At 45.6% G+C, this 144,179-nt stretch overlaps 1 long non-coding RNA gene across 1 annotated transcript; it reads right to left on the reverse strand.

The window, feature by feature from the left end:
- Positions 1–16,202: 16,202 nt before the first annotated feature.
- On the reverse strand, positions 16,203–76,647 carry LOC128348843 (uncharacterized). The gene is made up of 4 exons (XR_008318378.1): positions 76,521–76,647; positions 24,340–24,472; positions 23,898–24,008; positions 16,203–16,336 (listed from the first exon to the last, which is right to left on the reverse strand). It is a non-coding gene; the product is annotated as an uncharacterized LOC128348843 (long non-coding RNA).
- Between the last annotated feature and the right edge of the window lie 67,532 nt (positions 76,648–144,179).

Consider the following 144,179-nt stretch of genomic DNA (forward strand, 5'->3'; position numbering starts at 1 on the left):
GGTGGGTGATGGGGGGATCTCATACATTCAGAAGATGTAACTAGGCATGATGAGGGGAGCCATATTTGCTTGTGTGCCTGTCCCATTCACATAGAAAGTGTGGGGAGGTGTAATTTTTGCCACAAAAGGTGCATGTGGATGAAGATATCTGAACACTCCTCATCTTACCTCCTCACAATCCATCACTTTGCACACTTTTCCCTCAGCAAGGTTCTGATACCTACATGGAGAGAAAAGAGCCTGAAGCAATGGAGGGCGGGAGCTAAGTTCCTTTGGGCAACATTTGTCACAATAAGGAGAGCCCTGCCCCTGTTGTATGCAAGAAGATAGCTGGCCTGTGAATAACAAACATTGCTGCCCCTTTTCAGGACTCAGCCATCATTTTTCTTGGCCCCACACAAACTTGGTAATATGGAATTCAGAGAGAGAGAGAGAGAGAGAGAGAGAGAGAGAGAGAATGACTTCTGTTTTGAGAATTGGAGGACTAATGGTCCTTTAGCAACCCCTTACATCCCAGAACAGAGGAGAGGGTAGGAAGAGGGTTTCCATGTCACCTCTATCCTCTTCTCCTCCCAATGGGTGGTATCTCTCTCTTTTTCATTCACCCTGGAGATAAAGCTATTACAGTAGATCATCCAGCTTCTCCTCCCCGGCCTGTCCATCTCTCTCCTTTAATAACCCCCAATGGCTTGCACAAACATGCACACCCCAAATGGCAAATTCCAGATCAAGGCCTCATGAGACTTCACCACGTAGCATTCTGACAACATTGTTTGCCTGATCTAGACCACCGCAGCCATCAATCTTCACTGCCTCACTCCACCTCCTCCTTCCAGAGCTGGTTTTTCCCCTGGCTATCATTACTGCCTGGGTAAACTGAGGGCAGCCCATCAGTAAAACTGTGAGCAAACTTCTGTTTGCTTTTTAGTACACTTTGACTGAAATGTAGTACATAGGAACATAGGAAGCTGCCATATACTGAGTCAGACCATAGGTCCATCTCACTCAGTATTGTCTGCACAGACTGGCAGCAGCTTCTCCTAGGTTGCAGGCAGGAGTCTCTCTTAGCCCTCTCTTGGAGATGCCAGGGAAGGAACTTGGAGCCTAGATGCTGTTCCCAGAGCGGCTCCATCCCCTGAGGGGAATATCTTACAGTGCTCACACTTCTAGTCTCCCCTTCATATGCAACCAGGGTGGATCCTGCTTAGCTTAAGGGGACAAGTCATGCTTGCTACCACAAGACCAGCTCTCTTCCCATAGACCAGCTCTCTTCCTGGTAGGGCTATTGGAGGTTAGACACCATTGGTACTTGGACCAGATCCGGCATCTTCGATCTACAGTGTCAGTAGCTGCTCAGGAATGTTCTGGAGAAGTAACAACCCCATTGTTTTTAACATGAATTATAGTCACATGCCAAAGATGAAGCACTAGTTCATACAAAAGGTGCCTCCTCGTGAATTGAAACCATTGACTGATGCGACCAAGCCTTAAGACCACCACCACATGCCTAGAAAATTCATGAAAACAAATATATGGTGATAGTGTCTATTCATTCTTTAGCCCCCCCCCCCAAACATACTTTTGCAATTGTGTGACTACTTGGGAGTAGTCAAAACTGCAGTTTTGGCTGGACAACAACTATAAGGAAGGGCTGCTGAAAAGGAAGGGCTTCAAGCGCCTCTTCCTGGCCAGTGGTGGAACTATAATTGAGCAGACGAGTTCCCTGAACATGAGTCGATCATCGGAACATAGGAAGCTGCCATGTACTGAGTCAGACCAGTGGTCCATCTAGCTCAGTTTTGTCTCCACAGACTGGCAGTGGCTTCTCCAAGGTTGCAGGCAGGAGTCTCTCTCAGCCCTCTCTTGGAGAAGCACCTGCTACCTGTTCCCCTTGAACCACCGCTCAACTGACGCCTCCCCCACCAGGGCAGCACAGCTGCAGCTTCTAAGCCTCCAGGAGCTGCTGCAGCAAACTAGGTTTTGCCCAGCTGCTGTGCAGTTTAAAGACCTCGCAGCCCAGTGACTGGCACCAGGCCATGCCGTCTTTAATATAAAGACATATTGTTTAATATAAAAACCTAGCAAGCTGCCATGGCTCCTGGAGGCTTAGGAGCCTTCACAGAGACAGAAGCAGCAGAGAAGGAGACAGAAGTGGAGGCCTGCAGCATGGGGAGAGGCAGCAGCTGAGCCGCTGGGGAGGTGGATGGCGAGGCGGCAGGAGGAGAGGAAGAAAAAGGCAGCAGGTGAGCTGGGGGTGTCCCTGCACTGGCAATGGCTGTGGCCACCAAATCTTGAACACAGGCCAACTTTGTTATGTCACTGCGTCTGGCTATTATTAATTATTATTAATCTATTATTAATATCTATTATTAATATATTATTAATTATTAATTATTATTAATTCTTCTACTTCTTCTTCTTCATGCTATTTTACACACACTAAATGTTATTGACTGGATTTAGTACTTTAATTATTTGGCCCTTTCCAAGGGTCTAGGATAACTAAAGAAAAAATTAAAGATATCGTGGTAGTATCCATGCTGTCCCGAGTAGTGTGGCCTTCAGCAGTTGATGTGTTGTAATTTTATTGATGCCCAGGGTGTCAAGATGGTGTTCAAGTTCTTTTGGTACTGCATCAAGGGCACCAACAACTGTCAACACCGCTATTATTTTCTTTTTCCAGAGCCGCTCAATTTCAATCTGAAGGTCCTTGTGTTCAGTTGTTTTCTCCATTTGTTTTTTGTCGACTCGTCTGTCCCCTGGAATTACAATATCAATGATCAGAATCCGATTCTTCTCGATGACTATCAGATACGGCGTATTGTGCACTATATTTATTATTATTATTATTATTATTATTATTATTATTATTATTAATTGTTATTATTTACACAGTCAGACAGGTGTTATTGACTGGTTTGTTTTATCCAGACATCGAGTCCTTCCCAAGGACCTGGGATGCCAGAATTTTATTATCAATGTTGTTGCCGTTGTTATAGATATCGTCGCAGAATATAGGCTGTTCGCAGTAAAGTTGCTTTTTGTAATTGGCTGGTGGTGATTTCTGTGGCCCACATGGTGTTGAGGTGCTCTTCAAGGTGTTTTGGAATTGGACCTAGGACACCAATTACCACTGGGATTATTTTGGTCTTTTCTGCCACAGCCTTTCAATTTCAATTTGTAGATCTTTGTATTTTGTTATTTTTTTCTATTATTATTACTATTATTGTTGTTTGGTTTTTCAAGAAGAACTTCTCAAAGCTGTTTAAACAGAATAAATAATAATAATAAGGAGGAGGAGGTTCTCTATATCCAAAGGGCTCACACTGTAAAAGAAACACAAGGCAGGCACAGGAGGGATGCTGTGCTGGTTAGAATAGGGCCAGTTGCTCTGTCCCTGCTAAATATAAAGGATAATAACCCCTGTTAGCAGGGGTTATGTCACCACATATAGTGTCATTTGTCAGGGATGCTGTTGCAGTTTTCCTGCGCTGAGCAGAGAGTTGGACTAAGAGACCTCCAAAGTCTCCAGTTCTAGAAATCTATGATTCTATTATTATTGGCGGCGGCTGGAGGAAGGGTGGGAAAACAAATGACGTGATGACATATGTAACTTGTTTCCTTAACTACATGTTGTGGAGGTAAAGGATGGGGAATTTGGCAATTTGACAAAAGGTTGCCATTTGTGAGGAAATCCTATGTTGATCAGCATACCCAGTAATATGGTGAAGGTTAACAGGCCTCACCTCATCCCAAAGGTTAAGTTCCCCCCTGTTTTGCATGTACAATGCTGCTATTGTCCTATTGCAGATGCTAATAATACTCTATTGTCAAGCCAAGGTGGTAATGAATAAATATACATATTCGTATGTGTATATGCATCCTTCATGTTGAATCTAAAGGAACAAAACCAGCCACGAAAGAATTTTTCCCAATGCCGTGTGCAATGCATTGAGCCAATTTCCCGGAGGTTTCCAGTTTCAGCATAATTTCCTGTGAGCTTCACATTTTAGCACTATCCAACTGCAGGGAGGGGAGAAAGTACACAGAGAAAAAAAGAATGAAGTCTAGCAAGGCAAGGGGAATTGTATGTTTTCTCCATATGGGCCAGTGGGAATGCTCAGTTACAACCCAGTAGTCTATCACGAAATTACATCGTCTGATTGCATCACACAGAGTCTACTTCCTTGTGATTTGTACATTTCCTTAGCTTTCTTGGTTCTGTGTATTTTACAACACTGCTTCCAAGCATAACATAATCTATAATGGTTAAAAAGCTTAACATGATGGCTATTTGTTCAAAAACATTCTTTATACAATGCTGTAGGTTTTTTTAAAAAATAATTAAAGAAGACAAAAGAACAGGAAGACAGATGGACAGATACTGGAAATTCAAAGTGACTAGCCAACCCTGCACAGAACATTTGTGCGCTGTTTGGGGCCAGCGGTTAGCTCTTTCCCCCCCACCTTCTGCCCCAGTTTCCACTTTCAGGCCCAGCCGCCTCTCCTCCCCACAGTCACTTCTGCCCCCGCATTTTATTTCCCCACTCTTGGGCCTTGCCTCCATGGCCAGGCAAGGCCTGCCACCGCCTCTGGCCTCCGTGACCAGGGCAGGCCCGCTGCCACGGCAACCAATACTCCTGGGTGTGCCTCAGCCAATCAGGTGCGTCCGTCGCCCAGCCAATCACCTGAGTGCTGGGACGCACATTCCAAGGCACACCCAGGAGAATTATATATATAGACTAGCTGACCCCGCACAGAGCATCTGTGCAGTTGTGCACTGAGCCTGTGGCATCCCCCCGCAGCTTGCTCGTTCACTCCCCCCCCGCAGCTCGCTCGCTCGCTTTCCCCCCCACAGCTCGCTCACTCGCTTTCCCCCCCACAGCTCACTCACTCGCTCTCCCCCCACAGCTTGCTCGCTTGCTCTCCTCCCCGCAGCTCGCGTGCTCACTCTCACCCCAGCTCGCTCGCTCTCCCCTGCAGCTCGCTCGCTCGCTCTCCCCCGCAGCTCACTCGCTCACTCGCTCTCCCCCCGCAGCTTGCTCACTCGCTGTCCCCCCATAGCTTGCTCACTCTCCCGCCTCAGCTTGCTCACTTTCCCGCCCAGAGCTCGCTCGCTTGCTCTCCTCCCCGCAGCTCGCTCGCTCTCCTCCCCGCAGCTCGCTTGCTCGCTCTCTCCCTCATCCAGCTCACTCTATCGCCCCCCCAAAGCTCTCCCCATTGGGCGGGCCAGGGCCGAGCCATCCCAATGCTGCCTCCCACCTCCTCCTCTGGGCTGGTAGGGCTTTGTCCGCTGTCTGCCCACCTCCTCACTGCTGCCATTATTTCTCCCCGCCACTGGCTCCTCTTCCTCTTCTTCTCCCGCCGTCCACCCACCTCTTCCGGCCAGAGGGGCTTTGCCTGCTGGCCCTCCACCTCCTGGCCGCCACCATTATTTCTCTCCGCTTCAATGTTGGAACTCTGGCACGCTCTAGAGCATCTGCGCGTTAGTACTTGATTGCTCCCCTCACCTCAGAGATCTCACCACCCTCACCTGAGCTGCACTCCTGCTCCTCCTCCATCCCGTTGCTTCCATCTCCCTCACTCTTCTTGGTTGTGGCTGCAGCATTGCTGCCGCCGATTGGCGAAGCTGCAGCCCTCTATCCCCAGAGACCTCCCCACCCTCACCTGAACCCCGCTCCTGCTCCTCCCTCCAAAAGCAGCAGCAGTGGTTGACCAGGCCGTCCCTCGCTGTTGCCACCACCATGGCTGCTCGTTCCCCTCAGGACTCTGACAGGCCCCGGCCCATCCCTTGCCTGCCTGCTTCCCTCTGGCAATGGCCTCAGTAGCTCCAAACAACAGCAGTAGTTGACTGGGCCCTTCCTTGCTGCTAGTGCTGCCATGGCCGCTCATTCCCCTCAGGCTGCTGACAGGCTCAGGCCCATCCCTTGCCCTTCCTTCTATCTCTCTTCCCCCTCCCCTTTTTTCTCTTTGTCTCTCCTCCACTTGCTCTTCCCCACTCTTTCTTCCCCCTCCCTTCATGTTTTTTCTCTCCCTCCCTCCCTCCCTGAGTTAACAGATTTTGTTCATCTTGTTTCCTCATTTAATTCACACAAAGGCATCCTCCTTCTCCTGAAGGGGCTCCTTCCTCCCTCACGACCCGTGTTTTTGCAGACCCCTGCCTGCTATCCTTTTATATAGAGAGATTCCTCTCCTCTACAATCAAGAACATCTTCCGACCAGTAACATTTGCATTCCAACTGACGTTAACCATCATAGGCTCCTCCTCCTTATCTGCATAGGGAATCCCCACTGCACAATCACCACAGTGCCGCAGGATCCTTCTCCCTATCTGCTTATGGAATCCCTACTGCCCAATCAGGTGCTTCTGCTTGCAAACTCTGTCAGCCAATCGCCTCCTTTCTACCACGTCCCCACGCATGGCCCGTCTTGGAGAATTAATAATATAGTTGATGATTCCATTATCAGTTTAACACTATAGGTAAATTACTACAATTGCAACTGAACCAGTTTGTTTGTTGTTTGTTTGTTTATTTGATTTCTATACCACCCTTCCAAAAATGGCTCAGGGTGGTTTACACAGAGAATAACAAATAAATAAGATGAATCCCTGTCCCCAAAGGGCTCACAATCTAAAACAAAACATAAGATAAACACCAGCAACAGTCACTGGAGGTACTGTGATGGGGGTGGACAGGGCCAGTTACTCTCCCCCTGCTAAACAAAGAGAATCACCACATTAAAAGGAGCCTCTTTGTAAAATTAGCAGGGGTATTTCCTCTTTGCCAGGGGTATTGCCTCTTTGAATCAGTGCTTTTTCAACCATGGGTTGTCTTTTTCTCTCTCCTGTCAATAGGCCCCAATGGAGCTTCCCCCCCCCCCCAAGATTAGGGATGTGCACAGAACATACCCAGTTTGGCTCAAATTGAACCAGATTCAAGTCGAACCAGATCCGGTCCAGTTTTGTGCACACTCAAACCAAGCCCAGATTGGTCCGAACCAAGCCCAGTTTGTGTAGGCTTGGAGCTCTATTGGTAAAAGGAGATCCTTACCAGATTCTCCTTTACCAGTAAAGGGAAAGGGGGACCAGGGGGCTTAGCTAAAGCCACATACCAATGTGGAACTATTTACATTGAATGCATTCGCATGTAACGTGGAACCAGTGGGGGGGAGGGGAGTGATTTTTTACCTTAAAGGTGCCGGCAGCTGCGGCAGCCTCAGAGATGGGTGGGGAGTGTGGCAGGGGTTGTATAGGCCGCCTGTGGGCCCCACCCCCACTGGAGCAAGCAGGACTGGTTCAGGCCCATTTCGGGCCTCTGCACATGCATGGAGGTCAATATAGTGGCCTCTGTGCATGCATGGTGGCCATTTTATTGACCTCCACACATGTGCAGAGGCCCAAACTGGGCCTGAACCAGTCCTGCTGCTCTGACAGGGGTGAGGGGAGCTCCAGTCACCACCCCTGCCCACTCCCGAGGCCTCTGCAGCCACAGCCACAGCCGGTGGTGACACCTTTAAGGTACAAAAAATCAGTCCAGTATCCCTGGTTCCACGTTATGTGCGAATTATTATTATTTTATTATTCAATACATTTATATACCACCCCAAACCAAAGTCTCGGAGCGGTTCACAACTATAAGACAATACAAATAAATAAAACATTAAAAGCAATTAAAACTCCAAAAGCTGCTTAAAACAAAATCAGTTTACTTTATTTATTTATTTATTTATTTATTTGATTTGATTTGATTTTTATACCGCCCTTCTAAAAATGACTCAGTTTACAAATATTTATTTAAATATAAATAATTAAAAATAAATATCAAATATTTACATATTAAAATTACAAAATTAAAAGGCCTGGTTAAAAAAGATGAGTCTTCAAAGATCTTTTAAAAACTGCTAGAGATGGGGAGAGTCTTATGTCAATGGGAAGTGCATTCCAAACTCCCGGAGTGACAACTGAGAAGGCCCGTCCCTGAGTGGCCACCAAACGACTTGAAGGTAGCCACAGACGGGCCTCCCTTGACGAATGCAGTGGGCGCTGTTTAGGGCTTTATAGGTTATAACCAGCACTTTGTATTTTGCCTGGAAACCTATTGGCAGCCAGTGTAACTCCTTTAATATAGGAGTAATATGGTCTCTTCGAGATGAGCTGGAGACCAACCTGGCTGCCGCGTTCTGTACTAATTGTAGTTTCTGGACTACGTACAAAGGCAGCCCCACATAGAGCGCATTGCAGTAATCAAGTCTGGAGGTTACCAGCGGATGTACTACTGTTCGAGGTCATTAATCTCAAGAAGACGACGCAGCTGGCGTATTAACTGAAGCTGATAAAAAGTGCTTCTGGCCACTGCCTCAACCTGAGAAACCAGGGAGGGGTGTGAATCCAGAAGCACTCCCAGACTGCATACCTGTTCCTTCTGAGGAAGTGTGACCCCATCTAGAACAGGCAGATCAATATCATTTCCTGAGTAACCACCCCACACAACAAATACCTCTGTCTTGTCTGGATTCAGTCTCAGTTTGTTATCCCTCATCCAGCCCATTACCTCCTCCAGGAAGGCATTCAGGGAGGATATGCCTTCTCCTGATGATGTTGACATGGAGAAATAGATTTTGGTGTCATCTGCATACTGATAACACCCAGCACCAAATCACCGGATGACCTCTCCCAGTGGTTTCATGTAGATGTTAAAAAGCATTGGAGGCAATATGGAGCCCTGAGGGACCTCATATAAAGCCTCAACTTTTGAAGAGCAACAGTCTCCAAGTGACACCATCTGGAATCTGCCCAAGAGACAGGAGCGAAACCACTGCAAAGCAGTGCCTCCTATCTCCAACTCCCTCAGACGTTCCAGAAGAATACTATGGTCGATAGTATAGAAAGCTGCTGAGATCCAAAAGGACCAACAGAGTCACACTTTCTCCATCAAGTCCTAATTGGAGATCATCCATCAGGCCAACCAAGGCAGTCTCCACCCCGTAGCACACCTGAAAACCAGTTTGAAATGCAAGTCAATGTAAATAGTTTCACATTGGTATGTGACATCCAATTACCTGCAATAGTTTAGTCTTTCCAGACATGGCTTGAGAAACCACATATAAGGTAGTCACCATATTAGCGCTGTGAAAAATCACAGTAATGTCGCTATTTAATTTCACAACCTTTTTCGTCCTGCTTAACAAATGAGTTACTCTAGCATTTAAGAGTTGATTTGCCTTATTCAAGCCATTTAAACTGAATTAACTTAAGAGAGGGTACTCCAGTCTGTCCTTGTAATGGTTCAACAGCTTGTATCCCAATTTCTTTACCCAGTGTACACCCAAAATATCACTGTGAATACTTTAGATGAAGACCTGATGTTCAATTCCATGGACCGATTTTATCATAGTTAAGGCAAGCTAAGGTCAAAACAGGGTTTGCAATGAAAATTTATCTTCTACTGTAAGAAGAACCATGAGGTGGGTGTCTCTCCATAACATCATCTTTCACTGTCTCCTGGATCTACTGGTACATGAGATTTTTCTACAGAACAGGCCAGTTCACTTCCACTAGCAAGAATACATTATTTATCGACCACAAGGTCAAAGAGGTGTGTCATGCATTGCACAGAATCTTCAGGACAAATGATGTTCATTTTTCAAACATGAAGAAATGGGCACTGATACGTGAGATTATTATGCTTCTCCTGATCACGGGTTGACCTTTCATCCCTTCCCACTATCTATCAAGAATAATGTATGAGAAGCAAAATTCAGCAATTGGATAGGCAGGTCATTTGAGACTATTTTCCTGCTATTAAACAAGTTTGGCCGCCATTGAAGTTCTGGTTGGGGAAAGAAAGTATATAATTCTTTCCTTTGCTGGCATTGTTGAGAAGTTCAGTGTGGGTATCTTCAGCTATTCTCCTCTCTGGAGACAGTCAGTAGGTTTCTGGAGAATAGCAGTATAGTAGATGACCTGCTAATGTCCAAAGATAGCTAGAAATTACGACATTTTATACAAGGATTTATTGTCTCCCTGAGGGAGAGCTCTATGCATAAAAGAGGGTAATAGCAACCAAGTGAAAGCTACTTCAGATTGCTGGCCAAAGTGTATCCACTTACCTCTGCTCCTGACTTCCTTATTTCTTTGTCTCCTTGACTGGAGAATAGGCTTAAGTTAATAGGATGATAGATTTCAGCTGAACATAAAGAGAAACTTCTTAACATTATGAGCAGTTTGATAATGGAGCCAGTGACCTAACAGGGTGGCAGGCTCGCCACTGAATATGAATATGACAAATATTTATATACTGCTTTTCAACAAAAGTTCCCAAAGCGGTTTACATAGATGTAAATAAATAAATAAAATGGCTCTTTGTCTCCAAAGGGCTCACAATCTAAAAAAAAGAAAAGAAACATAAGATAGACATCAGCAACAGCCACTGAAGGGATGCTGTGCTGGGAATGGCCAGTTGCTTTCCCATTGCTAGGCGAATCACCACTTTTAAAAGGTACCTCTTTTGTTCAGGAAGCAAGGTAGGAGGAAAACCTGGGTAGTTTCTCCTCCTACCTTGCCTCCACATAATCACTTCTACACAGATTTTCTTCTTACCTTGCTTCCACACAACTGAAAAGTGGGAGCACGCACAGCTCCCAAACCTGGGTAGAATACAGTTTTTGATTGTGTGCATGAACTCACTGATATACTGAATGAGGTTCAGAGGAGGGCAACAAAGAGGTGAGGGCCCTGGAAACCAAGTCCTATGAGGAATGTTTGAAGGAATTGAGTGAGGTCATTAACACAATCAAAAACTGTGTTCTACCTGGGTTTGGGAGTTGTGTGTGCTCCCAATTTTTGATTGTGTCGAAGCAAGGCAAGAGGAAAACCTGGGTAGAAGTGATTGTATGGAAGCAAGGTAGGAGGAAAAACTGAGTAGCTTGTCCTCTTACCTTGCTTCCACACAATCACTTCTACCAAGGTTTTCCTCACTTCCACACAATCAAAAATTTGTAGCACACACAGCTCCCAAACCCAGGTAGGTTACTATGGGGATTTGGGGAAAAGGTTAAAAAATTGTTAAAAATTGACTGCTTGCCCATTTCTTTTGTGGGTTGGGTGGTAGGTACCACTCATCGTGCCCTAACACCCAACCCACCTTGGTGTCCTTAGGAGTTACCCATGGGGAGCAATGGGGTGTTTCAAGTTTCTCCATTGTTCCCTATGGCTGAAACACTCAAAATATTTCAAGTTTCGCTTTGTCTACACAACCAGTTCGACCGCCGTTTCAGCCATCCGCATTTTGTTTCAAGCTCAAAACAAAATGCAAAATCCATTTCATGCACATCCCTATTTTGCCACTGTTGTTAAGCATGATGGAAGTCATAGTCCAACAACATCTGGGGACCCAACGCTGGGAACTCTGCTGTAACAGTTTCCTAAACACAGCTGGGGGAGTGGACTAAAAGATCTCCAAAGATCCTTCTAAGTCTAGCATTTTATGATTCTGTTATGTTTGCAGTGTGTGGATAGGTTCATGTGAGAGGAGCCAGACCTTCAGAAATTCTGGCCTGAAGCAGTTCAGGTGTTTACAGATTAAAATTAGCACCTTGGATTTGGCCCAGAAACAAAATGGGAGCCAATGGCACTGCTGTAATATTCATGTGATGTTGTGATCTGCTCAACTGGGCCAGCTGCTGGGATCTTCCTGCTTGCAGCCTCAAGTAGTACAGTCCATTTTAACACCACTGCTGTGTTCTATTCCCACTTCATTCAGCTGCATGTGCAGATCTAGCCTGACACTTGATTTATATTCAGCGTGAGTGCTACCAGCCCTTCACATATGGAAACCAAATGAAAACAATGTTGTTTTTTTCTCCATCTACTGTGTGCAGTAGAAAAACATCACTATGGAAGAAAAGTTCTAGAAGGCTGTAAACATTGTGCAGAGGAATGGAATGTCCCCGCTCGATTCTGCTACATGTTAGAGCTGCTACCATCATCACCTTCATAAGCAGAATTAAAGATGAATTGGACAACTCACCAGAGACTGGGTTGCTCTTTCACCAGCCCTGTCCAAGCAACTGTCATCTACTTTTTGCTTCCCATATGGCTCACAGATGCCTACAATCTGGCTTCAGTCTATGAAATGCCATTCTTCCAAGACCTGCTTGGACCATATTTTCCAAAGCCTGGATAAATGATGTCCCCTTTTCTTCTATGAGGATGTCTTATCTTGCTAGGTCTTCCACATAGGTGTACCGGTCCATTACTATCCATTAGACTAGGGGTTCTCAAACATGAGTCCCAGATGTTGTTGGACTACAACTCCCATCATCCCCAGCCACAATGGCCAACAACACCTGAAGACCCAGGGTTGAGAACCCCTGTATTAGACCAAGAATTACACCCTTGCATAAGACAAAGAATGAACAACTGGTACAGGATAGAACTATCACTGAGCAGCCATGTTCCACAAATACGGGCCACTCGAGAAGAGGGGCCACTAATTTCTGCTTGTCTGCTGCCTCTTCCCCATGAGCCCTGCTCACACACTGCTTCTCCTCTCTGCACCCCCCAGGCCACCTCCGCCTCTGCGGTGGCTCCACTAAATCCACAGTAGCCACTGCTGGCTTGCTGGCTGCAACCTGGTATAATGATGTCACTATCTGACAACCAACACCAAGCTTAATATCATTATTATGGCCTCTTTTGCACAGAACATGGCCCCATTCACACATAATATGGCCCCATAACATGGCCCCATTCACATATAAATGGACTTAAAGGAGACTGCAGACTTTTCTGTACTTCTGAAATTGTGAAACCTCGGTCTTGTCAGAAAAGCAACCTGAGGTTGAGCAACCTTCCTAAACTCCAGTTTGAAACCTTACGCTGTAGTGAGTTTTGCTGCTCCTACCTGAGGTTTGCAGCGTTACATCTGAATGCTGAACCGCAGGCTGCATTAAGAACATAAGAACAGCACTGCTGTATCAGACCCAAGGCCCATCTAGTCCAGCATCCTATTTCATATAGTGGCCCACCAGATGCCTATAGAAGCCTACAGGCAGGAGTTGAGGGCATGCCCTCTCTCCTGCTGTTACTCCCCTGCAACTAGTACTCAGACGCATCCTGCTTCTGAGGCTGGAGGTAGAGTTGAGGGAGGAAGCTTCTCTCCAGCTGTGATTGGCTGTCAGGGCTGTCCTTCATGCCAGAAGGAAGCCTGCACAGTCAGTTCCACCTTTAGGAAGCAAGGGTAGAAGTGATGGCATGGAAGCAAGGTAAGAGCAAAACCTGGGTAGCATTTTGTCCCACCTTGCTTCCACTCCATCACTTCTACCCAGGTTTTCCTCATACCTTGCTTCCACACAACCAAAAATTGGGAGCACACAGCGCTCCCAAACCCTGGTAGAGCACAGTCTTTGATTCTGTCAATGACCTCTGACTGACCTTTGGCACATCACTATCTCTCAGCCCAATCTACCTCACAGCGTTGTTGTGATGATAAAAAATGGAAACAGCTGACTTTCCCTGCAGTGCTTTAACAATGGCAGGGGCCCTGTAGGAATGCAGAGAGCTCAGGAACTATCTACATGTCTTCTTTCTTCTCCAGCTCAGCAGCCGTGGAGGGTGGGGGCATGATGTTTAATGCTGACCTCTCATGCATTAAAGAACTATGGAACAAAAGAGGATTCCTAAGGACCTATTCCACACTGGAAATAACACGAGGCAAATCAGAGCTTCAGAATCCAAGAAGAAATTGCATAGAATCTAGTCCAACCCCCTACCCAGAGCAGGAAACTGCAACAGCACCCATGATAAATGGCCATCCAGCTTCTGTTTGGAAACCTCCAGCAAAGGACAGCTCACCACTCTGTAAGGCAGCAGACTGCCCCACTGTTGAACAACAATTACAGTGAGGGAATACTTCCCCATGTCCATCTTAAATCTCCCCTAGCCCAATTTCTCCTGATCGTGAGAATAGCCTCATTGACTTACGGGTCTACACTCTACCCAAAGACAATGAAGCAGTGGATGGTTTTCTGCCTGGTGGGTCCCATGCAGGCCTGCTCCACGAGAATATTTACCATGCATGGCATGAAGAAAGGAGGCAGACCCAACTGTTCAAGCATTCCTGTGCTCCTCTTTTTTATGCCTGTAGCTCTTCCTTTTTTATTAGTTGCAGGGAGGTATGTTTGTTTACATACATGAGCCAGCTGGAACAGAATGGGTCAGTAAGGCTACAGGAGCTGACTCTTGCAGGTTTCCTTTTGTTTGTAGAACTCACTCTGTTTCCATCTTAGGCGTATGGGATGGAGAAAGAATGTTGGCAGAAGAAAACACTCGTGTTAGCTGGAGACTCTGAGAGTAATTAGCAGAAAGAAGAACAAGCGTGTGGAATTTGGGCTGGCTTCAAAGACAGTTTTATGCTCTATGAATGCCAAAATATCAAACACAACACACACTGGTAGAAGGAGGGGGGAGGAGAAATACATGTTCCTCACAGCATTAAGCAGGGAAATAATACTATTGCTTCACGCTTCCATTCAGAATGGAACTGGTTGCCCTAATGATGAATGTCACCTATTGTGATGCAACCTGCCTTGAGTGTCAAAACCTCAGACTCTCTTGAAATGACACTGAGGGCAAGGACTGCAAAGCCTGGAAGCAGCAAACCTTAACTACTTCCATAGCAACTTTCAAGGGACCCTGCTTCAGAGACAATCTAATTGTCATCTTTCCTTTTTTGCTGTTCCCAATTTGAAAGCCGAACAGGCATTTGAACATCAACGAGGCCAGCCATGCTTCATGGGGGAATTCTAGAGTCTAGGTGCCATCCTCAAGAAGGCCCTGTTCTGCATGCCCACCAAGTTAACCTTTAATTCTAAACCATTATTATTAAGCCATAAAGACCCATCTTTTTAGCCTGGCTTTTAATTATACAAGAGGACCTTGATATTTGGCAAGGGGTGGGTTCTGTTCCATGGTTGTACCACATATACGGAAACCACTAATATCGAGGCATTGGGTGAATGGGGAATTGGGGATTAGGTTTCCGATTGCTGGGAAAATAAGGGGAAAATGCCAATTTTAGGCAAAAAGCGGGGGGGACATGGGGGAAGATCCTTTCCATGCTTTGCTGCTCCCACCATGTTGCACTGTGCCCCCAGAATGCCTGAAAATCAGCTGGAAATCATCATTCTGGGTTTGGTTTGTTGTTGTTTTTAAAAGCGGGAGCCATTTTGTAGCTCCAAGAAATAAAATGGCGGCCAGAAATGACCTCCTCAGACAGTGACCTCCTTAGATATGCAAGACAGTGACCTCCTTAGATATGCAAGGTCAATGTTTTTTTCTGTTTTTTTCCAGGTATACTGAGGTCAGATTTCTTTTCCCCCCAACTGTAAATATGCAAATCCATGGATATCGAATCTGCATATGATGAGGTTTGCCTGTATTTAGTTTTAATGTTATTAAGTTTTAATTGTACGGGGCTATTCTCATGATCTGCAAAAATCAGGCTAGGAGAGCCTTCCTGATTTTTTCAGATCATGAGAACCACTGAGCTCGGCTGTGAGCCTGGTGTTTCTCAAGCGGGTAACCCACTCCTGTAGCCCTCCCCATAGCCCGGGTTTGCGGAGTGAGTGCTCCACAAACCCGGGCTATCTGGTCATGAGTAGCCATGCCATGGCTGTACGCTGCAGCTACTTGTGAGTAGACCCCTGGAGGGGAGGCAAAAAGCTGCCTCCCAGCTCCAGGGGTCTTCCCAATATGTTCTGCATGCTTGCGCAGGGCATACTGGGGCTTCCGGGGGCCGCGCGGCCCCTGCTCCCCCCAGCCCCCACCGTCTCCGCCACGGAGCCGGCAATCGTGTGGGCAGCCGATCCAGTGGCCCAGGGCTACTGCCCCAATCATCTGCAGGGAGAGCAGGCTTAGCCTGTTCTCCCCACAGTATCATCAAAAGCAGGTCTCACTGGTTGTGAGACCCACCTCCACTTGTAATTTGCTTTTAACTAGTTTTTATTTTAATTGTTAATTGATTTTGGTTTTTATTTTAATGTAAACCGCCCTGAGCCACCTTTGGAAGGGTGGTATATGAATCAAATCAAATCAATCAATCAATCAATCAAATATACTCCTTCAACACCAATAATAAATAAACATCTATTACAAGAATTAACCATTCAATAAAACAGAAGGAGTACATAGTAGACATCCAGGCTGGATACTTCTTCCCAGGATGGGCTTCAGATTGAGAAAGTCTTTGGCAAGGTGACCTCCAACAGGTCTGCTCCAATGCTGGTGAGCACCAAAATGTCTCTTTAGCTTGGTGGTGGGTATTTTTCCTATGAACTGAAAATTAGCATGTCAGTAAGAAGGCTAGGCCTTCTCTTTGATGTTTAGTTTTCTGTGGGCAGGGATATACATACATACACATACACAGGAAAATTCAAATCCAAAATGGAGGCTAAGAGTATCAAAGGAAACTGCCTTAAACTGAGAGGCTATTCTCACGGTCATACCAAATCAGGAGCCTAGCCTGATTTGGTATGCCCATGAGAACCACCGGTCGCAGCTGAGCTCGGTTGTTCTCAAGCGGGTCACCTGTTTGAATACCCCTCCCCTTAGCCAAGGTTAGAGGAGCAAGTGCTCCGCTAACCCAGCTTTTTTGATCGTAGGCAACTCATGACAAGACCCCCGGCAGGGAGGCTAAATGCAGCCTCCCGGATCGGGGGGTCTCTTCAGCATGCCCTGCACACTCATGCAGGGCATGCTGTAGCTTCCAGGGGCTGCATGGCCCCTGAACTCCACAGCCACAGCTGGCTCCGTAATGGAGCTGGCAGTCATGTGGGCGGCCGGTTTCGCTAAGCCCACTCTCCTCGCAAATCCCATCTCGGCGGTTCCCACTGATTGTGGGAACCGCCTCTGAGTCAAGCCATTGGTGGATCTCACACAGGATTGTCTGCCCTGGTTGGCAGTGGCTCTCCGGGGCCTCAGGCAGGGCTATTTCCCAGCCCTACCTGGAGATGGCGAGGGATGCATCTGGGACCTTCTGCAAAGAACCACTGAACCACTACTGAACTATGACCTCTTCCCTAAGGGGAGAATCCTAAGAGAATCATGTTAGCAGCCACTAACTTGTGAGGAGAGTGGATTTGCGAGCAGAGTGGGCTTAGCCAAACTGGCCACCCACACGACTGCCAGCTCCAATACGGAGCTGGCTGTGGCTGTGGAGTTCAGGGGCCGTGCAGCCCCTGGAAGCTACAGCATGCCCTGCACGAGTGTGCAGGGCATGCTGGAGAGACCCCCCGATCCGGGAGGCTGCATTTAGCCTCCCTGCCGGGGGTCTCGTCGTGAGTTGCCTACGATAAAAAAAGTCCAAGATGGTACAGTCTTGACACAAATTACCATCTCTGTCAGAACTAAGGCTTAGTTATCACACCTTCACCTGGAGGCTATTTCAAGGACTTTCTTTAAAATTTAGTAATTTTGAGCGCACTGGTTTTTTTCCTTGTTCCATTGGCCTATTGCTACATTTCTCCAGTTCAAGGTCTTTAAACATATTTGCCATTTCTCACACCAGTAAGTAAGTAAGTAATAGTTTATTACGGTTCTCATGACTAGTCAAAATACACACAAAGCATAAGGCAACGTAATAGAACAAAATCAAAACAATAACTTAGTGGCACCGTATCAAATTATATAAAATCTCAGTTACAGCTAAGTTGTTCTCTTCTCAGTTTACAAGCTGCTGCACAAAATCTTGCTATCTGCGTTGTGACCTCTGCATGTCGATCCGCCAGGAAATAGAAAATATAATACTATTCTGATTGACCCAGACTATTTTTTAACAGTGGTTCAATCCAGGTAGTATGAATGTCCCTGTGGTAAACACAATGTAAAAGGACATGTGCAACTGACTCAGTATCACCTGCACCACATGGACATAGCCGGTTCCTTAATGGGATCCCCTTAAATCTACCATCTAAAGGCAGAGGGCAAGGCATTAAACTGGGCTAGCAAGAAGGCTCTCCTCTGATTTAAAGTGTTCAAGTGGGCGAGGTATGCAGCAGACTGGGGGTAATTTGAGAAGCCACCTGGGGTGCTGTTGATGGTAACTAGGCTTAAATCCATTTGCTTCTCCATATCTGCCACATGTTGTTTAATAATCTCTTTGGCAGCATCGTGACATAGTGACAATAAACATTGCGTTGAGAAGCCATATCTACCCAGATTGTCATGGAGGCTCTTGCTCCACGATGAGTGAAACTCATCTTTCAATACCAAGGGGGCAAGGCGCTGCGGGAAGGCATGTAGTTTAAGCCAATAGTTAAATGTGCGGAGCTGCACCTGTGCCTCAACTCATAGGAACATGGAAACATTGGAAACTGCCATATACTGAGTCAGACCATTGGTCTATCTAGCTCAGTATTGTCTTCACAGACTGGCAGCGGCTTCTCCAAGGTTGCAGGCAGGAATCTCTCTCAGCCCTATCTTGAAGAAGCCAGGGAGGGAACTTGAAACCTTCTGCTCTTCCCAGAGTGGCTTCATCCCCTGAGGGGAATATCTTGCAGTGCTCACACGTCAAGTCTCCCATTCAGATGCAACCAGGACAGACCCTGCTTAGCTATGGGGACAAGCAGGCGCGTAACAATGATAGGGCAAGGGGAGACAGTTGTCTGGGGGCCCCACTGCCTGGAGGGGCACCCCAGAGGCACCTCATGTGACTCCCCATTGCCCCCTGCCCAGCCCCATAGCCTTTCACCCACTTGCCCTCTTCGCCGTCTCTCCAGCTTGTTCTCCTGGCCGGCAATCGAGGCAGCAGACAAGCTGCAAAGAGCTCCTTTTCTCCCGCCTCTCAGCTGATCGGCGGGTGGGCGGGGCTTCCACGGAGGTCTAGTGTAGGCCGCAGTGAAGCCTGAACTCCAGTAGGGCCCAAGCCAGCCAGGAAGGAGGAGGCAGCCAGAGTGGCCACCACTGGTCTCTGCAGCAGAAGACCCCCTGCTGCCAGGTAGAGTGTGAACTCCTTTTTGTGGTTACCTTCCCACCCCCCCACCCGGATATATAGGGATCTGCTTGCCATAGGGCTTTGATATGGGGGGGAGGGACTGAGAAGTCTCTGAATATTTATTTTTAAACAGCTTGGAAAATTTGCTGGCTTAAAAAAAACTACCTAAAAAGTCCTATAAGTGGCTTGTTTCATGGCAGAAAATTACAAAAACTTCTGGAAGAAACAGTATTATATTTATTTTATTCATTCATTTATAAATGCACTTATGTTCAAGATGTTTTGTAACCCAGAAGGTCTGAGTGAGAACTGTGAAGCATGTCTTCTGCTTTTATTTTATTTTATTTTTCTTGTGTGTGAACTGCTCCCCAATAACTTGCAGGGACTTCAGGGTAAATCTGGCCAACATGTGAATGCAGCACCTCCATTCCAGAGGAGATGTGTCTTAAAGGGCTTTAAAAGCCTCCTGTGAAAAACCTCCTGCAATCAAACTTGACTGAATTTGTTCAGAATTCTGAGAAAACAAACATAGGTTCACCCTGCATGGTTGAAAGGCTCCTTGGCTAATCTGCAGCGAGGGGCCCATTTTAATCATTCATCTTTTTAGTGTGTTCTAGGCATTAAAAGTAAAACAAATGTATAGTACTCAATGTATATCACTATATATTGTGACGTGTGTGTGTGTGTATTCAGTGAAATGTATTTCCAGGCAGCATACTTATTTTGGAATATCAGACTTAAATCCTTGGGGGCCTGCGGTGTGTGGAGGCCCTGGACTTTGAGTGGGGGGCCCCCATTTTAAAATCTTGTCTCTGGGCCCACTCCAACCTTGCTACGCCCCTGGGGACAAGTCATGCTTGCTACCACAAGACCAGCTCTCCTCTGGATTAACTCAAATTAATCCTGTTTCCAGATGCAGAATGGCATTTGATACACACCTGGGCACTTGAAAAATGGCATGAAGGAATCCAGCATGAAGGAATTCTCAAAAGAAATCTAGAATCCAACCACTTCTAGAGGCTTAAAATTGCAGGTGTGACAGATCTGACCCCCATATAACATTTGTGCCAATATTTTGGCCTGGTACACCCTAAGCGCCGCCAGAATGTAATGTCCCCCATTGATGCGGACACATTTTAATACAGCAGCTGCACTCCTCTGTGCCCTTGCTGCCACGTATTCACATTGCGGTCTCCACGATCCTTTTGTGTGGAAGACTAGACCCAGGTATTTATCAGTCTTGACCTGCAGAACCCTGCGACCATTGATTTGCCATTTGTGTTCTTTTGGTCTCTTCTCAAATACCCTAACCTTGGTCTTTTGTATGGTTATGACAAGAGACTCCTCATCACAAAGCTGTGTGATTTCTCACACCATTTAAGTTGTGTTATACTGTAACTGGGATGAAAACATGCAAGCAAGCTGTTAATATATGCCTACTTTTGTCACAGCAGCTCATTGCTGCAGTACTACAAACACACACAATGTCAATTAAAACTGAGCCAAAAATCCTTCCCTGGGCACTTTTGGCTCCAGTCAGGGAGGGCAGGGGTGAAAGAGGCAAAATCAGCTTATCTTTTTTGACAGCTTCCCCCCTTCTCACCACTGCTACCTGTTTCGTGTCAGCCCCAGTTTCTCCTGCAGCCAACACCTGGCAGACACAAGTCCCCCCCAAATGCTTTATGAATAATCTGTCCTCACATTCCATTATTTCCAGGAGGCATTGCAGGGGAGGGGGGGAGCTGCCGATGCCATTGGTAAGGTCCTCTTTAGTCCCTCTTTTAAACCTTTTCACTGCCCGGCATGGCCCAAACTGCTACCCCATTTTCTCTAGCTGTGAATGGGATTGCAAAAATGGGAGAGGGGGCTTTTAGCTCAGCATTATTGCTTGCATTTACCATAAAATTGCCACAAACAGTTTCAGTGGGCATTATTGGGAGTTCTTTTTCATTTCCCCCCTTTGTCCAGAGCTGCTCTTACCCCTGGACTTTGAGGCTGAAGTCTAGGACCTCCACAGCCCCAGGGGCCCCCCAAATCCTCTTTAGTGGTTAGAGTGCTGGACTAGGACTGGGGAGACCCGAGTTCAAATCCCCCATTCAGCCATGAGACTAGCTGGGTGACTCTGGGCCAGTCACTTCTCTCTCAGCCTAACCTACTTCACAGGGTTGCTGTGAGGAGAAACTTAAGTATGTAGTACACCGCTCTGGGCTCCTTGGAGGAAGAGCGGGATATAAAATGAAATAGATAGATAGATAGATAGATAGATAGATAGATAGATAGATAGATAGATAGATAGTCTGTCCCTGGTGGTGTGGTTGCCTGGCCGAGAATGATGATGCTTAATTTGCGGGGAGGGAGCCCTCCAAAGGCCTTGAGGTCCAGGCTCTAAAATTGCCTAGGTGCACCTCTGCCCTTGTCCCTCCCCCTTTACTCTTTTCCATCTTCCACCTTTTTCTTCTTCATTTTTTCCTCTTCTCTCACATTTTTCTTCTTTATCGGATAACGCGGGTGGTGCTTCTGCTGAGTGCTATCGTGTATGTTCATAGGCAATTGGATATATTTGTCTCAAATCTGTATTCTCAGGATGGGCCATAACTCAGTGGTAGAGTACCTGCTTTATCTACAGAAGCTGGTTCAATTCTACTGCAAAGAAATTACTTATCCTTCATAAGCAACTGAACCGGAGGCCCACTTCAACTGAGAAAGAAGAGCTTGATATGTATTACTTACTAAACATAGGCTAAGAAAGCAACAAACAGGCTAACAGTCTGTTATGCAGAGAGGAGAGAGAACCTCAGTTTGAATTCTGAAGAAGAAGGGAGGAGGCAAAACAAACAAACAAAAACTCCACTGACTCCACCTTCAAGCCAGTCCACAGACACACTCAGATATATACAAGCATGCCCCACACAAAGAATGGAGACAATGAGGCGAGGCTCATAATCGGTGAGACTCGCCCAGAGCTGGTTTGCGGGGAGAGCGGGCATAGCCGCCCACACGACTCAACTCCATCACGACACGATCGACTGCCCACACGACTGCCGGTTCCGGTGGAGGCTTGGGGGTTCGGGGACCGCGTGGCCACCAAAAGTTCCAGCATGCTCTGCGTGAGTGCATAGAACATGCTGGAGAGACCCCCCAGCCAGGAGGCTGCTTTTTAGCCTCCCGATTGGGGATCTCCTCGTGAATTGCCACGGTGCGGAGCCACAGCGTGGCAACATACGATCCGGAAACTCCCGGTTAGCAGATCACTCGCTCCGCTAATCTGGGCTAAGGGAAGGGCTTTGCAAGCAGGTTACCTGCTTTGAGGCAACCAGGTTCACCTGTGAGCTCGGTGGTTCTCATGTTCTGCTAAAATCGGGATAGGCTCCCCTAGCCTTAGTTTAGCCAATCGTGAGAATAGCCTCAGTATATCTACGGCAAAATCCCAACCAATTCAACCACAGATCTTCAGTTTCAAAAAAGAACTTTGGCAGCCAGGCTGTAAAAGACCCTCCCTGCAGCATGGGAGAGCAGATGCCAATCAAAGTAGACAACACAGAACTAGAGAGACTTAGAAGTCCCATCATCCCTGGCCACTGGGCATTGTGACTGAGGATGATGGGAGTTGTAGTCAGGTGACAGTCTGAGATCCCTGGACTCTAACTCATTATAGGCAGCCTCATAGTCATGTGTATGTTATTCCATGACTTCGGAGAGACAGAGGAGACAGACAGGATTCTAGGGGTTTAAAGGGTGGAGGGAGGAAGTACTTAAGTGGGGCGTGGTGGAGAGGCTGGAGAAAGAGGCAGGAAGCAGATGGCTGGACCCTGCTCCCATGGGGCAGCCACAGGAAGATGCCTGCACAGAAAAGGAGGGACAGGATGGCTTAGAACCCCCTCTCTTCCATCACCAAGGCCTCAGAAGCAAGGAAAATGGGGAAAGCCTGCTGGGATGCTGTCCCCCGTTCCCTGGTGGGATCCTGGCCACAAGCCTTGACATAGTGGCAAGCGTGGTGTAGTGGTTAGAGAGCTGGATTAGGACCGGGGGGACCCGAGTTCAAATCCCCATTCAGCCATGAGACTTGCTGGGTGACTCTGGGCCAGTTGCTTCTCTCTCAGCCTAACCTGCTTCACAGGGTTGTTGTGAGGAGAAACTTAAGTATGTAGTACACCGCTCTGGGCTCCTTGGAGGAAGAGCGGGATATAAAATGTTAAAAATAAAAAAATTGAGATATTCAATACTGTATAGAACATAGAATACACATTTTATTCTAACAAGTACGAGAGCAATGGTGCTTCCTTGCCCCCTCTTTCTTATTGCAGCCCCTTTAGCCCCTTAGATCTCAGGAGTGGCTTTTCAGGGGGCTCAAGAAGCCACGGCAGGAAAAAGGAATGAGGATGGGTTGTGCAAGCATCACTGCACTCATGCTAGTCAGAATAAAATCTGTTGTCAAATAATTGTATTGTGAAGATCATAAACAATACATATATAAATAAGTATAAATAAATAAATAAATAAATATATACTGCATAGTTGATGATCATTTCCTCCTTATCCATTGCCAGGTTGATGGGTGAGGCTTGTGGGCAGGATAATAACAGACAGGATCATGTTAATTGTCCACAAATGCACTGAAACCAGCATGCAGTACTTTGTGGTTTACCCCAAACTGATCTACAATCAATTCCTTGGTCTCTTTGCCAACACCAAAAAATGAAGAAGAACCCCAGGAGGATATAAATGGAAGGAAAATGGGAAACCACTGTGACAACCCAGCAACCCCTTTCTTCTATTGACTGTTTATTGTCCTGCCATTAAGGTGCCATTATCTCCTAACTAATTACTTTACATAATGGAAATGGGGAAAACTAATAAACATGTGGATGAGAGCAGAATATTAAAAGGTGTATATTATCATAATACCTTGACCCCAGCACAGCGGGAAATAAGCCCTCCATTCTGAACAACTCGCTTTAGATTACTATTATGTATTCTCTCTTCAAACGCTCTGGGCTGCTGGAGCGCCACTTGCTCCTGAAAAACAGGCAAACAACACAAGATAAACCTTGTCAAGTGTATTACAAAACAATATATATAAAAAACCCAAAGGCATTTGCTATTTTTTAAAAACTGTTGATTCTTAGCCTAACCTAGGGGTCTCCATTTTATCAGCTTTAAGGCTGATAAGGATACACTGTCCCCGGAGTAATAATAAGGAAACCAGGGAAAATAAGACACTTTTTCATTCTTTCTATCCTCTGGGGTAATAATGAATACAGCACAAGAGGAGAAAGGGGATAGGAAAGTCATCCATCTTGGGGACTCAAAATTAATGGCCCTAACATACAACATGAAGGTTCCGTACCTTTATTAGTTACCAACCAACTGCATCTTGCAGTGAGGGCAGAGCGGGAGAAAACCAAACAGGAAATAAGTGAAGGATGGGGCTCACAAAGGGGTTGTTTTGACAGTCCTCTCAAAGGAATATGGTAATCATCCTAAAGTGCAAAAAAAAAGAAAAGAAAAGAAAAAAAAGAACACGCAACCTTAAACAAATGGAAGTAGTGGAGCAGAAAAATCTTTTGCCTGGTTGCAGAAGGAGCATCCCTTTTGAGGAGGAAGAAATCACCCTCGTTTCTCTTACACCTGAAAGGTCTAGCTAACTGTCAGGGATAATCACTTTCAAAATAATGTCACGAGGAGCATTCAGGGATGCAAAACTGTTTGCAAAACTCAGGAGGCAGCTAGAATTTGGAGGTGCCATCTTGAAGGAAGGAAGAGATGGAGAACTGAACAGAGGAAACCACGGAATAGAACCATCGCACTTTAGATCTGGGAGGTACCTCAGAGGTTTTCTATTCCAACACACCACTCAGTGCAAGAAACTGCTCCAGAATCCCTGAGAGATGGCTGCCCAGTTTCTGCTAAAAACAAAAAACAAAAAAACCCTCCAGCAAAGAAGAGCTCACCACTTCACATGGGAAACTGCCAGACTGTTCATAGAGATACAAAATTCTTCCTAATATGTGGCCTATATTTACTTCCTTGTTATTTCAACCTATTGCTTCTAGTCCTGGGGACTTTCTAGACGGCACCTTTGAAATTGCTTCACTACAGCTAGGCCCGCTGTCCATTTGTATGATCTGGGTTTTGACACCATCTTGCATATGGGAACAGCAGGGTGCATTTGCATAGCCACAGCCTGTTTCGGATCTTATCTTGACGTTTCAGGCTTACCACATTAGAGCTCTTCTCACGATCCATGACAAGAGCTGCAGGGCGGTCTGCAGGGAAGGAGGGTTTAACGTACCTTCCCCAGAGACAATCACCATGGCTTCCCTGGGCAGATGGATTGCCAGCCCAGACGACCGGATGCTCGCCTTGCAGCTCCTGGGGTTGGGGTGCTGGGATGCGCCACCACACACCGCAATGCCCCCTGAAGTCCCAATAATGCACTGCGCGAGTGCATGGTGCATTACTGAGATCCCCCCCATAAGTGAATCAGCTGCGGCTGCAAGCAGCCATAGCTGACACATGATTATAAAAATGAAGTTAAGGGACCACTCACTCCCTTAACTTCATTTAGCATGAAACAGTGTTCCTTCTAAGGCATGCACACGTGCGTGGGTTTGTGTTTTTTTTGTCCATTCAGTTAATTTTAAGAACATAAGAACAGCCCTGTTGGATCAAGCCCAAGGCCCATCTAGTTCAGCATCCCGTTTCTCACAGTGGCCCACCAGATGCCACTGGAAACCACAGGCAGGAGTTGAGGGTATGCCCTCTCTCCTGCTGTTACTCCCCTGCAACTGGTACCCAGAGGCACCCTGCCCCCAAGGCTGGAGGTGGCCTAGAGCCCTCCGACTAGTAGCCGTCAATAGACCTCTCCTCCATGAAAATTATCCAAACCCCTCTTAAAGCCATCCAGGTTGCTGGCTGTCACCACATCTCGTGGCAGAGAATTCCACAAGTGGATTATGCATTGTGTGAAAAAGTACTTCCATATGCTGGTCCTAGATTTCCTGGCAATCAGTTTCATGGGATGACCCCTGGTTCTAGTGTTATGGGAGAGGGAGAAGAATTTCTCTCTATCCACTTTCTCCACCCCATGCATGATTTTATAGACCTCTATCATGTCTCCCTGCAGTCATCTTTTTTCTCAACTAAATAGCCCCAGGTGTTGTAGCCTTGCCTCATAAGAAAGGTGCTCTAGGCCCCTGATCATCTTGGTTGCCCTCTTCTGCACCTTTCCCAGTTCTACAATGTCCTTTTTTAGATGTGGTGACCAGAATTGTACGCAATACTCCAGGTATGGCCGCACCATAGTTTTGTATAAGGGCATTATAATATTAGCCGTTTTATTTTCAATCCCCTTCCTAATGATCCCTAGCATGGAATTGGCCTTTTAAACAGCTGCTCCTGAGATCCTGCTCAGGTTGAATCGGGAAGGCCCCACTCTGAATGCATCTCTGCACACACTGCCTTGAGACTCTGCCCCCATCGTTGTCTGCATCCTCTGTAACAAGTAGAAGTTGGCACTATGCATGCGCCCGTCATGGTGCGCGCGTGCCCTTCGCCACCAGTGGTGCACACGCACCGTGACAGGCACATGCGTAACACCAACTTCTACTTGTTCAACCTCAGCGAGGGAGGAAGTGGTTTGTGAAATCCAAAGCAGCTGGTCCTAGATTTGGAAGTTTTGAAGCCAGATGGTCCTAGACCAACTGGCTTCAAAACATTAAGGCTAGCTGTCACCATGATTCACCCCCCCACACACACAGTCTGGAAAGCACCCTGCCCTCAGGAAGAACAAAGAACAATACTGATCCGTCTTCTGTATAACAGTCCTTCTGATATTTGAAGACAGCTACAATATCTCCCCTTAGTTTTCTCTTTCCCAAGCTAAACATATCCAGCTCCTTCTTTCAACCATTCTTTATAGGACTGGTTTCCAGACACCTCAACCTTCTTTGCTGCCATCCTCATTAACCATTCCAGCTTAACACCAGGCTTCTTAACCCACAGTGAGGCGCTTCACACGAGCAGTGTGAAGTGCAATTAGGGCTTGTGTGGGGAGAGTGGGCTTGATCCGCAATCCCCGCATATGAGCAGTCAGCTCGCCCTGGGCGGCCGGATTGGCCACCCACATGATTACCGGCTCCGTCATGGAGCCAGTTGGGGCGGCAGGGATCGGGGGCCACCTGGCTCTCGAAAGCCCCACAATGCCTCATGTGAGTACGCAGGGCATGCTGGGGAGCCCCCTGATGCCAGGAGGCTTGTTGTAGCCTCCCGGTCAGTTGTCTCATCATTAGTCGTCATGGTGCGAAGCCGTGCCATGGCAACTCACAGTCACAAAAATGGAGTTAGTAGAGCACTCGCTCCGCTAACCTCATTTAAAGGGGGGTATTGTAGAGGGCTGGCGGCCGGGAGCCGCACAGCTCCCATGGTGGCACATGACCTGCCAGAACAGGCCTGGGCTCCCTTAGCCTGGTTTTGGCTGGCCGTGGGAATCAGAGGTACACTTAGGTAATTTTGGAGCCTGGACCTAAAAGCCTTTTGGGGCCCCAGCACCTCCAGATAAGCTGCAATGCATCAGAAAATGCTCAGGGGAAGCTGGAAACTCTTTTTATTTCTATTTTTGAAGATATTCTGAATAAGATCCTTCCCACTGACTAGCAGAGAGACACCACGTTTTGCATGCTCAGAATTTGGAGGGGGGCCCTCATGCCTGCAGGGGACTTGACCTCCGCCGGGACGTCCAGTCCAAAGAGCGCCACTGGTGGGAATAGCCTCAGCAGCTAGTGCATTTTGTTCTGTTTCTTTCTCCTCACTACCACCAACAGTGCATAATTAAGATATCCAGGGTCTAACTATGCAGAACTTATCCATTGTGCGTGGAAGTCCTTTTTTAAATGACTGGCTGCTGGTTGTAATTACTTTATGGTGGGAGGGGAGGAAAGCCCTCATAAATGTTACATATTTATTTGTTTAAATATATCCTACTCTTCCTCCATGATGGACTGCATGGGCATGGACAAGAGGTGCCCAGCCAGGTGGTCATCCATTTGGGCGGTGACCAAGCCAAGACCTGCTTAAGCTTTAGCAAAGCTGCTTTATTGTGGTACTTCTTGAAAATCAGAGCTGAGCCATATTTTTAAAAATTCAGAAACGTAATTTGAAGGAATTTCAGAGCTGTGTTCTGGGTTGCTTTGACCTCAATTAAGCCCTGCTTCCAGGGGAAAATGGAAATGAACACACCGGAACAGGAAAGGGAAGCTGGAAAGGCAAAAATGAAGGAGGAAAGAAATTGGGAATGCAATGTTGATTGGAAAAATGGGTGGGAAAAGAGGAACAGAGAGGGAGTGGGGTGGAGCTCTAATTTGGTGCACATTTTGAAGGAATACAAACTGAGAGGAGAGGAGAGCTGGTCTTGTGGTAGCAACTTGCAAGCATGACTTGTCCCCTTAGCTAAGCAGAATCCACCCTGTGTGCATATGAATTGGAGACTTGATGTGTGAGCACTGCAAGATATTCCCCTCAGGGGATGGAGCCGCTCTGGGAAGAGCAGAAGGTTTCAAGTTCCCTCCTGGCTTCTCCAAGATAGGACAAGATTTTCGTGAGAGGAGAGCTGGTCTTGTGGTTGCAAGCATGACTTGTCTCCATAGCTAAGCAGGGACTGCCCTGGTTGCATCTGAATGGGAGACTTGATGTGTGAGCACTGTCAGATATTCCCCTCAGGGGATGAAGCCACTCTGGGAAGAGCAGAAGGTTTCAAGTTCCCTCCCTGGCTTCTCCAAGATAGGGCTGAGAGAGATTCCTGCCTGCAACCAGAGAGAAGCTGCTGTCAGTCTGAGCTCAGACAATACTGAGCTAGATGGACCTATGGTCTGACTCAGTATATGGCAGCTTCCTATGTTCCTATGTTCCTTCCTAACTGCCAAGCATATGGGACCTGTTTTGCTCCCCTCCTACCTCCCCGCAGCCAGCTGGCCACCTCTGCTACTGCCACCTCTTTCAGCCGACTCCCAGGCCGTGGGAAGGAGTTGGCAGCCCCCAGCCCTCCCCATCTTTGGCCACCCTGGCTCCTAAGTGGCCCTCCTGCTGCCTTTGGACCTTGATCCTACTGGGGATGAGGGCATGCATGTGGCCTGATGGAAACACAAGGTGCATGCATGCCCTCATTCCACGGGGGCTTCTGGGCCTGGTGGAAGCAGGATAGGCCTGGGAGACTTGAAAAGTAGGCAGGCAGCAAGCACAGAGGTGAGGCAGCATGGGGAGGTGAGTGGTTCGCATGCACATGAGCATGCGCACACCACCACGAATGGGCCGCCTGCTGCTGCGTGGGAGGGAGGCTGCCCATGTTTAGTGACTGAACGGAGGCCCATTCTCACCTTGCTACACCCCTGGTGTTGAGCATAAAAAAGTGGTATAAAAGAATAAATATGTGAGATAGAAAGCATAAAGAATGAAAGGAGCAGAGGAAGAGAAGAAAAATGCAAGGCCAATCTCCTCAGGCAGCTCCTGAGGCCCATTGCTCCGGAAGGGCCAACCACTCACTCCTGGTCTACTACACTCCTTGCTATTTTGATAATGCTCACTCCTGTTGTATCCTTTCTAACATTCTATTTTGTTATTTATGTCCCAGTGGCGGGAGTGGTGGTGAGGTGGAGTCAGGAGCAGAGGAGGAAAGGAGGAAGAAAGCAGAAGAGAATGGAGTTGTTTTTGGAAAAAAAATTCAGGCAAACCTACAAACTGTAAGGCATTTACAAAGGCGGCAGATATAAAACAGCTCTTCTGCCCACTCCCTCTGGGTGGTGGTGAGGATTGGGCACAGAGCCTTCCAGATGTAGAGGGAAAGTGAGTTGTCAGGCAATGGCGGCAGTAGCAAGGAGGAAAAAGACTGTCATGCTCACCAGTTCTCTGAGGAAATGAGAGATAATGGTCTTGAGAAGGAGAGGCCACACCCTAGAGGGAGGCCCTTTGAGGGTATCCTGCACCCATACCTGGTACTAGGAGTGGAAGTGGAAGGGAACAATGGAAAGAAAAGGAAGTGGAAAAGTTAAATTCTGAAGAAGGGGGGAAACTAAGAGAGTAAAGCCCGATTCAGACATAGAGGTGGTTCACATGATCGGTGTGAAGAAGCGCTGTTCGGAGTAGTTCAGGGAGAGTGGGCTTAGACCGCTCTCCCCACACATGGGCAGGGAGCCATCCCTGGGCAGCTGGATCGGCCGCTCACATCACTGCCGGCTCTGTCATGGAGCCAGCAGGGGTGGCAGGGATTGGGGCCAGCCAGCCCCCAGAAGTTCCAGGATGCCTCCCACAAGTGCATGGGGCATTCTTGAGAGACTCCCAGGGCTGGGAGGCTTGTTTCAGCCTCCCGGCGGGGGTCTCCTTGTATGCTGCTGTGGTGCGGAGCTGCGCTGCGGCAGCACACGATCAACAAAATGGGGTTAGCAGAGTTCTTGCTCCGCTAACCTCATTTAAGGGGAGGGGTAGTTTTTGAGGTTTGCTGCCGGGAGCCGTGTGGCTCACATGGCAGCAGACGACCAGGGAAAATTGGGCTATTCTCCCTTAGCCTGATTTCCCCTGGTCGTGAGAATAGCTTCATAATGTTGTCCACTGTTTGTACACACAGACATGTTCTTTTTTTAAAAAATGACTGATTGTACTTGCATTCATTTTAAAAATGAACATGGGTACAGGTCCCTCAGATGCATGATATAGATAGCAAGGTGTATGGCTCATTGTACAGTATACAGCGCACACACCTATGTGAGCATTGAACATAACATGTGGATAGGGTTAAACACAAGGCAGTGGTCAGGACAAGTCCTTTGAAAAGCAGAACATAGAGGAAGAAGAGAACCCTGCTTCCTTCTCTTTCAGTATTCTAGGTTCCAGTCCCCAGCCCCGCTAATCGGCAGGTTCAGCTTGAAACAGGCCATTTCATGTGTTTTGAGATCAAAACAGAACACCCTATAAATAAAGGGCCTGCTTCAAGCTTGGAGCAGAACAACCACTGTTCTGATCGAAACATTTTGATGTGCCAAGTGCCATTTTGGAAGTCTGTTTTTCCCTTGCTGATTGTTTTTCTGGCAGTGGGTACCAACTGGATTGCAATCTCCTTGCTTGATAGAGGTCTATAAAATCATGCGTGGTGTGGAGAAAGTGGATAGAGAGAAATTCGTCTCCCTCTCACATAATACTAGAACCAGGGATCATCCCATGAAATTGATTGCCGGGAAATCTAGGACCAACAAATGGAAGTACTTTTTCACACAATGCATAATCCACTTGTGGAACTCTCTGCCACAGGATGTGGTGACAGCCAACACCTGGACGGCTTTAAGAGGGGTTTGGATAACTTCATGGAGGAGAGGTCTATCATCGGCTACTAGTTAGAGGGCTAAAGGCCACCTCCAGCCTCAAAGGCAGGATGCCTCTGAGTACCACTTGCAGGGGAGTATCAGCAGGAGAGAGGGCATGTCCTCAACTCCTGCCTGTAGGCTTCCAGAGGCATCTAGTGGGCCATTGTGTGAAACAGGATTCTGGACCAGATGGGCCTTGGGCTTGATCCAGCAGGGCTGTTCTTATGTTATTATGTTATTATGTGTTATTTATTTATTGATTTATTCAATTTCTATACTGCCCTTCCAAAAATGGCTCAGGTCAGTTTACACTGAGAAATAATAAATATTTGTCTGTTTGGAATGGAAAGACAAAGAAAGGGATGGTGCAAAAGTAATCTACTGATGAAAACAGACCAAATGCATTTCAAGGATACACCTCTCCCTAAGGGGAAAGTATACAGACACCAAAAAATACAAAGCTTCTCTCCAAAAAAATGACTGCCATCTATTTGGAATGACTACGCCCCAGTGACTGGACATATTCGAATCACCCCTCAACAGGGAAGAAGGCACACATAGCATGCATCAATTCTCTCTTCATAATTTGGATTTGCATGCAAGGGTTAAAAGAAATCTTCCTATTGGGTAGTTACTACATTTATGACCCCCTGCCTAGATTGTGATTATATCATTTAGGAGGCCCTGGCAGGTTGTAATCAGAGGAATGGAGTGTGAAATCCAAAAGGTGCATTAGGAAGAAGTTAGGATTAGATTTTGAATTGCTCTTTATGCAATATGAATTATCATGTGAAATACATGTTTATTCATGTATCCATCCATCCAACCATCTCTTTTCAAACAAAGGTGAAGCAGAAAACAGAAATTTGGCGATGTCTTATGTGATTTGTTAATTTGCAAGCAGCCTCGGGGAGCTGTCCTAGCAAATCTGCACAGCCTTGGCTAGCACACATGAATTAGAACTGATAACTTCAAGGAAGTGTCAGACGGGCAAACAACCAGAACCACTTAGACTGGCTACTCAGGACAATAGGAGCATGAGATTCAAAGTTTCAGACGTCATTTAGGAATGTATTCTCCTTGAGAAATGTCAGTTGCCTTATAGAAACTCTTTGGCTGCTCTTGAAATTCTCAGATTTCTCTGAGAAGGAACCTTCAAATTCACTTTGAATTTCATTCTAGGGAAAAGCCAGTGACCACCTGGATTTAAGTGGAACTAGTAATGAGCTGGAAAGTAGAGCTGAGATTCAGAAACATGTTTTGTCCTGGAAAAGTGCTCCCTCTTTTAGCCATTTCCAAGGAAGTGGAAGTGGAAGGGACAGAATATATCACCAGTTGCCTCCGCAACAGACTAACATGTTGTTGGGGCACATGTACCCCAACCTTAGATCCAGAGGTACCGGCCCAGAAGTATATGGAATTCAAGCCTGTGTCTGATTTCATTTTATATTAAGAGTTCGATTAAATGCCTGGACTCAGGCGAATTGACACCCAGATCTGCCTGGGTAATGCCTGGTAAATTATTTGTAGAGGCAGGGGTAATCTAGCATTGTTTATCAGTGTTTGTGGAACTCACAAGAGACTCAATGGGTCAGGCTTAATTACCAGTCTCACACTGCTGAAATTATCCCCTTACCTCACTGACAGGATGCTTCTGCCTCAGTCAAATGTATTGATTAACTCTTCTCACACATGTACCCCTTTTTATGTTACTTTAAATATTATCTTGTTATAATTACACACTAGATAGAGGTACACAAGAAATAATGTAATTGCTGTCTCACACAAATAGAACTAATTCTCTCACTAACTCCTGACTTTTAACACCTTTTGGGACCAGGCTAGCAAATCTGGGACAAGAGAAGGGGCCCATTTGCAACTCAGAGATGCAGATTTGCTTTGGGCAATGTCCCCTCCTCCATAACAGAAGATGAGATTAAGATCTCTCTGGACTGGCTGAATAATTAAAAGATGATATCCAGAAGGTAACAGCAAGTTGTCACTTTTTGGGGACCCAGGAAAAGGAGGGGATTTGTATAGACTCTATGAGAGATCAAAGGAAAATACAACTATAAAGAATGAGGCTAATACTGGACAGAGAGCTAGCAATCTTGTGCCTACACACAATCTTGTGCCTACATGAAAGATCTGCTCATGAGCAATCCAAGGGTTTGCTGCCCAAGCCATGGGGCTAGAGGCAGGAACTCTTTCCATGGGAGAAGGGACTGTTTGTGACCTCTGCTGCTAAGTGAGAAGTCAAGACTTCCCCAGCCATGGTGCTCTGACTCTCAGCCGTGCTCTGAGCAAACTGCATGCTTGATCTAAAAGCTCCTGTCTCCAGCCAAAAGCTTCTCTCCTTCAGTTGAAAGCTCCACCGTTCTCAAGCCTCTGATCTGGGTAATATGCCTCCCCACAAGCCTTGGATCCCTCCATCCTTTCCCCTCCTTCTCCTTTCCCCCCTTTCCCTCTACTAACTCCTGATCTTCCCAACCCATGCCAGTCCTCAACCTTCCTTACCCCACCCCCTTTTCCATCTATATCTGAATTCTATTAGGCTCTAGGAAGATTTAATACACACACATATGTTAGTTAGGAACACTGGGTGAATATTGGTGCTGGCTAGGGTTGAAATATTGTTAGTAATATTGATAGAATGTTCTGCTTTCTGCTCAGCTAGATTGATGTTGTTATTCCTTTATACTCAATAAAGCCCATTGAATCATTTAGGATTGGTTTGATCTCCTTTATTCCTTGTGCCCAGATCCTACATGGTCACTATATAAAAGAACTTGGTCACTTGGTGACACTTATGAGACAGGCCTAATTTTGTATGCTAGCTAATGAGCATATTTAGTATACAAATCAGGCCTGGACCACAACAATGTTCGCTCCCCTTCCCCATCAGAGTAAGGTCAAATATAGGCAATGCTTGCTGTCACTTGTGGGTCGAATTCGGGTGTAACGCAAAACCAGAGTTAAATGGGACAGAGGTTAGAACTCTGTTACATCCAAATTTGTGCAACTGCAGTTTTGTGGTGAAAGCAACCTGCGAAACTCCAGTTTGAATCTTCAGTTTGCAGTAAGGTTCGCCACCGAGACCACAGGTTTGGCCACCAAAGCGTTATGTCAGAACACGGATGATGCTATAACCGCAGTTCTGCTTTTGAAGCTTTTGAAACCACAATCATAGAGACAGTGGCACAGACCAGCCTGGGCTCATGCCAGCTCCATGCCTGCAGCACTCCTCCCTGGCTACCACTCCGAGCCCCAGCCCCGCCCTTCCTGTCTCCGATCCAGCAATGCAGTTGCCTGGCAACAAGGACGCCACCATGTCCCATCCCAAGCTTGTCAGCCTGTCAAGCAGCAAAGTCACACAGGGGCATTGCTTCTCCCCACTCTGTCCCTTGCTCCCCGCTCCTGGAAAGCAGGAGGGAAAGGGGGCAGGATGACAGGGTGGGCTCTAAGTGCTTTGCTCCCTGAAAAAGAAGCAACAAAGATGTATGTTCATAAGCACAAGCACTCCAGCTGGCAACATAAGCAGCCCCTTCTCCCATGTACAGCTCTCTCACAGGAGTGTCAGGCCATGGGGGCTCTATATCAAGCCAGGTTGCTCTATGCAGGAAAGCTGCAGGGACAGGTATCCCGGCAATTGCTCTCCCTGTCCTAGCAACTGCTGCCAGGTAGGTGTCAAAGCGTGCCCCCTGCCAGCCTGTCTGCTCATGTGGACATGTACACCTTTGCTTGTGCCCCGAAATGGTGACCCCGCTTTCCTGGGGTCACTGGAAATCAGGGTTCCCCTCTCCCGCAATTGCCTGCAATGTCAGATCTGCAAACGGCTCAATGCTAGCCTGCACCCAGGAATTTAGAAAGAGAGTAAAAAGCCATCTCCACACCTAGTGTTACCCCTGTCTGTACCCGCAGCTAGGCTCTGACACATGGAGCATCACAATCTCCTTTGATTCCGTGAAATGTTTTCCATGGGGGGGGGGGGGGTTGCAGTGAAAAAGTTCTATCTTTAACCAGAGAGAGTGGGGGCCCCACACAAGTGGGGGGGCCCTTTGGTTTGCTCAACTGATGAGCATGCAGTCCGACGGAAGACCTAGGGTTCACCCCAATGCTTCTCCCCAGTAGATTGGCCCTCTCATGAGAGGAGTAGCCCACCAGGAGCAATCTGCCAGTGGAGTTGGAGTTCAGTTTGGGCCGCATGGACTGCTTTGCCGGGGCGATCCCTCGCAAGAGCATCCTAGGTCCTGGTGGGACAGACCCCACCACACCCCATCCTTTGCCCTCTCTCTCATCACTCTGTTTTGTTCTTTCAGATGCCAGGTAAAGACTTTTATGTTCCTCAGGCTTTTAAAAAACATTTTTGTTCTGATTTTAGTTGTATTTCATTGAAGTTTTAAGGGTTTTATAAATGTTATGTTTTATTATATTGTCTTATTGTTTTACTCGTGAGCTGCTCAGAGAACAATTTGTATGGGATGACCATACAAATAATGTTGTTGTTGTCGTCATCCTCCTCCTCCTCCTCCTCCTGTTGTTGTTGTTGTTGTTGTTGCTGTTGTTGCTGTTCTTCTTCTTCTTCTTCTTCTTCTTCTTCTTCTTCTTCTTCTTCTTCTTCATTAGATACATGGTGCTATGACATCATCACAGACACTGTGTGAACCCTGATTGACCAGGATCATGCAGAAGGAATGGCACCTGGAACAGCAGAGGTGTGAAGGGAACGCAGCAGCTATGATAAGCCACAAACAAAAATGAAAGAAGTTCATCTGGGATGTCAGATGTATTTTGTACATTCTAACCAAATTTTTGCCCTGGGTTTTTGTTTTTGTTTTGTGGTTGAAATTGATTGCAGAACCATGCAGACTGTTCCTGACAAATTTCACTTGTCTGCTCAAAACTCTTAAAGCCCGTTGAAACATTCCACAGGGCTGCCTCAGGAGGAGTCTCCAAATTAGGCAAAACGACAGTGGCAACTCTAATGTGATTGTCGTTGAATCGAGCCAGACCGAAGCAACTCAGACGGGGGAGCTGCCGCGAGGCCTCCTCCCTTCCACTCCTCCACCCCCGCCAACCACTATTTTTGAAATATGAAACTAAGCTGCAGCTTCTGCACATTCAGACACTTGTCAATCATACATACATTCATAGTCCAGCTGGCATTAACATAAGCCTCCAGAGAAATCTTCCTAGGCATAATGCTCCCATTTGCGTGAGTACGTGGGACATGCTTTTCTGTTGGATGGAATAAATGTGCACTGGTTGTGTCCATCACCTGTAATCTTTTCTCCCTGTAGCAGCTCTTCCTATCCTTTGAATAAATGAGATGGGGATGTCTCCTTTAATTCTGCCTACTTCTCTGGAAGCGGGACGTGGTGGGGGGAGCCTCGTCTTTGTATATGCACTGCCTAAATCCATGGGCTCTCCTCCCTGTCAAAATATTCCAGTCAGAAAGACAAAAGCCACGGCAGCTTCTGATGGTGGAAAATTCCCCTGACTAGTCACCTCACCGTTGTTATGTATTAAACATCATATACAATCTGCTACCAATTTGTAAGCTTTTACTCCCAGATAAAGCTATTTTACTGATGAAAGCGCCTCACTCCCAGGGAGCTGTTGCACCAAATGACAATAGCAGCAAATTCAGGAAGACAGGATTGTGTTTCAAAAGTGTTTCAGTCGTGGTGTGGCGTTGGTGGCGGTGGGCAAGGGACAGGTGTGAGAGGTAGGCCTGGTACTGAATTGGTCTCTTGCTGAAAGGTTCAATGCATTGGTTCCCGACCCCTCCCATGCCCCAGAGGATCAGATTTTATAAAATGTGGCAGTCTCTATGGATATGTGTGGGAAAATATGTATTTATGTGTGTATTTCTCATCATGCCAACTGGAAAAGGGTCTCTGATGGTCATCTTAAAAGATGGAGAGCTTCATGTGAGCATAAGTGGCAGTGCTTTAGACAGGGTAGGCAAGAGTTTGATAGGAGAAAACAGTTTGTGAGAAACTTCTCTCTTTTTTCACTTTATTTATTTATTTTTAATTACATTTATAAACCGCCCCATCCAGAGGCTCCGGGCAGTGTACAACAACTTTTTTAAAAGACATAAAACCCACAATTCAAACACAATGCTAAAAACCAATATAAAAACAATTCAAAAACAATTAAAACCATTTAAAACCAATTAAAATACTTTTAAAACAACAACAACACTTTACAAGCCTTGGAAGGCCAGGCCAAACAAATAGGTTTTTAGGGTTCTCTTAAAGGCCGACAGCGAGCCTAAACTGCAGATATTTGCCAAGAGTGCATTCCTTAGACCAGGAGCAGCTACAGAAAAGGCCCGGTTCTGAGTCGCCACCAGACATACTGGTGGTAACTAGAGACAGAACTCTCCAGATGACCTCAATGAGCAATGGGGATCATACCGAAGAAGGTGTTCTCTAAGGTAACCCGGACCCAAGCCTTTAAGGCTCCTGATGATAATATATTGTTAGACACATTAGAAAAAATGGATCTGATACCCTGTAAACCGAGCCAAGAGGCAACTTTTAAAGTGGGGATTGTGTTACATTTAGAAGAGGGGGAGCAACTGCCACTGTCCAACCCCAGCACAGCATCCCTCCAGTGGTTGTTGCTTATGTTGATCTTATGCTTCTTTTCAGATTGTAAGCCCCTCAGGGACAGGGAGCCAGCATGGTGTAGTGGCTAGAGTGCCGGACTAGGACCGGGGAAACCCGAGTTCAAATCCCCATTCAGCCATGATACTAGCTGGGTGACTCTGGGCCAGCCACTTATCTCTCAGCCTAACCTACTTCACAGGGTTCTTGTGAGGAGAAACTTAAGTATGTAGTACACCGCTCTGGGCTCCCTGGAGGAAGAGTGGGATATAAATGTAATAATAATAATAATCTTATCTATCTATCTATCCATCTATCTAAACCATTTTGAGAACTTTATTAAAATGTGCTATAGAAATATTCATAAGAGTAGTAGTAAAAGTAGGAGTAGATATCCAAGTTAATGGGCAACTAATTGAATTGTGCATATGATATACTGTACAAAAATCACATCTGTATTATCTGTGTTTCTCAACTGGGAACACGGTGCACAATTAAGGTTGAGATACTATATATACTTATTTGGGATAAAGCCCTTTTATATAAATAGGGCTTCCTTCTAGATAAACATGCATAGGATTGGCCTGCATGCTACCTATGGATAATATTGCATATACCATTAATTCTGAACCATTAATTCAGAAGTTTATTGCATAAATGGTGTATCTGTTTTTGCAGATAAATGTCCCAAATACGTATATGAAGCCTGCTCGCAAGAGGGCAGAGATATCTCTATCGGGCAAAATGAGCAGGTTCCACAGAGCCCTGGGATGGACTCATGGCAAAAGGAATGGGAAGTGATGAGACAACTCAACAGCTGAATGAATTGAATGAAGACAACTAGAGCTTATTATTTATTTATGTTATTGATACTCCAATTTTCTTCCTTCTTAGGGTAGTGTACATAGGGTTCACAGGCAGGCTCCTGTTCAAGCATTGACCAGATCTAGGCCTGCTTAGCCTCAACAAGGCCTCACAGAACTTTAAACAATGTCCTGTTATAGTACATACCAGGGCAGTCCATGAAGATGTTCCAGCTGCTCTGGGGTGAGTTGTCTGTACAATCCTACTAGTGGGTAAGAAGTCATTATTGTACTGCACATGAGATGCAGATGTGTGGTAGAATAGTCATTTGTGTAAGCACACAGATATCCACACTGAATGCACACAAGTTTCTTAGGACCTGGTCTCAAAGGGGAAGGATTGGCTTTCTACAGAAAAATACTAAATAGTCCATGAGCGAAGTCCACAAATTTTGGGCATCAGTACCATCCTAGGGGACAAATGCTCACAGTGATTCTTAACAATGTCTACGTTCCTAGAAATGGAAAATAGGCAATAGTATTGTTGCCCTTATGGCTTTCTCTGTGTTATCACCCCTTCTTTAGCCCTACCCTCAAATAATTAGGGTAAAATTGCAATCATTTTTGCACAGAGAAATGGGTTAGGGTAAGAGTTATGGATGTTTAAACTGGCTCAAGGTCGAGCTGGTTCACCATTGAACCAGTTGGGCTCGAGGACTCACCCTAGAGATGGACAGAACCCATTTTAGCTTGATCTTGAGGCGAATCTCCCAGGCTGGTTTGGAGCCAGTTCAGGCTTCTAGAGATTTTTTTAAAATATATATATTTTAAAACACTCACTGCTGGGCCCAGCAGTCTTGGGGGGCTGCTACTTTGGCCATGGGGGTGTCTATGCCATCTCCCCCTTCCCCAATGGCCTCCCCCTGCTCTTCCAAAGGCCATTTTGGCCCATTTTCGGGCCATTCCAGCCATTTCTTTGGTGGTTGTGGCCATTTTGGAGGCCACCACACATGTGACCTGGTGGCCGGGTCATGACCCAGGCCATGCAAATGGCCAGGGCACATGCATTGTGGCCTCCAAAATGGCTGCCACCACCTGAGAAAGCATGGAATGGCCCCAAAATGGGCCAAAATGGCCCCTGGAAGAGTGGGAGGAGGCTGGCAGAAGGGAGAGGGAGATGGCTGAGACCCCCTTGCAGCTGCGGCTGCACCCCTCTAGGACTACTGGACCCAGCACTGCATGTTTTTTTTTTAGTTAAAAAAACTTTAGAACCCTCAACCAGCTCAAATTCAAGCTGAGCCAGGGGTTTGTTAGGGGTGCACCAGATTGGAATCAAACCGAACTGGGCAAACCGGTTTTGTTCACACCCCTAGTAAGACTTGTGGTCAAAGCTAGGGTAACAATGACCAAATTGTAGTGAGATTGTTCACCAAAACTCATTTCCCAGGGGCGGGGAGGGCTGGAGGAAGGCAGGATCATTCCTACCTCCCCCCACATGAGCGCAATTGCTGCCCTGCTCACCATACTGCACTCCCAGATGATCGCCACTATGGCAAGTGGCACAGCAACAGAGATGCCAGGGGAAGGGTGCCTGGCCTCCAGATATCCCACAATGCACCACACAGTGCACCTGAGGCTGGGGCACTGTTCTTTTGGCCTCGATGGACAAAATGGCCGCTCGCAGCATGGGAAGATCTTCAGGCAGCCCAGTCATCCATACAACTGGGTAGTGGGGGAGGCAGTTATGTGCATGCCCTTCTACCTCACTTTTAGCCTGGGTACAAAATCCGAGCTACCCGGTCAAGGAGTTCCGAGATCGGAACTGGTCCCAGTGCTTCTCATGACTGACTCTCTACCCGGGCCTGGGCAGCCTTACCTGGGTAGAGCTAATTGTTAGCTCATTCTTTCCACAGAGTAATCTTTGAAAGGCATTTCTGCCCATTTTCATTTTCACAATATCGATGAAATTTTATAGTCATTTTTATATTTCTAAAACTTTTTAAACTGTTTCAAATACTATTGCAAATTTGATCATTGTATCCCTGATGATCAGGACAATAAAAGCATGATAACACATGGAAAGCTGGATGTATTGCAATGCTATCACTTCTTTTCCATCTCTAGGGCTGAAAACTTTGTCAAAAATCACAATCAGCATTTGTCTCCCCCAACGGTACCAATGGCCCCAGCTGACTCGTAGTGGTTAGAGTATTGGACTGGGACCAGGAAGACCCGAGTTCACATCCCCATTCAACCATGAAACTCACTGGGTGACTCTGGGCCAGTCATATATCTCTCAGCCTAACCTACCTCACAGGGCTGTTGTGAGGATAAAAATAAGTATGTACACTGCTCTGAGCTCCTTGGAGGAAGAGTGGGATATAAATCAATCAAACAAACAAACAAATGTCAGAAGCTGACATACCACACAGAGTATCTTGTTGATGTAAACAAAAGGCACCCATGGTGCTGTGAGACACCCTAAGCATGCCTGTGCTGCTGTGGGGGTAGGCAGGCTGTTCCATGCCTACTAAGCATGGGTGCCTCTCTCCTCCTGCATTGATTTTTCTCTGAGAGTTATGTCAGTCACTGTGTCCTGAAGCTTGGATGACATTTCAGGCAATTCAAAAGTAGGTTTTTAATTCAGAGAAGGGCTGGGGTTACTTTTTCCTGTTTGGGTCTTGGCATGCGTTCCTGTCTCTAGGAACTGTGCCGATGATGAGACAGAAGTTGTATGCCTAAACAGATTATCTTCATGACTCCTGACACATAAACTGTTTCTGAGAGGTTAGTGGATGCTTCATTCATATCTTATTTATGTTGTTAGTGAGAATTCCAAAGCACTGCTCTTAGCACCACAGTAACCTCTTCTGGCCACTAGAGGCATGATGAGATGTTAATAGGTCTCTCTTGGTCAGGTAGAGTCAGTTGTTCAGTTGTTGCTGAAGGCTAGTGCCTATTTGGGTATATTGTCCAGTCTCTCTCTCTTAGTATGTGATGTTTTAGTTTCTTAATAAATCTTTATCTATTTTTTGAACTCACCCTAATGGCCGCATTTGCATGTAACACAGAACTGCTGTTGAAAGCGTCCTCCAGATGTTACGTGTGAATGCAAGCAATTGGAATTTGGCACAGCAGCGAACTTGAGGTTTCAGATTTTTAACTCCAATCTGAACCCTTGGGTTGTAGTGAGTTTCATCACTGCAACCTGAGTTTGGATGGAACCTGTGGTATGTCCGAATGTTGAACCACAGGCTGTGTCCCCTTCAAACAGAGTTGAGGGAGGAAGCTCCTCCCTCAACTCTGGCTGTAATTGGCTGTGCAGGCTGTCCTACAGTCAAGAAGGAAGCCCACAAAGCCAATTCCCCCTCCTCTCTGCAGTCGCACTGACTGCAAAGAGGACAATCTCTGTTACATCAGAATTTGGATGGGAGAGCAGGCAGAGGGGGGAGCGGAACCGCAGGTCCATTGGACCCGCAGCTCCGTGTTACGTGCAAATGCGACCAATGTCTCCAAAAAAGATCTTGGGCTGAACTTCTTTACCACCAGCTCACACTGTGCTATGTGCAGGTTTTAATCTTTCTCCTCACACCCCTCAACAATTTACATCAAAGGGAATTCTGCATTTCTCTTACTGCTCTTTGTGTGTCTGTTTAGGAGACAGAACAGTTTATATAATTAAATTCCTGTTTTACTGGAATTTGTGTTTCTGTGCATGTTATTTTTCAGGAATTAAGGCCAGCTAAAAATGAGACAAAAACTGGGCTGAAGATTTGACAAATGTTTACAGGTTTTTAAAGAGATATTTAAAAGGGTGGTGATTAAACAGGCCCTTACACATGTGGAATTTTGTGTGGAATTTGGCAGAATCTGATAGCTGGAACTGACTAGAATCATGGCTTTTCTTTTTTCTAAAGGAACAGGTTTACATCCTAATGAAGCACTGGTGCAATAGGAGAAGTACCAATGCTTCTGAACAGTTCAGCTAACTCAGCTACACTGCTGGCTCAGTGGTGGGAGCAAATTTGAATTACCATCTTTCGCAGGAAGTGTTCTTTGCCACCAGAAAATATGTCCCTGAGGGTCATGCAAGCCTCAAGGACATATTTTCAGGTGACACAGAGGGCTTCAAGGTGAAGGGGAAATTGTTGAAATGTACATGCACGCGCGCACACACACACGCATGTGTAACTTTAACTCTTCAGAAGCACTAGTGCTACACTAGTGCTTCTCCCATTGCAACAGTGGTTCCTTAGTTATAATGTCAGCCACTAGCTCTTATTATTGTGGGGATGTGCTTTAAAACATACCCCCTCCTGGCAATCCAGCATGTGTTCTGACCACAGAAACCAGTCAGCATGGTATAGTGGTTAGAGTGTTGGACTAGGACGGGGGAGACCTAGTTCAAATCCCTATTCAGCCATATTTGCTGGGTGACTCTGGGCCAGTCACTTCTCTCTCAGGCTAACCTACTTCACAGGGCTGTTGCAAGAAGAAACTTAACTATGTACACTGCTCTGGGCTCCTTGGAGGAAGAACGGAATATAATTGTAAAAATAAATAAATCTCTTCTACCAGAATGAAAACATGCTGAGTGTTGAGGGCGAACCACAGCGAGTAACGGCCACATACTGCCTAAGAAATAATTCACATTTTCACCTGACAGCTCCCATCACCAGTTAGGCAGGGGTTAGGTGAAGTGGATGCTAGACTCAGTCCAGGTGTTTCCTTGCTCTCCTCCCTATGGCCCAACAAGTGATCATTGCTGATGGAACTAACACAAAGGTCCTATAAACTAGATAAAGGGAGAAGCTCTTAAAGGCCAACACGGAGCATCTGTCCGGATGCATCCAGACTAACCTGCGCTTGAGCAAACTTGTTGTACTAGTGCAAAGATGTTGGACTAACCCTGGTTTTGAGCAAACATGTTGTACCTAGTTGTGCTAGGTAGGGTCTGTATGACAACCCTGGTCTCTATTCCAGATCAGTGTTGCACTACAGGGTGCAACAGGGTGTGCTTGTGCAACAAGGCACAGATGTTGATGGCCACATCATGTTCTACTGTCTTAGTTGCACAAACACACTGCTTGCACAACTGGCCAACAGTGCAAGAGCTTGTGCAGCTATGACCATCCACACAGCTACGTGATCTTCGCACATGTGTATAACTTTGTTCACTGTATGAGTGCAGCCAAAGGCCAGATTTGGACAAAATAGGAAACTGGAGGTCCCTTCACCTCCGGTTTCTTTAGCCGCACATCTGAATTCAGGAAACCAGAAATAAAGGTGAAGAGGGAACTGTGGTGTCCCTCCCTGAACACCTTTGGTTCAGAGTGGAGTTTAAAGGTAAAGTGTGTCATCGAGTCGATGTCGGCTCCTGGCAACCCTGTGGTTGTCTTTGGAAGAATACAGGAGGGGTTTACCATTGCCTCCTCCCATGCAGTATGAGCTGATGCCTTTCAGCATCTTCCTATATCACCGCTGCCCGATATAGGTGTTTCCCATAGTCTGGGAAACATACCAGTAGGGATTCGAACCGGCAACCTCTGGCTTGCTAGTCAAGTCATTTCTCCGCTGTGCCATTATGTGGTTCTAGTTTTGCGGTGCCGGTATTACATCCGAATGCTGGTGCTGCAGTTTTGGCCCCATGGAACTGGAGTTGAGGGAGGAAGCCTCCAGTGTGATTGGCTGTGCGGACTGTCCATCTGTCAAGAAGGAAGCCGGCACAGCCAGCTCCCCCGCCTCTCTTCAGTCTTGCTGATTGCAGAGAGGCAGCTCTTCCCAATATCTGAATGCGGATGGGAGGAGGGGTGTGGGGCATGGAACTGCAGGTCCATTGGACTCACAGTTCCTCATTACGTCTGAAGGTGGCCTGAAGGTAGAAACCAGAGATAAAGGTGAAAATGGAGCCCTGAACTCCAATCTGAGGTGGGGCAAATCCATTGCAACCGAGACATCCTCAGGTGAGCAGCAGTACCCAGCAATTTAGGAATACCTGCAACCCAGTGTCTGCACTTAAGTACAAGCTTTTGTGTAAATGTTTCAGTGGCCTTTGGAAATAAAGGTCATCCATCCATTGGAAATAATGGCCATCCAATAGCATTTATGCAAGGGCATTTCTGCACAACTGTGCACACGGTCCATTACAAGGCAGATGGAACATTGCACAGTATGTCAGCCAGTGGACAGAGTAGGCACCAGCTATCAAAGGTCATTGATCAGGATCCTGCTTTTCACTAGCAAATGCCAAGGTATACAGCAAGGAAGCCATTTTGGACAATCTAAGAGCCCTATGCAGGAAGTTACATTAGACATAGGAGGAAAAAAGAACCCAGGGCTATTATGGCATTCTGTTGGTGACTATATTGTGAGGGTAAGCAATAGACTCCAAAGGTGAATGTTTCATTTGCTGATAACCTCCGAGGACTTTTAATGAAACAGATGGGCTATTGAGGCTGACCAAGTGGAAGAATGCATCTTGAAAATGTTTATGAACTGTCGTGCCAATTTGCTTCTAAAGCATTAAAGAGAAAGTGGGCAAGGGGGAGGAAAAAGGAAAGCGATTGCCAAGGTGAAGTATCAATCCTGTGAAGGGAAGCCATTTATCACTGTAGTTAAGAACTTCAAGTGTCAGCCTCAATAAATGGAAAGGTCCGTCGATGTAATTCTGCTCACTGGTGCGTGACTTCAATATATAATGCTTAATTAGGTGTACTAAATTAACTTATTTCTATGTAAAGTTTTTGTGTTGTATGGAGTGAGCAATTTGTTGTTGTTTTTAAAGTCTATGCAGAAACTGGTTTCACATCACAGCTCTGCACTTTGTATTCAAATGGTTCGGCAAGGCGGCAGCATACCTCCTTGCTGCCCCATTGCTTCCTTGGACTGGAAGTGACCAGAAGTCACCATCGTACATGAGCATCCATGTGGCATTTGTGTGTGTATGTACAGAGTGCGCACACACACCGGATAACTTCCGGTCACTTCTGGTACGAAGTAGTAACGGGGCGGCAGAAGGGTACGCTGCCACCCTGCCAGACCGTTTGAATGCACAGCGCCGGTGGGAAAACATGGCAGAAGGGGTAAGAGCACCTTCCCCCACCCTTAAAGTTATCCACCACCCACCTTCGAACCGGCTCAAAAACTGGTCCACGAAACCGGTTCAGTGATCCTAGAATGGAGCACCAAACAGTTCCGTACACATCTCTAACTGTGAACCTGTGTATACAAGAAGATGGTCTACCCCTGAGTTATAGCTCCATCTCTAAAGAGGAATATCTTACAGCAAGCAGTACTTGAAGGGAGCACCCACCCAAATGCAAAGCAAAGTTAACCCTGTTTAGCAAAGGGGAAAACTCATGCTTGCTTCTGGAAGACCAGCTTAATCCTATTGCCCTTTGTTCATTTATGGACTGAATTAGGAACTGTTTTCTCTAACAATAAAAAATTAATTTTTAAAAATCATGTTTTTGTAAAGCTTCTTAAGAGGTCAGTACAAAGAATACCATCCCTGCCCATGGGATTAGGAAGGGGATGCACTGAGAGATCACCTATCATGATCTCTTCTGTCGGCATCCTGGCATGCTCCTGACATGTCTTTTTATTGCCTACGATGAATATGATGTATATTTACAAATACGACAAATATTTATATACCACTTTTCAGCAAAAGTTCCCAAAGCAGTTTAGATAGATAGATAGATAGATAGATAGATAGATAGATAGATAGATAGATAGATAGATAGGCTCTCCACCGGGCTCACAATCTAAAAAAGAAATATAAGGTAGACACCAGCAACAGTCACTGGTGGGATGCTGTGCTGGGGATGGGTAGGGCCAGTTGCTCTCCACCTGCTAAATAAAGAGAATCACTGCTTTTAAACGATGCCTGTTTGCTCAGTTAGGAGGGGGCTGTTCGTCTGAATTGCCCCATACAAGTGCTCCAGATATTAGTTTAAACAAGTATCTAGGACAGGCCTGCTCCACTTTGGTCCCCCAGCTGTTTTTGAATGACAACTCCCATAATCCCCAGCCACAGTGGCCAATAGCCAGGGATTATGGGAGGCCAACATCTGCAGGAGGGCTGAAGTTGAGCAGCCCTGATCTAGAGTGAGTGTATATGGGCCATTTGGATGAACAGCCCTCCCTCCCCATGATAAAGGGTCATATTGGGAGGGTGTCAAGAATCCTAAGAGCATGTTATGTCAGGAAAATTATTCCTGTGTCCCCTTTCTAATTGCACAGGCAGGGATGTCACCATCCAAATAAGGGATGGGAATGAAACAGGTTTTGTGTTTCATTTCGAGCTTGAAATGGAATGCAAAACGCTCAAAACAATTAATCAAAACAGCGGCTAAGACAGTTGTTTTGACAAAACAGACTCAAAACATTTCGAGTGTTTTGAGTGTTTCAGCCATAGGGAACAATGGGGAAATCAAAACACTGAAGACCCACACACACCCCTCAAAAGGCGGGGAGAACTCCCAAGGTGCTGGTGTATTTAGATTTACTCAATATTTTAATTGGTATACTTTCATAAAATTAGTTTAATGTTGACTTACACATTTTGAGGCAGTGCTCTTCTTCAGAGGCAATTCTTGAGTAGATAAAATGAATCACGTTTGCTTTTTGCCCATAAAAACAAACTTTTTTGTCCAGAAAAACAACCTCCACTTTTGCTTTGAAATTGAAACACCCAGTTGTTCCCCATGAATAGCTGCTAGGGACACCAAAGTGGGTTGTGTGGTAGGGCACAATAGGTGCTACCTACCACACAACCCACAAAAGAAATGGGCAAGCAGGTGATTTTCAATCGATTTTCAACCTTTCCCCCCAAACCCCCCCAGGATCCTATGAGGAAAGGTTAAAAAAATTCTTTTAAATCACCTGCTTGCCCATTTCTTTTGTGGGTTGGGTGGTAGGGCACGCATCATGCCCTACCACAGAACCCTCTACCACAGAACTCATTCCACCTTGTATTTCTTTTAGATTGTTAGCACTTATTATTTATAACCATCTTTATTTATAGTTCTATGGAAATTGCTTTGAGCAAATTTGTTGAAAAGCAATATAGTAGTATTCGTAGTAGTAACAGCAAAGTTTCGACTTGCAATGCTTCACGGGATTTATAGTTTAAGTTTTGAGTACATGCTTTTCATCATCATCATCATCATCATCATCATCATCATCATCATCATCATATTTGTTCGCTGCTCCATAAAAAAATGTTTTCTGGGCAGTTTACAACACAACATTAAAACATGAGGTAAAAACACACAACAAATTAAATCATAACAGACCAAAAGGGTGGTGGTGTGTGGTGGTGGTGGGGGGGGAGAAAATACAGAATACAATACAAAACAATTTAAAAGGCATTTTTTAAAAAATCAGTTAAAATAAGATCAAAATTTAAAAGGCCTTAGTGAACAAAAATATCTTCACCTGGCATCTAAAAGAACAAAGTGATGAAGCAAGGTGAACCTCACTGGGGAGACTATTCCATAAATGGGGTGCAACCACTGAAAAGGCCCTCTCCCTAGTAGCCTCCCGCCTCACCTTGTTTGGCAGGGGCACTCGGAGAAGGGCCTCCGAACAAGATCTTAAAGTCCAGGTTGCGACATATGGAGCAAGGTGCTCTCTCAAGTAACCTGGTCTGATTTGTACCCAAATCTATTTGTTTTGGGCGATTTGTGGAAAAAACAGATCTCCCCTGTGTTAGCTGGCCAGATTTGGGTCCAAAACAAATTGCCCAGATTTTGGAACTGAAAAATTTGTAGATTCCTTTCATTCTACCATTTCTAGTTGATCTCTCTTCCTGACTCCATTTTGTGTCAGAAAATCTTTTTGAAAATCCCGCCTCTCAAGCTTCAGATTGGTGACTTACAGTGTGCAACAACTGGCTGACAATTCCCCCCTCGTTCCAGACTGGCTCGTTTCCATTCAAATCTGGGGCTGCCAGGGGTGACTGACCCCGCATTGGCTAGGGGAAGACTCAAAGAAGGGACAAGGGTGGGGGGAGTTTGAAGGAGGGATTTTCAAATGTACTTAAGGAGGCAGCCAGCCACCATTCTGCCTTTCTGCCTCATGGGAGAAGAGAGAAAGAGAGGGGGGGGGGAGAGGGAGAGAGGAGCTGTGCTTTGCCTTGCCTGCCCTATCTTGGAGATGCCAGGGAGTGAACTTGGAACCTCCTGCATGAAAGCAAGCATGGAGGTCCTCTTCCCAGAGTGGCCCCATCCCCTAAGGGGAATATCTTACAGTGCTCACATAGTCTTTCATTCAAATAGAAACCAGGGCAAACCCTGCTTAGCATAAGGGACAATTCATGCTTGTTACCACAAGACCAGCTCTCCTCACTTTCTCAGCTGGAGGTGTGCCATAGATTGTGTAAGCTTACCCTGCCATACCAGTCCAACCCTAGTCTAGAATGCAAGCTCCTGATTTAGTGGAGCTAGTTAGCAGTAGTCTGGATGTCACCCATTATTATTATGTATATACAACATAAGTATAGATATGCACACATATACCACTTCCCAACCAAAAAGCTTACAAAGTAAAACAAAAAAGAGAGGCAAAATGAACCCCTGTCCCCAAAGGACTCACAATCTGGGGAAAAAAGGGATATAATTTGAGATGAATTACCAGCACAAGAGGCCTCTTTGTTTGGAATTTAACAGTTTTATGACACTGAAGAGAAACAGAAAGAGGGTCTCGTTCACTTAGAATAACCAGAGTTCTGCAGGAGATCAGAACTCTTTTTTAAATCTGAAGCCAGAGGATTTATGGCACCCTATCTTGTATTTGGCCTTGCATGTACCAGAATGATCAAACAACCTTAGCTGATGATGAGGTTCTGTTACAATGCTCCCCCCTCCCCCATAGTGACGGATTGATTTGTGCAAGCCTTCTTGGGAGCAGGAAAGACAGCATACAAATAAGTAGAAATAATTAAGAAAGTAAGCCTTCCTGTTCATTCATGATGGCTCCAAGGGATCGTGCTAATTTGCAGATGTCCGCCTTTCCCTTACCTATATGAATGTCTGCACTGATAAATTAATTTGTCATGATTGTACTTATGATTGCATTGAGATTCTATATATGTACTGATCTACTGATACATGCTTGCAATCCTACACATTTGTATTTTTGAAAATCCACAAAAATGAATCTCGATGCTATTCTAGGTGTGATACCATCTCGATTGCTTTTTTGTGCATGAGTAATGCAAAGGGAGGAGCACATGAAAGAACGGAAAGAACTTAGGAAACTGAGCTATGTTGTATTCTGTACAACATTCAGGAATTAATTAATATTTTCAATGACTGACATCCGGACTATCGTGGTGCTAGTGCAAACATGTTGCACTAGTGCGTATGTTGTGTGAGCTAGTCTCACTAAGTCAGGAGCATGTATTTCAGACATGTTGCCTGGTGCAACAGGGTGTGCTTGCACAACCTGCTGTGAAACCTCTTCCTTAGTCCATAGATAAGGGAGGGAATTATGCAAAGCCACCCACTATTCTTATTGCACAAGCACAACTCTTGTACAAGAGGACCGAGAGTGCAAAAGACTGTGCAACTTTGAGCACCCACACAGTTACGTGACGGGTGTGCTTGTGTGCGCACATCTTTGTTCATTGCACTAGACAGGATGTCAGGTGTTGTGATTATACACATTTATATACTGCCTTCTTTCCATATACTCTATTGGTGGCTTACAGGCATCATAACACATTGTAAAAACACAAAAACACTAGGCAGAGGTGGTGCTAACGATTGCACCATGGAGAATTCCTAATGCATCAGAAACAAGAGCAGGTAATTCTGGGCGCCAGAATCTGGAAACATCCAGATGCAGAGAATTCAGATGCATTCCTACCACCAAGCCCTGCTCATCAGACCCACTAAATCTCTTTTCTAGATTTGGGTTGTTTTGTGTTTTTTTAAAATGTAATGCACAGTATTTCTGTCAAATCTAGGCAAAGATTCTGGTCTCACAATGATGGTCATAAAAACATAGCAACAGCCCTGCCGAATCAGGTCCAAGGCCTACCTAGTCCAGCTTCCTGTTGCACACAGTGGCCCACCAGATGCCTCTGGGAAGCCCACAGGCAAGAGCTGAGGGCATGCCCTCTCTCCTGCTATTGCTCCGTTGCAACTGGGATTCAGAGGCATCTTGCCTCTTAGGCTGGAGGCAGCCTGTAGCCCTTAGACCTGTATCCATTGATAGGCTTGTCCTCCATGAATTTATCTAAGCCCTTCTTAAAGTCACCTAGGCTGTCACCATGTCCCATGGCAGAGAATCCCATAGGTTAATTAAGTGTGGTGTGAAAAAGTGCTTCCTTTTGTCAGTTCTAGTGTGATGCAAGTTCTAGTGTGATGCTATCCCGGTTCTAGTGTGATGCAAGAAGGAGAAAGGTTTCTCCTGGGTCCTCAGTCTCAGGCTAGGCTTCTATTGCAAAGAATTTCAATGGCATAATCAATTGTTTTTAACATCATATGTTTTTGCATGTTGTGCTTCTAAAATAATTCAGTGTTGTTCAGTGGCTGACATGTCCCACAGTGTAATATGGGTGTTGCCAGATCCTCGCATGCCACTGCTGGACACTAACACACACAGCAATACTGCTGCAAACGTGGGCAGTAGCGGAACTGCTGACTCTTGCACAATTGCATATTGCATGCAATTTCCATTATTGCAAATGGAAGTTGCATTGCACATGGCATGCAATGTGAAAGAGCATGCATTGCAAGGTAGTGTGTACTACCCACATGTGCAGTAGTGTTGCTGTGTGTGTGTGTGCCTTTTCATCCAACAGTCTTGCTGCATGTGTTAAAGCAATGTGCAGCTCTCCAGATGTAGCTGAACTACAACTCCCATCACCCCCCTGCGTTACGCTGCAGGAAGCCAATGTTTTTACCAAATACTTCCATAAGAGGCAGTCAATGCACACATGCAGGCACCTCCCTTGATTTGTTCATAGAAGAGCATATGAAGCTGCCTTATACTGAGTCAGACCATTGGCCCATGTAGCTCAGTATTGTCTATTCTGATTGGTAGTGGTTCTCCAGGGTTTCAGGCAGGAATCTTTCCTAACCCTATCTGGAGAGGCTAGGGACTGAACTGAGGACCTTTCACATTCAAAAGCTACAGCCCTATCCCATAACCTCCGATATCTCTGACTGTGGGGTTTCCATTCCTTTTACTAGATTAGAAGGGATTCAGGTAAGGATCAAACTAGCAGGAATATACAGTGGAGGGTACAGGACCACATCTGGGAGGTGGCAATTCCCTACACCCTGATTCTGAAGGAGGTCTTTCTCTTCTGTCTCCACTCATTACACAACTGCCAAAAAGCACCATTTTTCTCCTGATGTATCAACATTCTTGAAATCCTGGGGAGAGTAAACACACCTTTCAAGAAAAGAAGACCTCCTATAAACCAGAGCCTAATTACAAATGGAAAATTGTTTCCAGACTTCATGGAAGCAACAAGATTTCCCAATTGCAAAGTGTCCAAATCCATGTGTGCATTTCATTACGCTTGTAGTTAGGAAAATTATCCTCATGTCTCCTTGTCGGAGGACAGGAATATATCAACATGTACAGTTTGAAAGCTGCCATAATGCACCATTGTCACAAACAAGCTGCATTCATGGGGCTGGAAAGGGGGTGAAGAAAAAGTCTGCAAGGCATTGTAGTCTGAGGTTGTACTGCTTTTGGGGAGAAGAGCCGGTCTTACGATAGTAAACATGAATTAACCCCTTTGCTAAGCAGGGTTTGCCTTGGTATGCATTTGGGTGAGTGACTACATGTGAGCACTGTAAGTTATTCCCCTTAGGGAATGGGGACTAGGGATGTGCACAAAGCTAGCAAAGCCAGTTCAACTCGAATCCAAATCGGATTTGAGCTGACCCAGCCTGGTCTGATTCCGTGCACTATCGAACCGGACCCAATTTGAATTGAGATGGTTTGAAAGGGTTCAGAGCCCTACTGGTAAAGGGGAATCCAGTGAGGATTCCCTTTTACCTGTAGAGGACAAGGGGGCAGGGGGTTTCCATAAAATTAGAGTGGGAGGGAGGGGAGTAAGAAAATACCTTAAAAGTGCCACCGGTGGTGGCAGTGGTGGCCACGGGGGGAAGCAGGGGTGTCAGCGGTTCCCCCCACCCCTGCTGGACTCCCCATGAGTAGTCTGGGCCTGGTTTGGGCCTCTGCACAGGCGTGGAGGTCACTAAACTGTCCTCCATGCATGCGCAAATTGCGTGGACAAGCAAATGGCATCTGTGCATGTGTGGAGGCAATTTTAATGACCACACCTGCACAGAGGCCCAAACCAGGCCTGAACTGGTCTGGGCTACTCAGGGGGAGGCCATTGGAGATGGGGGGATCCGCCGCCACCCCTCTGCCCCCTCTCATGGCCGCTGCTGCAGGAACCACCACTAGCGGCACTTTAAAGGTACTTTATTATTCCGCCCACTCTACTTTTAGGGAATTCCCCCCCCCACACACACACACACTTTGCTGATAAAGTGGAATCCTCACTGAAGTAGAGTTCTGAGACAGCTCAGTTGGAACCAGGCCCAGTTCAGTTCGAACTCTGACCGGCCAAGGCTGGTCCGGTTCGACCCCTAACCTTTCAAGCCGAGCCAGCTCAACATCGAACTGAGATGGCTCACACACCCCTAGTTCAATGGAGCATAGTTCAGTGGAAGAGCATCTGCTTTGCATGCAGAACATCCCAGGTTCACTCCCTGGCAGCATCTCCAGGTAGGACAGGGAAAGCCTCCTTCCTGAAACCTTGGAAAGCTGCTGCCAGTCAGTGTAGACAGGACTGAGCTAGATGGGCAAAAGGTTGGACTTGGTAAAAGGCAGCTTCCAATGTTCCTGTTTTTAATTTATCTTTAATGTATTTTTAAAAAATTAAAATGCCGCTAGTGTTTTGAGCCTGTTATCCACTACTCTTGGGTGCCTCCAATGCAGTTGGTTAGAAGAAAGTGCTGCAACCTGCTATCGGCCCTAGGTCAGTGATCTACACTAATATTTTTCAAGAGGGCAAACAACAACCACCACCTATCAACGTGAGAGCCATTTCCCACTGTGCTGACCTCTAAACAATCCTACACTTTTCTTGGTGCCGGGAAAACCCTTTAAGAGAGATTGAACCCACTCTTCAGAGCTCTAGGAGGAAAGCACCGGGAAGGGCTACACTTCCTAGCATGCTGTGCACACCTTCCAAGATGGCGTAGGGGCTCCAGAGATCTCCATTCCATTGTCAGAGCCCCCCGGCGCTGGGCAAGGCACATCATTGCTCAGTGAGAAAGGTCATCTGCCTGGCCTCAGGGGGACTGTGCAGAGTATTCAGCTTTGGCCAAAGCTTCACACAGACCCAATCTACAATTTGGCAGGGAGTTGCACTTAAGGTCAATGGGGGCTATCACTGGCCCCCGGGCCATACACTGAAGAATACTGCACCAGAGTTTGAAAAAGCTGAGTAGACAGACCTATGAGTCACTGAGAGGAAGTGCTCCAGGAACAAGGACGCCTTGATACTGAGGCAAAGCCTGCCTCAGGCAGGAGACCTCTTCTGCTTTTCTTGCTGCAGGGGGAGCCAATGGCTGATTGCACAGGGCGGGGCTTGCTCTGCTTCACACAGGCCTAATAATCAATTAGTGAGGGAGCCACACTTGGGGTTGATTGGGGCCACCACTGGCCCCTGGGCCTTGCAATGAAGAACCCTGCACAGTCCCCCTGAGGCCATGCAGGTCACCATTCTCACTGTGCAGTGCTAGGGGGTTCCTAGAAGGGAACGGAGACAACTTGAGCACCTGTGCCATCTTGGAAGGTGAGCACTAGAGATGCTGTGGAAACAGGGTGTTAGGGGAATCGCGGGTGGGAAAAGACTGAAAAATACAGTCAAAAATAGAAAAAGAAATCACTCCCAAACAAAACAAACTCCCCAAACTCCCTAAGAAAAATCACCTGCTGATCCCCCCAAATCACCCCCTGAGCCTGCGAATTCACTCCCGAACCCCTGGAAATAATCCCCTGATCCCCAGAAATTGCCAAAAAAAAGGGGGGGAAGACCCACCCCCAAATGCCCCCAAATGTCACCAAACTGCAGATACTCGGGTCGCGGTTGGCGAGACCTGCCACAATTTCCCAGTCGCAGATACTTAAAACCACGATTGGGAAACCCATGCTTTGTAAGGGGTGGTTGTATTGTCTACACTGCCCAGCAGCAGTTCTCCAAGGTTTCAGCCTGATTTTTCCAAGCCCTGTTTGCAGATGCCAGGGATTGAAACTTGGACCTTCTACATGCAAATCAGATGCTCTACCATTTTGCCATGGTCCTTGCCTTGCCTTCCAGCTTGTCCACCCCAGCCTTAGAGAACGAGAGGATGGAAATTAGGACTCTTCCCAACTAAAGAAATCACTATTGACTGTGTGAATTGTAATAAATTAATTCATTGTTGGAATCTGCATATACTGTATTTGCATCCGAACAAAACAAAATGACAGGTTTTATTTGGTTGCAGCTGATGCACATGTGTTCCAGGACCACTACCCTAAAAAAGGCATTTTCTCTTGTATGAGAAAGAAGAAGGAAAATATTAATTATTTTAATACACACACTTAAGGAAGCCTGTGGGTAGCTGGGGCCATCTGAAAAGAGGCGAATCTCATCTAAGATTATGGCATGCTGAGGCCCTAAACTATGTCAAGCTTGAAAGACCCTATAGCATTACAAAAAATATTATTAAACAAAAAGAGAAAGGAAAATAGATATAATAAAGCTTTATGTTTTACTTGGCACAGATGCAATGAAAAACTAATGAACAAACAATAACAGTTATCTTGTATTGAACTTATTTGTATTAGAAAATACCTTTAAGTAAAAACACATTATGTAAAACTTGAAATTTAGTCTTAAAAAAAAAATAAAAAATCCAGAGGCCCTTCATAATGTGAGACCCTCAACTGTAGCTTACTTCGCTTGTGCCTAAATTCAGCACTGCCTGCCATACACAAGTTGCCAAAAGTGTTTGTATTTTTTAAAAAAACAAAAAAAACCACACGTTTTTCAAGTCTTTGATTAACAGGGAGAACCTTTTAATCAATGCAGTGGCAATCAGTCAATTTAACAAAATAGTTGACTAAACATTTCAGCCCCAACAAAAATACAATATTAAAGGACATTCCCTCTGCCCAGAGAGTGGACAAAGGGGAATCTCCTCGCCTCAAAACGTTAGAACCAGGAGTCATCTCACGAAACTGAAGGCTGGGAAATTTAGGACCGACAAAAGGAAGTACTTTTTCACGCCGCACATAATTAATCTATGGAATTCTCTGCCACGAGTGATGGCCACTAGCTCAGATGGCTTTGAAAGAGGCTTGGTCAAATTCATGAAGGACAGGTCTATCAATGGCTACAGGTGTGGTGGCCAGCCTCAGAGGCAAGATACCTCTAAATACCAGCTGCAGGGGAGCAACAGCAGGAGAGAGGGCATGCCCTTACCTCTTGCCTGTGGGCTCCCCAGAAGCATCTGGGGAGCCACTGTGAGAAAGAGGATGCTGGACTAGATAGGCCTTGGGCCTGATCCAGCAGGGCTGTTCTTATGTAAGTAGAGTAACTCCTGAGTAGTACTACTGAGTAATTTAGTGAAACAGGATGCTGAACTAGATAAGCCTTGGGCCTGATCCAGCAGGGCTGTTCTTATGACATCACTGTAACCAGCATAGTTAAGGGGCATGATCCAACCAAAGAAAAACATATATAAGCTATCCATGTGTACAGTTAATTTCCTGACCATAAACATTGTTTGACAGTGGAACAGTCTGCCTCATCAAGGGGTGGAATCTTCTGAACTGGAGATTTTCAGACAGAAGCTGGACAGCCATCTCTCAGAAATGCTATAGCAGTTTCCTGCACCAAGCACAGGGTTAGACTAGAAACTCCCTGTTAAGTTCTAAAATTATATGGCCAACATGCAGACTAATGACATGTTTGTGCAAGGACCTTGCACTAGTAGTTTAAGGCTGTTACACTATTTAATTGAACCAAGTCTTTCGCTTGTGTTCCAAAATAGTGTTGCACTGGTGCAAACATGTGTGCACATGCATAAAAAGGTGCACAGCCACTGGCAGACCTCATATGTTTTGCAGGGGACTTTTGTGCAAGAGTGGAATTTCACAAGAGTGCAGTTCCAAAATCCTCATGATTTAACACAGCTACAGAGAAGAGCTGGTCTTGTGGTAGCAAGCATGAGTTGTCCTCTTTGCTAATCAGGGTCCTCCCTCATTTGCATTTGAATGGGAGACTACATGGGAGCACTGTAAGATGTTCTCCTTAGGGGATGGGGTCGCTCTGGGAAGAGCATCTGCAGGTTTCCATGTAGATGGTTCCTGGTTCCCTCCCTGGCGTCTACAATATAGGGCTAAGGGAGATTTCTGTCTGTAACTTTGGAGAAGCCACCGCCAGTCTGCTTAGACAGTACTGAACTAGATGGACCAATGATCTCACTTGATATAAGGCAGCTGCCTATGCTTTTATGTTCCTATGGACATGATCATCTTATTAGCTGTGCAAATTTATTTATTTATTTATTTGATTGATTGATTGATTGATTGTTCAATTTATATACCACTTTCCATTAAAATCATCTCAAATCTGCATTTCAGTCTGTGATTCTAAATCCTACAAATATCCATAGAAGTATTAACCCCCACTAAACTCTCTCCTACTGAAACAAAAAGGAGAGCAGTGCACTAAACATTGGTTGGATGATGCTAGATGTTTTCTGTTGCCCGTTAGTATCTTCCATTTAAATGTGCTAAGTATCTTTGGACAGTGGAAGCATCTATCTGCAGCCTCGTATTTTAGACAGCGTCTCTTCCTGTCCTATGCCTTGGGTCTGTTATAATTAAGTTTTGCTTTGGCATTCCCGGGAGCCAGCCCGTTATCTCATGATTGCTTGTTTATCATGGGAAATTTGTCTAACTGCAAATTAGTTATTGGAGATTAATCTCTTCCAATTGATTATTGGAAAAAACAAACAGGCAAAGCTGTGTGTTGCTTCTAATAAATGGGGACTGAACACCAGTAAATGTTTGGAAGATCTTTGTAATACCTTTAGACATGAATGGCAGACATACCCAGGTTTTCTTCAGTAAAAACATTACCTATACAACCTGACTTTTGCTGACACCATGGTCGCATTCGCACATGATACTGAAATGCAGTTGAAGAGGCCAGCGGTTCCACAAGTGTTATGTGCAAATGCGGGCAATTGGAGAGAGGTGCAGCAATGAAACCAAGGGCTCAGATTTGGAACTCCAATCTGAAACCTCGGACTGTAGTGCATTTCATCGCCACAACCCGAGGTTGGATGCAGCCTGTGGTACATCCGAATGTGGAGCTGCAGTCTGTGTCGCCTGGAACTAGAGCTGAGGGAAGAAGCTGTGATTGGCTGTGCGGGCTGTCCTTCAGCCAAAAAGGAAGCCTGCAGAGCCAGTTCCCCCCTCCTTTCTGCAGTCTCGCTGACTGCAGAGAGGACACTCTCTGTTATGTCTGAATTCAGACAGGAGAGCGGCAGGGGAGGCATGGAACTGCGGGTCCAGAGAGACACCACATTCACATGTAATGTGGACACACACACACACACAGCCCGCTCTCCTGTTTACATTCAGACATTCAGGGGAGCATCCTCTCTGCAGTCAACAAGACTGCAGAGAGGAGGGGGAGCTGGATGTGTGGGTTTATTTCTTTACAGAAGGACAGCCTGCACAGCCAATCAGGTAGGGAGAGGAGGAGATTCCTTCCTCAACTCCAGTTCAACCAAATGCAGCCTCCAGTGCTTCATTTGGACAAAAAGAAGGCTACCTGGACCCTCGGTTTGGAGCAGAGAAACTCACTCCAAACCAAGGGTCCAAATTGAAGTCTTGTCAGTGCGGCCTCAGATAGTGCTGCCAATGGGACCGAAGTTGGCTGGGTTTGGATGTAACAGTAAGGAATCCATGGGTCCCTTCAACTCCAGTCCCCTGTTAGTGCGAAAGCTGCCAATGTGTGTGAGAGAGAACACTGGTACCTTTCCGAGAAACTCCAGTTCCCTGAAGCAAAATTTTCAAAAGTTCCAGTTTGGAAACCATTGCTTTAGAGGTTATTATAGTTGAAAATGAAAGTTAGAGGATATCATTCTGAGGATTCACCTTTCTGCCTCAGTTCAGAAGCCACTGCTCTCCCTCTCCTTTGTTAAAGAGCTAGCTCCCACTTCTATTAAATCCAGATGGGATAAATGAGTCACCTTCACCGGTCAGTTACCCCTTCACACTTCCTAACCAGGTGATAATCAGTATCTGCATATAAAGTAGGTTCATGAAACGATGCTTCTGATCCTTTGCATTAAAGAGTCTTGTCAGCAACCCTGTGACATAGTAACCTGGCGTTAAGCACATTTCCTAAAAGCACTAAAGTCCAATGGCGGAGTAGAAGCAAAGGCCATGTCCATGAAGGTTAGCTGATTTGTGGGAGTCAAAATGTTGTTCTACATAGTGGTAACTACCAGGGATGTGCACGGAACCACGGCGGGGAAGCATGCAGGCAGCGGGGGAGCAGCTTTAAGAGCGGGGGAGGGTGCACTTACCCCTCCTGCTGCTTTCCCCCCACCGGCATCCATTTACTTGCAGGCCAATCAGGGCAGCAGCATTCCTCCCTGCCGCCCCATTGTCCAGATATGACCAGAAGTCTCTGATGCGCCTGTGCCCGGTGCGTGCAGGTGTGTCGGGGTCTTCTGGTCATATCTGGACAATGGAGGCAAGCTGCCGCCCCGATAGGCTTGCAAGTAAACAGATGCCAATGGGGGGAAAGCAGAAGGAGGGTAAGTGCACCTTCCCCCACTCTCAAAGCTAGACACCCCCGCTGTCGAACCAGCAGAACTGCCAGTTCTTTGAACCGGTTCTGAGGCCCATAAAGGGCCTCCGAACCAGTTCTGTGCACATCCCTAGTAGCTACCAAATGCTGCGGTAGGCAGAAAATGTTCTCTGATTTCCAAGTCTTGTAACATGGTCGATCTGTTCTTCCCTTACAGTGCGGACAGTGCAGTTCTCAACTTAGTTGTGTTAAGGGATCTACATGGACAAAAGGCCAGTTTTCTGGGCATTATGGTTGCAGTATGGCTATTAGTCCTATAGGGAAAGGGCGTCCCCAACTGGGCGAATGACCATGATGGGGGGGGGGGATTTCCCTCCCTACCAGATGAATGACCAGCCTGCATGGCTCAATTACAGTCAGGACGGGATCAGAATATTATTACAAAAACAAGAACAGCAGCAGCAGCAACAAACTTTGTTAGCCACCCCATAACAAATTGTTCTCTGGCCAGCTCATAACCACACAACAGTTTTAAAAAAATCTGATCAAAACAAGACAAATTACCATATAAAATATAAAATACAGTACAAAACATTTTAAAAACTTTTAAAAAAATCATTTTTTAAAAAAACTGGAGTGAATAGAAAGGTCTTCACTTGGTGTCCAAAAGAACAAAGCGGCAACACCAGGCAATCCTTGCTGGGAAGGATATTCAATAGATGGGTTGCCACCACACAAGAAGCCCTCTCCATAGTAGCCACCTGGCTCATCTCATTTGGCAGGAGCACTCGGAGCAGAGCCTCCAAAGAAGATTTTGAGGTCTGAGTCGGGACATATGGGGCAAGGCGTTCTATCAGGTAGAGGGAGAGAGTGGTGGCCAGCACCCAGGCATCTGGGGCTCATTTTCCACCCCTACAGCTTATTAGTTCGAGCCACTATTGCATCTATCCACCCTGTATCTACTGTCAAGAACTAATAAAAGTTAACTATAGAGACCAGCATGAGGTAGGCAACCCCCACATCTGACAAAAGCCAATCAGCCTGGAAGCCAAAAATTCCAGCCTGACTTCTGGAAGGATTACCAGCAGGCCCATTCTCGGGCTGGAGGTAGGGGTGCAAAAGATTCTTTAGAAGACAGGAATAACAACCAACATAGCAGAATGGAAAACTGGACAGAAGTTAACAAAATTCAACAGACAACGGCAAAGTTCACTTAGGCTTTCCACCCGCAAATGAAAGTCACTGTATAGGATGGTGGATATCTGTGTTGGCAGTTAGGGATGTGTGGAACCAATTCAAGTCAAGTTGGGTTTGATATGAATTGGCCCAGTTTGACCAGTGCACTGCCGCCCCCCCAAAGAGCGGGCAGTCCAAGTTTGAGCTGAACTGGGCCTAATTCAGATTAAACTGGTTCGTCCCAGTTCGACCAGTTCTGTATGCTTGCAAAAGGGAATCCAGTAAAGATGCCCTTTACAAGCAAAGGGGGAACTCTATGGGCTTAAAAGGGGGGTTAGGGTGCAGGGGGGCTGGGAGGTCACTTTACACACCACGCCAGGGGCGCAGCTCCTTGGGGGTAGTGCCAAGGGCAGGTGGTGAGTGGGAGATCACCTTACACACCACTGGCCCATGCTGATGTGGGGAGTACTGGTAGGGCCTGGGGGAGCCACCGCCAGCCCACCACTACCACCAAAGAGCCGCACTGCCACAGTGGCACATAAGGTGACCTCCTGCCCACCCCTTTCCAAGCCAATAAAGTTCCCCCTTTGCTTGTAAAGCAGGATGCTTACCAGATTCCGCTTGGGAAGCATGCAAAACCGGGTCGAACTGGGCTGAACCGGTTCATCCTAGTTCTAGTGCTTGAACAGAACCGCTGATCAGTTCTAACAAACTGGCTCACAGACTGGGCAGTTCGGTTCAAATTCATTTCTAATTCGAACCGAACCGCCCAGAGTGGTTCCGAGCACACCCCTATTGGCAGTAGCACATGTGGGAGGGGGGCGGAGAAAATATCAGGAACACAGAAGAATGTAGACGAATTAGAACAGGTTCAGAGAACATCATAAAAGATGTTCAGAGATCTAGAAAACAAGCCCTGTGAGGAAAGGTTAAAGGAGCTGGGGATATTTAGCCTAGAGAAGAGAAGACTGAGGGGGAACAGGATAGCGCACTTCAAATACCTGAAGGACTGTAATTTAGAATAGGGGAAAGATCTGATCTCTGTTGCCCTAGAAGGCATGATGAGATCTAATGGGCTTATGACAGAAGGATAGATTTTGGTTGAACATTAGAAGAACTTCTTAATGGTAAGAAGAGTCTGAGAATGGAACCAATTACCTAAGGGGGTGAGTGAGCTCTCCCTCTCTGGAGATGTTCAAGCAAAGCCTGGACACCATCAGCTGGGGATGTTCTGGCTCTGAGTTTCCTGCATTAAGCACACTGGGCTGAAATCATACAGAGCAGGGGGTTGGAAGAGGTGGCTGGCAAGGCCCCCTCCAACTTTCTGATTCTATGACTTAACTGCAGCTCCACAAAGAATGCAAGAACAGTGCAGGGCAGAGCCATGGGAAAGTGGCCACTATGCCATTTGGGTAACAGTAATAATAAACCAGGGGTAGTCAAGACCAAATCTAGCTCGTTAACATGAGGAGAACAGATTGGATTTTTTTCATGTCCTGATTTCCTTCAAAATCCCAACAGACATTCTGCATTAGAACTCTTTTACATTCTCACACATGTCCTGTCTCAGGTCTGAAATGCTGTTGCCCCTGCTAGCTGAGCAAAGAGGCATCTTTTAAAAGTGGTAATTCTCTTTATTTAGCAGGGGGAGAGCCGATGGCCCTATCCACCCCTGCACAGCAGCACCCCCCCCCATCTATCTATCTATCTATCTATCTATCTATCTACAGTATCTATCTATCTATATTGGGGACAGGGATCCATCCTTATTTATTTAGTTATATGATTGTAAACAGCGTTGGGGAATTTTGTTGAAAGGCAGTATATAAATATTCGTCATATTCATATTCCTACTGGGCAAGTCTGCAGAGACTTGGCTGTTGACATCCACACAGGTGGATGACAGGTGGTATGTGGTAGTAACTGGAGAAAGATCAGATCGTGCCCTGGATAGCAGAATTAGAAAGATGCTCTTGTTAGGAGACTTTAGCTCCCAACCCTTTCACTACTACTACTACTACTACTACTACTACTACTACTACTACTACTATTTAGATACACCTTTCAACAAAAGTTCGCAAAGCAAGTTACATAGAAAAATAAATAAAATGTCTCCCTGTCCCCAAAAGGGTTCACAATCTAAAAAGGGATGCTGTGCTGGGGTTGGATAGGGCCAGTTGCTCTCCCCCTGCTCAATAGAGAATCATCACTTTAAAAAGGTGCCTCTTTGCTCAGTTAGCAGGGGAAGTCAATTTCAGCTGTCCTTTGTGAACTGAGACTTCAGCCGTCACTGCCTACAAACCTCCATGTTTTTCTCTGAAACACTGAGATCTAGTAACTTGCTTTGCTTTTCAGAGCTAAAATTCTCCGAATGCCCCCTGACAGATACCCATATCTGCTGAGTTATATCATGGCACACAATGTACACTGTGCGTATTACTAACTGGATTGTCAGTGTTGCATTAAAAAATATGGCTCCTCTCATGTTGTATAGTTAAGAAAGAAGAATGTTTTTCAGCTACAGGGTGTTAATGTACCAGCATGGACCATATGGTTGAAAGCCTAATGAAATAAATTATGAATCGTTATATGCATCGTGATTTCAAAGTGGGTTTTTTCTGTATGATTGCATAATTCCACATCGCATGCTGGAAGGACTTGGACAAAGAAAGAAAGAAAATACTCTGCAGCACATCTGCAAATATGCTGGTTTAGACCAAGAACAATAAAAGAAAAGCAAACTGAATACACTCATCGTAATGTTTCGATATTGTAAACTCAACAAGAGCTTAAACTATCTCGTGTAATAAACAAACCTCTAATTATGACTGGGGTACATTTTCAGTTCAGTGTGCGGTGGTCTTAATTGGAATTGTGCTCATGTATCATGCCAGACAGGTTATTGAACACTTCCCTGGTAATCAGAAGCACACGCAAGCCGGAGGTTCGAAATTGGAGCAAACAATATGCTTTGATGTTGAATTCTCACTGGCTTCCCTTTCTCCACTAGCCACAGTGAAAAACTGGAATATTATGTAACCATTTCTTTCTGTCTCCTAATACATTCAAACATCCCAGATAGTAACCCATGAGGCTGTTTTCATCAGATAGAGCAGAGTCAGTCAACTGAAAGAGCCTGGGACAGGTCTGGCCTCTGAAGCATTTCTATGTGGTCCTACAGAATTGTAATGGCGGGGGGGGGGAGTATACTCTCCATTTCACTTGAAGCAATGCAAAAGAAACACTGGATAACCCTGTATGTTTTCATATACAAATTCTCACACGGCTTTTTCATGTGTCCTGGAAAGTCAAAGGACAGTTGCTAGTCTGCCTCTGGAAGAGAGTGCCTGACATCCAGTCTAAGTTAATCCTATTGAAATAGGATTATTTATTATTATTATTTAATAATAATAATAATAATAATAATAATAATAATAATAATAATAATAATAATAATTATTATTATTATTATTATTATTAATTACAAAAATGGCTCAGGGTGGTTTACACAGAGAAATAACAAATAAATAAGATGGATACCTGTCCCCAAAGTGCTCACAATCTAATAAAATAAAATAAAATAGTCTTGTAGAGTAGCCCACAAATAGTTCTACTGAATAACTTAGTCTGAATGTCAGCCACTGTTAGGATCTTTTACAGGACTTTTTTCAGTTTTACCTCCCACAATATAACTCGACTCAATCTAAGCAATGAACATTTTCTTGCTAGCTGAAGCCTGATCACATGTGAGGTTGTCCCAGAGAAAGGTGGAAGCCAGTAGGGTGTAGTGGTTAGAGTCTTGAACGAGGAGCAGGGAGACCTGGAGCCCCTTCTCACGCTCGAGTGAGAGGGCTTGAGGGTGGGTGGTAGGGATGTGAAAACCAGCTCAACCTCAAGCTGGTTCGGCATGGAACTTGGCTGGCTCGAGAGCTCGAACTTGAGCCGAACCTCACAGCCCGCTGGTCTGGGGGTTGTAACAATTTTTTTTTAAAAAATCATTGCCTCCAGGGGGGCACTGCTGTCGCCATGGGTGAGTCTCTGGCAATCCCTCCCCCCGTCGACCTACCCCACAGTCTCCAATTGGCCCAGTTCTGGTGGTTTTCTGGCAGTTTTCAGCCCGTTCTGGGCCTCTTTGTGCTGGCTATGGCCATTTTGGAGACTGGCCAGGGTCATACCAATGGCCAGTGTGCTTGCACGGCAGCCTCCAAAATGGTCAGCGCCAGCACCAAGAGGCCCAGAATGGGCTGGAAATGGCCAGAAAACCACCTGAACCGGGCCAACTGGTGATGGGGAAGGGAGGGAAAGCTGCCAGTGACCCCCCCAGTGGCTGCAGCAGTGCCCCCCAAAGGTGATGAGTGTATACTCAGTGTATACTCAGTGTATACTCATATATATATATATATATATATATATATATATATATATATATATATATATACTGAGTGTATACTCATATATACCAAAGGTATATGAGTGTATAACTTTCTTATACACCACCTCCTCCAAAGACTCTAGGCGGTAGACAATGACAATACCAATACCAATACCAATACCAATACCAATACCAATACCAATAAAATAAAATAAAATAAAATAAAATAAAATTATATATATATATATATTCCCCCGTTAGAACCCCCGGACTGGCTCGAATTTGAGTCGAACCTGGGGTGTGTGTGTCTGTTTGGGGGTGGGCAAAACCGAACATACCCAGTTCTGTTTGAGTCCAGTTTGACTTGACTCAATCTATCTAGCTCAGTATTGTCTTCACAGACTGGCAGCAGCTTCTCCAAGATTGCAGGCAGGAATCTCTCTCAGCCCTATCATGTACAAACAACCACTTTGTAGATAATTGTGCTTTGGCAACATACTGTATGCTTTGGTAGTTTGTTGGTTCAATAAAAAAAATCTTGTCCTATTTTTATTTAAAAATAAAATAAAATCTTGTCCTATCTTGGAGAAGCCAGGGAGGGAACTTGGAACCTTCTGCTCTTCCCAGAGCAGCTCCATCCCCTAAGGAGAAGATCTTACAGTGTTCACACATCAAGTCTCCCATTCAGATGCAACCAGGTCAGACCCTGCTTAGCTATGGGGACAAGTCATGCTTGCTACCACAAGACCAGCTCTCCTCTCCGCAGCTGCCATGGGCAGTGCCGAGGTGTGTGGGTTGGGATGCATTGTCGTGGCTCCCAAAAATCCCACAATGCACCATGTGAGTGTGCAGTGTATTGTGGTGATCCTCCCAGCGATGGGTGGGTGCCCATCAGTAATTCAGCCAGCACTGTGACATGGTCAATTAAATGTCATTAAAAGAGTGCTTGCTCCTGTAACCTCATTTAACAGCCCAGCTTCTGAGCTGGGTTTGCCACCGAGGCACTGCCAGGAGCCACATGGCTCCAGGTGCTTCCCATGGGCAGCCAAGCCTGGGCTTAGCTGTCCGAGCCCAGTCTTGGCTGCTCGTGAGAACAGCCTCCTTGTTTCAAATTGCGATTCCGCCATGAAGCTCACTGAAGACCTGTGACTCATTGGCCAACTAATGGTGCACATATGTAAGGAACAAAGTTGTGCCTGTGCAATAAGGTTGCAGAGCTGCACAGTGTTATGGTGCTCCAAGATGTTGCACAACTACTAGTAGAAGATCTTCTCTGGGATGCATTCAAGGATGGGCAACAAGGATGGAGCAATGACATTGTACCATGATGATTGGCAATGTTGATGTGGAAATGTTGTGAGCAACGGTGTGGTGCAACAATAATTAGAAATAATGGTGACTTTCTTTCTTTCTTTCTTTCTTTCTTTCTTTCTTTCTTCCTTCCTTCCTTCCTTTCTTTCTTTCTTTCTTTCTTTCTTTCTTTCTTTCTTTCTTTCTTTCTTTCTTTAAACTTTCTTATACACCACCTCCTCCAAAGACTCTAGGCGGTAGACAACAACAACACCAATACCAATACCAATACCAATACCTATAAAATAAAATAAAATAAAATAAAGGGCAAATGCCCGGTGAAACAGGTAGGTCTTAAGAAGGGCCTTAAAAGCAGCTAGGGAGGCGGTTGAATGAATCTTGGGGGGAAGAGTGTTCCAAAGAAGAGGGGCAGCCACAGAAAAGGCCCTCCTACGGGCCCAGGCATGATGCACTTCCCCAGAGCTCGGGACACTAAAGAGGGCCAGCTGAGAAGACCTCAAAGGTTGGGATACAACTGGCCGAGAGTTTTGTAGTTGAGAACCAGCACTTTGAATTGGACCCGAAAGCGAACAAGCAACTAGGGATGTGCACGGAACTGGCTGGCCCAGTTCAGTCCAGCACCCCTTCGAACTGCCCCCAGTTTGGGACAGGGACGGTTGGTATTTTATATATATATATATATATATATATATATATATATATATATATATATATATATATTAACCTTTAATCCCTTTGGGAGGCTTTCTCTAGGCCATAGGGGGGTCCACAAAGGTTCCCCCTCCCCCTGCTGGCCTTGGTCATCACCGCTGCGGCCCGTTCACCTGCTTTATTCGGCCCACCGCACATGCTGCTGCACATGTGCAAGTGGGCTCTGCAAGGCCCTGGGCCATGCCAGACCTCACAGAGGTCATTTGCGCATGCGCAGTGGTGGACAAAATGGCCACCGTGACAGCATGCGGAGGCCTGAACGGGCTGAATAAAGTGGCCGAATAGGCCGCGGGGGTGATGACCAAGGCCGGCAGGGGATGGGGAAACCTTCGCACACACACACACACACCCGTGGCCTAGAGGAAGCCCCCCGAAGGGGGGTCCAGTCCAAGGTGGGTCCAAATGGGGGTGGGTGGGTTCAGTTCAACCCCAAACAGTTCAACCGAACTGGTTCAATCTCGAACAGGTTCAGGGTCGAACCTGTTTGCACATCCCTACAGGCAACCAGTGCAGCGACCATAAAAGAGGCAATCTGGACTAGTGGAAGCTTCTGAATTGTTTTCAAAGGCAACCTAGGTAGAGCGTGTTACAGTAATCCAAATGAGAGGTAACAAAGACACAAGTAACCAAGGGATTAAGGCAAAACCAAGGGATTAAACCTTTAACAGGGAATTGGACCTGCTTATTTTGACTGGCATTTGCCCTCTGGGTGTGTGTGTGTGTGTGTGTGTGTGTGTGTGTGTGCTGTTTTTATTGGTGATGTTCTTTTGTGAACTGCCTCTTATGGTTTTATCAGTGCATGCCACTTGTCAAGACCTTCTGCTAGTGCAACAACTAGTCTCAAACCGACATTCCTTTCTTTGCACAACATCCTTGTGCTATGTCCTTAAACTAGCACAAAGTGCAACACTGGTCCAGAGCGCATGCTCCCTATATCGAGAAACTTGCCTGCCAAATGTTTTTGTGCAAAATCAATGTCTTCACGTAGGAGAACATAGCCTAACTATCTCAACTACCTCACAGGGTTGTTGTGAGTAGGGGTGGATTAAGCTTTTTGCTGCCTATAGGCAACCAGAGATTTGCCACCCCAGCAAGGATTCCCCTTTAGAAGTAAAGGGCTGGGTGTTAAATCTACTTTTAAAGTGTTTTCAGCCCATTTTGGACCGTGTGTGTGTGTGTGTGTGTGTGCGCACACGCACACAGAAGCCCAAAATAGGATGGGAATGGCCCTTGTCATTTGGGAGGCAGGTGGGTCCATGGGAGGAGCTCTCGCTGCCATCTCTGCCACCATCCCACCACACGCATGTGCAAAGACAGCCCGACGATCTGTCATGATATGGAAGGTGGGTGGGCCCACTAGAAGCTCTCACCGCCTTCACACAGTGGTAGTTCTACAAGTTTTCAAAGCAGATTTAACTTTCCCCTGTCCCCCAAGTTCAAGTGGCGGATTAACACATAAGCAAATTTGCCAAACCTCAAAATTTGCCACCGTAGGCAAGTGCCTACTTTGCCTATGCGTTAGTCCGCCACTGGTTGTGAGAATAAGATGGAGGATTTGATGAGAAGAACTTCAGAAGCATCCCTAGTCAGAACTACACCACTCTGGATAGTTCTTCTCATCCAAATCCTCCATCTTATTCTCACAACAACCCTGTTACAGTATAGCACTGAAAGATATTCCCATCAGAGGATGGAAAGTGCATTTGCGGAAGGACATTGCACTTTTGCAAGGACATTTTGCAAGCAAGTTCTTCTAGATTGGGAGCATGTGTCCCAGACTAGCATAGTGCCAGAAGCCAAAAATGCATCCTACTTAAGTTTTGGCACAGCAGCATCAGTCATGCTTCAAACTCCAACTTCACTAAACTCTATAAAGGGACAGAGGAAATCAATATAATGTGTGTCCTGCGAGCAATTATGACTTTATGACTTTATGACTTTGAGAGGAGAACTGGTCTTGTGGTAGCAAGCATGACTTGTCCCCTAGCTAAGCAGAGTCTGCCCAGGTTGCATTTGAATGGGAGATCACATGTGAGCACTATAAGATATTCCCCTCAGGGGATAGAGCCACTCTGGGAAGAGCAGAAGGTTTCAAGTTCCTTCCGTGGCAGCATCTCTAAGATGGGGCTGAGAGAGATTCCCGCCTGCAACCTTGGAGAACCCGCTGCCAGTCTGTGTAGACAATACTGAGTAGATAGACCAATGGTCTGACTCAGTACACGGTAGCTTCCTATGTTCCTATGTATCATACCAACTTGAGCTCTCTTTTTAAAAAATTATGATCTGCCTCCCCAGGCAAAGAGATTGGAATCCCGCTATTTTCTGTGGCAGCATCTTGAGGGGGAGGGAATGAATTTGGCATAATTATTCTCACATGTGTTTTCATCATACCTGTCTTGTTTTGCCTGGTGGGAGGTGGTGTTGTGCAGCTGTTCACAGCTGATCCCTATGGAGTCAAAAAGCAGAACAGACTGGCTGCCATTCAGTGATTTTATTTAATTTTTATTACCAGCTTCTGAGACATGGTAATTGCAAAAAACCCTCTACGTCTTTGTCTTCCATGCCATCATCTATCATTTGTGTTTGCTCAGTTATCCAAAAAGTCAAAGTAGCTGCTGCTTATTTGGCCATTCATAAAGCAGACACTATAATTTTCATATAACGTTGAATGAATATATTAGATCGGAAGCAAATTTGCACGGTGGAGGAAAACTAGCAGTGACTCGCACTGAACATGGGTTAGATGGATCTCATTAGAGAGACTGCTCTGTGGCAGTGACGCTGGAAAAGAACATTTAGTTTGTCTCTGTTCTGTCTGCATGCTGTCATCTGACAGGGCTACTCCAAGATGTGACCGGGCCTAAACAGTTAGAACATAAGAATATAAGAACAGCCCTGCTGGATTCCTATCTAGTCCAGCTTTATAACTGTGGGACCCTGTTTCCCACAGTGGCCCTACCAGATGCCTTGGGAAGCCCCACAACCAGGAGAAGAAATCATGTCTCCATCACCACTGTTGCTTCCTTGCAACTGGTATTCAGAGGCCTCTGGCCTCTGAACATAGAGGTAGCCTATAACCATCAGGGCTAGTAGTCATTAATAGACTTATCCTTCATGACTTGTCTAAGCCCAGTTTAAAGCCATCCAAGCTGGTCTCCACCACGACAACCTGTGGCAGAGAATCCATTGATTAATTATGTGCTGTGTGAATTTGTCAGTCCTAAATTTCCTGGCAATCAGTTTCATGGGATGTACTTTCCAGATGGGAACTTAAAATTGCTTAGCTACGTACAGGCTTGGTGTGCATTCCTACGATCTGGGTTTTGACACCGCCTTGCATATAGGAATAACAAGGTGTCGTTCACACTGTCACAGCCTGAATTCGGATCTTATCTTGATGTTTCATGTTTAAAGCATTGTAAGTATGTGATAAAATAGTAGCTGATTTTGATTTTGATTTCGTTTTGAGAACAGTTTGCAGACTTGCTGTGTTCACTCAGAAGTAAACAATTTAGTTCAATGGGCTTTCTCTCAAGTAAGAGTGCACAGGGTTGCAGCTGCATGGTCCCCTCCGTGCCTTTTCGAGGTAGATGTGTGTATGTGTGCATCTGTGTGTTTTATGGTTATGTTGCAAGTAATTGAAATGACTCACCTGCTTCTTGGTCTAGGGAGACAGCTTGTGTGTGTGTTTTGCTTGGGCACTCCCTTTCATTTACTTGTGCAATGGTACGAATGGTAAGGTAAAGGAAAAGTGTGCCGTCGAATCGGTGTCAACTCCTGGCGACCACAGAGCCCTGTGGTTTTCTCTGGTAAAATACAGGAGGGGTTTACCTTTGCCTCCTCCCATGCAGTATGAGATGATGCCTTTCAGCATCTTTCCTATCTCACTGCTGCCCGATACTGGTGTTTCCCATAGCCTGGGGAAACATACCAGCAGGGATTTGAACCTGCAACCTCTAGCTTGCTAGGCAAGTCAAATGGTTCTAGGGGGGGAATCATCACCTATTTTTTATTTTTATTTTTGCAAGAGTCCATGCTCTTGTTCAAATTCACTGCGGTGGGTAAGGGAAAGTCATCACGTCACCTACTCGCTCCTCTCTCCTCTAAGCCTCAGTGTGGGAAACTGGTGTAAAATCTGACACAGCTAACTCTAACTGGCTTCAAAACATTAAGGTTTGCCTTTGGATTTTACACCACTTCCTCCTGCGCAGTCTGGAAAGCACGCAGATTCTAGTGTTGTGAGAGAAGGAGAAGAAGTCTCTCTGTCCATTCTCTCCACACCATGCATAATTTTATGAACCTTCTGTCATGTCTCCCCTGAACAGCTCACTGAAGATGTTGACTCAGTGCACGGTCACTGTGAAAAAGGCAAATTCCATACTGGGCATTATTCGGAAAGGGCTTGAAAATAAAACTGTGAATATTATGATGCCTTTATACAAATCTATGGTGCAGCCACATCTGGAAAACGGTGTACAGTTCTGATCACCATATCTCAAAAAAATAAAATAAAATTGGAAAAGATACAAAAAGAGGACAACCAAGACGATCAGGGAGCTAGAGCACCTTGCTTACAAGGTAACGTTAACGTTAAAACACTTGGGACTTTTTAGTTTTTAGTTAAAAAGGTGACTAATGGGAGACATAACAGAGGGTTAGAAGACCCTGCAGTCAGAGATTTGGTTCTAATTGGAGTGATGGATCCTCCTGTTTCTATTGTTACAGAGAGATATACTGTTCTATATTAGGAGCAGGAGGAATGTGGCAGAATGAAATTTCTCTGGGATTCAAGAATTACAGCTTGGCAGAATAAGCATCAGGGAGCCCTTGTTCAGATGAGGAAACAGAGAAATCTCTACTTCATTTGCAAATCAGGTCAGGCTAGGTTTGAAAAAGGAGGCTTGCAATATACTTTTAACATAACTCAAGGCAGCAAAAGAAGACCTTTAGAAGGAATAGAAACAAAAGCACTAGAAACAGTTTGGAAGTATGTCCTTCATATTTAATAGCAAAACAATAAGGGGAAGGTAGACTACTTTATTCTTGATGTGTATCGTAGTGACCATATTACATAGGAGCATAGGAAGCTGCCATATACTGAGTCAGACCATTGGTCCATCTCGCTCAGGATTGTCTACACTGACTGGCAGCAGCTTTCCAAGGTTGCAGGCAGCAGTCTCTCCTAGCCCTACCTGCTGATGCAAGAGATTGAATCGGGAAGTTGCATATGTATGTTGGCATGCATTTGAATTTAGATCCTCTTCTATAGTCAAGGCTGCAGATAAAGACTATGAGGCTGTTCTCATGAGCAGACAAGCCCAGGCTACCCATGAGAACTGCTGGGATCCATGTGGATCCCAATGCTGCCACAGTGCCAAATCTGGCTTTCAAGCCTTACTTTTAGCCGGGGTTAAGGGAACAAGTGCTTTGTTATCCCAGGCTCTGGGATTGTGTGTCAACATGGGTTGCTTGCAATCCTCGCTATCACAGAGATGGGTACCTAGAGCACCCGTCCCCCAGGGGAATCCCCGAATGCACCATGCTCAGTGCATTGTGGGATTCCCCCAGCCTCTGGATCGCCATGCTGGTCACCTCTATGAAGGTCGTGTGCACGGTAGTGCAGGTATGGCTGCGGCCAGTCCAGGATCGTCTGTGGAGAAGGTAGGATTAACCCTGCCTCCCCCTCCCACCCTGCCTGTCCTCCCACACAATCGTGTGAAAAGCCCCTATGTGAAGCTTTGGGACTGATGTGCTTTATCCTGCTTCATCCCAAAGTGAAGCACCTTCTGGTTGGGACCAAAGACAGGTCAATGTGAAGCAAACCAGACGGAACCCTTCAGCACGCTGAAACTTTGCTTCGGCTCCTCCACCCTCCATCCCTAAAAGTACTAATTACAGAATGGGGCAGGGGGCAGGAGGGAGACCACTTTCCTATACCTTAACTGCCAGTGGAGATGGGACAGGAAGTGCCTTTCACGTGGAGTGGCTAGGTGTCCTCTTTTATTCTGGACAGTCCTCTTTTTTTGAAGATCTATCCAGAATCTGCCCAGGATTAGGTTTTTGTCCCGGTTTGGGCCAGGAGCTTTATTCTGCTGGTTAGTTAGTTAGTTCGTTCAACAAATCTTGTGGTGCACTTTGTGCTTCATGAGCATCTTCCAGCTTCCTGAGTAGGGGAGGAGAGATGGTCTGGTCTTGTGGTAGCAAGCTTGAATTGACCCCTTTGCTAAGCAGGGCCCACCCTGCTTGCATTTGAATGGGAGACTACATGTGTGAGCACTGTAAAATATTCCCCTTAGGGGATGGGGCCGCCCTGGGAAGAGAACCGACATGCTTGCATGCAGAAGGCTGCAAGTTCCCTCTCTGGCACCTCCAACATAAGGCTGAGAGACTCCTGCCTGCAACCTTAGAGGAGCTGCTGCCACTCTGTGTAGACAATACTGAACTAGATGGACCGATGGCCTGACTTGGTATAAGGCAGCTTCCTATGTTCCTATGAGAAGCATTCTCCAATGAGGAAGCTGGAGGAAAGGTTCTGCAGCACCTGGGAGCATCATGTGACCCACTGCCTGCTGGGTACCTTCCCAGTTCAACCAATGCTGGATAAGAGCTGGTCTTGTGGTAGCAAGCATGACTTGTCCACTTAGCTAAGCAGGGTCCACCCTGGTTGCATATGAATGGGAGACTTGATGTGTGAGCACTGTAAGATATTCCGCTCAGGGGATGGAGCCGCTCTGGGAAGAGCAGAAGGTCCCAAGTTCCCTCCCTGGCAGCATCTCCAAGATAGGGCTGAGAGAGATTCCTGCCTGCAACCTTGGAGAAGCCGCTGCCAGTCTGTGAAGACAATACTGAGCTAGATGGACCTGTGGTCTGACTCAGTATATGGCCGCTTCCTAAGTTCCTATGTAAGAAGGATGTGTCAAGACAAATGGAAAGGATGTGTTCCCTACCACAGCCACTGCCTAGTCACAAGGGAACTGTGGACTACAGGTGAAACTCGGAAAATTAGAATATCGTGCAAAAGTCCATTAATTTCAGTAATGCAAATTAAAAGGTGAAACTGATATATGAGACAGACGCATTACATGCAAAGCGAGATAAGTCAAGCCTTAATTTGTTATAATTGTGATGATCATGGTGTACAGCTCATGAAAACCCCAAATCCACAATCCCAGAAAATTAGAATATTACATGGAACCAAGAAGACAAGGATTGTAGAATAGAACAATATCGGACCTCTGAAAAGTATACAGTGTACTGTGCTTGATTGGCCAGCAAACTCGCCTGACCTGACCCCATAGAGAATCTATGGGGCATTGCCAAGAGAAGGATGAGAGACATGAGACCAAACAATGCAGAAGAGCTGAAGGCAGCTAATGAAGCATCCTGGTCTTCCATAACACCTCATCAGTGCCACAGGCTGATAGCATCCATGCCACGCCGCATTGAGGCAGTAATTGCTGCAAAAGGGGCCCAAACCAAGTACTGAATACATATGCATGCTTATACTTTTCAGAGGTCCGATATTGTTCTGTTCTACAATCCTTGTCTTCTTGGTTCCATGTAATATTCTAATTTTCTGGGATTGTGGATTTGGGGTTTTCATGAGCTGTACGCCATGATCATCACAATTATAACAAATTAAGGCTTGACTTATCTCGCTTTGCATGTAATGCGTCTGTCTCATATATCAGTTTCACCTTTTAATTTGCTTTACTGAAATTAATGGACTTTTGCACGATATTCTAATTTTCCGAGTTTCACCTGTATTATGGCTTGCCAGCTTCTCCTTCCAGGCCACAAGCAGGCTGCAGCTGAGCCAAGGAGATGGATGACATCCACAGATCAGGAAGAGGGAAAGGCACAAAGCACATAGGGCAACACAAATAAGTCAGTGGGACTGGCCAATAGCGAATTTAGTAGCATCAAAATAACTGTAATGGAAAACCTAGTTTAGTAATAATAATAATTTAAAAAAAAACCCAGTTTTAATTTAGTTAAAAGGTCTGCCTCTCAAGTGACGGGGGCAAAATAATTAGAGAGACATTTTATGCCTTGATGCCTGTTTGTGTTTTTTAATGTTGCCATTAGAAAAGGTTGGGTTCTTGACACAGGTCAACTGGTCATAGCATTCACTGCTTTTATGAACTGCATTTATATTCAAATTATCCTTTTTCTAAATTTGCATCTATACATATTAATATATATGCAATTAACATGCAAAAATATATAAATTTGTGTCCTCTTTTGCCCTCCTTTTTGCAATCAATGTCTATATCCTCTTTTTTCAGTGATGTGGGTCTCTCTCTCTCTCTCTCTCTCTCTCTCTCTCTCTCTCTCTCTCTCTCTCTCTCTCCAATGTGGATCTAGCCACCCTACTTTCACAGTTGACATTTAAAATGAATTTTTCCCTTTACTTTCCCTGGAATGGCACAGGTGCTTCTGGGAAATGTAGTCTTTTCTAAGGCTGTAGCAATGGCCAAAGCAAATTAATATAAGACACTGTCTTATTTTCGGGGAAACACGAGATATATATATATATAGTTTGCTTTGCTGATCCCAGTTTCTAAATTGAGCACTGGGGAATGGTTCTTTCTTCAAACTACCTATGTGAAGAATTGGGATTTGTGTACACAGCTAAGCAATTAAATTATCACTCAATCATATGTCAAAATACATTCACCCAACATTCACTGAACTGTCATTCCAACCTTTCTTTGGCATCACACGGACTAGCCTAGAATTGGCCCATTTCATCATGTAAAGGAAAACAAATCAATTCTTTTAAATTTAAAATATAACAGGGCTATTCACATGACTGGGGGGGGGGCGATGGCGGGGAGGCAAGGTTCAACCCACCTTCCCCAGGCGACTCTTCTTAGCCCCTGTTGACCACAAGCTGTGCACCCACATGACACACGCTACTGGGAGCAGCACGGAACAACAAAGGCCAGAACTCATGATCGCAAATATACTAAATAAATCAATAAACAAACCCTGGCCTCCAAGTATCCCACAATGCACTGGGGGGATCCCCCCCCCGGGAGACAGGCATTCTAGGAACCATTCTCTGTGTCAGCGCAAGCTGCAAGCAGCTCATACTCACACACGATCCTGGTAGCCAGGCTTCGGTGTTGGGTTTGGTGCCGTTCGCCCGCTGGGCTCCACATGGTGGTTCTCACAAGCAGCCTATCCCAGGCTTGGCAGCCTAAACCTGGGTTTGGCTGTTTGTGAGAACAGCCTCAATGTTTATTTTAACAACATATTGAAGCTATTCAGATGAGCAAAAAATAGGATTACCCCCTGAAAGGAGATAGAACTCTGTTTTTACCTCATAGCAAACAGACGGGCACATGCTGCAAACCCGGCAGGTAGTGTGAGTGACAGACGATTAACTTTTTCAGGTTCTCTCCAGCCATTGCTAGCATTGTTGGTCCTCCAGCCCCACCCAGGGCAACAGCAGTCCGTGAGTGGACAGAGCAAGCACGTGACCCAAGGAGACCACTCAGAGGGCTCCAAGCTGCAGCCCCGCTTTGTAGCTCTCTGATTGGTAGCCTTAGTTAACCCTTTCCTGGCAATTGCAGCACTGTCAAAGGAACTGAACCCCGTCCTGATGCCCAAAAGGAGAGAGAAGACTAGAGCAGCTGCAGCTGCCAACCAGCCCCAAAGGAAGAGTCACACACACACCCAACGCACTCCTCAGATCCAGGAGGGACCCAGCAGATGTCCCCTGGAGCAATTGCCAGATGCCGATGAGAGCAATTGCCAGATGCCCCCATAAGTAGCCCAGGCACAAGGCACACTCCATACACCGCAGCATGGTTTGGGAAGGCAGAAGGGGGAAACTTCCCCTCACCCCCTCACCCTCCCCGCAGCTGTGGCTGTAGCCTCCGTGGCACCCCACCCCACTGTATAGTGTGTATAGGAGGTAAAAGGGAGAACCCCCTTGTCCCCCCACTGCCGCCGTAGCCAAGTGGCGACTCTGCCTCCCCATCAATCCACCACTGCCACCCCTTGCTAGCCTCTCTGGGCGTAGGAGGGTGGGCATGTGGGGGAGGGTGTCCCCATCACCCACCTGCCCTGATGCTGCCACTTGCCACTCTTGCAGTGCCAGCAGGGTGGGAGAGTGAGTGGCAAAGTGTCAGCCACACCTGCACACCCTCATTGGCACTGCTACCCTCTGCATCTTGATAATGGTGCAGAGGGTGGTCCGGTGGGTGCAGTGTCACACCGAGGCAAATTGGGCACCTGGACTGCCCCCGCCGTGAGGCCCTCTTCCGCTGCTGTGAGCCCCCTGCTGCCACCACGAGCCTCCCCCCACTCCCATTGCTGCCATGAGACCGAACCAGTGACCCTTGTGCGGACAGTCATTCCAGCAGTCGCTCCCACTCCACCAGCAGATGGGAGGAGGATCTGGTGGAGCCCAGAGTGGTGTACTACATACTCAAGTTCCTCCTCACAACAACCCTGTGAAGTAGGCTAGGCTGAGAGAGAAGTGACTGGCCCAGAGTCACCCAGCAAGTCTCATGGCTGAATGGGGATTTGAACTCGGGTCTCCCCAGTCCTAGTCCAGAACTTTAACCACTACACCACGCTGCAGGCAAGGGCAGGGACACTCCTGCTCTTGTCCAGTGACTTCAGGTGACAGGGAGGAGCACAAAAATCCCCATTCAGCCATGATATTTGCTGGGTGACTCTGGGCCAGTCACTTCACTCTCAGCCTAGCCTACTTCACAGGGTTGTTGTGAGGAGGAACTTGAGTATGTAGTACACTGCTCTGGGCTCCTTGGAGGAAGAGTGGGATATTCTATATTATTAATTCTTCTAGACGGGCCATGCGCCCTGCGGGGCGGCTAGAAAGCAGTTTGACAGTTGGATCGGGGGCGCTGTGAAGCGGCAGGGAGCTCAGAGGCTGTCAGGCGAGCAGGCAACAGTCCCTGGCAGAGGCAGGGGGAAGCAAGGACTGGGAGACAGAGCTAGAAAGGCGGAGGACAGAGAGCATGAGCATGAGCATGAGACTTGCGGCGGGGGGGAGAGACTTGCAGGGGAGGCGAGCGGGGGTGGCGAGAGCGAGCGAGAGTGTTGCGGGAGTGGTGAGAGACTTGCGGGGGTGAGCGGGAGTGGCAAGAGTGAGCAAGAGCATTGCAGGTGTGGTGAGAGTGAGCGAGAGCGTTGCGGGTGTGGCGAGAGCGATCGAGAGCGTTGCAGGAGTGGCGAGAGACTTGCGGGTGACAAGCGGGAGTGACGAGAGCGTTGCGGGAGTGGCGAGAGACTTGCGGGGGGCGGGCGGGGGTGGTGAGAGCGAGCAAGAGCATTGCGGGAGTGGCGAGAGACTTGTGGGTGACGAGCGGGGGTGGCGAGAGCGAGCGAGAGCGTTTTGGGGATGCAGTGCCACATGCTCAGTGCAAGACCACACAGATGCTCTGTGCAGGGTCAGCTAGTAAAATGTAAAATGAATGAATAGTATGACATGTGTTTGTGCAACTATTCCCCTTAGGGGATAGGGCTGCTATAGGAAGAAGGATTTGAGCTCCCTGCCTGGCATCTCCAGGTCGGGCTGAGCGGGAATCCTGCCTGAGAGCCTCGGGAAGCCACTGCCAGTCTGTGTAGATAGTACTAAGCTGGATGGAATAATGGTCTGACTCAGTGGAAGGCAGCTTCCTATGTTCATATTTTCCCTTGGGCTTATTTGCAAGGTGCCTGCCACTTTATGGAAGCTCAGTGCTGTTTGCTGGACAGGCTTTCCCCTCCTTGCTTTGCAGGCCACTCTGTTATCCAGGCTCTATGGTACCTCCGGGGAGAGAGCCTCAAGCAGGGTCCCACAGCGGTTCCCTGGCTCCACACGGGCACTGGGAGGTGGTAGGCAACCTCCCCTGCTTGCTGAACCTGGTTTTAGAGGAGGGGCTGGGAACTGGGTGACCCTCTTTTGACTGAGCCCTGTTTGGGAGTTTGCCAAGGTTCCACATGGTAGTGCTAACCCCGCCTTCGGACCTCAAGCCCTCTTTTTGCTGGTCGTGAGAATAGCTTCATTTTTTTTTTAAGGATAATTATCTCTTTTTCGAAAATACACATACCCAACAGAGGGGTTTTTTTTTTGGTCTTTGCTTTAAAGAGCAACAAAATCATGTTGCAAAAGAGAATAAATGTTCATGCCACTTTAGACTCATGGGATGGTTGAGCCAAGGTGTTTTCACCAGCTGTACTATTGTTAGCAGGTGGTATAAAGATAAGAGACAAATACAGGTGAGTTGGAATTAGGTATATCAGTGGAAGAGTTGCTATAATAGGATTCCTGCCTTGTTATTTATGAATTCTTCAAGCACTTGGTATTTGAACAGTGAGTACATCAAACACCCACAAAAAATTAAAATAACTGCACAAAAATAAGCAAACAGTACAATATTGTCACTCTTAATTATACTGAAATCTCTTTCTCTCCCCTCCTGCCTCTTCTGTCCTCCATACAGTTTAATGAAAACTTAGCTGTTTAGAAATCAGAACCATATGAATACTGTATCTACCTGAATCCAAGAGCAGTCCACCCCCCTCCAGTTTTTTGATATTAGAAATCTCAAGAGGTTGTCTTAAATTCAGAGTCCTGTTCCTTTCAAGTAAATGCAGGCATAACCTGTATTTAACCTCTAAATTTTTACGGAATTGTCTTAAATTCAGAGTCATCTTCGATTCAAGTAAATATGGGTATGAACTGTAATATGCTTGTGGCAGTGGAATCTCTGATAATGATTGGCTGAACTGTTCTGATGATATGGAATATTCAGGTGGTCCAGGAACTAAACAGCCCACCTCTTCTGTGAGGGAAGAAAAAGTTGTTAGTTTGGCTGGGATTAAATCATCACACTGAGGCAGGATAAGGATTGTAAGGAAACTAAGGGGCAAGAAGTCCAGAGGCAAGGATGAAGAAGGTATGTAAAACAGGAGTTAGAGCGGGTAGAGGGGGAAAGCACAGAAGAACAGGAAATGTGGGGAAAATAAAAATAAGACTAATCAGAGAGGAGATTCTGAATACACTTCACAGTACTTAATAGGGGTGAAGGAAAGTTTGAGGAGCAAATCCTCACTTTTTTCTTTTTTTGTGGGTAGGGGAGGAAAGACACTTTTGACAGAGATAGAGGTTATTAGTTTGGTGAAAGGAATTCAGTCACATGAGGGGCAACTCCTCAAATGCTTAAGAGGGGATCTGCCTCCCCGGTCAGCAGGAGTTCTTGACACTGGCAGTAGGGATGCACATTAACCAGTTCGGATGTCTGGCGTTCAAGCCAGTTCAGAGGCAGGGGGTTTCTTTAAGGGACAGGGAGGGTCTATCTTACCTCCCACACCGCATTTCCCCCACTGATGCTCTCCCCAAAATCACTTGCACTGGGCTGCAGCGTATCTCCTTGCAGCCCCAGTCAACATCAAATTGGAAGTGCCTGATGTGTGTGTAGGTTCACAGAGTTCACAGCAGTTAAGGTCAGACACTGTTCTACTGTTATGACTGGGGGAACAATTCCTATTCATTGCAACGAAACAGGCTAAAATCTGTTTTAAATTATTTTTTAAAACCATGAACCCCACCAGCTTGGGGCTCCTAGGGGAAGTTGTGGCCATACCTGCCTTGCCCCCAATCCCACCTTGGTGCCCAGGCACCCCCCAGGGCAGCAGTTGGGGCATCCTCAAATCCCCATTATTCCCTATAGGGAAAATGCAAAAAATGTAAAAATCTTCAGTATTTCATCAATTATCGCAGGAGTATCTGATTGCTTTGGGGGTTAGTGGGTGCCTACCACCCACCCCACTTTTCTGCCCCTAGGTGCTCTGCATAGGGAATAATGGGCCAGTTCAAGTCCCCATTATACCCTATGTAGACCGTTCTATAATCTACCTGGTTCTAGTTGAATTTGAATTCAAACTGAACCAGGTGGGGTTCAACCAAAACCAAAACCAAACCTACCCTCCCTGGTTCAAATTGGGTTTGAATTGGAGCCAAACAGGTCAAGCCTGTTTTGGGCACACCCCTAGTGGGCTCCAGGTTCTTGTGTTTTTTGTTGTGGTACATTAAGAAAATTCATTATAGACTTCAGAGAAAACATAGTATGCCCTATGCTTCTTTTTATTAGTTGTGACCAGAGCATTAGGAGAGTGCCACTGCAATTTTGTTCAGACAAACAAGCAGTTGTTGAGAACCAGTCATTTTGGATATATTCAAGCAGCCATACAAGCAAGAAGAAGGAAGACATTTCCAAAGCAGATGCAAAAGAGTATGCTAAGTAGTGACCCTCTGCACAAACTAATTCAAGAGTATAGCTCTAGACGCGGTGCTTGGAGAATGTATTTATATTTTTGTTTGGTTGTCTTAAAAACGCCCTTATCCCACTTTATCTCCAAAGAGACAAAGTGGCTCCCAAAATACATGTTAGAACAATCTATAATACCACAATTCCAAAACATAACAAGTGAACAAGAAAAATATATATAACAATACAGCCAGCAGCTAAATAGATGCAGAGCAAATATCATGGCATGTAGTCCAGAGAAAATATAATCCAAGAGAATTACAGAGCGCCAAAAGCCCTCTTCAATAGCCACAAGACACCTGAAGATGTACTAAGTGGGAGCTTCTCTGGCCTACAAGGGGCGGCTGGACCCAGTTCCATTTGCCTTCCCCTTCCAGGAATTGTATCCATCTATGGATGGGGTCACAGCTCGGTGGTAGAGCATTTGCTTTCCATGCAGAAGGTCCCAGATTCAATCCCTGGCAGTATCTCCAGGTAGGGTTGGAAAAAACACCTTGGAAATCTGCTGTAGACAACACTGAGCTAGATGGACCGATGGTCTGACTCAGTATAAAGTAGGGATGGGCATGAACCACGATTTGAACAGCAGTGATTCACAGCACAGCCCCAGCACCTTTAATGGGGGGAGCAGACCCATACCTAGCTCTCCACCACTTGCTGCAGCTTTCTGTTTTGGCGACGCTCCCTCCAGCTACCATTGCGCACCTGCAGCGCTCCCCCAACATGCGCAGCAGCCGCATGTCTGCCACCATTGTATGAGGGCAGCTGGGGGGAGAGCCACCAAAACAGGAAGCTGTGGTGAGTGATGGAGGAGCAGGTATGGACCTGCTCTCCTCTCTGTTAAAGGTGCGGGGGCTGTTCTGCAAATCATTGTTCGAATCGCAGTGCATACACATACCTAGTATAAAGTAGCTTCCTATGTTCTTGTGCTGCAGCCATTCTACCTGGATGCATCAAGGAAGAGGTCCTTTTCGTTGGCCTTTTCATTGGCCAGCCAAGCCAATGAAAAGGAGCCAATGTCATTTGACTCCTCCCCTCTATAAATTGCCTCCTGCAGTGACCAGAGATTTGAGCTACATAAGAGAAGGTGGAGGTCACAGAAAGCCAAACATAAAATGCTAAAATGTTCCAGTTGCTTAATAACCAGCAAATCTGATCTTTCCCTTCATTACCCATCAGGTATGGAACAGTGCTCATCGGTTTGGAACAGTCTTGTCTGATGTCAATAGACACACAACAACCCAAATAACAGACTTTGAGGTTCCAATAGTTTATTTTAAAAAAAACATCACCACACAATACAATGAAAAAGGGGTACACCTCAGCAAGCTGCAAGAGAACAAAGATGCTGCTTCACCATCATACACAGCAGAAGCATATAAAGTAGAAAATAAAGTACAAAATAAGACAAAGAGATACAAAAATACAAATAAACAAAAGAGCAGGTATAGCATCATACCAATATAAATTATATACATTATATAAAGAGAAAAACCTTTTTGTGGCCACGTACGGCCTCCCCCAGCCTCTTACCACAGGATCAAATTAGACTGAAAGGAACTGGGAAGAAGATGTGACCCCACATATTCAAATAATGGGAGGGGAGAGTCCCTCAGCCCACTTCCAAACGCACTCACCTGAAGAAGGGAGAGGTGATTCTCTCGAAACTCGAGTTCTCTCGCACCTTCCAGTAAATGAACTTTACTGAACTCACCGCACAGATTCATTCATGCCAACTATTAACCCTGTCATGAACAAGGAACAACCCTGTCATTGGAAGAGGAGTGCCCGGAGGATGAAAGGATTCACAATCTGAACTATGGGCCAGGGCACCTTGACATAAACATAAACACTTTCCCCCTCTAACCTCCCCATGAGTCTCCAGGGCTTGTCTGGGCCCAGTCTGGGCATTTTTCGGCCCATTTAAGGCTTCCATGCACGCTTGGAGGCCTTTTTTTTTTTACTTCCGTGCATGTGCATGGGTAATTTGTGTGACCAGAAGTGACAGCTGTAAGTAACCTATTACCAGTGACAGCTGTAAGTAATTTATTTTACTTGACAGTAGGGGATTTGAATTGGGCCTGGGCCAGCCTAGTTGGTTTGGCTCAACTTCAAACCAAACTGGACTTGACTCAGCCTGAGGTTGAGCCTTTGAGCCGAACTGGATTGAGTTTGAACCAATTTGATTTCAAGCCGGTCCACACACCTCTGTGGCTAGGTTGGCTCTCTCTCTATGGCTCAGTAAACCTTTCCTCTCCTTTCTAGATCATCTCTAGTTAGCAAGGGTGGTGATGGGTCTCTGGGTTTAGCTGTGGAGTACACAGACAGAGAGAGACCCCTTTTCTCTAATGGCCTTGCTTGGGTCTCACATCTCTCTAGAACACTCATTGTCTGATGCAGCACCTGCAGCCTTGGGATGTCCCCTCTTAGCCACAGGAAGCTTTCCTGTATGAAGTAGCAGGAAGAAATGCCAGCAGAAATATGATGGTTGTGCCCAGGAATCGTCTCCAATGAATGTAGCAAGGTGACAACATAGAATAAATGAACAAACTAATAAATAATGGAATTTCAACTGCCAGGCAGCACTGCAGACTGGACTTGCCTATAGATGCTTCAGATTAAGCCACTCTGAGCTGCAAAACCACAAGGACCTATATCAGGGATCTTGCCTGCCTCCACCAGAAGGGCACTGCATATATTTTGTCTTGAGTTGCAAGCCTAGATTGCCTCAGATAGTGAGGGAAGGAGGGAAGGAGGTTCAGCCGCCTGGCCCCTTCTCCTCCTGGTGCTTTGGTCTTACAGTCTTGCCAAATAAAGTAAAGACCTACAGCTATCCCTTAGGTCACATCATCTGCCTCATAGGCACAGCCCTGAGCTGAACAAAAGAGCCCTGTGCACCCCTCCTTGGGAATGCGTCCCATCCCTGCCTCGACTTCACCCCCTTCCTCCAGGCCATGCAGAGGCTCATTGCACAGGTGTGTCATCGTCCAAATTGGCTGCTGCACCAGGGGGAAAGGCCTGAACGGGCCAAAGAACAGCTGAATAGGTCTGTTTTGGAAGCAAGAGAGGCAGGCGGGAGGAGCAGGGACACCCGCAGACTCTCCCGCCACGTCAACAAGGTACCAGGTGTAGCTCGTCTGGTGGCTACTCAGGGACAGGTCTTCTCCATTGCTGCCCCGAGGCTTTGGAATGCGCTTCCTAGTGAAATAAGAGCCTCCCCATCTCTGACATCTTTTAAAAAGTCTCTAAAGTTGCATTTCTTCACCCAGACTTTTAACTGATATTGTTTTGATTGTTTTAATGTTGTTTTTAGAATAATGTTTTAAAATTTAAAATTGTGTTTTAAATTTCTTGCTTTTAATTTTTTTGTTTTTGTTTTTAATTAATGTTTTACTTTTAATCTTGCTGTAAACCGCCCAGAGACGCAAGTTTGGGGCAGTGTAAAAATATGATAATTAAATAAATAAAATAATCTTCACCCATCACACTTCCATGCACCTGTAACTTATCCAGGTCCTCAAAGACTTTAACAATACATTAAGAAGCCTGTGGAAGTCAGCAATTATGGATCTGTGTTTATTACCACCCTTCCTTCAGAAGCTCAGTGTGATAATTATGGCTCCTCACAAAAACTCTGTGAAGTCAGTTTGGCCAAGTGATAGTGATGTGTCCAAGCTCACTTAGTGAGCTTCGTGGCTGGATAGGGGTATAAATCCACCTCCAAGCTGCCTCTCCCACCCACTAGGGATGCGCCACTGCCATACTTCTGGTGCTCCCTCCCAACGTACATGTGTAGTGGCTATTTGCACGGGGCAGCTGGGGGAGAGTGCAGGTGGTGCATGCTGATAGCTGGGGGGTGCGGCACAAGTACAGCAACAGAGGCGAGAATAGGAGGAGCAGGGATGGATCCGCTCTCCTCCGTATTAAAGGGGCTGTGGAAGCTCTGAGTTTCAAAGGGATCATGCTGCAATTCGGACGCCGTATCGTGTTTCAGCACATCCCTACCCCCAACTCTCCCAGTAACTAAAGGCAAATTGGAAGGTGTAAGGAAGACCCGCATTTTCTCTGCAGCATGAAGAACCTTCTGCAGCCTTCAGGTTTGGAGTCCAGCAATGGTGTCATCCCTGTTGGACAACATAGCCCAGGAATCCACTCTGGACATAATCCTGAGTCTGATTTAACTTTTCCTTTTGTTCAGTGGATGTCTGAGAAATTAATCAATGGGCTCTGGATTATTTCTGAAGCTGGTTTCCTTTTTGTCAGTTGCTTTTCTGCTGGGGAAGTGTCTGTCCATCCATTGTTGTATCTCATAAAGGTTCCTTCTGTCACTGATCATAACGGCACAGCTAGTTAGCGATTGGTAGGACAATCACAGCAAAGAAGAACTGCCCAGACAAAGACGGCTGGCCATCTGTTGGCCAGGAAGCTAGGGACAGAGGGCAGAGATGGGATCGTGATCTGTTCCTGAATCATAGCAATTAGCAAATCCCAGGATATCCCTCAATTTTAACTCTAAATGCAATAAACAGGGACAGAAGTGTATAGTTTCCCTCCATCTGAGAAAGAAGAGAGAGAGTGAGAGCTAGCATTTCTTCCCATATTGTTTAGTCCTAAATTCACTTTAATTTGTATTAAGCCTTGTATCTGCACAGGAACTGGGGGCCATTATAGCTGAGCCATGTAATTACGCAGCGGATCTCTCAGTGGCACTAACTGTATAATTATGAAGTTCTCCAAAGTATAAGGACAAAAACAACTGTTCAGTGTTGGTCGCCAAAGGAGGCTTTTTGCAGTGTGTGCTTTCCATAGCATGTAGTTTACTGCCTACTTAACTTCCCATAAAGTGTAATTAGGTTCTGGGTAGGGTTGGAAGACACATGGTGTATAATATATTAACTGCATTTCTTATTCACATAGTAACAAAGGCTCTGCACCAAACACACGCCAATAATTTCTCTTGGAAATAATACAAATAATCTGTCACTGCTCATTGGCCTCACACTATTAGGGTGTAGCTAGCACTTGAAAGACTTTTAAAAACATTACCTGTAAAATCTGATTGCTGGCTTGGGGCATTGTGATTTTCCCTTAGCTATCAAGGCATCCCACTCAAGAAAGAGTAAATAGGCTGTATTTCCCCCCTTTTTGGAGGTTGGTTGGTTGGCCTTTATAGGTTCTTTGAGGTCTTAAAGAGGAAAGCAAAGCAAATAAGCTAGAAATAGAAATAGACATGAGAAGGGACACAGAGCTGCCACCATTTTCTGTCTCTCCCATTTCAGTAACATACGGAATAAAATGTATTTTACATTGCCTTTTGCCTTTTCAAAAGGGGGAGGGGAGGATCACCCTGAAGCGTCCATGCTCAATGGCGTTTCCTTTGTTTTATGGCCTTCTAGCTTCATCTTTGCACATGTTACTGGTGAAATAGCTCAGGAAAATGTCCCCATTTTTCTGAGAGACAACCAAAGGGTCATTCACATGACCTACTGGGTGGGGGCGGAGGCGGGGAGAGGCTTTGCAAAATGTCCCCTCCTCCAGATGAGGATTCTGAGACTGGTGCGAGCATGTTCCGTGCCCCCACACGATTCCAGCTGCTCTGTGCAGTGCAGAGCAGGGTGGGTTGTTCTGAGGCTGGGACACACTATCCCAGCACAGTGCACTGAAGGATTCCCCCAGGGGATGGGCGCTCTAGGTACCCGTCTCTGTGGCAGCACAAGCAGCAATTCCAGGAGCTGGGTTAAGGGCTAAGATCCAGGCTTCAGCGCTGGGTTTGGTGCTGTAGCACCACTGGGTTCCATGCTGATCCCCCAGTCAGCCAAGCCAAAAACATTAACAAAATTCCACATTACAATAGGGAACCCTCCTTTACATGTACATTGGAATCCTTGCAAGATTTCCATTTACAAGCATTTCCTAATTCAGTCCTTTGAACCAGGCCCAGTCCGGTTCAAACTCAGAGTGCCCGAACTGGGCCTGTTTGATTCAAACCGTGGTTTGAATTGAGCTGCCCCATACATCCCTATTGTGTGTACCCAGGACGTGTGTGCCTAGGACAGCTGACAAGAAACCAAGCAAAAGATGCGATGATTGTGGGTGACTGGCCTGTTGAATGCACTTGACTAGCTCCCAGATTGCCTTTAGATCGGTCAGAGCATGTCCTTTCAGCTGAAATGCTGAGAAATGAGTGGCTGAAATATGCATCCTCATTAGGGGTGGAGAGGTTTGCAAGCTTTGAGGATGCAGAGGGCTATGCTGGAGGGTCACCCAAACCAGACAGGTCTCTGCTGAGAAGCCAGACTAAATGTGTCTAATCCCATAACCATGGTGAAAACAAGAAAAACGAATTCTATACTGGATCACCCTGGTCAACTAGGGCTAGAGTCCATGGGCACTTGTTGAAAAATGGCTTACAGGACTCAGGATCTTCAGCTGAGCAACCAGGGCATGAGACTGTAGAGCTACTAGAAGAACAAACTCAACATTGAAAGTATACAGTTCCAGAAAATCAAGACATCATCATCATCATCATCATCATCATCATCATCATCATTATTATTATATCATCATCATCACTAGTAATAATTACTATTACTATTACTATATTCTATATTATATTCCATATTTCTCAATGCAGGATTCAAAGTTCATTCAGCACAATCATGCTTCCATTTTCTTTTCTTTTTGCTCTCCTCATGTCTCAGATGAAACATATTTGTCTTTCAATACTGAGAGCATGGACATGACGTGTGATTCAGGAAACCATCACTTGACTTCTGTGTCTAACAACAGCCCCAGTATCCGCTTAACAAACTCGGTTCGCCACAAACTCCAGGAGTGCTGGCTGCTGACATGTTAAACATACACATCACATCTTCCAAGTGTCAATCTGCCCCAAAGCTATAGGAAATCAAGATAGCAAGTGGCAACTTCTCATTTCCAAAACCTTCCCCAAATCCTCATTTCTGATTCTGATAAAGACAAAAGGCCCTTTAATTAACTCGCTTTCTTTATCTGCTTCCCATCACATTTCAGCATGCTGTCAAAGGCACTGCAGTTTTAGATACTGTAGTCTTGCCTCATTAACACAATGAGAACTCTCCAAAAAGGTTGCATCAAACTGTTACATTTTGAGCCAAACAGGGGATACTGAATCCATTATTATTATTTATTTACACAGTCAGACAGGTGTTATTGACTGGTTTGTTTTATCCAGACATCGAGTCCTTCCCAAGGACCCGGGATGGCTGAATTTTATTGTAATTGTTGTTGCTGTTGTTATAGATATCGCTGCAGAATATAGGCTGTTCCCAGTAAGGTTGCTTTTTGTAATTGACTGATGGTGATTTCTGTGGCCCCTATGGTGCTGAGGTGCTCTTCAAGGTCTTTTGGAACTGCACCCAGGGCACCAATTACCACTGGGATTACTTTGGTCTTTTTCTGCCACAGCCTTTCAATTTCAATTCGTAGATCTTTGTATTTTGTGATTTTTTTCTATTTCTTTTTCTTCTATTCTGCTATCCCCTGGTATTGCTATGTCGATTATTTTGACTTGTTTTTCTTTCTTCTCAACTACAGTTATATCTGGTGTATTGTGTGGCAGATGTTTGTCTGTTTGTAGTCGGAAGTCCCATAATATTTTTACATCTTCATTTTCTTCAACTTTTTCAATGTTATGGTCCCACCAATGTTTGGCTACAGGTAGCTTTATTTTAACTTGTCTTCTTCTTCTTCTTCTTCTTCTTCTTCTTCTTCTTCTTCTTCTTCTTCTTCTTCTTCATCATTATTAACATTTTATATCCCACTCTTCCTCCAAGGAGCCCAGAGTGGTGTACTACATACTTAGGTTTCTCTTTCACAACAACCCTGTGAAGTAGGTTAGGCTGAGAGAGAAGTGACTGGCCCAGAGTCACCCAGCTAGTATAATGGCTGAATGGGGATTTGAACTCGGTTCTCCCCGGTCCTACTCCAGCACTCTAACCACTACACCACGCTCCAATCCATGGAGGCAAGGGGCGCCATTATGGCAGCAGGCCTTGCTCTTAACCTTCATGAACTCATTGGCACAGAGTCCAGCCACACAGAAAAGGTGTCATCGATAGCCCTGAGGAAAGCAAGTCTCCCCAATGCTCAGAGATATGCATTACCATATGAAAAAAGAGGACAGGTCTTCTGTACCTTTAAGAGATGCCCAGAAGAGGCCATCTCAGCAGGTGCAGCTTGTCATGCAGGGGAATGGAAAGCAGCACCTGCTTGAATTCCACCTTCTGTACATCTGTCAAAAGAACAAGAATCCTGTCCTCCCTTCCATGCAGCCAGCCTATGCATGAAGGCTCTGTGCAGAAGATGGGGATAGGGCTGTAGCTCAGTGGTGGAGCATCTGCTTTGCATGCACAAGGTCCCAGATTCATGTCCTGGCAGCATCTCCAGCTAGGGCTGGGGAAAGCCCCTCTGGAGAGCTGCTGCCAGCCAGTGCTCAGTCAATACTGAGCAAGATGGACCAATGGTCTCTGAATCGGTATAAAGTAGTTCCCTAGGTAGCCAAGGAAGGTGTGAAGGGTGGCAGTGCCTACCATGACAATCCTGTACCCTGCCACATGTTCAGTGACCCCTGGTTGCTCATGTAAACAGGAAATGTGTGTGCCTCAGCTGCAGCAAACGCAATTGACAGGATTTCTTTGTTAATGTTATACCCACCCTATTCACTTTGAAGAATCCATAACTCAGGAACAAGTGGATGCAGAGGCGCTCTTACACCTGGACTTTGGGGCCAAAGTCCAGGGCCTCCACAGCCCCCAAATCCTCTTTAGTCTGTCCCTGGTGGTGTGTTAGCCTGGCCAAGCATGATGATGCTTAATTTGCAGGGGAAGGGGGCCTCCAAAGGGCTTTAGGTCCAGGCTTCAAAATTACCTAGGTGCACCTCTAAGTGGATGACATTCTTATCCAAGGTAGGAGTAGAGGAGAGCTCTTCTATTTGGCTTTTCCAGTCACATGGATTCACCTACCTCTTCTATCCAGCCACCAGGACCCAGCAGGCCTGGAAACAATAGAGAGCTATGGCTACAGGAGCTGCCATCCATGAATGTGCCACTCTGCAAAGTGCACACTATGATCCCGTAGCTGGACCTGTGTCAGCAGGGCTTGGTAAGCCTCATGTTTCTTCATGGCCAATCAGAGGGCAACTGCTGATAGAATGAGGCTTTCTAGTCTCCTGGCAGTGCAATGCATGCTGGGAAGGCCTGCTAGGCCTTGGAGGACCATCAGCTCCCAATTTCAACAATGGACGCCAAGCCTGCCTTAACCGTGTATTTCCTGGGTCTGCTGACCCAAATGGAGGTTCTGCTCGTGTGCTGTTAATGGGGTAAGAGCGCTCTAACTCTCCAGCCCATCCCCAAATGGGCATGTGAACAGGCCTGCCATCAAGGAGGCTGAATATGCCCCTGTCAACCCATTAAGAATGTAAATCTCATGCCCAAAACCTTTTGGTTTTCATTCCACTATCAGCACCTAAGCAGTTTCATCCCTCTTGGATCCACCTCCCCCCCCCCCCCGCCCCCAAGAACTGTCTGGCACATTTTTAAATGCTTTAAAAATCACAGCCTCAATACTTTGAAGTTATTGTTTGATTTTTGCCGTGCATAATCAGAATATAAAGTTTGCTATTCTAAGACTGTTTGGTAGTTTGAGCAAGAACACGCACTCCTCCATTGTCTGCATTATACCCTTGGATGAGTGTCGCGGTTCTTCGAGAAGGATTCTTCTTTACTGCCTGTCAGAATCATAATTTTCTGATCGTTAAATGTTTGACTGTTAACAATGCAATTTTAATAGCCGACATTTGCAGCGCAGAGATTAGCTCCAGCTCCGTGCAGAGAGAGGCAGCAGGAAAACCCTTCGATTCATTTCCTGGTGGCATGCAAAGTTGCCTTATATTGAGTCAAACTAATTGTCTCTGTAGCCAGTAGCAGCCAATGAGGGCAGCGCCAGAGGGTGGGGCTGGCGAGGGGCACCTTTAAAAGCTCATCAGCAGGTGCTTACCAGCGTTGAGGCAGCACCTGCAAGCCGCCTCAAGCAGCGATGCCCCAGCCGCAATCCTGCTTGGGGCGGCAGCGCTCCACCCAGCATTCGGGGCGGGGGGGGGGTGGCTGCATGGCCCTGGTGTCTGCACGTGCGAAGAGCCTCTGTGCATGTGCAGAGACCAGGGCCACACTGCAGTGATGCTGGGTGGAGTGCCGCCGGGCAGAGAGCTGCTGCTTGAGGCAGCTTGCAGGTGCTGCCTAAACGCAGGTAAGCACCTGCTGATGGACTTTGGAAGGTGCCTCTCACCACCACATCCCACGGGCACTGCCCTCACTGGCTGCTTCTAGGGATGTGCATGGAACCGGTTCAGAGGCCCTTTATGGGCCTCCAAACCGGTTTGAACGGTGGGTGGTTCTGCTGGGTCAATGGCGGGAAGGGGTGCAGCTTTAAGGGCAGGGGAGGATGCACTTACGCCCCTGCCCACCGCGTTTCCCACACTGGCGCTCAGTTTCTTAAACATCCATCGGGGCAGCAGCATACCCCCCTGCCGTCCCCTTCGCTATGTTTTGCAGAAGTACCTGGAAGTAGCGGATGCTCCTGCGCATGTGCACATGTCGCATGAGCGCACCCAATGTGCACACTCATGAGCACGATGTGCATGCACTCACACACATTGCACACAGGTGCAACCGCTACTTCCAGGTACTTCCACTAGGTACAACCACTACTTCTGCTGAGCGCCAGTGGGGGAAATGCAGCGGGGGGGGGGGAGTGCATCCTCCCCTGTCCTTAAAATGCACACACACACACACACACCATCGGACCGGCCACTGCTGGTTCCACGCACATCCCTAGCTGCTACTGCTTTTAGCCCAGGACTAACCATTCTGACTGGCAGCAGCAATCTAAAGTCAGTTACTTTCCACAGCCCAGCTAAGTTTTAGTAAGCTCTGAATGCTTAAAAATTTTAATTGCGGTTTACATTTTTTAAACTGGAGTAATCTTTGAATTATTTAAAAAATTAATTGTTTAATAGTTGGCTTTATTCTGTTTCTATTGTATTTATTTTTGTAAACTGCCTGGAGCCTTTGGAGACAGAGTATATACATTTATTTTATTATTTTATTATTTATTTATTTATTATTTAGTACATTTATATACCTCTCCATACAAAAAAGTCCCTGGGCGGTTCACTATATAAAACCCATTAAAACATTAACATAATTAAAACAATCTAAAATACAAAAAACCCTCTAAAACCCAAGCTTTAAAACTATAAATTAGAAGCCTGATTAAACAGGTAGGTTTGTAGGTCCTTCTTAAAAACATTCAGAGAAGGGGGGACTCTAATTTTGTTAGGAAGCACGTTCCAGAGTCCCGGGGCAACTCTAGAAAAGGTACAGTTTAGAGACAGCACCAACGAGTGGCAACTGCAACCAGTCCTCTCCAGATGATTTTAGCAGGTGATGGGGTTCATAAATAAGAAGGTGGTCTCTTAAATACCTTGGATCCAAGCCATTTAGAACTTTGAAGATATTGGCAGCCAGTGTAATTCTTTTAAAATGGAAGTAATATTATCTCTTCGGGCAACCCCGGAGACTAACCTGACTGCTGCATTCTGTACTAACTGCAGTTTCCAAACTACATACAAAGGCAGCACAATGTAGAGCGCATTGCAATAGTCAAGCCTGGATGTTACCAGCATATGCACCACAGTTTTAAGGTCGTTTATCTCCAGAAATGGATGTAGCTGGTGAATCAGCCAAAGCTGATCGAAAGCACTCCTGGCCGCTGCCACAACCTGAGAAATCAGGGAGAGGTTTGGGTCCAGAAATACTCGCAGACGTTGTACCTGCTCTTTCTGGGGGAGTACAACCCCATCCAGAACCGGCAGATCTAAACCACTTCCTAAGTCTTGACCTCCAACAATGAGTACATCCATCTTGCTTGGATTCAGCCTCAATTTGTTCTCCCTTATCCAGCCCATTACCACCTCCAGGCAGGCATTTAGGGAAGTGAGGCCATTTCCTGATGAAGTTGACATGGAGAAATAGGTTTGGGTGTCATCAGCATCCTGATAACGCCCGGTACCAAATCCCCTGATGATCTCTCCCAGCGGTTTCATGTAGACGTTAAAAAGTATTGGACAGTATGGAGCCTTGCAGGACAACATCTTCCTATATTGCTGCTGCCTGATATAGTACCAGTGGGGATTCGATCTGGCAACCTTCTGCTTGTTAGTCAAGCATTTCCCCACTGTGGTAGCAGTGAAAATAGGACAACAATTGGTAGAGTCATGATCCAGTTGGTTGTAATATTTTTAGGTATTTATTGGTTTATTTATTTATTTAGCTATAATATTTTTAGGTATTTATTGTTTGTTTGTTTTAAACTCTGTTTTTGATCTTTGATCGAAATAAACATTGAACTTGAACAAGTCTCATAGAGGCCCAGTAATGGTCCATAATATAACTGAAAGGCTCTCATGGTGCATCAGCTCAGATAGAAAGCTGAAATAATGAACTAGGCAAATGTTATGTTGCCAGAAACTGCCATATGACTTTATTCTTCAAAGAGAGTTCTACATCTCTGGGACAAAAAGGATTTAGAAACATTCTGAGGAGCTGTGTGCACTGTATTAGCATATTGTGGGCTGATTAAGGTCGGAAAGTATCCAAGAAAAACACCATATAACGGTCTGAACAGGTTTGGAATGCTTCCAGTGGAAGATAGCTTTTGTTTCAAGCCTCATGGTATCGAAGCCATGGCACTCAAGACTCCCTTAATGTCTTTTGCACACCAAAAACCATCTTAGGAAATGGGAAGTGTGCATCTAAAATTTCATGGCTGTAGCTCTTTGAGGCTCCAGCTGTTTGAAGTTGGAGCGAATGAACGGAAACCCTCAGGTTTTCAAGACAAGAAGAGTCTGGCTATATTAGCAATGGATTGTTCTGAAGCCCATAATATCTTTTAGGGGGATTGTATGGTGGGAAAATATCACACCAGACATAGGGACATAGGGAAGCTGCTATATACCAAGTCAGGACATTGGTCTATCTAGCTCAGTATTGTCAACCCAGACTAGCAGCGGCTTCTCCAAGGTTTCAGGAGGAATCTTACTCTCAGCCCTATCTTGGAGATGCCAGGGAGGGAACTTGGAACCTTTTGCATGCAAGCAGCTTAACATGTAAATTTGTATGTTTTTTCTGAGGTGTGAATTCTCATTCTATCATAGCAAATGAGATTTTTTTCAATTAAACAACTCTCATGACCCCACTTTCACTTTTTCACACCTCAATTACTATGAATAATATGAGGAAGTAATCAATTTAGCACACTTCACCTTATGAAGACAAACCTCATAAAAATAAATTCACCAAAATTCACCCCTCTGCCCAATCACTCTTAAACTGGGGATGGGTGGTAGCCTCCACCCATTAGGCACTATCTACCAGCCCACCCCACTTCTTTGGGGCAGATCCACTTTCTGCCCCCAATCTGCCCCAAAGACACCCAAACTTCAAATATTCCCAAAAAATCAGCCCTCTGCCCAATCCCCCTGAAACTGGGGCGGTAGCCTCCACCCATTATGCACTACCACCCCACCCCACTCTTTTGGGGCAGATCCACTTTCTACCCCCAAACTGCCCCAAAGTCACTAAAATTTCAAAAATTCTCAAAAAATCACCCCTTTGTCCAAACCCCCTGAAATTGGGGTGGTAGCCTCCACCCATTAGGCACTACCACCCCACCCCACTATTCTGCCCCAGGCCCCACTTTCTGCCCCAACCTGCCCCAAAGACATGAAAATTTCAGAAATTTACCAAAAATCAGCCCTTTGCCCAATCCCCCTGAAATTGGGGTGGTAGCCTGCACCCATTAGGCACTACCACCCCACCCCACTCCTTTTGCCCAGATCCCATGCTATGCCCCCGAACTGCCCCAAAGTCACTAAAACTTCAAAAATTCACCAAAAATCAGGACTTTGCCCAATCCCCCTGAAATTGGGGTGGTAGACTCTACCCATTGGGCACTACCACCCCACCCCAAAATTTTGCCCCTGGGCCCCTTTTTAACCCCTGAATCGATTCAGATTCGGATTTGGATTAAATCCGAATCCGAACCGAATCAAGGGTGATTTGGGTGATCCAGATTCGGGCACAAAACAGAACAGGGGTGATTCGGTTCGGGTCCGAGCCGAATCACCTGAAAACCCGAATTGCACACCCCTAGTTATATGTGGCCTCCAGCCTCAGAGACAGGATGCCTAAGTACCAGTTGCAGGGGAGTAACAGCAGGAAAGAGGGCGTGCCATCAACTCCTGCCTGTAGGCTTCCAGCGGCATGTGGTGGGCCACTGTGCGAAACAGGATGCTGGACTAGATGGGCCTTGGGCCTGATCCAGCAGGGCTGTTCTTACGTTCTTAATAACATCTGCTAGACTGTATGTAAATTGAATAACAACAACAACAACGATATTGATAATAAAATTCAGCCATCCCATGTCCTTGGGAAGGACTCAATGTCTGGATAAAACACACCAGTCAATTAGACCTGTCTGACTGTTTAAACAAAAATAATAATATTGCCTTTATTTTTATTTATTTAATGCATTTGTATCTGGTTATCGACCTGAAAAAATGGAATCCCTCAAAAGTACTTCTGTGGGTACTTAGTCAGTGAGCCAATGAGCCAAAGCTTAAAACAACTTATCTCATATCCTAATGTCATTATTTTGTGGGGTTCCCTTTGGGGCAGGGAACCACCTAGCCTTTTTGAGAAAACAGTCTTGATGGCTAAAGGCTACCTTCAGGTTCAGAGGCCGGAAGCAGTTGCAAGGGAGTAATGGCAGGAGAGAGGGTGTGCCTCTGTGTCATGGTTGTGGCCTTCTGGTGGGCCACTGTAGGAAACGTGACACTGGATTGGACAGGCTTTGGGCCTGATCCAACAGTGCTGTTCTTATGTTCTTTTTCTCCTTTCTTTTGCTATGAACACTGTTTTGAGATTTTTGTGGGTGTTGTTGAAAGATGGCATCTCAGGATTTGCAATTATAACCCAAGGCAGTGGGAAACTTCAGAAAAATAAACTAATGGAACCAGGAAATCCAGTCATCACCATTTCTGTGCCATGTTAGGTGAGCTTTATTTGATGGAAAGTAACTAGGTCAGAATTTATTTGGTATGCCATTTCTAAGGTGATGTTTTGAAATTAGCACACAATTTCACATTGGCTTTCCTTGCACCCTGTCTTGTCTGGTGAGTTATCACTGAATGACTAGGTAACCTCATCATGTTACGTACATGTCAGTTTATGCCATACATCTCATTTATCTAAAGTGTTTTCATTTCATGCAGCAGGTTTTTTTTTAAAGATCCCTTTCACTAAAATTGCAGCACTTAGCACCTTTCACATCCAATTCGGCTCCTAGAAGTCTAATTAAAAGATCAATGAACCAAGTGCCTTAAAAGGCAACCAGTTTAATTGACGTAATTGTATGATTTAGATGAATAATAAATGTGGTAATGATAGTGTAACATTAAGTGTTCAACTTGCTTATCAAAAGTCAATTAAGATGTAATTGTAAAGCAGCAATCCACAAATAATTGGGGGGGAAAACCCTATCCTTTTTCAAACAGGGATTTGACAGGAACAAAATTATATAACCCAGTTTAGACAACTCAGTTTGATAAAACATATATAGCACTGAATCATTCCTCTGATGATCACACAGAATTCAAAATAAGTTATTTAAAATATAATCAAGAGGAGCAGATACTTTGAAGTTGGAATCATGCTAGCCAGGTTTAACACAGTGCACTAGTTTTAAGAGCCACTGTAGGTGGCTGTGACTGGAACATCTCTTTCCACCATTCCTTTACTTTGGTAGCAAGCATGACTTGTCCCCTTAGCTAAGCAGGGTCCACTCTCGTTGCATATGAAAGGGAGACTAGAAGTGTGAGCACTGTAAGATATTCCCCTTAAGGGATGGAGCCGCTCTGGGAAAATCAGGTTTCAAGTTCCCTCCCTGGCTTCTCCAAAATACAGCGGAGAGAGTTTCCTGCCTGCAACCTTGGAGAAGCCACTGCCAGTCTGTGAAGACTGCTGAGCTAGATAGACCAATGGTCTGACTCAGTATATGGCAGCTTCCTATGTTTTCTCTCTCTGTGTAGTTCCAGTGGCTTCTCAACATATATGCAGTTCTCCTCAGGGATCCAGTATATGCATGTTGCTACTTCCTGTGTCAGATGGCCACATGGCAAGTAGACTCTTGGGCTTCTGCAGCCCTGAGCAAGCCCTGCCCCAGGCATCTACTCACTGGAACTATAAAGAGACTTCCGGGCTGGGTTAGACCTTGAGGCTATTCACATGATTGTAGAAAATCAGCCTAGCCTCCACTAGTCCGATTTTCTACAACCATGTGAACCACCAGGCTCGGCTGCGAGCCCGGTGGTTCCTGAGAGGGTAACCCACTCAAGTAACCCTTCCCGTAAACTAGGTTTGTGGAGCGAGCATTCCATAACTCTGGTTTTTTTGCTTGTGAGTTGCTGCGGCGCGGATCTGCACCATGGCTACTCGTGAGTAGACCCCCAGCCGGGAGACAGACCAGCTCGGTGGTCTCTCCAGTATGCCCTGTGCACTCGTGCAGGGCATATTGGAACTTCCGGGGGTCACGCGGCCCCTGAACTCCCCAGCCCCGGCCAGCTTCATGACGGGGACGGCAGTTGTGTGGGGGGCCGCTGCAGCCGCCCAGAGCAGACTGGCTGGTCATCTGCCGGGGGAGCGGACTAAGCCCTCTCTCCCCGCTCACCCTTCCCAGGTGGGTCTTTTTAATCATGAGACCCGCCTCCTTGCCTCAGTATCAAGGTTTGCCTGATCTGGAGTGCATCTCCTAGTTACTTCTCTTGACTACTTGGTCCTGGCCTGTTGTGACCCCTGCTACCTTCTTAATTCTTCTGGCTCCTGATCTGGTTTGACTTCTGGTGTGGCTATGACTTTGGCTCTTGTCTTGACCCCCTGACTGGATGACTTACCGTCTTGTCCTTCCGTATGTCCCTGGCTCTGATTCTTGATGGATTACCTGGCTTGACTCCCAGTTTGTAGCTGGCTCTTGATTCCTCTTTGATCCACCAGTCTCTGTTATTTGCCTGGCCAGCACACTGTTCCTGGTGCTCTTGGTCCTGGCTTCTGGACATATACCCCCAGGTTCTACTGCCCATGACCCAGCTGATCTGACATCCAGCCATGTTGATGTAGCTCTTGTGCCATTCACATAACATGACTCAGCAACTTCTCTTTCACAGTGGCAATGTGTAACTTTCCTACTCTTTTTCTCTGAGCTTCCCACATCTATAGTAGTACCTAACTCACTCTTAAGTAATCCCAGTTCTGCACCTGTCCCTCCCCTAGGGTTCTTCCAGACAGCAATAACATGTATGATATGAAGAGCTTGCGCACAAGTTCTAAGCAAGAGCTACCTCACCATCCACACACCCCTGCAGGCTTCTGTCTTCTTTCTCAACTGGATTTTGCATGCTATTCAGACACCCAGCAGGGACCTTGCACTATTTCTGCAGCGCCACCTGCTGGCAGCTCTTGCTTTATGAGAACACCCAATTCAATTCCTGTTTTTCTGGTGAATAGAGGGAAGGGGGCATTATTCATGGAAAGCAAGAGTTGGCTAGAAAATGGCACTGCAGCAATCATCATGGTCCCTATAGTGCACATGATCTCACTGAGGAAAAAGATGGAAGCCTGTAGGAGTGTGTGGAAGATGAGTAGAGGGTGAGTTTTTGATTAGAACTTGCAAACAAGCTCTTCACATGATGTACTTTATTGCCATCTGGAATAACTAACTTGTAAAAATATAAGCTGACTTGAATAGAGTGTCACAGGGAATCGCTCGCACCTTCACATGTGCTCAGTGTAGCATGTGAATAACTGACATAGGGCAGCTTCAGATGTCACTCTGATGTCATGTCCATGTGTCCATGTCTGACTTAGGGTGTTGGGAAGGCTACGCTGATATTGTGTGTTGAACGAACCCACCAGTGTCAGCATGTTCTACCCTACTTATGGTGCAGAACCTGACATCCATAACCAAGATTTGAAGTGTGGTAGAGAAGTCACGTTCTGGACTCTATGTAACATAGGATATGAGGACATTAGCAGGTTTGCACGACATGCCCAATGCTGACATAGACTTTACTACACTGGAAGTTGGGGACACACACATTCCTGGGGTGCCAGCAGCTCTGTTGAACCTGAATTTCGACATGAGATATGAAGCTGCCCATACAATGTTGTCTTGCAAGTTTTGCCCAGATAATGTCCTAGGATGTACTCCAAATCTGATCACAGGTGATGTTCATAACCTTGACAGGGAAGAGAGCTGGTTTTGTGGTAGTGAGCTTGAATTGTCCTCTTTGCCAAACAGGGATTCCCCTGGCTTGGATTTGGATGTGTGACTACATGTGAGTACTGTTTGCTATAAGATATTCCACTTAGGGGATGGGGCCATAACTCAGTGGCAGAGCATCTGTTAGCATGCAGAAGGTCCCAGGTTCACTCCCTGACATCTCAGGTCGGGCTCAGAAAGATTCCTGCCTGAAACTTTGGAGAGCTGCTGCCAGTCAGTGTAGACATTACTGAGCTAGATGGACTGATGGTCTGACTCAGTAGAAGGCAGCTTCCTGTGCCTGCAGTTCACATATTACGTAGTCAGTAGTTACACAGAACCACAAGTCATTTTATTTACTTACTTACTTATTTATTTACCTATTTACTTATTTATTTTTACATTTATATTCCGCTCTTCCTCCAAGGAGTCCAGAGTATATACATACTACATACTACAAGTATGTATATACTACATACTTGAGTTTCTCCTCACAACAACCCTGTGAAGTAGGTTAGGCTGAGAGAGAAGTGACTAGCCCAGAGTCACCCAGCTAGTATTATGGCTGAATGGGGATTTGAACTCGGGTCTTCCTGGTCCTAGTCCAGCACTCTAACCACTACACCATGCACTAGAAGAAACTTTCATCTCTCCCTGCAAGTTCACGCAAAGAGCCCTAGTAGCGTCGTGTACTTGGTAGCCTCCTGAGCTTTGACTCTATTTAGTTTCTTTCTGCCTACGACTTGCCAGTAATCACTAATCAGCTTGTTCCTCCCTCACATTATAAGAGAGAAAGCATTGAACTTGACTTCTAGAGAGCAGAGCAAAGTCAATCTTCGGGTTCATTTTGCTCCACACTGCTAGCTTCCGACACTCACAAGTTTTCATTTTGTGCTGATTACCCACCCAAGTTGTCCACCGTTTTCTCCCTTCCATATATCTCAGCCCATTCATCCGTGATGTGCAACATGGGCCTAATGGAACTGCTGTGTGCATTTCCCTCTGCAGCAGACAGAAGGTCAGTCACTTGATCGAACTGCATGCCCTGCTTCTCAGAACCGCCATCCTCAAGCTTAGCAGTGTGCTAGATGTGAGAGTCTCCATTTGCGAACAGTAGTAACCCTGCGTTTCCCCCTATACAGAAACTGACAGCCTTAATTAACAAATCTGGAAATCTGCACATCTGAACACAGAGCCAGATAAAAGCCCATGAGAGGCTGAATAAACCTCTTTTTGCTGGGACTGCAAAGAAAAAGCAGGGGGCATACCCAGGGGATGTGCCCAGGACACTAGTGGTAAGCAATTCAATTGATTAATTGACTAGTATGGGAGAACTTCGATTTTCATGGGGTTTCCATTCTGGGCTGCAGCCGCAGATATGGAAACTGCAAGTATCGAGTCATTGGGTCTATGGGATCATGGGGATTAGGTTCCCTTCATGTACTGCCTTGCGTTCCATCATGGAAGAAAGGTGGGATATAAATGAAATAAATAATTTTTAAAAAGTGTTCACCTAGGAACATAGAGAGTGTCTAACTTATGTTAAAAAAAAAAATTGTGAGCCCTTTGAGGACAGGGAGCCTCTCTCTCTCTCTCTCTCTCTCTCTCTCTCTCTCTCTCTCTCTGAAAATGGCTTTAGGGATTTTGGTTGAAAAGTGGTATATAAATATTTGCCGTATTTGTATTTGTAAAAAGGTCCATACAGGAGTTCTTAACTACTGGGCAGATTTCTTCAGATAGCCCAGTTCCAATTTGTTGAAATTCTTATGTGTCAAAAATAGATCTTTGTATGACCTATGATGATTACCACATTTCTGTTCATAAACATTTCCAGTTAGTTCCACATAGTCCATACTAAAGAGTTAACTGGAAGTGAACCCTGTCTTGACTGACAGACTGGTGAACTGCACAGCTCAGCCAATCAGCACACCAGGTGGATGGGACCTAGAAAGCTCTTGCCAGGAAGAAGGGAGTTCTTTGTTAGAAGAAGCTAGGCTGGAGGTGCACAGGAGGACATTTGGCCATGGAGGTTGGCTGCAGGAGAATAAATCTGCAGATCCTTGAAAGACAGGAGGGCAGGAAGCTTGAATTCTCATCAGGAGTTTGGTGAATTCAAGGCAAGGAACCAGGGCTTTTGGCTTCAGGAAGATTAATTTAGGGGAATATTTGTTTAGTCAGACTTTGCATTAGAAAGTTATATTTCTTTGATGTGTGTGCTTTTGCATATTCCTGATACTGTTCTATTATTGTTTACCTGTGATGTAATTAAAATAAGAAACACTAGCCTACACCCATGGCAGCATTTTGAACCTACCGATAATACAGAATAATTTTAGGAAAAGCCTAGCCAGACAGCTCAGCAGGGATAATTCAGCATTTCTTTCCCTCATGTACGCTTGATCTGAGACAAAGGCTTTTATCCACTACAACGGAACTTATAGTCCAAAACCTAAGCACAAACAGCTTTTGTGATGTCAAAGATCTTTGAGCTGGACCTGCAATAATAAATCAACAGAGTTCTAGAGTAATTCATGAGAAGCAAAAAGGTTCTGTGCAAAATCGGATTGGTAAAATTGGACCATGTGCAATTTTACCAAATTTGGAGGAGTCTGGAGAGAGGCCAAACCCAAACTTAAACATCCCAGTTCGGATCAGACTTCTCTGACCCCTTCAGAAAAATTGGAGCAGCTCTCCAGAGCTCCAAATAATAATAGTGAAAGGGTTTGTTTTTGTTTTTTAGCACTCACAGTGAGGTGTTTCTTTTTAAAAGCAATCTAAGCCATCTTCTGCCCTCTGTCTGCCCACCATATCTCATCTTAACCACCACCACCCGCCCTCACCCAATTTTTTTAGCCCCATTTTCACTCACATTTGCAATCGCCAGCCGATTTCTGGGTTTCTCTTGAGAGTATCTGGTGCGAGGTAACTTCCGTTTAGACCAGGCATCCCCAAACTGCGGCCCTCCAGATGTTGCTGAACTACAACTCCCAGCATCCCTAGAGACAATTTTTTGTGGCTGGGTATGCTGGAAGTTGTAGTTCAGCAACATCTGGAGGGCCGCAGTTTGGGGATGCCTGGTTTAGACTCTCTGATGTTACCTCACTTCCCCTGCAGCTCTCTGGTATTATGTATTTTCTTCCGGGTGCACACTGAGTATGCACAGTTATTTTTAAAGGTTTTCATTTTTTTCCTATCCCGACCCTGACTTTGACCCCAAATTTCCGAGGGGTCCAAAAGACCCTGAACCAAAATGTTCAGGGTTGTGTGAGATCAGGTCAGACTCAATCCCTACTTTTGCACCTGTGCACAGGCCTATTACCTGTCATTCCCAAATGTACTGAATTGAGGTCACTCCCACACATACCACTTACATGTTCTTTCCACCTAATAATAAGGGATAAAAACAAAAAGAGAAAAGAGCCAAGGTGTGTGATCAGGTTTTCTCCTCCACTGACTTGGGCGGGGGAAGAATATGTCATTCCTTTGGGTTTATTCTCTTTATGAAGTAACCGTAAATTTCAACATTCTGACTTTTTAAAAGCTAAATTTTGACAATATCAAAGGGAAATGTCATTCTAAAATGAATGAACATTGTCATTAAACCATGTGGAGGAGGAGAAGCTGCAGACACATAACTCTTCCACTATAGAAGTGGAACATTTACATGACAGATTTGGGGGGTGGAGAGGAGTTTATTATTAGAGCAATGCTGCATATGCTTTAAAGAGAAGGAGAACTTGAAGATGTTGCTATTTATTTATTTATACAACTTCTCCATTGACCTTTCCAGCCCAATGGACACTTGAATATAGCACAAATGTTTAAAAACATATTCATATATATTGAGGTAAAATATTTAACACAAACAGTACAAATCAGCAAGTACGTCTATCAGACTTAGCAAGTACATGGGACAAAAGAACCATCTTAAGCTAGTGTTGGAAGATACAGAGGGAGGTGCCATCCGAGGATATCTAGGAAGAGAGTTTTGGAGAATGGGTGTCACTACAGAAATGGCTCTGCTTTCTCTGCTTTCTGGCAGCTGATATTTCACTTGAGTAAATATCAAGTGAGTACCCCTGCAACCTGGCAAAGAGGCGCCTTTAACATGGTGATTCTCTTTATTTAGCAGAGGGAGAGTAACTGGCCCTATCCACCCCCAGCACAGTACCTCCAGTGACTGTTGCTAGTGTCTATCTTATTATTCTTTTTAGGCTGTGAGCCCTTTGAGTCAGGGATCCATCTTATTTATTTGTTATATCTCTGTGTAAACCACTGTGAGCCATTTTTAGAAGGGCGGTATAGAAATCAATCAATCAAACAAACAAACAAACAAACAAAATGGTGGAACAGCAAGCAGAGCCTCACCTGAAGATCAAAGGGTGCAAGGATATACAGATGGGAGAAGATGCTTCTTGTAGCTGCACAAGTATATTTGTGATCTGTACATTGGAATTCTGAGACTCATTTCATAAGTTTGCCAGATCCCACATGAACATAATAAGCAGCCAGTTCTCGTGATCCTAAATTGGGTAAGGCAAGTGTTCTACCTAGCTTTGAGAGCTGTGCGTGCTCCCAAGTTTTGATCATCTGTTAGGAAACAACTAGGTAGGAAGAGCAGGGAGTGATTTTCTGTGAGAGAGGAGTTAGGTAGGACAGTGTCATTCTACCCAGCACTCATATCCAACACTTTAACAAGACAGGTGGAATAGCTGTCCTACCCAGCTCTTCTCTCAGACACAGTCACTCCCCCTCCTCCAACCTAGTTGTTTGTTTGCACATGACTGAACGTTGGGAGCATGCACAGCCTGTGAATAGAGGTGTGTGGAACTAGTTCAAATTGAACCGGGTTCTAGTCGAACCAGCCCAGTTCAACCGGTTCAAACTTGAACTTGAACTGGTTCAACCAGTTCAGCATGCTTGTAAAGGGGAATCTGGTAAGGATTCCCCTTTACTAGCAGAGGGGGAACCCTAGAAACTTAACCATAGGAACCCCTGCTAAGTGGGCAAAGAGGCATCTTTTTAACATGGTGATTCTCTTTATTGAGCAGGGGGAGAGTAACTGGCCCTATCCAGCCCCAGGACAGTACCTCCAGTGACTGTTGCTGGTGTCAATCATGTTTCTTTTTAGATTGTGAGCCCTTTGGGGACAGGGATCTATATTATTTATTTATCTATCTATTTATTTATTTATTTCTCTATGTAAACCGCTTTGGAACCTTTTGTTGTAAAGCGCTATATAAATATTTGTTGTTATTGTTAAATGGTGTTAATTACAATCCCTAGAAACTTAAATTGGGGGCAGGTGGGAGGTCACCTTACACACAGCAGTGGCTAATCGGTGGTGCTGGCAGCAGCTTCTGTAGACCCTGCCAGTTCTCTGCCCGGTTGGGGCCTCTGCAAATGCAAGGAGGCCATTTGCATCATGACAAAATTGGCATGGTGACACAAATGGTCCCTGTGCATGCGTGGAGGTCACGCAAATTACCTCTGCGCATGTAGAGGCCTGAATTGGGCCCCCACTTGCCTGTGGTGAGGAGGGGATTGCCGATGGGGCCTAGGAGAGATCCTGCCAGCCTGCCACCACTGAGGAGCCATGGCAGCAGCATGTAAAGAGAAATCTTTACAAGCATGCCAAACTGTCTCAAACCAGGCCAAACCGGTTCGACCCAGTTCAAGTGCACAAACTGCCCGCCGCTTCTAATGAACCGATTCGTGGACTGGCAGTTCGGTTTGAATTCAAACTGAACCACCCGGAGTGGTTCCATGCACACCCCTACCCCCAAAGTTGTGTAGGCTGTTTATCCTACCCTCTTAACCATCATGTGAACTGCCTTAAAGAGTCCTGAAATCACAAGATCAGTAATGGACTGCCATTGTAGGTAATCGGCATTCATGACAAAAACTACTGTATTTACTCGAATTGAAGATGACTCTGAAATTAAGACATGCCTCTTAAAAAGCAGAGGCTAAATACAGGTTATACGTGCATTTACTTGAAAGGAACGAGACTCTGAATTTAAGAAAACTTCCTGATTTCTAATATTAAAAATCTTGGGGGGGAAACCTAGTCTTGGATCCAGGTAAATACAGTAACTGGTTATGCTATCACTGGCTGACTTACTGTGTAGCGAGCCATCCATCCAAGAGGAATGTGGGCTTGCAGCTTCCAAATTAGGCAACAGCCCCTCCATGCAGGAGAGTAGAGTTGGTCTGAAAGGAGAGCTGGTCTTGTGGTAGCAAGCATGACTTATCCCCTTAGCTAAGCAGGCTCTGCCCTGGTTACATATGAATGGGAGACTTGATGTGTGAGCACTGTAAGATATTCCCCTTAGGGCAGGGATCCTCAACGTTGGGCCCCCAGATGTTCTTGGACTTCAACTCCCATAATCCCCAGCCAAAGGCCACTGGGCCTGGGGATTATGGGAGTTGAAGTCCAAGAACATCTGAGGGCCCAACATTGAGGATCCCTGCCTTAGGGGATAGAGCCTCTCCGGGAAGAGCAGAAGGTTCCAAGTTCCCTCCCAAGATAGGGCTGAGAGAGATTCCTGCCTGCAACCTTGGAGAAATAGCCGCCAGTCTGTGAAGGCAATACTGAGCTAGATAGACCAATGGTCTGACTCAGTATATGGCAGCTTCCTATGTTCCTATGCAGCTCCCAAAGGCAGGGCTCTGCTCTCTCCATACTAAGCCCTGCATCAGAGCCGCTATGACCAACTCCTACTGACATTCATATGTCATCTTCAATGCATGTACAATCTGTGTATAGTGTGCAAACGTACAGATCTATACACAAATGCATTCATTCACACATTGGTCCTCCATGTTGATCCCACATGATATGGGCATGTGTGCATCATGAGTGTGCATGCCCTTCCTTTCTTCCTTTTGGCATGCCAGTGTGACTTTTCCTAAGGGGGAGGCAGTTCATCCAAAACCACTCCTCTACACGTACTATAAATACTAGTTTAAACTCATATTTATAGCTCATGTAGAGGAGCAATTCAAAGCACCCACGCACAATTAATGAAAAGTGCCCTGGCACCAGAGACAGCCCATGCTAACAAGCTGAGTGAGTGGAAAACAAGCCACAGTTGCTTTGGTACTAGTATCTGCTCTTTCTCACCCTTCTGGCCCCACCCTGGGTGTTTCTGAGTCATGGGGGCTGGTCATTCATCAGGCAAGGGAGGGAAATCCTCATTTGGATGAATGATCAGGGTTGGGGATTTCCCTCCCCTACCAGGCGAATGACCAGCCATGCAGCTGAGATGAGGTCAGAAGGGAGCGAGAGAGAGGCTGTTGGTATCCGGGCAGCTTGGGCTCATTTTCCACCCTCAAGCTCATTAACACAGGCAGCTACTGCCTGGCACCCTCGACGCAGGGAAGGAAATGAACACTTAGAAAGTGCACAAATCCTTATCACATGTGGTCAGGCTAGTGGGCAAAGCATCATCCCAACCAGCCCAGAACAGGACCAAAGGTACATTCAGTTTAATATCCCATTTGCTATCGCCAGCGAAATCAAGGGAAGGAGGTACAAAATTCCTCAATTAAGGAATGGCCTGTCCATTAGCAAGGCTTCTTTAAAGAATCAAGCCATTACATAAATGGCTTTTCTCACTCGTCAGTGAGGATTTATTCATCTCATATATTTTTACAGCTTCACCCACTTGAACCAGAAGATGCAGGTAAGGAGACACTGGATGGGGTGGCGGGGAGACACACTTCCTTCTGAAATATTTTATTCAGCTCTTTATTGTTATTCTGTGTAGCTATTTTTTTTCTCTCTCTCTCCATCCCCGAGTGAGGCTGCTTTATACCTTTTCTCTGTCATTTTGGAAATGGCTGGTTGCTCCATGCCATCAGAAAATAAAGGGGTCGTGGGAGTTCAAGCCGAGGTCTGCAGCCCTCATTTTCTACAGCTCCTGCCGTTTCTCACAATGAGAAGGGGAATGGTAGACCAGCAAATATTACTTGGAGTTTATATTCTGCAACAAATGCGCTCTGCTTGTCTCCAACCTTCAGTTTCAGAGGATTTCATTACTAGGGGTCTGACGAAGAGCAAAGAACTTGGCTGGTTAAAAACAAAAGGGGAAAAGCCAACCCTGAGCTCTTTCAATGTACCAAGGGCATGATAACATGTAAGCTGATGCTTCAGCCAAACGTTTGGAATCAGGAAGGAGACTTTCCCTTCTTTAGACCTTGGTGAAAACTACAACTGAGGCTGGGATATCTGACAGGGGATTTGCCAACACGTGCAGCAGAATGAGGGGGGTAGACTGAAAGGCAGTGTGGTGTAGCGGTTAGCAGGGGTGGAGCTGTAATTGTGCACATGGATTCCCAGAACCCGTGCGCAGCTGCTGTTAGGGCTGCCGTGCTTGCTGAGATGGGCACCCAGCGGCAACCCCTTGGCACCACTTCTCCCTCTGCCGTACATGGGGTGGCAGCAGCCCCCCTGAGGGAGCAGCCTGGGGCAGGCTGCTCTGCTCCCTCTACTCAGCCACCCGTTACCACTGCACATGGTGGGGAGAGAGGAGGGGCCGAGAGGGGCCACCACCAGGTGCCCATTGCAGCAAGTGCAGCAGCCCCAAGAGCATGGTGGGGATAGAAGAGGCTCGGGGGGGGGGGGCATCAATGGGTTTGGAACAGGCCTGCTTAAACCGGCCACCCTTTTAGCACCACCTGCTCAAGGAGGCCAGGATTGTGGTTACGCTGGTGCAGAATCGGGGCAAGCACAGCTCAGTGGTGCAGTGGAAGCCACAAAAGTGGGAGCGAGCACCCCAGGGGTGGGAGGGAGAGGTGGCCAGAATGACTCCTAGACACCTGCACCCCAGATGCATTGTGTGCCCTTGTGTGCCCTCACTACATCATTCAGTTTTGGTGAATATTTTTGGCAACATAAAAAAGGGAGAGGCTGCCGTTGAGTGCAGTGCAAGTGCTAACCCTCTCACTGCTTGAGGCAAATGCAATACTCTGCCTCTTGCTGGTCCCATGGAAGGAATTGGGATAGAAAAAACACCATGCAAGGTAAATGCTCAGAGAACATGAAAATACTATTGATAGCGGCAAATGCTGCAAAATTGGCCAGAGTAGCACTGCTATAACTGCAAAAATGTTCCCCTTGCCAGCCTCACTTTTTAGGGACTGCCCTGCCCTGCAGACCAAGTGGCTACTTCCTGTTACAGGCAGCATGCATCCACCTTCACCCATCGGAATGCCTCTCCTTGTCCCCACCACCACTGCCCCAGCTCTAGCTCACCCAGTCTCACCTGCAGTCTCTCCAGTGCCAATCTAGAAAGAGGCCGGCAATAAAGAGGAGAGCTGGTCCTGTGGGAGCAAGACTTGTCCCCTTAGTTAAGCAGGATCTGTCCTGGTTGCATCTGAATGGGAGACTTGATGTGTGAGCACTGCAAGATATTCCCTCAGGGGATGGAGCCACTCTGGGAAAAGCATCTAGGTTCCACGGTCCCTCCCTAGCATCTCCCAGATAGGGCTGAGAGAGATTCCTGCCTGCAACCTTGGAGAAGCCGCTGCCAGTCTGTGAAGACAATACTGAGCTAGATAGACCAATGGTCTGACTCAGTATATGGCAGCTTCCTATGTCAAGGGTACAATAAAATTACCATTATCATTACAAGGGTACAATAAAAAGTAGATTCATAAAATGTCCAAATACACACACACACACACACACACACACACACACACACACACACTTATTCTTGTATGGTTTTTTAAATCATTGCTTTCAATTTCAATTCAGCCTATCCCACCAATTTCTATTTGTTGATTTGTCAAATTCATTTCATACTTTTTAACCATTGTTCTCATATTTCCCCTCACGATCATAGCCCTAGCGGCATTCACAATAACCATTGGAAAATGATATTTCCCTGGTGGGCTGCATAGAAACACTCCAGACACTACATTGGGGAGCGATCATCACCACTGCTGGAACCAAACAACCAAGTAAGTGGCTGGGAGGGAAGAAGGCTTACCGAATCAAGCAGAAGCAGTGGGAGGGAGTGGGTTAGGGGACTGGGTGATTGGGCAATTGGAAGGAATGGAACACTTCTCAAGCTCAGATTAGAATCCAAATTTCAGAATTCGTATGGTGTCATAATGCTCACCTCATATTTAAGGCGAGTGTTATGAGGCCACAAGATTCATATTTACAAGCCTTGGGGATATCTTGAGCTGTCACCAAATATAGAGTCAAGAAAAATATGAAGGGGTATTTGGGATTCCTTCTTCTTCACAAAAACCTGAAGAATTTCAAGGGAGGTAAAGAGAGTTTCAGGATGTGAAACCATATTTCTCTGGGGGGTTCACACATCACTAATTCTGATTACCGGTACAAGTTTGCTTTCATTTTCAAGAGAGACTTTTAATTAGAGTTCTCTAGTGACTTGATCAATGGAACGAATGCCTTTAATCTGCATCAGAGCATGTGCGAGGAAGAGATTTGATTATATTTTATTGATTTCAGTATTGGTGTGTGGTGAGTGGTAACTAAAAGGAAATTCAGTCATAAAATGCATTTGAATGGTGCATTGTTCATAGATAAGATGAAAAGGGACCACAATGCCTCTCTCTTACTCTCTCTCTTTTCCTTACTCTCAAGTCAAGAAGTTGAGTGGGAAGTCTTCAGAATAGCTTTTATCAGCTATTTTCATCAACTTTTCAACATCGTCAGACCACTTTGTTTTTTTCCTACTCTCTATCTCCTAGAGAAAGTATCTAACAGTAAATGTCAGCATGCATACTGTCATGGTCAAGAGACAGCTTTGAATGAGCCTCATGCCAGTCACTATTTCAAGCACTGCACATTTCCCATACAGGAGCCCTTTTCATGTAGGAAAAAGTGCAACCAGGTCTACTTAATCATAGCACATGTGCTAGAACTGAACTGAAACTACTCACAGTTTTCCACAAGGGCTTGCAGAGGTGCTGAAAAAAATCACTCCACTTTTCAGCAATTTTCAGCCCTCCTTACAAAAATGTCCACTTTTAATGTGTTAAACTTTTACCTTTACTCACTGACATCATTAAGCACCCTGATCTGGTTGCCTGTGCAGGGTAGTGACATCACACATTTCATTATGTGATCTTTTATTGGGGTATCACTCATGTGACTAATGTAGGAAGGCTTAGTTTTGCCTGGAGCTTTCCCAAAAAGGACTTCCAGTTCTTGGAGTATCCGATTAGGGAAGCCACTTCAAATGAAACTTGCAGCATTAAGGAAGCAGACCCTCCTCTCTACTGCGAGTTTTCTTTTTTGTAGGTTTATAAACAGCTTGCTTCTGTGTTTTCCTTGTAGCCAATGGCTTCCTAGAGGAGGTGGCACACCACGCCAGTGTGTTGTAGTGGTTAGAGCAGGGATCCTCAGCGCTGGGCCCCCAGATGTTCTTGGACTTCAACTCCCATAATCCCCAGGCCCAGTGGCCTTTGGCTGGGGATTATGGGAGTTGGAGTCCAAGAACATCTGGGGGCCCAACGTTGAGGATCCCTGGGTTAGAGTGCTTGACTAGGACTGGGGAGACCCGAGTTCAAATCCCCATTCAACCATGATACTTGCTGGGTGACTCTGGGCCAGTCCCTTCTCTCTCAGCCTAACCTACTTCACTGGGTTGTTGTGACGAGAAACTTAAGTAGGTAGTACACCACTCTGGGCTCCTTGCAGGAAGAGCGGGATATAAATGTAAATAAAAATAAATAAATAAATAATTTCCCCAAGGGTTTAGTAATTAAAGCGCCCTCTGTGATCTGCCTCTGTTGAAGTCCACACACAAACATACTTCTGCTTAATTGGTTTGTGGATCAGACTTCCCGATAGCCATCAGCCTTGGCTTTCTATTCTGCCCCCACCCCCAACACACACACACACACACACACACACACACACACAGAGCATGTGTCATCGCCTCTGCTTTTGCAACCCCATCCCAGCTTGGATGGCATGCAAGGAAATGCTTGGTTCTGCAAAAGACTGCAAATCCTCCTCCCAGATCTCCCCCCTCCAAAAACATTCAAAGACTAAAAAGCCTGAGAACTGGGTTTTCAACTCTTTGCCTCAGGGTTGAAGGCAAGGCTGCTAGGCAGCTTTGTTTTTGCATTCTGTAGGCGTGACTTGCTCTTGTCATGTAAATGTAAAGACTGATGTCAGCACTTTGCACGAGATTTTGCAGGAAACTTCACTGAAAACCAGCATTTTAAAAACTCAGAAATAAACCAGGATCAGCTGAAATCCAGCAGGAAAAGTTCAATTTGTGTGTGGGTGCTTCTAAAGACATTGAACTGACCTTGGTGGGAATCAGACTGTAGTGAACACACAGTCTGCCTCCTGGAGGAGATTCAGGGTAAAGCCCCTGTGTGGGAGAGCTCCTGGAGAAGATAGGACTGGGGAGGGATATCATAGCCATAATCAAATATTGACACACAGAAGGAGCATACTTCCCTCTAGAAGGAACTAAGAAGTGGGGTCCTCGAGAGATCTGTACTGGGACCAGTGCTCTTTAATGTATCTATAAATGATCTAGAAGTTGGAGTAAGCAGCATAGTGGCAAAATTTGCAAATTACACTGAACTATTTAGGGTAGTGAAATCCAAAACTGACTGTGAGGAGCTCCGAAAGGGTCTCTCCAAACTAGGTGAGTGGGCGACAAAATGGCAAATGTGGTTCAATTTAATCAAGTGTAAAGTGATGCATATTGGAGCAAAAAAAGAGACCCAAACCCAACTTCACATATACATTGATGAGATCTGAGTTGTCAGTGACTGACCAGGAAAGAGACCTTGGGGTCATGGCCAGGGGCATAGCCACCATTGTGTGAACGGGTTCAAAGAATCCGGGCCACCAATGGTAGGGGCCACTGAATTCCCCAGGGGTGTGTGGCTCTGGCTCTGGAAGAGCCCTGAGTGAACTCCCGCTGCTCATGCCTGGGCTACTAAGAGCCCCAAGCAAGTGTCCTCAAATCTTTTCCAGGAGAGAGAGGTAAATATATGTTTTCAGGCAGCGAACACTGCCTGAAAAAGACAGGGAAGCTGTAGTGCTCACTTGTGGGCAGGGAGGGGATTCTGTCGGGGCTCAGCTGCACCCCGTGCACATGATGTCATGCGCACATAACGTCGTTAGAGGGGCCATTGGGCAGGGCCAGTCTCAGCCTGCCACTTGGCTGGCTCCGCTCCTGGTCATGGTGGACAGCTCGTTGAAAGTGTCAACACCATGTGTGGCAGCTGTGAAAAATGCCAATTCCATGCTAGGGATCATTAGTAAGGGGTTTGAAAATAAAACTTCTAATATTATAATGCCCTGATACAAATCTATAGTGCAGCCACATTTGGAGTACTGCATACAGTTCTAGTCACTGTATTTTAAGAAGGATAGTGTAGAACTGGAAAAGGTGCAGAAGAGGCCAACCAAGATGATCAGGGGCCTAGAGCACCTTCCTTATGAGGCAAGGTTATGGCATCTGGGGCTTTTTAGTTTGGAAAAGAGGAAATATGGTAGAGATTTGTAGAATTATTAGTAGGGAAGTTTTCCCCCCTCTTTCACAACACTTGAACCAGAGGTGGCCCTGTGAATCTGATGGCCAGGAAATTTAGGATTAACACATGCTTTTCACACAGGACATAATTAATCTATGGAATTCTATGCCACAGGATCTGGTGATGGCCACCAGCTTGGATGGCTTTAAAAGGGGCTTAGACAAATCTATGGAGGACAGGTCTATCAATGGCTACTAGTCTTATGGCTGTGGGTCACCTCCAGCCTCAGAGGCACTGTGCCTCTGAATACCAGTTGCAGGGGAACAACAGCTGGAGAGAGGGAATGCACATATCTCTTTCCTGTGGGCTTCTCAGAGCCATCTGGTGGGCCACTGATGGCCCACAGGATACTGGACTAGATGGGCCTTGGGCCTGATCCAGCAGGGTTGTTCTTATCATAGGAAGTTGCCACTTATCGAGTCAGACTATTGCTCCTTCTAGCTGAGATTTATCTACACTGACGGGCAGCTGCTCTTCAGATTTTCAGGCAAGATTGTATCCCAGCCCTACCTGGAGATGCTACCAGGGGCTGAATCTGGAACCTTCTACATGCAAAGCAGATTCTCTACCACATCCCTCTGTTGCTTCTGGGTGAGGCCTAGAAGCAATGGGTTAAAATTACAAGACAGCAGTTTCAGCCCAGACACTAGGAAGAATTTCCTAAATGTAAGAGCTATTTAAGAGTGGAAGAGTCTGCCTTGCACAATGGTAGGCTCTCTTTTGCTGGAGGTTTTCAAACAGGCTGGGTGGCCATCTGCCAGGACTGTTGTATCAGTGTCCTGCTCCGAGCAGGGGGTCAGAATAGAAGACCTCCAGGGTCCCTTCAAGCTCTAAACTCCTATGAAAGAGGAAGAAGAAACAGACGGACCTTTCCCAGACAGCAGGCTTTACCGTGGGTTTACTGCAAGTCTGAATTTATCCCAAAACCCAGATGCAAAAAGTGGATTATTTTACCCCAGAATTAATTTGGGCTAGGCTCTAATGTGCAATGAAAAACCCTAAAAGCATCTTTCCTCATAAAGCTTAAGCCTGGATCTATCCGCTCATAGTCCTGAATAGTCTGTAGTACTATCCGTTTTTTCAACTCAACTAGGCACTAAATACACATGGGTAGACTTTGTTTCCAGTTTTAAATATGTCATGATGAGATGGAAGAGGAAAATAAGAAATAAGATTTTTTTCCCCAAATCAATTAAACAACTTTACTAAATGGAAAAAACCTACATTTAATATATGTTTAAAACAAAATGGAATTAGAAAAGAAACTTAAATCCATTTTAGATAACTTTTCACTTTGCAGAAATCACTTGGATAATACATGTCAGTTCATTAAATGCAAGTTACCAGAATCCTCAATTTAACATTTGTAAAGACAATATTAAAGAGTTTTACATTTATTGTTGCACATTTAGAATGGTATAAATCAGAAGGTTCCCTCCCAAAGAACTGTATGAATTTGACAATGCTCAATAAAAATTTGTACTCTTATCCAATCAAATCTCTGCCCTTCAATGTTTCTCCTCCTAAAAACTTTACACATTTCTTACATTTTGCCATTAATATGAAACCTTTAAGGAAAACAGGAAAAGAAATACTGCATTAACTCTTGATCATGTACAGAAAGTATTGTTACTATAATACACTACAAAGCAGAAGTCTTTACAATAGTATATGAACTTCGATCATGAAAATCCAAAGGAAATCATCTTTAGTGACGTAAACCTTACAATCATGTAGAACATTCACATGGCAATATTAGATAGTCCAACCACCACTAGCCATAGTTAACCTACTGCGCAATGAAAAACCCGAATCCTGTGCTCCCCAATATCTCGGACTTTTGCACGAATCCAGCCCATGTACGAATTCACACCCTCCACCCCAAGCTAAAAGCCCTATCTGGAAATGCTCCTGCAGGGGATGAGCAAACTCTGAACAGGATAAGATGTGAATATTCATGTAATCTAAAGTACCATATAGGGGCTAGGTAGAGATATTATGCCCAGTTCTTTGTTCCCCTCTTGTTAGATTCCAGAACTCACTTATCTTTTGCTATTTTCAGTCGGCTTTCCTCCCTAATGCAGTGATCCTAATAGGCAATTGGCTTGTTTTGCCTGATTGTCTGTGTGTTCTTTACTACCATTTTCAAGTGTTCTGTTGAATTCCCATGATTCTCGGCACTCTTTCAATTAGCTGGTAGGATCTTTCTCACCACCCTACTCCACAGCTGTACTAACAGATTTATTTCCCAGTTGGCTTTCTCACCAGACCAAGGTGTCAACATGTCTTTGATTTTTTTAAAAATTTAATTAGTGTGAGGAGGGCAGTAGAAGTCCTATTTGAATCCATAACTTGCAGGTGCCCAGCATGCAAATATGCAAGTCGTCCCTTGTCTGACAAATCTGAGAGCGACGTGAATGAGGACCAAATGAAACTTGTTTCTTGCCAGACCAGAGGCTTTGTAGTTTAAATGTTTGAAATGAAAAATGAATTTTTTAAAAAAGTTTGAAATGCTGTTATTGTGTTATTTTCGACAATAAAAAACATTATATATACCATGGGCTCAGTCCAGCCAATGTTACGCACTTTAAACTCCCATGGGAGATATTTAAGAACATACATAACCCATTAATCCATGGGGGAAAACTATTTTAAATGCAGCCTAATCCTATTCATGTAACCTCAGAAAAACCTCACCAAGTTCAATGGGACTTACTCTCAAGTTGATGTGCATAGGACAGAAGCACATGGCTGAATTGTGCCCCATGTTGCACATATCAAAACCTATTGATTACATTTATCACCTCCAAATCCCACACATCTCATTCAGATGTTATGGAAAGATTTCAAATCCAGATCCACATTTTGTCTTATTTTTGTGGGGTGGGAAGAGTATAATTTCTTCACTATACCAAACCCTTTTCAAAATTTCTTTCCATAAAAGTATTGATTAATATTTAGTTAGAACTACTTTAGCCCTCTTCTCACGAACATTGTAGCCCAATTCAGACATTGTGCTTTATGAGTGTACAAAGGTCTGCACACTCATACATGGGTTTGTGTGAATGACTGTACCTGTGTTCATTTTAAAAGTGAACCAGGATACAGGCCCTTCAAATGCATGGTACAGCTAGCAAGTGCACTTATGTACCTGTGTCCAACATCACATGTGAATGACTGTACCTAAGTACAGATCTGTACCTGTGTACACTGTATGCTCTTCTGTACCTGTGTTCAAAATAACATGTGAATGACTGTACCTGAGTACAGATCTGTACCTGTGTACATGGTATGCTCCTAAGGATTCCCCTTGTCAGATTTCCCTTTACAGCTGCTTGAACCAGCAAACCGGTCCTTGGGTGAACTGGCTCAGTCCAGTTCGATTGTGGACCAGACCTTGTTCAAAAGGGCCATTCCAATCCATGATTGAGCCAATCGAACAGGCCCGCAGACCGGTTTGATTGCGGACCGGTTTGACATACCCCTAATCCCATTGGATGCTACTAATCCTACTCATTCAGTTAATTCATTGTCAAGAGATATTGCTGTCCTAAAATAACAATGCATCTGAACATGTTTCTGGTGGAAACTCCTGGTGAACTATTGAGGACTACAAATGACCATTTATCAAGCATACTTTTGGTTCCCGGATCACACCGGATCACCATCTGTCCCTATAACAAGAGTTGTCTGTCAAAAATTGGAGTTCTTTCAGAATCAATGAACAAACATGACATATGCCCTGAATTTTCCCCCTGGAGATGAAAGAAATAGTAAAGCTAACACCTGAAATTATCACACCCTGCTTGAAAGCAATGCCCTGTGCAAAATGGAGACAGGATTCATAAACACCTGTGACTCATTCACACTTATGCTGCCTCTTGCTTAGATCACCTCCGCGGAAATGCACAACCCAAGAGACTATATTTCTAAGGCAAACACAGTTCTAATAGGGCTGGGAAACCTATTCAATATGCAAAAATATATCAAACAAATAATTAAATAATATGTTGGTGTACTATACATCTTAATACTTATATAATTTTCATGGCCTGGGGAGATGTCAAGCCACAACTAGGAGGTACATTGCACTTATTATGGAACAGATTGCCCAACATTTTAAAAACAAGAGAAATATCAGGCTTTGCAGTCTGGCTAGTCTAGCTAGGACTAAGAATAGCCATGCAGAAGGGGAGGAGAGTTAGTCTTGTGGTAGCAAGCATGAATGACCCCCTTTGCTAAGTAGAGTCTGCCTTGGTTTGCAAACAGATTGGAGAACCCAAGGAGGCTTTGAGACATTTATAGCTGGTTAATCAGCTGCTGCCACCATTTGAGGAAACTTCCAGCACTCACGCTGAGCCTTCAGGCGTCTCAGGGTTGCTGTGTTGTCTTGGCACAAATGATTTTTCTGTCCTTGCATGGGAATTGACAGTAAAAGATACCACAGGGCATAAACAACAACCAAGGATTTATTCTTGTCTGAAATAGATACAGTATAACACTTCTTTACACAGAGCTGCATTACACAGAGCTGATCTACCCATCAGTTACAGTAATACTCCAACTGACTTTAATTGCTAGACTCCTTCTCCACATCTGCTCAACCTACTAACACACACTTGCCTCCACCTGCCAAAGTCTCAATCCCACTATTCCTTCTTCTTCTTCACTCTTTTTATCCTTTCTTCTTCAACCTCTTCCACTGCCCTCCCCTCCTCAACTACCAATCCCCAAGAGTCTGGTCTCCCTAGCAACTGTTGCCAGGAGCAACCTCCATTGTCTTGACCACTCCCCTTCTTCACTGTCTCCAGGAGTATCTGCCACACTACTGCTCCGCAGACCGCTGCTTGGGTAGCAGTAGGCAGAAGAGGAAGGCAAGTGGGGCAGGAAGAGGCATTGTGCTGTCCCACCAGCACCCCAATAATCTGCTTGAGGCAAGTGCCTCACCTTGCCCCATGGAAGCATCACCCCTGGGACTCCTCCACCTCCAGCCTCAAAGGCAGGCTGCCTCTGAGTACCAGTTGCAGGGGAGTAACAGCAGGAGAGAGGGCACGCTCTCAACTCCTGCCTGTAGGCTTCCAGCGGCATCTGGTGGGCCACTGTGTGAAACAGGATGCTGGACTAGATGGGCCTTGGGCCTGATCCAGCAGGGCTGTTCTTATGTTCTTATGACTCCCATATATCTCAACTCTTATATCATGACACATTCTTTCCTGTGACCTTTGATTTTCCAATCCATCCCCCTCAGGTGTCCTGTTCCCTCACAGGACTCTGCCCTTTATTTCTCCCTGCCCCCTTATGCCTGAAACTACCTCCCAGAATGCCTCTGTGATGTCACCTCTCTTCAGATCACTCCTAAACCCCACCTTTTCTGTGAATCCTTTGGCCCAATCCCCTAGTCTTCATACAATACTATAACTAAGCTTAAGTATGCATACATTACATAAACACATATTCTTTCCCAGTCCATTCCTGTCTCTGTGTACCTCCCTCTGTTAGTTTCTTTTGCCCCATTTCCATGCAATGCGAAACTGTAGTTTAAGGGGCCAGAGGTTGCCAAACCTGTATGTCTGAATGCAGGAAACTCCCATTCCACACAGAGAGTGAGCTGAGGTTTGCATTTCTAAACTCCAATTTGAACCATCAGGTTGCAGTGAGTTTCACGGCTTCAACCCGAGGTTTGCCATAGCCTGCATTATGTGTGAATGCGGAACTGCAGGCTAGGGATATGCAAACAGGTTCGTAACTGAACCGGTTTGAAGTCAAACCGGTTTGGTTTGAAGGCTCAAGGTTGAGCTGAACCACCCTTAGTTTGGCTCAGTCGAGGACTGATCCCCACCTGGCCCGTTTATGTGGTTCACTGACCTTTTGGGGAGAATTTTCTTAAAAAAATAATTAATTAACTGACCCCCCGGGGGGGGCATTCTCCAAGGCGGAGGAGGGGGGTCCATGGAGGTTGCTCCCCCTCCCCCTGCTGGCCTTCCCTCCTTCAAAAATGGCCCCATTCAGCCATTCTTCAGCCTTTCTCCCAGCATGGCAGCCATTCTGGAGGCAGCCACACCTGCACAATGAGCCTCTGTGTCACATTCGAGGGGGTGCTGGACCAAACTGGTCCAGTCTTGTTTGGGTCTGGTTCAGACTCAAACCAATCCAGAACAGCCGGTTTCATGTACACCCTACTGCAGGCTTAGTTGTCTTAGTTGTCTGGAAGCAGCATTGGGGGGAAACCTCCTTCCTCTCTTTGGTTACAATTGGCTGTGCGGGCTGTCCTTTATGCAAGAAGGAAGCCCACACAACCAGTCCTCCCTCCTCTCTGCACTGCAGAGGGCCTGCTCTCCATTATGTCTTAATTCGGTAGAAGGGAGCGGAACCGTGGGTCTATTGGACCCTCAGTTCCGTGTTATGTGCGAATGCACATAAAACTGTGTCGGTTTTTCGAATTTGAGCCCCTTGGAGAATGGGCCTGCCTTCTTGTGCTTGGTAAAGCACCATGTGCACGGATAGCACTATACATGAATAATAATAAAGATGCTGTATTCTATCTTTGCACACCTTATCATCCATTAAGCCAGTCAAAGCCAACTGTTATGTAACGTGGCCCATGGAAGTCTCAAGAAACTTCCTTGTTTTTCTGACTACATGTGACAGCAAAAACAGGGGAGTTGATAATTCATGATACATGTCAGAAGCATTGTATTTGGTTTGGGTCACAAGTTGTACAGTCCAGCTGTATTTGTTATAGTCCCCAGAGCTGATGTCTGTTGAGCCCCAGGTCAAATATTTGGGTCCAGCATTTCAGGCTGAAAAACCTTGGTTCTAACTTCCGAGCCATAGTTCACATCCCATTACTGGGCCTTACTCACCATTTGTGACCAGTTTGCTTCTTCCAGCCGAGTTAATGCCACCCATTAGCCCTCATGTCCAGCTGTTTCATCAGTTTCATTCAGGCCTTTCACTGGACATGCATATCCATAGAAAAATCTGCTTTCTTGGGGCATGATCTGAAGGCACATGATGCAAAAACCTTGCTGAAGCTAAGCAGCTCTGAATTTAGTCAGTGTCTGGATGGGAGACCATCAGTGAATTCCATCTATGATGGAAAGGTGGAGGATGAAAGAAATACATAAATAAAATACTTGTGAAACTCACCCCATATCTGAAAGAACTTCACAGGCAGTCTTTAACCACATTGATCAGGTCAACCTGACCACCACCTGACATGGCTTTGGAAGCCTGGCCTTGAAAGAAAATGCACTCTGTCTTGTACTAAAGTGGTTTGGGAGCCTATGATGTAAACCAAGAACAGATGTAACAACACCCAAGATCTGTGTAGAAGATCAGCATCCTGACAGTTTTGAGCATTCTGCTTAATAGAATTCTCAGTACATTCCTGGCTGTGTCATCATTTTATCACACTTAATCAGCATAGCTCAAAATCTATGTCTTCTCGCAGGCACCCCAGTGGGACACATATGGTTCTGCTTTGCTACAAAGCTGGGGGGGGGGGCGGGGGGGGCTTACCCTACAAGTACCTCCTCCCATGTCTGCTGTACCAGCGTCTGTTCTGTCAAACGCGTTCATTCGGCTGTCAGCAATGCAAAGAATAAAATCTTGCTGAGATCAGTACAATTTGAGTCTACCTATCTTCCATAAGGGATTCCAATACATATTAGACAGAGCTAAACTAGGTGTAAATATGCAAATATTTTAAGCAAGTATTTAAAATGCACCCCACTGAAATGACTTCCCCTGTAAATTCTGCTTTTCTGTGGGAGCACAAATGGAATCAGATCTATTAATGAGAACATTAGGATTGTGCAGTCGTGTGGGTACAACAGGCAGTTGGGAGCCAATATGCCCACTATCAGGCACTTTTGGAATGTGAGCAAGATATCTTGTTCACATGTGCAAGTTTATTGAAAAGCAGTACACAATCTTAATAACAATAACAACAAGAATAATAACAATTTCATAAAAGTTCGAGTGATGAATATTGTGTGGATGGAGCCGTAGCTAAGTGTCTGTGCATCTGTTTATCATGCAAAATGCTATTAAGAGAATAGAGTTGGTCTTATGGTAGCAAGCATCAATTGTCCCCTTTGCTAAGCAGTAGGGATGTGCACTGAATTGCTTCGGTGCACATCCAAGGGCGGTGAGGGGTTCCCTTAAGAGGAGGCTGGCAGTTCCTACCTGCCCATCCTCCAAGCCCCTGCTGCCCCCACTGCGGCGCTGCTGCAATTGAAATCCCTCAGTGCAAGCAGCAGCTTGTTATTGGCCCCGCAAATGACATCGATGCATGCATCAATGCCATTTACGTGCAGACGTCGCATGAGGGATGCTGGGGGACACATCCCACCGTGGCAGCGCTGCATTTTAAAGGAGCAAGTGGCACAAGCTGCGCTTGCACGGCGGTATTTCCGTTGCAACAGCGCCACGGCGTGGAGGTGGGGGTTGGAGGACAGGCAGGTAGGACCTGCCCGCTCTTCTTAAGGGAACCCCTTGCCCCGCACCGCAATGTTTCAGCACCAGGGAGTTGAAGCGTTTTGGTGCCTCTCCAAAGAGGTGCTGAAACACTGCGGGCTCATCCCTACTAAGCAGCTTCTGCCCTGGTTTGCATTTGAAGGACCGCTTGGTCCCAAGGGTTTCTGCCCATTGTACAAGATCATCAGGGGGGCTCTCCTACATGTGCTGATGGTGAAAGAGGCTCGGCTGTCAAGCACGCAGGGCAGGGCCTTCTCAGTCATTGCCCCCAGGCTTTGGAATGCTCTCCCGGCTGGCATCCGCTCCTCAGCTTCCACCACAGTTTTTAGAAGACAAGCAAAGACGTGGCTCTTCACACAGGCTTTTAAATAAGATTCGTTTTTTACAAACTTTTTTACTGCTGTTGCTCGGTGTTTTAGGAATTATTGTTTTATAAAGGTTTTTAATTTTTTAAATAGAGATTTTTAATATGTATATTAATAGCTCTATTTTTAGTATTTTACTTGTGTATTTTAACTATACAGTATGGTAAACGCTTTGAGATAATTTTAATTAAAAGTGGTACAGAAATCAAACAATAAATAAATAAAATAAAAGTTTGAACGGGAGACTATGAGGTGCTTCACACAAGCCATGTGAAGCACCATAACGGGGTTTGCAGGGAGAGCGGGCTTGATCTGCTCTCCCCACAGATGAGCAGGGAGCCCTCCTTGGGCAGCCAGATCAGCTGCCCAGACAATTGCCAGCTCCATCACAGAGCTGGTTGGGCCGCTGTGTTTTAGGGGGTCCTTGGAAGTCCCAGAATGCCCCACGTGAGTGTGCGGGGCATTCTGGGGAGCCTCCCAACGCCAGAGGGTTACTCGTGAGTCACTGCACTGTGGAGCTGTACCATGGTAGCACACGATCCTTTGACCCGGTTTTCGGGTGCTCTCACCGCAGGCTTAAGTGGTGGGCTCCATAAGCGGGCTTGCTGTCGAGCCACCGCCGAGAGCCACACAGCACCCATTGCTTCCCACAACTGGGATAAATCGGGCTAGCCTTCCCTACCCCAATTTTTGTCAATCTTGGGAATAGATTCTACATGTCTGAGTACTCTGTAAGATATTCCCCTTAGGGGATGGGGCCACTCTGGGAAGAGCATCTGCATGTTTCCCTCCCTGGCATCTCAAAGATAGGACTGAGAGAGATGCCTGCCTGTAACCTTGGAGAAGCTGCTGCCTGTATATGTCGACCAGGGATTCTCAATATTGGGTCCCCAGTTGTTATTGGACTTCAACTCCCATAACCCTCCAGTGGCCTTTAGTTGGGGATTATGGGAGCTGAAGTCCAATAACATCTGAGGACCCAACATTGAGAATCCCTGGTGTAGACAATACAGAGCTAGATGGACCAATGGTCTGACCCAGTCTAAGGCAGCTTCCTATGTTGAGACTACAGAATTCAATCTCTGGCATTTCCAAGTAGGGCTGAGCAAAAGCTGGCCTTAAGCCCTAGAGAGCCACTTCCGTGTAGACCAGGACTGTACAACTTTAGCTCTCCTGCAGATTTTGGACTATAACTCTTATCATCCCTGACTATTGGCCACTGTGGCTGAGGATGATGGGAGCTGTAGTCCAACAACAGCTGGAGGGTAAAAGTTGTGTAGCCCTGCTGTAGACAATATTGAGCTAGTTGGACCAATGCTCTGACGGCATAGATGGCAGCTTCTTATTTTCCTAACTTGCAGATGTGATCCAGCCAGCAAATGGATGCAATTACTCTTAGTAACAACAGCTTCTAGGGTCAAGCAATAGGACAGGTGGTCATTACCATTTTGCCTTCCTTGATGCTTTCTTGGAATAACTGGCTAGCTGCTCCTGGAATCAATGCTGGGCTAGATAGATCTTAGTCTCAGATGACAATCCTATATTCCTTTAAAAAAAAATTATAACTGTGTAAATTTGTTAAATTTGCTATAACTCTAGTTTCCTGAATCTGACTTTGTATTAAAGAATTCATTCCATTGAATCAATAGCGCTCCAACCACTTCCCCCCACTTTTGCAAATAAACCAATAGTTGTTTTTTTTCATCCCAGGTGCTGCTGTAATTGTCCCAATTAACTAGCCAGGGTGATGGCAATCAATTTAAAGCGACACAACCCTTTCTGCAAGTGGCTTCCATGCATGCTAAGTAACTCTCAGCTAACCCAGCATATTAATTCAGAAACACACGACATCATAAATGCCAGCGCTTTGTGCGAAAATTATGCAAAGTGTTTAAAGTCCCATAAAGAACATAGTAAAAAGTCTTGCACAAACCCATGTCTCTTGCATTAGGCTGCTAAATCTCCAGTAAGCTCCTTCATTAAAAAGGAGTTTATTTTCCATTCATCTACCTTATTGTCTCTGGGATTTCTGAGTAGTCGGAATAAAATGAGCCATTTTTGGTTAGGGATGCCACTGCAAATAGCCTTTGCTCCCACACCAATGAATACTTGCGGCTTATTTGGAGATACAGGGTCACGACTTAATCTAATCCACAAGCAATCAAGCAAGCAACAAGGGGATTGGCTCTCTGCCCCACCACAGTGTGGGTACTAACCAGGAAGACTGTGCACATCAGGAAAAGTCGGAATTCTGTTTCAGAATTCTCAGCCCCCACCACAAAGAGGCAGTCCCTCATGGGGCAACTGCTCCCATGTAGGGGGAACATGTTTACGTTAAAGACCTTTGAGGGACAGCTGCAGGGATGCCTGGGGGATGTCGTTCCTCCAAGAGCTTCTCCCAGCTGCCCCATGCAAGTGCCTAGCTTTCCCTTCATCACTCCTAACCCAGCCACTCAGATCCTCCCATGAATCGTCACACCTTACCAGCTTTCCCATCCCCAGTGCTCCCCAGTTTTTAAAAAGCCAGCGTGGTGTAGTGGTTAAGAGTGCTGGACTAGGACCGGGGAGACCCGAGTTCAAATCCCCGTTCAGCCATGAGACTTGCTGGGTGACTCTGGGCCAGTCACTTCTCTCTCAGCCTAACCTACTTCACAGGGTTGTTGTGAGGAGAAACTTAAGTAATGTAGTACACTGGTCTGAGCTCCTTGGAGGAAGAGCAGGATATAAAATGTAAATTTAAAAATGTAAAGGGCCTCCACCACTTCCTACCTGGGGGAGTTGTCTCGTGCGGGGTTGCCTTCTTGTGGCGGGGGCTGGAAATTCCAAACAGCATTCCGACTTTAACTGACATGAACAGTCCTATATTAACAAGGATTCCTAGATGTTTTTGGCTACAGCTCCCATAATCCCCAGCCAAAAGTCAAGGCACAGGGATTTGAGAATCCCTGTTACAGGGAAAACTGGTTAGCAGGGAACACTGGTATTAACAATTCCCTGCCCCAAAGGCGAATTCCTAACCTAAAACACTTGGGGTGATTGTATCCCAGCTCAGAGCCGCCTCATGGCCTAGAGTCCTTTGCTGCTTTTCCTAGCCAATCAAAGAAGACAAGGCATATGAAAAGAGAATCACTCTCCCACGACTGCCCTTTAAGGCTGACAATATCCCTGCAACTTAGAGGAAAGCCCCAGCCAGCACTCCCGGGGCCACAAAGCTTCTAGGGCAGGGCTGCTCAACTTTGGCCCTCTGCAGATGTTGGCCTACAATTCCCATAATCCCTGGCTATTATTATTTCTTGTTTACACAGTCAGACAGGGGTTATTGACTGGTTTGTTTTATCCAGACATCGAGTCCTTCCCAAGGACCTGGGATGGCTGGATTTAATGGTCAATTGTTATAGATATCGTCGCAGAATATAGGCTGTTCCCAGTGAAGCTGCTTTTTGTAATTGGCTGATGGTGATTTCTGTGGCCCCTATGGTGTTGAGGTGCTCTTCAAGGTCTTTTGGAACTACACTTTGGTCTTTTTCTGCCACAGCCTTTCAATTTCCATTTGTAGATCTTTGTATTTGGTGATTTTTTTCTATTTCTTTTTCTTCTATTCTGCTATCCCCTGGTATTGCTATGTTGATTATTTTCACTTGTTTTTCTTTCTTCTCGACTACAGTTATATCTGGTGTATTGTGTGGCAGATGTTTGTCTGTTTGTAGTCATTATTATCATCTATCTATCTATCTATCTATCTATCTATCTATCTATCTATCTATCTATCTATCTTTCTTTCTCCTGGGTGTGTCAGAGAAAATTGGCTGGGCTGCGGAGGTGCCTGATTGGCTGGCACACCCAGGAGGAGGAAAATTGGCCGGCTTTGTGACGGGTGGTGGATGCGGGCCTGGACCAGCCGCGGCGAAGCGGTGGCGGGCCCGAGGCTGTGAGGAGGCGGGCAGGCGGGCGGTGGGCCCCGATACCGGGGCATAAGGTGGGGGTGCGGGGAGAGGTGGCTGGTCTGCGGCCGGCTGCAAAGACTGGCAAGCAGCAGCAGTGGGTACGGCAGGCTGCGGAGGTGGCACTTGGCGTGGCTGCCCGATAAGTAGAACTTTTCAAAATGCAGGAGGAAGGGGAGGGCAAGAGGGAGTGGGGCAAGGGGAGGGCAGGAGAGAGGAGCAGGGGGAGGGGAGGAAGGGCAGGAGAGACTGGGGCAGGAGGGTGAGAGGGAGGGGATGGTGAGAGAGAGGGGTGGGAGGGGGAGGGAGGGCAAGAGAGAGTGGGGTGGGAGGGAGGGCAAGAGAGGCAAGAGTGTGGGGCAGGAGGGAGGGAAGGAGAGTGGGGCAGGAGGGAGAAGGGAACAGCCAGCCCCAAAGAGCGCACAGATGCTCTGTGCGGGTTGGCTAGTTATTAATTATTCAATTTCTATACTGCCCTTCCAAAAGTGGCTCAGGGTGGTTTACACAGAGATATTACAAATAAATAAGATGGCTCCCTGTCCCCAAAGGGCTCACAACCTAAAAAGAAACATCAGATAGATACCAGCAACAGTCACTTGAGGGGTACTGTGCTGGGGGTGGATAGGGCCAGTTACTCACCCCCTGCGAAATAAAAAGAATCACCACGTTAAAAGGTGCCTCTTTGCCAAGTTAGCAGGGGTTGGCCCCTGTTGCTGGGGATTATGGGAGCTGTAGTTCAAAAACAGCTGGGGAGGCCTAAATCAAGCATGCTTGTTCTAGGGACTAAGAGCTCCTCCATACACCAAATGTGTACCCTGAGGTGCTCACCAAATATTAGGCTTTTTCACACAAGTGCTAGCAGGGTAGAGGAAGCACCCAACCTGAGTAGGGGAGCTGGGCGTGCTCCTGATTTTTGGTTGTGTACTAGCAATTGTGAAAGTGGGGAGAGTGATCACATGCAAGGCATCAGCTAGGTAGGACGACTTTTTCTCCATCCTCAGTAAACATCTGGGGATAGAATCTGGGTAGGGTATACTTGTTCTACACAGCTGCTGCCTCACATCATACTCCTATGTCCTACCTGAGTGATCGCAAGCCTACAATGTTAACTCTCATTCCTACGCTGTATCTGCTGCTGTGACCATGGAATAAAGCTAATTACAGAGAACAGTATGAGGTAGGCAAAACAACAACAACAACAAAAAAGAGGGATCCCCATCATTGATCACTTCTGACAGGAGCCAAAAAATGTCTACCCAGCCCATGAAAGGGTCAACCAGCCAAAGTGCATGCTATACTCAATGGCAGGTGGGAGGGATGCCCCTCTAATGCCCAATGAGAATCTGGGAGGGTGTGGGGTGCAACTGCTCTCCAGCTCCGCCCCCTCTCAGATCCTCTAGCCAATCACATCCCCCCAAATAGCTCATGCTTCACTTGAATTTTAATCAAGGTGTGGTAAAAGCTTCACCCAGAGTTTCCATTTTAAAGGAATGAAGGGCATGTTTCCAAGGGCATGTTTCCAAGTTTCCAACTCCCCTTGGCTCGTCTCAATTTACACTTAGTCACCTCATTCGCACAGAAATATATACTTGGGTACAGTCTCTGACCTGGGTATGCATGGTGGTGTGAATGGGCATGTGCGTTTGTGCGTCCTTCATTTGCAGCTACTTCCAGGCCGGGAAGAAGGAGGAAGCTCCTGTTCTGGAATTTCCTCCTTCCCGCAGCCAGGAGCCAGCTGAATGTGGCATGATGGGCAGCAGGTGGTGGGCAAGCAGCTGGGGTGGCAACAGGAACTGGCCAGAGTGGGGGCGGTGAGGCGAGAGGTAGCTCCCAGATGATGGGCAGTTCATGTTCTTTGAACACATCTGCCCATTTATATATTAATTTATTCAAATGCATTTATATACTGCCCGATATAAAATCTCAGGGTGGTTTACAATTTAAACAAACAGCCACTAAAACCCTAAAAATTATAAAAGGTAGATTAAAATTACCGTAAACAAAACTTTAAAACATCATAAACTAAAAGCCTGATGAAACAAGTGTGTTTTCAAAACTCTTTAAAAACAACCAGAGATGGGGACATTCTGGTTTCCTTTGGGAGTTTCTTCCAGTGCCTCTGGACAACCCTACAGAAGGCCTGGTTTTGGGTTGCCACCAAGCGAGCCAGTGGCAACCGCAACCGGACCTCCTCTGATGATCTGGCATCGGGGCTTTAGGGTTCATGAAGAAGGTGTCGGGGTTCATGAAGAAGGAGGTGTTCTCTTAAATACCCTGGGACCAAGCCATTCAGGGCTTTGTAGGTAAAAATCAGCACTTTGTTTTTTGCCCAGAAACTAATTGGCAGTCAGTGCCGTTCTTTCAAAATAGGAATCATGTGGTCTATATGGGTGACCCCGGAGACCAACCTGGTTGCTGCATTCTGCACCAGTTGCAATTTCCAAACGACGTACAGAGCAGGGGCGTAACTATAATAGGGCAAGGGGAGACAGTTGTCTGGGGGCCCACTGCCTTGCCCCCCCCCCGAGGCAAGTCACATGACTGACTCCCCCAGCCGCGCACCCACCTGGGCTTCCTTCAGTTGTATTCATCCTCTGAAATTGATGTGAGTGTTAAGACCTGGAGCTACCAGAACAGCATGTCTTTCTCTAGTACCATTAAATGACTTGCATCGCCCACAATTTACAAAACCTTTAAAAAAATAATTTAGGATGATGTTCTATCATGGCACATAGGATATACATATATAAATTTTACTCTGCTTTTTGTTAGAACTATTCAGCATAATTTAAGACTCTTTACTTTATGAGCTGAGCTTCAGTGAGGGGAGGGCCCATTTTAAAATCTTGTCTCTGGGCCCACTCCAACTTTGCTATGCCCCTGGTACAGAGGCAGCCCAATGTAGAGGGCATTGCAGTAGTCAAGCCCAGATGTTACCACTCTGACCCTGATCCTGTCATAACTTTGCAAGAAAGCTGTGGGTTTCTATAGACACAAACCTTTCTTGCATGGGGAATAGAGCCTTGCAAAGCATTCTGACTGGAGGCACACTTAAAGCGACCAAGTAACACAATACCTCTTCGAGTAAGGGAGAGCCATGCAATGTAAATTCGCACTCGTGAATTATGATCATTCAGCAGCTGCTGAAGTTGGCCTGCTTTACTGAGTACATTTGATTCCAACGTGAGGTCTCTCAGGTGCTAGGCCTCTCATATCCCTGCAGAGTAAGGAAGCCCTACCCCTGTTGTCAGGCTTTTAATTAAAAGATTGCTTCGTATATGAGTGTACTGTTGCAATAAGATTTATTATGTCTCGGAGCACCAATGGGTGTTTTAGTATTGCTTAAATATAGGGGCCTATCGGGTGTAGGAAGGATTTTCTGTCCTTATGAGATTCTCAGAGGCAGGTGCCACTTTCTGAAGCATTAAAAATGGATAGTCGGTGTGGTCGCCACCAGATCTCACCCAAAGGGGAAATGTGGAGGTTTCTGTTCAGGTAAAGTATTTGGGGAACTTTGTGGGAAGCTAAAATGCTTTTGATGTGGCTAGCACTAGACTCTGGCTGATATCCAGACTAAGCCACTCAATAGCCCTACTCAGGAGTAACTCTAAAGGACTGCTGAATTCCAACAGGACTACTCAGGAGTAATTTCATCTCAGGAGTAATTTAGTAATTCAGGATGTCAGCATTGCCATGGCTGTATTTTGCGGATGTGACTTTTGAGCCACCTTAAGGGTAGGTAGCAAATGAAATGTTGATAACACTAGCAAAATGTGAGTATCATGTACTTGCAGCTGTCACAGAAGTCGCCCTAAAGGAAAATTCATGAAGAATTTCTTGGGAGGGCACCGCAGAACCGGAGGCCCAAGCAGCACACCTCACTACCTCACTACAAAATGAAGGTACAAATCACTGTCCAGGGAGGGAAACTTCAGGTCAATTTTCTTTCCTAACTGCAGTTGCCCATATTCAGATGGACATAAAATTGGAACCAGAGGCCCCTTTACCTCCAGTTTCGTGTTACTTCCAAATGCTGCCAGTGTCCACATGCATGGGCAGTGTGCATGCATGCATGGGCAGACATTCAAGATATATTTGATGCCAAACTCTTCTAAAACATTCAGGTTTGTGGAATCCTTGGCACAGCCCAGGTAGAGGTAAGTAATATTATTTTCACAGGAGTGAGAGAAAGGGCGTGACAATAATGTTTTGTTTTGCTCTATGTCTTTACAGTTCTGCAGCAAAGATACTGGGGAGGAGGTGTATCTTTGGCTAGGGGGCCTGAGGATGTCCAGGGGCCCATCTTCACTTTTTGTCCCAGGACTCATTCCAACCTTGCTACACCCCCTGATTCAGAGTACGATGTAGTCCAAAGTGCAGAATTGAAACATTTCCCCCCTTTAAAAAAATTTCCTTTTAGTCACATCATTAGTGAATGAAAACTGAGAAGAGTTTGCCCCTTGATATGCAGAATCCTCTGAAAAACTGTACTAGTTTTATTGAAACTCTTTTTGCTTCCGTCAAGTCCTGTTTCACCCATGTGGGATCCTCCAAATGTCCTTTGGCATTTTACTTCCCTAAATGGCTTTACCTCCATAAACTAACATGGCCCAGATCCAAAGGTCATCACTATCAAAGGGCGGGAGGGGGGAGGGAATCCAAGACCTTTATATAAGGTTTGTGTTACTTGTCCATATATGCATAAAACCCAATTTTACTTCTAATAATTTGACACATTTTCCAATATTTGATAATATCCCATGTGATATGATGATCTTTTCTCCAAATTTGCATTTTGTTCTCCTGATCAATATTAAAGATTTGCTCTTACAGGAGTTAAGAGACCTGTTCTTAGTGATTGAATTACTTCACAGTAATCTACTTGCCCTGAGCTATTATCAAGCTGCAGTTAATAACATTGACTAAGTGGCATTTGAATATGATGCAGCTATATGATTCATGTTAATTTAACTACCTTCAGGTTGCTAGGAAAAAATGTGATTTTTGGGGAGGGGGGTTCCATTGCTATTTCTGTGATAAAATAATGCATCTCTAGAATGATGAACTCATTGAAGAGATGGGAGAGATCTCTTTGCAAAGTAAGACAGATCCTTTAATGTCACATTTTATTTTCTCAGATAAGACTATAAGAAACATTCCTGCCAAATTTGATATACAAAACCCTTTGCCACATCTTTAAAGTAGCATTTATTTTGCCTAAGATTCCTTGGCAATATAAAATGGCATGATGAGATTCCTTACACAGAGGTATTAGGAACAGTGGCCGTGACTAACTGGACATTGTGCAGGCATTGTGTTGTGCTAGTGTAATGCAGTTATGTTTAAGGGTTTTACACAAAGATGTAGCACAAAGAAGATTACACCTGTTTGAGACTAGTCCTTGTTGCTAGCAGAAGATGTTGACAAATTGCTTATAATTGTTGCACAATAACAGTTTCACAATATTATGTGTAAAACTTTGTAACACTGTCTTGTAAATGTTCTAAGGGCTCCCACTAGGGAGCACTACAACATCAAGGAGCACTACAACTTTGCACAGCTTTGCAACCTTCTTGTGCAACTTTGTTCATTGTGCAAGTGCACCATTAGTCAGGATGCTAGTCAGCATCAAATACCTGGTATAAATAACATACTAACATAAGAACAGCCCATCCAGTCCAGCATCCTGTTTCACACCGTGGCCTACCAGATGCCTCTGAGGGGATCACAGGCAAGAGGTATGTGCATGCCTTCTTTCCTGCTGTTGCTCCACTGCAACTGGTATTCAGAGCCTTCTTGCCTCTGAGGCTGGAAGTGGCCAACAGCCACCAGACTAGTAGCCATTGTTAGACCTGTCTTCCAAGAATTTGTCTAAGCCCCTTTTAAAGCTATCCAAGCAAGTGGCCATCATTACTTGCCATGGCAGATAATTCCATAGATTAATTATGCGCTGTGCGAAAAAGTACTTCCTTTCGTCAGGCCTACATTTCCTGTTCATCAGTTTTGTGGGATGAACCCTGGTTCTAGTGTTGTGAGAGATGGAGAAAAATTTCCACTCTCTCTACTCCATGCATGATTATATACACCTCTATCATGTCTCCTCTTAGTCACCTCATTCCAAACCTTTTTCCAAATGAAGCCTTGCTTCATACGAAAGGTGCTCTAGGCCCCTGATCATCTTGGTTGCCCTCTTCTGTACCTTCTCCATTTCTACAATGTCCTTCTTAAGATATGGTTACCAGAACTGTAGCAGTACTCTAAATGTGGTTGCACCATAGATTTGTATAAGGGCATTATAAAATTGGCATTTTTATTTACCATCCCCTTCCTAATGATCCCTAGCATGGAATTTGCCTTTTTCACAGCTGCCGCACATTGAGTCGACACTTTAAACGAGCTGTCCATCACAACCCCAAAATCTCTCTCCTGGTCCGTCACTGACAGCTCGGATCCCATCAGCATATACTTGAAGTTGGGGTTTTTCATCCCAATGTGCATCACTTTACACTTGCTAACATTGAACCGCATTTGCCATTTTGTTGCCCACTCATCCAGTTTGGAGAGATTCCCTTGGCATTGCTCACAATCTGCTTTGGATTCCACTATCTTAAATAGTTTAGTGTCATCTGCAAATTTGGCCACTTTGCTGCTTACCTAGATAATATATGAACAAGTTAAAGAGCACTGATCCCAGTACAGATCATTGGGGGACACCACTTCTTATTTCCCTCCATTGTGAAAACTGTCCATTTATTCTTGTCCTCTGTTTCCTGTCCTTCAACCAGTTACCAATCCACACATGAACCTGCCCCCTTCACATGACTGCTAAGTTTACTCAAGAGGGCGGGGAACTTTGTCAAAAACTTTTTTGGAAGTCCAAGTATACTATGTCAACTGGGTCACCTTTATCCATATGCCCTTGACAATCTTGAAGAACTCCAAAAGACAAGACTTGCCATTGCAGAAGCCATGCTGGTTCTCCTTCAACAGAATCTGTTCTTCTATATGTTTGACAATTTTGTCCTTAAGTATGCTTTCCATCAATTTACCCAGCACAGAATTTAATCTAACCGGCCTGTAATTTCCCAGATCCCCCCTGGATCCCTTTTTGAAAATCAGAGTTACATTAGCTATTTTCCAGTCCTCAGGTACAGAGCCTGATTGCAGGGACAAGTTGCATATTTTTGCTAGGAGATCAATCATTTCATATTGGAGTTCCTTCAGCACTCTTGGGTGGAGGCCATCTGGCCCTGGTGATTTGTTAATTTTTAGTTTTTCAAGACAGTTTAGAACATCTTCCCTTGTCACCTCAAATTGGCCCAGTTCTTTAGCCTCCAAGCCAGTTCTGGAGAAGGTATATGGTCAGTATTCTCTGCCAAGAAGAGAGATGGAAAGAACTCATTCAGCTTCTCTGCCACCTGCTTATCCTCACCTGCTTATCCACCATTTCATGCCCACATCATCCTCAGGTCCACCTGCCTCTCTGGAAGGTTTACTGCTTCTGATAAACTTAAAGGAGTTTTTGTTATTTCCCTTGATACTTCTATCTCTATGCACTTCAAACTCTCTTTTTGCATTCCTTATTGTCCGTTCTGTTCTCTTCATTGGGGCAGGACTTCAATTTTCTGAACGAAGTCTTCTTCCCTTTTATAGCTTTGCTGACTCAGTTTGTTGGCCATGCTGGTTTCCTCCTGAACTTGGTGGTACCTTTCCTCCTTGGTATACTTTCTAACAATAAGAATAAGCTTCTATTATTGTGGTTTTGAATAAGTTCCATGCTTTCTGGAGTGATTTGACCTTCCTGACTTTCCCTTTCAGCTTCTCTTTTACCAATCCCCTCATTTATTTTTATTTATTTTTTTGAAGTTTCCTCTTCTGAAGTCCAACACATCTGTGTCCAATGCATTCCTTGGCAGTACTCCACTTGCATATAAGCTGAATTGGATCACAATACGGTCACTTTCCCCCAGTGATTCTACAACTCTCACATCTCACACCAGATCCTGGGCACCACTCAGGATTGGGACCAGCTCCATTAAGACAGAGATGCAGTCCGGAGCAACATCTTCTGAGGGACGAACACTAGGCAGCTGAGCAACAGGAGCTTTTCCAGAGGCCAAGCAATCCTGAGACATTAACACCCTTTAAATGTCAACTCAAAACACAATAGATATTAATCCTTAATGCTTCACTGCATCAGACAGACTTAGTTGGAGAGAAGTCACAAGGCAATATCTATGTTTGAGGAGTGAAATGATGAGGGCAATCTCTGCAAGAGAATGGAGCATGTTGCAAGGTCAATATTATGAACCCTTACACAAATACACATGTCCGTAATATATAGGAAAAAACAGACTGTCAATCTGAGGCTGGCCTTTGATCTCATATCAGAAGCCATTAAAATGAAATAAGGATTAATAAGGATTAATAATGGCCGGACAGTTAGTTCAAATTACAGCAGCAAGGATGGTAACTAGTTCAAGTAATAGGGAACACTTACGGCCAGAGCGTCCTTGGCTACCCATTTGTTTCTAGCTACAATGAAGGTTGGCACCATGAAGTGTTTTAAAAAGTGAGAAGTGAAACCAGTTTCAGACAGAGTTCCTTCTGTGGTGAAGAATAAAAATTACTCCTATCTCCATTTGAGCCACTATACTTCCTGTTCTGCTCTCGCATTTCTGGAGGACTTCCTGCAAACTCTATGACTGCAGAACCCTGGAGTTTATTAAGCCATCTGGTGCTACATTAAGCAACTAATTACGGCTGAATGTTGCACACAGCAGCTCTGAGTGCCTTTTGGGTAGAAAGGAGCTTAAGACATTTTAACAGAAATGAACAAAAATAAATACTGCCACTTCAAATTCATCCAGATGCCTACAGAATTATAAAATTAACCATTACTCATCTGATCATGCCGGCTTTCCAGCATTTTAAGGACTGATAACAAGCATCCGGATTTTGTCAAGAAACATCTACTGAGTTGAAAAGGAAAACTTTTTATTTTTGTTTGCTTTGATTTTATCACAATGGCCAAATACATCCAAGGCCAGGAAATTAAGAACTCAACATTTCTCAACAAGGAAATTTCAAAACTCTTAATTCATTTACCCTACACAACTGCTTATATGCAAGATCTTTGCAAAATGTATAGCACAGGGGCACATCATGAAGCGAATGACATCCTTTGCCAGGTTTCCCCCCCTAAATTGGATTCTGTGTGCATGAATGTTATTGCCAGATGGAGAAGTCTATCTTTATCCACAAGGTTCCCATGAAAAGTAACATGGAAAGAGGCTGGCAAGTGGGCAAATTATTGTGTTTTCTTTATGAGTGAGGGGGGAATTGTAGTCTATTCTGTGGTCCTGTTTAAAATAAATTTTGTATGTTCAGTGCTGCCAGGTGGATGTCTGTTTTTAGCATAATCTTCAAGGTTCCATGCATTTGCTAAAACAATATTTTCTCATATGTTTGGTATACCTACAGAGAAAATAAAAAAGCCCGCTCTCAGTAGGATAAGTGCTAAAGTACTGAGCGTAGAGAGAAAAACATGCAGTTTAAAAATGGATGTGACACACATCCATTTCTTTAAACATGCACTCTTTGCCTGGTCTGCTTTGTTTTGAGACTGGTGGAAATTTGTTCTACAGCTGGCGGTTTCCAAGGTTCACATGCTTCCAGAACTCTTCAAACAATACTCCAAATACTTCAGTCATAACAATCTGAGCACAACAGAATGTGTGCGGAGATGTTGCTGACCAATTAGTGAATGGACGTGTTAAGATGTGAACGGACATAATGAGGGCCAGGAAATCCAAAAGCTGATTAAGGGAAATCCCCCCAAAATTATTTAAGTGAAAGCAGTCGATGATTCTTTCACATGTGAATTCCACAGGGATGCCATTGTTGGCAAAAACAGCTGGACAAACTTCCCAATGTGAATAGCTCAATACAACCAGCTTCTTGATCTTTCACATAAGATCAGGGCTGCAATGTATTTTTGCTCTTGAATTTTTTGAGGCAAAAAGAGGAGCTTTTTGTTGGTGCAACCTGCCTCCCCCACAGCCCTAAAAGTGCCCTTTTCACTGTTTTTCATCTTCACAGTAGCCCAACTCAGACATTGTGTACCATCGTACAGTGCATGTGTTTGTGTGAATGACTATACCTGTGTTCATTTTAAAAGTGCACCTGGATACAGGCCCTTCAAATGCATGATACAGATAGGAAGTGTACTTCTGTACCTGTGTTCAACATAGCATGTGGATGACTGTACCTGAGTACAGATCTGTACCTGTGTACACTGTACACTCATTGTACAAGCGTTGAACATAAAGTGAATGGGCCTTCTGTGTGCTTGTTTTACATGTAGAGAGTGTGCAGGATTGTGTCAGCTAGCCTCATCCCAGAACTACATCACAATGGCTGCTCTTGTGTCCATGGCTACTGGCTAGTTTTCACAATGACTGTCCATGAGCCGAGGCCAGATATTGCCACCGCCAGGGTGAGGGAGGGGGACAGGCCTGCCAGTATGTGCCTTCTATTTGACTTTAAAAGGTGCCTCTCACTCACCACTCCCCCGCCACCCTTTACAAAAACTTCTTTTATTTCAGAAGCAAAGAGGAATCCTTATCAGATTCCTCTTTACAGCTGCTTGAACCGGCGAACCAGTCTGTGGGCGAACTGGCTCAGTCCGGTTTGATTGTGGACTGGACCTCTTTCACAAGGGCTGGTCCAATCCACCACGATCGAGCCAGTTGAACAGGCCCGCTGACCAGTTTGATCGCGGACTGGTTCGGCACACCCCTACTCTCATTGGATGCTACCAATCCTACTCATAGGTTAGGAGCTTTTGGTTGGTGCAACCTGTCTCCCCACAGCCCTAAAAGCTCCCTTTTCAATGATTTTCATCTTCACAGTAGCCCGATTCAGACACTGTGTACCATCATACATGCGTTTGTGTGAATGACTGTACCTGTGTTCATTTTAAAAGTGAACCTGGATACAGGCCCTTCAAATGTATGGTACAGATAGGAAGTGTACTTTTGTACCTGCTTTCAACATAACATGAGAATGACTGTACCTGTGTACAGATCTGTACCTGTGTACACTGTACACTCATTGTATGAGTGTTGGGAATAATGTGTGAATGGGCCTAGTGGGCAGGTTCAAATGACCAGCTGCAAGTAAGGTGGTGAGAACTGGGGGTTCCTGGCAAGTGCACATTCCTGGAGTGAGCTAGTATTTCCACTTATTTCTGTGTCGTCGAAACCCACCAAAGTCCAGATCTCTCCCACCAACATCTATAACCTACAACTGAAGTTGGTTGCAGTATGTTGGGTGTTGGAGGATGCTGGGTGGCAGAGGAACCTGATCATAGCAACCCAACATGGTTGGCTTAGAAAAATTGGAACTGAGCTCAAGTATTGGCTCACACCAGGAGCGCATGCTCACCCAAAAATCTTCAGTTCCCACCACATTACTTACAGCTGGTCATCTGAACCAATCCACCCAGTAATTTGTAACTCATGTTTTCTTTCTCTATTGCTATTTCTGTGCTACTTTTGGGGCACCAGGCTTTCTTCTTCCCCAAGTGATCCCAAACCCTCAGGGACCACATTGGGGGTGCAATGATGTCATTGTTATTTGTAGACCTGGGACAAATATATCATAAACTATTCTCAAATGATTCTCATGATGAATATGTGAAGTGGGAAATTCCAAAAATATCCTGCTGGACTTCCAATTAAAGATAAAAACCATTAGAATGTTCTCTGAATAATTCTCATGCTGTTGTAAATGAAAAGTTAATCTGCACCTTTTTTTGCAAATCAGTTACCAATTTAGCACCAGGAATTGGCAAATCAATTGCCAATTTAGCACCAGGAATTAGTGTATTTTAGCAGGGGAGGTAGAGTCATACCTTCTCTGAAAAATACAGTTTGTTTTAAGGTATGGAAGAATAATTTTTTAATTAATCAATTTGATTTTTGATTAATCTGAGCATGGGACTGGTACAAGGTCACCTGGTTAGCTTAGTGGTTGAGAAGGAGCATTGGACATGGGTTCTTTCCCCACTGCTCTGAAGACAGTGGTATGGCCATGCTTAGATTTATACAAACAGATTGGCACCTTTATGACACTAAAATTCCATTATTTCCCTGTGGGTCCCCAGCAGTGGCTAGACTCCAATGCCCATCACGCTATCATCCATCACAGCATGGCATGATGGGAGCCACAGCTGGGGACCCATGCTTAAGAACCCATCTTCTGGAATTTAAATACTGCCCTTTCTCCCTGTATAAATATAAGCATGACCACACCATAGTCTTCAGAGTGTGGGGAAAGAACCCATGTCCAATTCTCTTTCTCAACCACTAAGCTAACTAGGTGACCTTGTGCCAATCCCATACTCAGATTAATCAAAAATCAAATTGATTAATTAAAAATGTTATTCTTACTTCCATACCTTAAAACAAACTGTCTTTTTCAAAGAAAGCATGACTCTACCTCTCCATGGTGCTGAGAGCACCACGAATTCCAGGTGTGAAGCTGGTAATTGCTGGTAATAATCAGCTTCCATTCATATGTAAAAGAAGACAGATTTAACCTTTCACAGAACTTTCATTGTGCCTTGAAGCAATAGGATTTACAAATTGAATGTTGACTGTCCTTGAGAATATCTGTGGTTGAGAATGTACTGATGCAGTTTTATTCTTTTAACAGCTATTTCCTGCTTCATGTGAAGAATATTCGCCGGGGGGGGGGGGATCAAATTGTAGAATATTCTTTTCCAAGTCTAGTTCTATGTGACAACTTTACATAGGGCAAACAAAACCAATGCTTTGTTTTAAAAGCTGACTAAATGAAAAGGTCTTCACTTTGTGCCAGAAAGACAGAAGACCTGACGTCAAGTGAACCTCTCTAAGGAGAGTTTTTAAATTATGTTTTTAAATTTGTACATACAAAACACACTGATTATCCAAAACGTGTCATATAACTTGTATATAAAACATACATCTCACACAAAACTTGTTACCTCAGTCATGGACTAAAATACAAGAAGTCACAAACAAATAATCATAAAATGTCCTAATTAGACATCTTATTCATAACTGAGTTTTCCATTTTGCAGACTTAACCTATTCAGATACAGATCATCATAAAGAGATCTCCAATTCAAACATTTTATCCAATCCTTACATTAACAATCTAAGAGAGATTAAATAACCATTAAAAAGTTCTAAAGCCTGGCTAAATGAAAAGGTCTTCACTTGATGCCAAAAGGACAGATGACTCAGTGCCAGATGAACCTCTCTGAGAAGAAAATGCCAAAGACGGTACGTACAACACAAAGAAAAACCCCTTCCCTCATTCACCACCTGCCTCACCTCAGAAGGCGGGGACAATCAATAAAGGGTCTCTGACCACAGTCCCAGAGTTTCAGCGGGTTCATGTGGGAGTAGGCAATCTAATATGGGGGTTTCCAACCATGGGTCCCCAAAGTGACTAGGGGTGATGGGAATTGTAGTCCAAAAACATCGGGGCGACTCAAGGTTAGGGACCCCTGGTCTAATAGATGCCCAGGCCCCAAGTTGTAGAAAGCTTAGACAGCATATATGTTTGTTATACATTTCATATTGTTTGCATGCTTTGGAGTTAAGTCACTTTCCCCCCTCTTGAACTGTGAGCCTCACTGCAACCCAGGTGTTCCAGGTGCTGTTGTGTCTTAAAGCTGTGGCAGGTTCGATGGATATAGCATCCCAAATGACTGCTAGGATAACCAAATAATTGGTGGCAGAAGGGGCAGATCGTCTCCTCCATTGGGTGGCAGAATTTCTCCTCCATTGAGTGACCCCCAACTGCTGTCTCTCCTCCACAGCAGCTCCAAGCAGCAGAAAGGGCTGGGTGGGGAGAAGATGTGTTCCTTTCTCAAGAAGGCAGATGTGGCCACAGTTACCCATGCCTTAGTCACGTCATGGCTGGATTACTGTAATGTGCTCTATGTGGGGTTGCCCTTGAAGAATATTTGGAAACTGCAGCTAGTGCAAAATGCGGCAGCTAGGATGTTATCCAGAGCTGACCACTGGGACCATATTACTCGCATTTTGAAAGCGTTATGGCGGCTGCCAATCTGTTTCCAGGACCAATTCAAGGTGATGGTTTTGATCTTTAAAGCCCTAAATGGTTTGGGCCCTATATACCTGAGGGACTGCCAGATCCCAAGGGTTTCTGCCTGCTCAACGAGGTCATCAGAGGGGGCCCTGCTCCAATGAGAGAGGCTCGCTTGTCATGTACGGGGGAAAGGGCCTTTTCAGTTATTGCCTCCAGACTTTGGAATGCTCTCCTGATGGGCCTCCACTCCCAGACTCCATCACAGTTTTTAGAAAGCAAGTAAAACCTTGGCTTTTTACCCAGGCTTTTAAATGTTTTGTTTGCTGCTGCATCATATCTTATAGTTATATGGTACATGTTTTAAAAACTTTTAATTAGATTTGTATTTTTATATTCCATTTTAATTCTTGTTGTGTAGGTTTTTTTAGTTGTATATTGTTTTTAAATGTTTTGTAAACCTCCTTGAGATGATTTTAATCAAAGGTGGTGTAAGAATTTAACAATACATAAATAAAATAAATAAAGATGGCAACTGCTCTCAGTCCAGCTCAGATGTTTTAGCAGCTGCTACTGCAGGTTTTCAAAGAAGCAGCAAGCCTAATGTAAATAGCCAGGCCTATTTCATCCTTGTGTTTTGTGTTTCATGTCTCATCCTTTCCTGATGGATATGCCTGACCCTGACCCTGCACACAGGGGCATAATGTGTACAGACATGGCACCCTGGAGCAACAGTTTGTGTGGATGTGGCCCTAGCCTGGACACAATTCAGGAGAAAGTTTCAGAAGGCAACCCACGTGTATGAAGATTCTAATATCTCACGCAGCCTTCTTCCTGCCAGGATAGGTTTGCTTATCCCTATACACCTGCAGATTAATATTACACTTTAGACAACTGCTGCCAGATCTGCTGCTTTTTTCCTTTCCTTTTCTTTTTTACTTTCTTCGTTAGAACTGGACAAATAATGAAAAATGATTCCTCTGCTCTTATTATCTGAGACTGTTTTGCAAAAATGGGTTGAATAAGTTGTGCAATGAATATTCACCAATTATTAGCTCTGTAAACATTTGTGAATAATGGAATGAGAAAGGGGGAGGTTGAGAATCCAATGAATAATGCATAGAGACATTATTGCAGAATGAGGTGAATAAATTGAGCAATAAATATTATTCTCTTCTACAATTGTGTTTTTAAAGAGTGAGGGATGGTGTTCTATGGCATTAAAACACATCTACTAGTGACGCTGTAGGGGCACATCCATTCAGATGTGAAACTGTAAGGTACTGTATATCCATTCATGGAATCACAGAGATGTGGAGAGAGAGCATAGATATACCTTTGTCCCATTCATGAATGATACATATACCCATTTTAAGATTCTTTTCCTTTTAAGATCCTTTTCCTTCGCAGCAACAGAGGAACGTTGTATCTAGTGATGGTGAGCTCTCCTTAGCCTGATTCGGAATCAGCTCAACATGGACAAGCTTTCTCCATTAGAATTCAGAAACAGATTCTTTCTGCTTCCTTGTAATATTGTGACATGCATGCACATGGCCTTCTGGGAATTGTAGTTTGGTTTAGTAGTGCTATATGCATGGCTCAGACATTTCCCCAGTTTCCGCATGCAGCACAGCATTATTTTGTAAACTGCTTGCCCCTTAAAGGAGTTCACTTTAGTTTTACCACAACCAATGAGACTTTCATAAGGAGTGTAAATTGAAGAACTTCTGTGCTCATGCTAAAGCATGTGGCTTTAGATACCTGGTCTGCTGAACACTGACTGTACAAGGCACAGAATATTGTTTAATATTATGAGCCAGTATGGAGGAAAAGGCACTGGATACTGTAAGGGACAGGGCAGGGCATGTCTCAAACGAGAGCTCCCAACAGCGAGGATCCAGCATTTGACCTTCTGCTCCATCCATGCTCTGCCTCTTCTCCAACACTGGCAGACACTAGGCTCATTCACACGTTATGTTCAACACTCGTACAAGTGTACAGTGTACACAGATCTGTACCTCGGAACAGTCATTCACACATTAAGTTGAACACAGGTACAGCAGTACACTTCCTATTAGCAGTATGCATTTGAGGGACCTTTACCCAGCTTCACCTTTAACATGAATGCAGGTATAATAAATCACACAAACACATGTATGAGTGTAAACATCTGTACACTCTTAGAGCTTAATGTCTGAATGGGGCTTAAGTGTTGCAGTACATGAGCATCATCTAGGTTTCAACAATTGTCAGCTGAACCCACAGGCCAATCTCTGCTCACTAAAACGCCCCAGCACCAGCTTTCCAAGTCTTCATAAAAAGTAGCAGCAAGACTCCCAGTGCCTTGCCCTGTCCTGCCTCACTTTGTTCTCCTATCTTCTCTAGAACCTGGCCTTCAGCCCAGCTCAAATATATCCCTTCATAGAACCTCACAGACCATGATCTACTTTCTCCAGCCTTCACCTTGCTTGTTTTGGACCATGTTTTGGTCTTTGCCCCATGGGCTGACAGCCAGTTTCTCTAGAATTCAGCACCCAACAACCTGTAGCCAACCACAGCTGAGAGTAGACAGACATATAATACAGCCTAACACAAGCAGCTAGAAAAATTCATATAACAAAGCAGTTGATTATGAGTCTTGTTGCATCACAAATTGTGCCCAGTTAACTGTTTCCCCTGGGAAAGGGATGGGTGGAGGTTATCCCTTTGTTTTCATAGATATTCCTGCCTTCCAATATTCTGGAATCACATTTCTGGTACATTTATCCAGAAAAATACATATGTGGGTTTTGTAATCGAGAGCTATGTCATTGTTGCTCATTGTATACATATTATTATCTACAGTGCAGAACATCCTAATGAAGCACCAGCACTCTGTGAGATGCAGCCATGCTGCAGAAGGGATTGACTAACACAGCACCAACAATCACACAGGTGGGACAAATTGTGACAACCTCTCCTTCCCACAGAAGTCCACTGTGTCACCCAAAAATATGTCCCTAAGGGTCATATAGTCCTCAAAGACATATTTTAGGTGACACAGAGGGCTTCTGGGGGAAGGGGAGGTCCTCAAAATCCTCCCCCATGTGCACCAGTGCTGCATTAGCCTGGATCTTGTCTGTAACAGCAGCACATTTCACCTCGTTAGGATGTCAGCCATGGTGGACAATAATACAAATAAAATGTGCAGCAATGACTTAGCTTCGGATTACAAAACTCACATATTTATTTTTCTCAGTCAATAAAACATTAGAAATGGAAAGAAAGAACATTAAAATGTGGCATAGGAGAGTAAAGTAGCTTTAATTTTGCACATCAAGCCTGGTAAGGAGGTGACCCAGTAGGCTTCATTACAGGGTCCCCCCACAGGAAAACTGAAATTTGAAGATAATTTCAGACTTCAGGAAATTTTCTCAGTTTCTCCACACTCCTGAAAAGTTGTAGCAGAAAACCAGAAGCAGAAAAACACAGCTGTTTGTGGAATCCCTGCCTTGGAATGACTCAAGCCTTATGCTAGTGAGGCTATTCGCATGCGCAGTGGAAACCTGGCTAAGGGAACCCAGCCCAGTTTCAACCGCGCGTGTGAACCACCGGGAGCTTTGCAGCTCCCAGCAGCAAGCCCACTAAATTCTGCCCACCCTTAAACGAGGTTAGCGGAGCAAACGCTCCACTAACCCCATTTAACTGGTCGTGTGTCACCACAGCATGGCTCTGCACCAACTCACAAGGAGACCCCCAACCACGCACTCATGCAGGGCATTCTGGGACTTCCTGGGGCCAGGTGGCCCCCAATCCCCGCCGCCTCTACTGGTTCTGTGATGGGGCAGCAATGGAGAAGGCCCGT

Source organism: Hemicordylus capensis, chromosome 3, assembly GCF_027244095.1.
Source record: "Hemicordylus capensis ecotype Gifberg chromosome 3, rHemCap1.1.pri, whole genome shotgun sequence".
NCBI classification, from domain to species: domain Eukaryota; kingdom Metazoa; phylum Chordata; class Lepidosauria; order Squamata; family Cordylidae; genus Hemicordylus; species Hemicordylus capensis.